Here is a 120,486-nt window from a genome sequence, read left to right on the forward strand (position 1 = left end):
AACCTACCTTTAATTTGGATATAATTTAATGCTTTTAATTTCCCATAAAAACAATTTAATGATTCAATTTGTCAACCTCATAGAGAAAAAGTAGAATCATTTTTTGCAATTGTTTAGTAAATTTTTTAAGGGTAATTGTAAAAAGCAAAATTTTCATTGGTGGTCCTAATGAAGAAACAAATGAAAATTAGAACCAATTCAATAATTAGACCCAGTGCTTCTCCTTGTTCTTGTTCTCTTTTCCTTTTAGTTTTATATATTCATGCTATTAAAATATCAATTCTCCACTTTTATACTATAAATATTATTTTGATGGATGGATTTTACCTTTATTTAATTTAATCTAATTTTTATAATCCTTAATCTTTCACAAATATTTATTTTGATCTTCATTTATTAACTTTTTATACCAGTTGGTTCGAATATAAGTCCTTATAATATCACATGTCATGATCTTTTTATTTAAAAATGTTATATCGAAAAATCAGAGATAAGAATAAAAATAGACTGGTTTGGGAAGTTTGAAGACTAAAACATGAGGAAGAAAAATACAAGGAAACATCCTAAATTATGTATTTTTAAGAATATTAATATATAAATGTTAGAAAGAGAAGATTCAAACCTATCACACAACATGATATCGGCTCCACTAAATTTATTTTAAATACATTAATTAGGAAATAGAGGTTTGAACTATATCATGCATCCAAGTGCACAAAAGATAAATTTAATAGACTAACATATTTATGATAAATTTTATGTTTAAATCTTATTTTGATCCCTAGCTAACTTTTAGACTTGTTTTATTTTGATTATTGAACTTTCAAACATTATGGTTCTTGAATGTTTTAGAAAATAATCATCTTAGTTTTAGATATTGTTTTGTCTGTCAATTATTTAAAAAACAATAATGTGCATTTAAGTATATGTATATTATATGACATGTATTAGAGTCACATAAGTTGATTGAGACGAATATCGTAAGTTACTAAAATGATTACTTTATTAAAAAGAAAATTTAGAGATTAAAATAAATATTTTAAGAGCTTAGAAACAAAAACAAAATAAATCTTAAAATTGAGGAGAAAATTAAGATTTCAATCCAAATAATGGGGTAAATAAGAGGGAAAAGCAAGGGGTTTAACGTCAATTTGGCAAGGCATGTTTTTCCCTCCAAGCGAAAGCAGCTACCTGAGCATTCAAAACGCACGGCTTCGGTTCGGAACCGAGGCAGATAGGTTCGGTAACTGAAAATTCTTAAATAAAATAAAGAGAAGAAGATGTGGTGGCCGGTGGGACCCAAAAGGTCGACGCCGGCAAGTAAAATCTAGAGAAAGAAGACGGCAGAGCCGCCGGCCGGCCGGCCAAAGCCCAAAAAGCGCCGTCCGGAGGGCTCCACTGGCATGTTCATAAAGGTTTGGAATAATAAATTATTGATTAAATAGAAAATGTATCAGCTTGGAGTGGACCGTGGTAAATTGGTAAATGTATATAGCTAGGTTCGAATCTCCATAGTTAGGCTTTAGTTTTTCATTTCCTCCATCTTTTTCCTTCCTCTATTTCTTGTTCAGCTTCGTTTTTGTGATATTATTTCATTGTAAGTATGGTTTAGACTCAAACAAATTGTTGGAATTGTAAATTTATTCCACCTAAACAATCCTTATTAAATAATAAACCAAACCAAACTCACCCATGAAATATTTTTGGATTGGTTAGGTTATTTGATCACTTCTTCAAAGTATTGTATAACAAAAAAAGAGTAAATGTGATAATATCCAAAACATTTGTTTTTATATTTTCTAACATTGATTCAAGATCCATAAGTTGATGTTTATTTATATGGTGAAAAAGTACATCTAAAAACTTTAAAAAGTCGTCGTAGAATAAATAATTCGTATAGAAATATTGAATTAAATAAAATTAAAATATATATAACTAAATATAATTATTTATGGTGAGGAAAAGAGTTTTAAAATTAATAATAAGTTCAACCCAAATATATTTTAGGTGAAACCTTGAACCAACTTTACCCGTAGAATTTTCATTTATTTGGAACCCAACCCATATAGTATGAATTGGGTTAGGTTTATCGGTTTTTTAGGGTTATCGGATTTTTTGAACACCCTGTGACAATGTACCAAGTATTTATTTTTCATACCTAAAATCAAGTTACTCACTGTTACATTACAGCAAATATATCTCTCATATATTTCATATTTTTATTTTGAGAGTTTTGTTATTTTTACATTACAACAAATATATATACTTCATATAACTCATGAGTTATATATTTAATAAAAATTAGCTATTTAATTCAGAATTTTAATATATATATATATATATATATATATTGCAAAAATGGATATTAAGTCAATTCAACAAACTCGGTTAGTTAAGATATTATAGTAATTTTTTAAATCTTCAAGTTGAGCCTTATCTTTATTGTTATTCTAACTTTACTTTAAGCAATGTTTTCGATAAAAATAATAAAAAATATATATCAATAAAATATTGATATCGATGAAAATTTTTAGAAAAGTTTATAAAAATAAAAAATATTTTACTTTTTAAAATAAGTTAAAAAATATTAATATCAATATTATGTACTCCACGTTAACAATATTTTGTTGATATATATTTTTTTATATTTTATCGATTTTTGTGATACTATGAAAATGTTGATTTACTCCTTATATTGACGTCGTACCCCTAGACATATGTGTAAATACCAATGAAAATATCGATATGTTACTGAGAATTTAGTACCATGAATTCAAGTTCTCTATTTTTCAATGAACATGCTAAAAAAATCAGCATAATATTACAAAATTTGATAAATATATTACTGCTATAAGGTACTTTATATAATTAAAGACTATTCCAAAAAGTTGTCCTTAGAATTACTATTCCAAGAAGTATTTGAAACATGGACTTAAATTTGACAAGATATATATGTGGACAAATACAAAAATGCCTCAAAAAATTTAGGCCCCATCCGAACTCAATAGGGGAAGGAGGGAAAACCCTTATGTCTAGGAGATGGGGCACGACTACTTCTCTCGTACACAATTTACTAGATGAAATATCCATTGATATCCGACGGGAGTATGATCTCACGTGACATAGTATTATTAGAGCATGTTAAGAACTCTCTACTCAACAATAATGTCCGAATTTATCAAAGCACGTCCTTCCAGATAGCTCTCCCATAAAAAAAAAAAGGAGCTATGAAACCCTTCTTATGGGTATGCAACATCTTGCACCAAACTCTTTGCTCTCCTCTTAATTCTACCGATTAACTGAGTTCTAACTTAAGCTTTAGAATGCATTTGGTAAAGCACTACACGAATGTTGAACTTGGTTTTGCAAGTTAGGCACATGTCGAAGGAGACATACCCACATCAATGTTTGCTGACTATGTAGTAGATCGGATTCCGACATCAACAAAATCATTTTTCAAAGGGATAAAAATATTATTATTTTTCTCCTAATTAAGTTTTTATCATAGAATGAAATATGATACAATGGTGAACTATTTAGAAACAAATAAATTGGAAAACTATAATTTAAATATAAAATTATTAATTTAGGTTAGATTAAGTTACCTTATTACTATTTTAAATATAACTCAACTGGTTAGGATCATACCTATTTAAAGAAAAAAATAATTAAGATACATATTTTCGACTACTCAAATTTCTACCCCACATCCTCCATCGGAAACAAAGATTAGTCGATAGTTGAATTGGATTAAATTAAAATATCTTTTAAACCCTATCAAGTTGAACCAATCATGGCCAATTAATAACCTTTTTGACCAAATATTCTATATTCAATATCACTTGTATTTAAAGGACAAAGTAGGAGAATACATTTTAAGAAGATTTTTTTCCTTTTAACTTTTCTCTAATATACATATTTCTTTCAACTTTAATTAAGGATATAATTCCTTATCTACCAATTTAATAGTTGTGCACCGAGTATGAAAGAAAGAGAAATGGAGGTAGAAAATATAAGGGAAATATATTGATTTAAATAATATTTTGGTTGTGTATTTCTAACTTTACTTAATTTTGGTTCTTCTATCTTTAAAATGTTCATTTTATTTTAGTTTATGTACTCTCACAATGTTCCTTTTGATCCTTATATTTTTAAAAAGTAACTAATTTGATCCATAATTACAAAATTTTATACCCAAATGTAAACCATTTAATATAATTTTATGGCTACATTTTGAAAAATTTAATGGGTGAAATGTCAAAACTAAAGATATGATGAAAAGAAATGAGATAAAAAAAATTAAAAGTTAAAAATATAGGAACCAAAATAAACCTTTCAAAAGTACACTGGATTAAAGCTAAAAGGGTGACCAGTCATAAAATAATATTTAAACCAAAAAATATATATAATTGACATAAGATTTAATAACGAGGGCCCTCCAAGGGCAATTTGGTGAAGCTTCTTTGGCATGGTAAGGTAAGATGGAAGGACCCTTCTATCCTTAATTTCCATACTAAGGAACTTCATATACCTAATAAAAGTTGTAGGGCACTCTACCCTTAATTAAATTAAGAAATACACAAGGCACATGCACATATGCTTACAAAAACTAGCTAATTGAGAAACTCATCTCTCTCTCTTTCTTTTTTCTTCCCTAGCTTTTCTCTTATCTTTTTCTTTTTTTCTCTTTCTTTTTCCCTCCATGATTCTAAATAATTGTCTAAATGTGTAGGACAGGCTGCCCTTATTCTTATTACCCCAAACTTTTGAGGATGTTGTAGGTGATTTCTTAGCTCACACAATGCATGCATGACTTCTTCTATTCGAAGTCACGGTTTGATCGCCTCGGTCATGACTGCTCATACCAAGTCGACGTGGTATGGCTGAGCCGACTAAAATGACTATCTAGGTTATTTTCTATCACTTCGGCTCAACCTATTCTCCGATAGACTTCGTGACATCATGTTGCATTTCACGGTAATCTTAAAGAGTCGTTGAGGTCTTGTCGGGAACGTTATCGGAGACTTTGCTTATAAATAGAACCATTCCGCTTCATTTTGGGGTACGTGCAAACAACCCAATTCTCTCTCTAGAATTGATTTGGATATTTGCTGACTTTAGCATCGGAGTGCTTACTCTATTTTGCTGGTCACCTGCATGGCGTCCGGAGCCCTCTGCCTCGCTCAATCGAGTCGATCCGAAGCTAACCATTTTCTTAATCAAACTGAGGGAGACAATGATTCTCCTTTTTTTTTTTTAGAGAAACAACTAAGACAAAGATTATTATTACAACCGTATATTTTAATGTGTATGGAGATTGGAGTAACAATATTTCTAAATTTATAATTAAAGTTGTGTTTAGGAGTTCACTTAGATCACAAGTGCTTTTGGTATCCAAATTTATAGTTAAAAGTGTTTTCAATCTAATTGAAGTGATTTTGAATCATTAAAAAGTTTAATTAATTAAAACATATTTCTAGAATTGATAAATTAATTACTAAAGTGAACATAATATATATATTGTTGGGTTTGTAAGGAGTGCAAACAAAGTCTCACATTGGTTAGGGAAGGGAATGGAGTGATCCATGGTATATAAGTTTTAACAATTATCTTCATTGGTATGAGGTCTTTTGGGTGGAATCAAAAGCGGACAACATCAAGCCAGAGTTGTTAAAAAAACTCAATGATAAAAACATTTTAGGTCGAAATTATTTGGAACCATTTGAAAGTAATTTGTATCCATAAAAAAGGCTCTTAAACATGCTCTCTCTTTTTTCTTTTTTCTTTCTTTTAATTTTAGAACAAAATTTGGATGAATATTTTGATTTAATAATAGAAAATTTTTCCCCAAATGAGAAGGGAAGGGTTGATTTTGATTATGACTTACGAGAGAGACTTGAAATTGAAGGCTAATTAGTTGATTAGTTTGAAGTTTAAAGAATTGTTAAAAGACGAGGTTGGCCCAGCTACCTTTGACCAACACAAACCAATGATTCCTACATATGAAAATAAAATTTTATTTTAAATATCTTTTATATATTATTAACTTTACCTTTAATACGTTCCACGCGAGCTTAATCTAAACGTGTGTAACTTTTTTAGATAAACCATTTTTTTCTTAGGCACTTTTTCAATAAAATATTTTTTGTATGATTGCTAAGGACATGTTTGTGAAACAAATGATTTTAGAATAAGTAATTTTAGCGATGACAAACGTTTTGTGAAAGTATTTTTTATATGATTATTTTAATATTTGGTTACACATTTTTCAAGTGATTTTCATATAATTAAACGTTATTTTGAATGATAATATTTTATTTTAAAACCGATTTTAGAATCACCAAATTAATAACATATATTTGAAAATTTTTTTAATATAACTTAGGTCAAAAAAGAGATAGAGATTAACGAACATTAAAAAGAATGTATTTGTGACCAAATAGCTTTGACAAAATTTGGGCTTGTGGGCTTGTGGGCTTGTGGCTAGCCAATTTTCACTACTTTTCTTATAAATATTTTTGAACGCATCATTCATATATTACGTTTTTCAGTTATATTAATAAAGGCTCATTAATACATTTGTATGTCTATTATTTTTTTTTCTGTTTGAAGCTAAGTATATTATATTGTATTTTTCTTCTGAAAAAAACATTATATTATATTTTATATCTTTAAGTTATTAATAGTTTATTATTCATTATTAATTTTCAATGAACCCCAAGAGTAAAAATTATGCTAAGCAATTAAATTATAGAAACGAAAAATGAATTAAAAAAAACTATATTAATAAATTTAATAAAGAGATTAAAATCAATTCCAATAATTGTCATATATGAAAATACATTGTGCATAAATAACTATTTTTCTTGGGCCTTGGCTTGAACCTTTTCTTCCAAGGAGAAGAGAGAAAATTTAGGAAATTTTAGAAAAGAGTCAAAAGTGTCATAATTTGGAGGAATAATTATTTATGAATATGTATTTTCATAATATATTTATTTGAATTCTCAATTTAGTACGTACCCTAGAATTGTAAATTTTGTTTTATCGGTTTGGCGCACTAATTCTTTTCCGTTGATTTTCAACCCATCATATTTACCCTCTATTATAATTTACTTTACCATTGTTTTATACTACTCTTAAATTTATATTTACTATGAATATTTTAAATATACAATGTAATTAACTGGTTGATTGATCTAATTAATTATTCGCTTTAATACTTTATCATACATTATTTTTTTTACCCTATTCTTGGGTGTATCTTGGTCTACATAGATGGTATTTATTGCCTATTCTCTTCTTCTTCTTCTTTTTTTTTCCATAAAGAAATAAAACTTTATTAATGTGGAACTGCCACGAGGCTACAGAAGTTGAAAAATTACCATCAACAACACGTAGAAGTCAATGGGGAAAGTTCAGGTTCCAATCAATGGAACTACATGCCTGAAAGTCGTATTTTGCAAGGAGATCTGTCAGACGATTTTCTTCTCGATGAACATGCATGAAGGAGCAATCTTCAAAATTGAGAGAAGCATGGTGGATGTCGTGAAGCACAACTCTCTCAGGGCCAAGAGTATCCGAATCTCCATTGATCAGTGAGATGGAGACGCGAGAATCTGATTCCACCAAGAGCCAAGGACAGTCCCTTGGGTCCCTCACAGAAGAAAACCCAATCCCGTGGATTGGTCGCAACCCCACAAGCTACATCGATATTGAGCTTAAGGCCGAACAACGGAGGGATCCAAGGGACCGCCACCGACTGATTAGCAGAAGGAAGCCTCGGGATATCGTTGGCTTTGCGGAAGAAGGTCCAATACGATACGATCAATATTTTATGATATAAAATGTAATTAATCAATTGATCGATTTAATTCTCTTTAATACCTTATCATGTAACTCCATTTTTTTGTTTACTCTATTCCATTGAATATATTGATCTATATACAATGTATTTATTGTCTATTCGCTTAGTATATAACCATATCTATTGATTTTTTTATATGTTGCCATTATATATGGCCACTATATGTTGTTCGTTTTTGTAGCTTTGCAAGTTGTTTAATTTGTCGTCAACCTTTTCCTACCATTTTACTAACTTTATTCTTATGCACATTTTTCTTTAGTGACGAAGAGCCTTTGAAGATGGTCAGATATCCCATATACACGTGTTGAATTTCCCTTCAAATTTCAGGATTCTTGTGATTATCCAACATCTTTGAAGTATTAGAAACAACATTAGAAATAAATAAATATTTCAATATGTTCATGCAAAGAATTACACGACGCTGTTAAACGAACCAAGCTTGAACTCGGTCCCCTACTTGACCTGAACTCAAGAGTAAACCTGCACAAGAGGGCAAACTCTCTAACGCTCAAGTCAGTTCTGATCGGACTCAATATTAAGTTCGAGTGAGATTCGATAACTGAGCGTGAAATGAGTTCCTCTATTTATAGGTGGCGGGCCCGACAGTACTCACGACCGGCAGTTACCTTTGTCCTTTTTTATGTCGAACCTGTCGGGTTTGAGCAGATCGAACTCGTCCAGGTCGAACCGGGGCTTTTTATACTTAGCCTTGTCAATGGACGAACCCGACCTCCTCGACAGGTTCGAGGTGAACCTGGGATATTTTAATCCTTGAACACCAATAAGCGTCCTCCACGTGTCAAAGAGACCTCCTCGGGAGCCAAAAGGCTTGGGTTTGAGTACAGTATGTGTGTTTATTTTTCGTTTTGGTAATATTATTATTATTCTAAAGGATTAATTATTTTTTTATTTTTTGAGTTCTTATTAATCATTTAATAATAATAATATTACAAAAACGAAATAAAAAACACCAATTTCACCATTTAAACCCCAACCCTTTGATTTTCTAGATGGTCCTTTATCCACTACACAACCATACTCATTTTATTTTAAAATGTTGTGTTATATATAAATAATAATTGTTTTGTTTTTGCTTAGAATAATATTGTCATCTTTTGAAGAGACGATTAAGCGGGATTTTCTAAATCCCACTAAACATGTTGTCTCTTGAAGAGACGACCAAACCTTATTTTTTTAAAAGAAATTAACGTGGCACTTACACCATGTTAGCTGGGCGTCTCTGAAAGACTACCTGCTATTTCCAAAACATTATTTTTGAAAATAGTTTGGGAAGTGACATATTTTCGTAATTACTTCCGAAAATAGCATCACTAAAAAAAATCCGAAGAGATGAAGGTTAAGTAAATTAAAAAAAAAAACAAGTGGGTCCTAGAAAATAAATGGATAGATTGTACTATCAAATAAAATAAATGGAAAATAATCGAAACTATCATTTAAAATAGATTTATTTAAAGATAATAGGTATTTAGAAACAAACAATATATAAAAGTACAAAATCCTGACATTTTTAACCGTTGGGCTCTACATGTCATATATCCCAACATTTTTAACTAAACTCCCACACAAAGACTGGGGAGTTAGAGATTTTTTAAATAAATTTCTTTTATAAATACACAATCGTCTAAATCATTCATCTTCAACCCAATTTTTTTCAAAAAAAAAAAAAAAAAAAAAAAATCACGAGAAAAGTTATATTAGGGTGCTTGTAAATGTAATTACAACTAATCTCTACTATTTACAAAGAAGATATATTTTTTAAATTTTATGAATGCTTTCTATTTTTTTAGGTACATACAATTTCTATAGTCATAGAAAAAGCTATATCCAATGTAATCTCTCCAGCAGGATAGAGTTGGGGTACTCACTTGAAGAAATTGATAAAGAAAATTGTTTTTTTTTTATGATAAAATTTGAAATAAGTAGGTTAGTTTGTAGCCTTTTAAATTTCGATATCTTTAATTCAATTTGTAGTGGTTTTAGAAAATTAGTTTTTTAGATTATGAAAATTTTTAGTCGGAATAGAGGTTTAGTGGTTTTTCTAGATTTGAAATGATAAAGTATCAAATTCAAATCAATTAAGTTGCTTATTTTTTTAATTTGTAGATGAAAACGGGGATTTATTGGTTTAACTTTGTTTCCTAATAAATTGCTTATTTTGTATTTGTAAATTTTGGTAGAAAAAAATTCATAAAATCAAGTATTTATTTAACTATTTGTATTAGAGGTAAATTTGTCAAAAAAAAAAATCATAAAATCAAGCCTAGCTCCATTCGTTTGAAAGGAAGATTCTCCTAATAAAATGTCTATTATGTTGGCAAATAATCTATGGACAATTGACAGAGAGCCACAATCGTAGAGTTACATTTCTCAATGCTCCTATTAGAAAAGGCATAGTCCTTAAAAGATATTTAATTTTTATGCATTTTAGTAAGCTCGACTCAACACCAACTTATTAACTTAAGTTTTAAAGTGTACACGCATGGTTTAGCATCAGACTGGTGCAAAAATTTTGTTTGTAAGAGGCAATTTCAAAAAACTTGAAGTCCACCTTATCTCACAAGCTAGCATGTCACCTCGATCAGAATCCTGCATCAACATGTATCACTCAAATTTTTTGATTGGTTTCATCGATTTTTTCGATTTCAATTTGCACCTCCACCATGGACAAGACTATCTCCATCTTTTTGTATATTTCCCTCCGTGTCCATATCCGGGTTCATTAAACCCGGCCCATGGTTTTCGGGGGCCACCACGTGTTTCCCTAAATCCCTTGCTGTTCTAATAAGACAAAGCTGATGCGGGAATCGATTCCCTACATCCGCTCCTACAGTTGCACTCTCCCTCTCCACCGTCCACGTGTACCTCAGACTGACTTCTGTTTGATTCGCTCTTGCGGACGGCCCTGATTTTGTCGTTGGAAGATCACATTGTTTTGGAGATGGATACGCGTGTATTTTAGTAAAGCTAGAGCCAAAGGTACAGCTAAACTACTCTACCTAGGCATAATTGTAAAATTAACACAATAATAAGAATAAATAATATTCAAAGTGATGCTATTCATACAACCACCTATAAATATATGTGTGTGTGTCATATTTTTGTTAAATTATAAATAGTCCCTATAATTTGGTGGGTTTTCAATTTAATCCCTGTGACTTTGAAAGTTTCAATTGGGTCCTTATTGTCCGTTAAATTTCATGAATTGTCTCTACTTTTATGATATAATTGTTATTTACGTTATATTACATTAGAATAAACATGTGTGTTTGTTATTAACCATGCTAGGTAATTGTTATATAGTTTAGGTTTGAAGTAAGAGAGAGAGAGAAAAAGAGTGGTCTTTCGAGTGGATAAGAACTCATTTAAAAACAATTTGTGAGGTTTTACTAATCTTATAGTGAGGAAATTGAAACTTTTAGAAGTATATTGGTTAAATTAAAAGAGTTAAATTGAAACTTTAAAAATCATGGAGATGAAACTGAAATTAAGAATAAATTATAAGTACCAAATTTATAATTTAACTAAATTGTGATATTAAAACTTTTAAATAAACTTTAACTTTCAAAATATATACTTCAATGTCTTTTTTAACTTTCAAATTTATTCTATTTTAGTTTTTAAATTTTTTAAATATTTATTTTAGTATCTGCACTTTAATAAAATAATTATTTTGGTTCTTCTTACAAAATTCAAATATTAAAACTGAATCTACATTTGGAAAGCTAATTTTTTAAAAGTATATATTTTTTATAATAATTCTATTATATTGACGCGAAATAGAAATCCACGTTTCCATAACTGGAAAAATAAAATGAAATCCTTTTGAAAGGAAAAACAACTATTTTGGGTAAGGTCATGAGTACATTACTTGGGGTTACTAATCTGATAAAACTTCAAAAGAATTAGTAATTATTACCTAAAATAACAATTTGTATTTTCCATTTTTTGTAGCAAATGACGAGAAATTTTATTATTTATTTTTTCAAGTAAAGATTTTATAACCTAATTGTGCTTGTCTTGAATAATTTTTTCATTTCTAACTCTAACCATAGCAGAAGTGAAGAGTAAAACCTTCGAGTTCAAAAATGATAATAGATGTTTTATCTATTGGCAATTGGAATAATATTTATATCTCCAACTAATAAGTCGTAAGTTCGACTCTCCCTCACATGTGGTGTTGAAATTCAAACTTATGACCTTTTAGTCGGAGATAAGTGCATTAACCAGTTGACCATATTAATTTCCGAGCCTTATGTCAAATCATTATGAAAAAGTTGTGATTAAACGCATCAAAATGAAACGCTCTCAAACGAAATTTAAAATACACAAAATTCGAGAAAGAATAGACGGTTACAACAATTTCAGTATCTCATTTACCTTGCGTCTCATAAAATTAAATTCGATGCTCCCATATACGAACACGACAAATTTACATACCAAAGACGACCCGATTTTTTTATAGTAAAACAAGGGGGAAAAACCGACTTTTTGGTAATATTATTTGACCACATTATGGTAAGTACAAAATTCAGTTTCAAATGAGGAAAAAAAATAAAAAAGAGCAACTTTGTGAAGTTTTTCGATAAATTTTATTTTCTTTTGGGGGAATTTTGATATTTGATCCCAAAAATGGCAATGGTCAAAAGAAAGAAAAAGAGAGAAATTGAAAGAGAGTGGAGGGTGTTTAGTAATTTCGCAAAAAGAAACATCCAAGGAGGTGACCATCGCATCGCATAATAAGAAGAGCCCCCAACGCCTACTCTCACTGTATAATTTAATCCCAAAAAAAAAGTTTTATATTTTATTTTCCTTTTTCATAAGGGAAAAAAAACGAAAGAAAATTATTTTTGGGAAATCGGAAGACGTTTTCCAATTGTCCGTGGTGTTTCCTGGTGCTTTATTCCTCCTCTCAGGTACCCTTCTCTCTCTCTCTCTCGATTTTCTCTCTCTAGGTTTGAATATAAATCTCCCTTTGATTGTGCGTATGTGTAGGATGTTTCTGGGTGGCTTTAATCTTTGAATTAGCAGTCAATTTTTCTGTTTCTGTTTAATTTTTTGTGGAAAATTTTTCCCAATGGAATGCCACCCTTTGGTCGATTTTTGAGATAAATGGGTAATTGGTGTTTCGAGCTGTTTGTTGTTGTAGTTCACAGTGAGAATGAATCTTGTTTCTTTTTGTTTTGATTTTTTCAATGTTGTTTTGTTCAGGAATGAAGCAGATCGACCATGGGGAATCGTCTGTAGTTAGTGGTTTTTTCTAATTTTTCATATGTAAAATCGGGTGTTTAGCTATTTTATGAGGGAAACATCAGGGAATTTCTCAATTTTGGTTTCTATGTTCGATTCGATTAGATTTTGTGATGAGGGGTTGGTTTGGTTGAGGAATTCTGATTGTGATTGTGTTTTGTGTGGACTGAAATTCGAATAATTCTGGTTTTTTTTTTGTTGGCAAATTTTGTTTTTATGTGCGAGGAACAGATGGTAAGGGGAGGGAAGGTTGGTAGTAAGAAAAATTTCAAGAAAAAATTTCGACCTAAAGATAAAGGTTCTGATGATTCTGATGAGGATTATGTTGTTTCCAATGATGAAAATGGGGTTTCTGAGTGTTCCGATGAGGATTATTGCTCCTATTTAGATGAAAATGCATCTGGAGAGGATAATTTTGCTGTGGAGGAGCAGCAGCCTGGAAAGGTCAGGAAAAAGGACGGATCGAAAGCTAGGAATGCTTTCGGTTCCCATAAAGCAAGGAAGAAAAATGGACGAAAGAGGCAACGATTTAGTTACAAAGAAGAAGATGACGGGGATGGGGACGAGGATGATGAGGACTATAGTGTAGATGATGATAATGATTATGAGGAGGAAGAGGAAGAGGAAGAAGAGGAAGAGGAAGAAGAAGAAGAGGAATATGTCGATGTCGATGTTGATGAGGAGGTTGAGGATGAGGACTTTATGGTGGAAGAAGAGGATTTTTCGGATGAGGAAGAACCACTTGTTAGGAAGAGAGTAACCAATATGAAACGGGGTCGAAATGGGGTGCGGAAAAATACCATTGGCAAAGTTGGCAAAAAGAGGAAACCGAAGGCTGCAAAGAAGCCTTCGAGGAATAAACGGAGAAGGAAGAGTGGCCCACGAACCATACGGAACTCAGATGATGGTGATTTTTCGGACAATTACTGTACTACAGTGAAGAATACGAGAAGGAAGAAGCCAGTTTCGAAGCGGAAAAGGAATGTTGTACAAACAGATTTAGATACCTTCCTTTCTGGTTCATCAGACTATGAATATACCATCTCTGAAGAAGAGAGAGAGCAGGTGAGGGAAGCCGAGAGGTTGTGTGGTCATTTGAGAAACAGAGCAAGGAGTATACCTTCGCCCCCGAAGATTGAGGACTCCGATCCACGCCAACATCGAAAACCTCCTGTTAGGAAGGGCAAAGAGAAATTGGAGGAAGTCAAGGCTGAGGTGATAAAGCAAGTTTGCGGTATATGCCTATCGGAAGAAGATAAGAGGAGAGTCCGGGGAACGCTTAATTGTTGTTCTCACTTCTTTTGTTTCTCTTGTATTATGGAGTGGGCAAAGGTGGAATCGCGTTGCCCTTTGTGCAAGCAGAGGTTTCAGTCAATTAGTAAGCCTGCAAGATCTACTGCTGGAATCGACTTAAGAGAAGTTGTCATACAGGTTCCTGAGCGCGATCAGGTATGCTCGTAGTTTGCATCTTGTTCCTAATTTCCCATCTGTTGCTTCTATAAATTTAGTATCTTCTGTGTCCTTCAGGTCTATCAGCCATCTGAGGAAGAATTGAGAAGTTATCTCGATCCCTATGAGAACGTGATCTGTATCGAGTGCCATGAAGGTGGGGACGATAATCTAATGTTACTCTGTGATCTATGCGACTCACCGGCGCACACCTATTGCGTCGGTCTTGGCAGAGAAGTACCAGAAGGGAATTGGTACTGTGATGATTGTAGAACCATTGCTCTTGGATCATCGAGTCCACAGCCCCCAAGTCGACTGTCGGATCGAAGAACAACCAACAATTTGTTTAACAGATCATTTCCTGTTGCTCACCGGGATGGTTTAGACTTGAATTTTCTATCTTCGCCTCGTACTCCATATATTCAAGGATTTGGAAACGCCATGTCTCCTCGATTACCTGCAGAAGTCCAATCAACTTCTCCCATGTCTCAAGCCGTTGCGCCAACTCTTTTAGGGAGACGTTTTATTCGGCTGCGCATCAATCACATGCGCTCTTCAAATCAAATGGGTTTAGTTAACGATAGAACTGATGGTGTTTCTGCTGCTAGTCCTTGTGGTGGAGGTACTGTAAATTCACAGACAGATCAGGGTAGGGAAGTAACAGCAGAACATACACGAGCTCAGGAAACGACAATACCAAGCCAAACTTTGTTCGGGGAGAGCTTACATGCCAATCCCTCCCCATTAATGCAACATGGAGATTTCCTCGACTCCGAAACGAGTCATTTGCCTGGTCAAGCAATTGAAGATCCTCATCTTAGCATACCAACAGAGAGAGTCGACAATGGTGGAACAACTTTGAACCCATTGACAAGGCTTGCAGTTGAAAATACGACCACAACTGACGATCAATATATGAATGGAGCATGGTGGCCTGTGCTCACAGGGGTGAATTTGTTATCGAACTGTGAGCAGATCCATAATTTTAGCAGTGTATTAAACACAAGTTCTGATAACGGTTCGCTCCCTCCTTTGCTCCGAGATGAGAAAGATTATAGTGCAGCAAGAGAGCAATTACAACCAATTATCCAAAGCCATTTGAAGGATTTATCCAGAGATGTTGATCTAGGTATGTTCATAACAGTCATTCCCTTTCTAATTTTTCACTTAATGGTTTACAATTTAGTGTAGAAATGGATATGATTAATTTTTTTCAGTTAGTCTTGTTACAACTCAGTTGATCTCATTCTGGTTCAGGTCAAAGTACAGCAGCCGATATTGCCATGAAAGCTTCCAACACAATTTTAGCTGCATGCGGATTTGAACACTTGATAAACGAAGCTTATAGAGCATCACCACCGTCCCAATGTTCCCACATCGAATTGTCAATGGGAGAAGGGCATAGAAGCCTGATTAGAGGCCTTTGCTCAGCTTGTTTTGACTCGTATGTTCGGGACATAGTGAAGAAGATTACCGACGACATGTCGCTGCCATCGTGGTTGAGTCTCACTCTATAGGAGGGATTGTTTGCAAAAATCAGGCGCCTGCTTTTTGCATCCCTTTAGTTCAGGGGCCAAAATTGTTGTTAACTTGTCCATAGAATTGATTCAAACTGACATTTAAGTCATAGTTTTATTGTTCCAGTTACATGCCATTTCATATTATTGAAATGAAGCTATTAAAAAAGTCACTTATTGCAAAATTTTAAGCTTGCAGAAGTGGTATTTCTTTTCTCACCCTTCTTTTACTTAAGCATGACCATAATAAATTTAAAGAGTGAAAATGGAAGTCTTAGTCAGGCCTAAGAATTGGTGTTTTACAAACAACATAAATTACACTACACCTTATTTTGGCACTCTCATTGAAGCATACTAGTATTTTTGAGAGCTACAAGTAAACCAAGGGGCCTGTTGTGAATTTTACATCCACTATAGCAGCAGCCAACTTTGATGTTTTTCAACCACTCTTCATAAATTATCATCAAGGATGGTGGACATTAACAGCCCCTGTACGAACGCGCATCGTTTTGCTTTCTCTTCCTTATCCTGCATGGACAGGGGTGATGGCGGGACGATTCTGTCACATGAAACACCAAGATTTTAGATCCCGGAATTCAAATGGATGTGATGGATCATTAGAGGAAAGTTATCTAAGGATGGTCCAACTTAAATGAAGCAGCAAGTTGAGAGAGGAAACAACATAACATATGGACACAAGCCAACGACATTAAAGCCACCACGACAAGAATTTCGCCCAAATGCAAATCCAACCGTAAGATAAACCAACCGTTCCTTGTGCTTCTCTTGCTTTCGGATATTTTGGTACATGTACTAAATGTTATGATTTATTATCTCCTAAACCTGACCCTTTTGGACTAGCTCGCAGCATGTTTTCATTTCAATATAGCCAGATCCTGAAATTCTGTTCCTAGGTAGAACTCTTGACAACAGTAATATCAACTGGACTTGAAATGGCAAGATGGCTAAAGAGAGAACATTTATTCAAGATGTCAAGATTTAACGAAAAATTAGTCAGCCTATGCTTGATTAACCTCTCGTTGGTAAATACTAGAAGGCTAAATTATAAGTTGAGTCTCTTAACTTTTAAGGTAGGGTTGTAACTAACACATCTCCAAACTTTCAATTTTATATCTAATAGATTTCTAAACTTTCAATTGTGTCTAATAAATCCATAAATTATAAGAAATATCTTATATATCAAGCACTTATTAGATACACAATTGAAAGTTCTTGGATCTATTAGACACTTTTTGAATTCAAGAATCTATTAAACACAAAATTGAAAGTTTAGAGACCAATTAGACACTTTTTATAGTTTGGACATCTATTAAACATAACCCTGCAACTAAATTTGTAATTTCTTCCCAACAAAAAAAAAAACTACTGTCCTGGCCATGACCATGTGAACTAAGTAAATGCACTGTAACAGTAGGAATATATCATTAACTTACCGTTCTGATAATTTCTCTTGTGAATTACTCTTTGCGGAGCTTGACTCAGCCGACAAGTGAGGTTGAACACTGCCATAGTCATCAGACAACGGTAGAATAAACGATGACAGAAGTGGATCAGGCGCTGCGTTGGAAGAGGTAATTAAACATGAAGAACCCCCAAAAAGAGATTGCAAATTTCCTTCTTGAAGCTCTTTCCTCAACAAAGAGAGCGTTGAGTGTGAACCACCTTTACGAGATTTTCTCTTCCGCTGCATGTAACCATTAGTTAAGGAACCAAACATGGGGTTAATCTTCTATCCTGTTTGAATTTCATATGGGGCTCAAACAGAAAATAGTAACAGAGAAAGAACCAAATAATGTGATCCAATGAGAAAAACAAACGAAAATATCAGTAGTCGATATGAGAATCAGACAACTCATTAACTATTTCCGTCTGAGAAAATTTTTTTTGAACAATCTCCTGCGGCAATTCATATTTCAAGGTTTTATAGAGGTTCTATTCTGATAAAAGGTTCAAGTAGCAGTGAGATGTGATTGAGGTGCAATTAAAATCATTGAACATATAAAGCTAGGAAAACACCGAGCTAATTTTTATAGAACAAACTACATGAAGAGCATGAATGCGAACTAATTTCAAGGAGGCAAAACTCATAAAATGTAAAAAATAAAAATAAAAAATAAAAAGATAGAAACTAATTTTAACATGATAATCGGAAGGATATCTTGAAAATGTTTCCATGCTGCAGGGATATATGCGCAACCATGTCAACTCCCACCCTCATTTCACAGACTGGACACACCTGCAGATTAATGATATTTCAATCTAAAATAATATTGACACTATTTTCAGACTAAAAATAAATAAATAAATAACTACTTCTAAGACTATGAATAGCATTATGCACTGCACCATCCACAGTAAGGAATTCGCTATGGGCTATAATGAAGATAAATTGAACAAAATGAGTGACAACACTGATATCGGAAGTATATCTCCATTAATTGATCTTGTGATTACTAGTGTCCAAAGTTCGAAAAAATATATGTACGGCCCCGTTTGATAACCATTTAATTTTTACTTTTTTGTTATTGAAAACTAAGCTTATAAACACCGATTCGACATATGTGTTTTCTTTGTTTTGTTATCTGCGTTAAAGAATTTTCAAACTCTAAGCCAAGTTTTGAAAACTAATAATAGTAGTTTAAAAAAAAACTTTCTTTTAAATTAGGGTAAGAATTCAATTTTTTTAAAAAAGGTGAAAAATATAGCAAAGAAATCGGTTGGCACTGTATGATGAGACACCCTTAGTTCTCCAAAAGAAAAAACTGCTACTTGGGATGAGTGAGTATAGCTTGCAATTGATTCAACCTGAGGTACATGGAATTTGAGGCTACATTTATTTTGTTAGGAAACGTAACTTTCAATATTAGAAGTGTCAGAAGAAGGAGAGGCAAGACATCCTCCCAAATCAATAGCCTTGGAGATTACAAAAATACTCCCAAAGATGCATTATACAGAGATCTAGGTACAGTAGTCCGAAAATGCTTTGATATATAACTCTAAGTGAAAGCTACAAAATACACTTTCCTCATTCACTCGATTCTTTAGAAAATTTCCTAACCAACTTTTCGAAGAATAACCTAGGATATGTTCCCCTGTATTACTCTTGATTTCCTCCTTAGAGATGACCATGGAGGATCGTACGAGGTAAACTTGAACAAAGCACCCTCTTATTCCAAATATGTTGAAGAGCCACCAGCAAGAGGGAACAAGTGGACAGTACAAGAGTAGGTGACCTATATCTCCTGTACATTATTTGCATTTGAAATACTAGTTGGGAGAATGGGAAACAAAGGGGTTTTTCTTATGAATTCTATGACACATGAGGACATACCCCAAAGCTGCCGTCCACATAAGGGGAAAAAAACTTGAACCTCCTCAAATAATGATGTCCTCCAGTAATGATGTCAATGAATACTGATTTACAAGTACAGTTTCTCGATTTGTTTACATCTCAAATCCTTATATCTTGATGGTGGTTGGGAAAATTAAGGCTTTATTATTACTAACTGTTACGTAAAAAAAATTTCACGGATTCTTCTTGGAGGCCCTTAAACAATTTGAAGATATACAAGCTGTCTCCATGACTGCAGGAATAAGACTAAATGAAAAATAGGTGCAGTTCTTGGTTAAAAGAAAGGGAGAAGAAGTGCATGGTTCCGTTACGTATGTATTTAAACCAAATAATGATCATATATCAAACCTCGATCAAAATTGACTACTTTTCAATAGGAAATATAGAATTTAAATAAATGGTTTTGCAAGAATTCATACCCCATTCCTTGCCTCGATAGGATGCTCTTCATCAATGTGACAGCACAATCCAACTATATCAAAATATTCTGAGCAGAACGGGCACGGGAACTCCTCCCTTATATCATCATCCCCTTCAAGTTCTTCAAACCCCGTGAACATACCTGCATGTTGTGCTACTACAGTATGAGTCCAAAACTGAAGGTGAGTTACTACCACGAGCATGTGGTTTGGCTATGAAGGATATGAGCACAAAGAAAGTAGAGGGTTGGGACACATTAAAGCAAATTGAAGCAGCAGGTGACACCATGATTAACAGCAGTAAGTTAGATGCACGGCGCCTTAATAACAAAATCCTAAGTTTCATATAATGAAATCTTAGTAATCGCCATTTTCGAAAGCCAGCCAAAAAATCTAGATTATGGGGCTTGATTAATTCATAAAGTACTTCTTTTCTAGCACATTCAGTGACCATATTTTTCGGGATACACAATGCAGACAATACGAAGTATTTTCTGGACTTATGCATCTTAAATATATACTCAAATTCTCGTGCAAACAAGCACACCCAGGCATCCTACCGCAAATATATAGTTAAAAATTAAGACTCAGATGACAGGGAAAGAGGAGATGGCACGAAAATTCGAAATGTTATCTCCTGCCCCTTGGAAAAAATCAAAATTCAAGTGTTTGATTTCATTCCACCACCAATCGAAATTAAAATAGTCGTAGCTGTTTTTATCAGAGTCATCTGTTCTGTTCTTTCTTTTATCTGCAGATGGCAATATTTTCAGACGGAAAAAGAAAATTAAGAAAATTGAGGTAACAAAAAACATAACAGTCAATATGAAAAAATAATTCTAGAAGCCCATCATCAGAAAACCAAATTGTAACCCGGGTGACTTCCAAATCACTCAAACTCACTAGGAGACGAAACAAACAAAAAATCAGAAATCAAAGAGTGTCACCTAAACCAGATCGTGATAGAAGAGCAGATTGGTATCGCTTAGAAGCAGAAGAAAGGCGAGCAGTCCACGAATCAGCATCCATAGCTCTTTCCCTGACTGAAAATTTCGGTTTCCGAATTGCAGCTTGAATTCGCTGGAGCTTTGAAGCAGCTTCAACAAGCTTGCGATCCCAAATACAAAAACCGCGCAAATTGACAGCAAAACGAAAACCCTAGAACAGATTTTGCAGGGAAATTTCCAGAGGCAAAATCAAAAGAAGATAATTAGTGATGGGGGGTTTTGAGCTGCGAGAGAGAGAGTGAAAGAGGAGATGAACAGCTACTGAAAATCAAAAAACGAATTTTTTTGGGTTCTCGAAGGTGAATTTCCCACCCACACCAAAATGAAGGAAAGAGGAGAAGAAAAATTAATGCAACTCCAGATTTATATAGTCTTTTTGTTTTCTCTCTCTCTTTTTTACTTTTTTTTTTCTAATTTTCCGTCAAAATTGTCAGATCAGAAAGAGCGAGAAACGAGCGATCGTTTTTTTTTTTTTTCTGTTCTAAATAAAAATTAGAAAATCTCTCTTTGTCGAGTGTCGACATAGTGAGAGAGAAGACGACATGTCGTCCATATAACAGAATTGGTTAAATTGGATTATATTTTGTATGCAATCTCAATCCAATTCTCTTTGTTGTTAGATTTACAATTAAAATAGATTTATTTGTGGGATTTATTTTTTAAAATTATTTTTATAATTTAAATGTCAAAATCCGATACAGCGAGTTCAACCGTAATTAACATATATTTGTGAGTTCAATCTCCACTTGCACTAAAAAAAATGCTAAGATTTCAAAAATAGTATATATATATTTAGATTTTCAAATTTTCAAAATTACATTAAAAAAACTATAATATAATGGATATATTATCTACGGTTATAAATTCATTTTATTTTTGTTAAAATTAAAATAGGCATAATATAACATATTATAAATTATATAATTATAAAGGGAAACTTTGTTTGGGGACCATTTTTACCTTTTTTAAATTATTCATTCTTTTAATCTTAAGTTTATACAAGTTTGAACTAAGACTCTTGAATTAACCTACACAGTTAACTATATTTTAAAATAATGATTAAATCGTTACTTTTTTAAGTTTTGGGATTAAATCGTTATAAAACTTAATGACCAAATGTGTAAACTGATTTATTATTTCTTATTGTTTGTAAATATATTACTGAAGAATAATTTTTTAATTAATATTAGATTTTTAAATTTGCTGCTAAACACAAATACCGAAAATATTAAATACAACCCTACTTTTTATTGAATCATCCGTTTTTTAATTTATATTTTAAGATCCTGAATAAATGAATGCACCCTTTGACATTTTAATGCTTTTAGAGTTTGGGTCTCTGAAATTTTAAATTTATTATGTATGACTATGAATTATATATTTTTGAAGAGTAATAGTTCAAAGTTTATATGATATATACGAATAAATGGCAATATAAGAATAAAAGCTCACATTCAAAAAAAAATTTATGATTGAAAGATCTTGAAACAATTTTAGAATTTATTCTTTGTGACGCCTTTTCTGAGATTATTCTCGAATTAGTACATTTAAATGAGCACACATTATTTTTAATTCTCTTCTATCATGTTTGGTCTCTTTTTTCTTTTCTACCTTAAATTTGTAGGGTTATGTGCTAATAAATTTACAAATATCTCATAAGTTTATGAAATTTTAATTTTATATTTCAATAAGTACATAAACGTTTGATCAATAAATCTCTATCATCTGAGACACATATTAAAGTTCAATAACTTAGTGAACACAAAATTAAGTTCAGATACTTATAATACGTTTTAAAAGTTTATGATCTCATTAGACATAACATTATAAGTTGAGGGACCTATTTGACACCGTTAGATGTAACTTTCAAAATTCATGGACCAAATTTGCAATTTGACATTGAGGTGTGAGGCTCGACCAAAGGGTGGCACCCATCTATACCCGACCTAGCTACTTGTCGTCACTCTGCTTGACAATGCCTGTGACATACACACTAACAACTCAACAGTCGGGGTCAAGCTTGCCAAGGGAAAGGCGAGGGAGGAGGTTCGATCTCTCGCACCCCAACCTGTAGATTATTACGTAAGCTTAGGCCTACGAGGATCGACGGTACCATAAATTTAATTAGCATAGGGCGGACTAGCGTCCCCAAATTCCCTATGGCCTTTAATTAGAACAAGTCGGTTTCCACAACCCAATCATGTCTTCAACCTCCTTCAAGCAATAGCAGCCCCTCTCTGAAACCTTGCATCGAAGTGTGGTTGGTTGATACCACACCGGTGTCTCTTCTCTCTCAATTTTGAGATGTTTATAGAAGAATATGAAACAAAAAAATAATAGTTGGCAAATGATTTAAGTTCTTTACAAAATTGGAAACAAAAAAGAAGAAACACATGAACGTTACCAAATATGCTCTAAACTTTTGACCTCAAAAAAGATAATTTATGCGCTTTATCTATTTAAATACACTCGAATTTACACACTAACTAGTAGTACTATAAGTTAACAGCAAAATCATTTATATATTTTTTTATGGAAAAGTACACTTTTGGTTTAAAATACTCTATTTAGTCTTTGAAATTTCAAAATAGACACTTTTGGTCATGATGTTAAAGCGTTTATTTGGTCCTTGAAGTGTTGATTTGACAACACTTCAGTGACCAGCAATAGCAGCGACAGGTGACGAGGATTGAGATGGTGGACGACGATTAGTGGTGAGCTTTCCAGGGGAGGAAGAAGAAAACAAATGAATGACATAATTTGAAGAAGAAAGAGACACGTCCATTAATTAAAGAAAAATTAAATTAATCTATTTTGCCAATGAGTAAAACACAATTAGTAATTTAATGCCACCTCATTTTCATATTAGTCAATCAAATAGTCCAATAGGTAATAACCATTTAAATTCAAGATTAAAAGTGTTTATTTTAAAATTTTAGAGACTAAATAGACACCTGATTTAAACATCAAAGACCAAAAATCTCCATTTTAAAATTTCATAGACTAAATAGATATCTATTCCAAACTTTAGAAACCAAAAATTTATTTTTCTTATTTGTACGAGGGATGGAGTAGATGAGAATGAATGAATAAAGAAGAGAAATAAACGACCTCAAAAATAATATTTATTATAATAAAGACTATTTTTAAATCAATTAAAAAAATGCAACTATTATAGCAATAGCTTTCATAGCTCAGTTGGTTAGAGCACCCGTTTAGTAAGCGGGAGGCCTCAAAAATAATATTTATTATAATAAAGACTATTTTTAAATCAATTAAAAAAATGCAACTATTATAGCAATAGCTTTCATAGCTCAGTTGGTTAGAGCACCCGTTTAGTAAGCGGGAGGTCTTGAGTTCGACTCTCAATGAAAGCAAAATTTTATATTTCTTCCCTTCTTGTTTTATTCATTATTTCTCTTATTCTATTTTATTCATTTTATTTTGTCATCTCTAAAGTAGAGACATGAAAAATAAAAGTTTAGAGAGATATTATATTTCTTCCCTTTCTTGTTTTATTCATTATTTCTCTTATTCTATTTTATTCATTATTTCTCTTATTTTATTTTATTCATTTTTTCTCTTATTTTATTTTGACATCTCTAAAGTAGAGACACGAAAAATAAAAGTTTAGAGAGATAAGAATAAACTTAAAGAGAAATTTAAGAGAGAGGAAATTTAGAGAGATAAATAAAAAGAAAAGTTAGAGAAAAAAATTTAATAAGATAACAGTTAAAAGAAAAAAATTTTGGAGGAAGGAAGTAAAGTTGGGAGCAACAGATATGTCACAGAAACAGATACAATTGGAAAATGAAATAAAAATTATAGTAAAAAAATTTGAGATACATTTGTTGGAGAAACATAAATAAATCAAAAGAAGTTACAGTAAAAAAAATTGAAAGAAAAAAAAATATATAGAAAATTGGAGATATATTTACTAGATAAAAGATAGATTAGAAAGAGAAAAAAATATAAAAAGCGAAATTTTAAAAAGATAAAAATGAGAGTGATATATTAAGTAAGAAATAAATTAAGATATATAAAGATGAACATTTTGGAGGGATAAATGATAGTGAATATTTTCAACATAAAGATTTTAAAGGGAGAGATTTATGTAGGAAAAAAAAATTTTAGTGAGAAAGAACTTTACAGATAAATATTTGAGAAAGAAAAAGTTCAGCATTTAAAAAAAAAAAACATGTTATAAAAAAACTATTTTATTTTTTTATTTTTGAAATTTACTTAGAATTTCATAAACGATTTAAAAAAAACAATAAACAAAAAATTGAATTCTCAAAAAGTTCGAAGACCAATCCCAGTCAATTTTCGTTGGTGTTTATCATATGATTAGTTGAATCTGCACCTATTTTAGCCAAAAATTGATCCAACCTGCTCACTTTCACCTCTAAGAAATATGTAGATGTATTAGAAATCTAAAAATTAAGGGTCGAAATATTGAATCTTTATGTATATTTACTGTTTACAAACATTTCCATATAATTCCTTCCTTGCCACAAACGCCTCAAAAGTAGTTCAGTTCAGCCATTTCAACATCAGAACAGAACGCAGATCCCCTTTTCATCTTTCTTCATAAACTCTGTCAATTCTCGTTTCATCAAGTATCCATTCAAAACAAGAAAACAAAAGATTTTCTGTCATGATAATCCAATTCAGCACTAGTTTTTTTTTTTTTTGGAGAATATGGATATCAAGACAAATCTGATTGGCACAAATAAAATGGCCCAATATTTTGCTGATAAGAATGAACAAAAGTTACAATACAATTAATAAATAACATTACAACAGGACCACAGCTTGATCACTAAGTTAAGATTGATCTATGCATATAACTTAAAAACTAGTCCTTGTTCTTCTTAATCAGGTCTGAAGCAGTGAAAGATCTTTCAATGAGATCGGGGATTTCCAGCTTGAGGTCGAAAGTAAGCCTCTGAAGAATCAGCGACAACGACATCACATCCGACATTGCTCTGTGAGCTGAACCCACCAGCGGAATACTGTAATACTCGCGAAGAGCTTGTAACGAAATTTTTGAAAGCTTTGAATCTGATCACGACATTACCATCCATATTACACTATATCACATCAATCTTTTTATCTACAGAAAAGCCAGAGCAAGAAAATATGTGCAAAGGGAAAACTAACCTGAGGATATCATCAGTTGACGGGCTAAAATCATATTATCAAGAAATAGCCAATCTTGAGGAATGTCGAAGGAGCAGCGGCTGAATTCATTGAGCAGAAAGGGCACGTCGAAGGTACGAGCATTATGAGCTACCAATAATATATAACCATCAGGTTTCTGACGGCTTAAAACAAATTGTAATAAAATTGGTATAAGATCCTTCATCCTAAATGAACATAGAAAAGAAACGTTTAGATATGATTGTCAACTCTGCAAATTTCACGTTACATATAATTAATGCTAATTACTTAAAAAAAAATTGAATGGATGGACCTAGCAAACATTATCAAATATTCAAATTATATATGGTTAAAGATCTGTCTCAACTAGCACTGAACTGGATAGTAAAACAGTAGGGGAATGAGACTATAACAATAAGCATTTTTTGATACCTTGGAACATCGGGTCTGCTGACCATACGGCTTGTAATGCCATGTACAAGAGAATTTGGAATATAGCACTCTGGATTTATTAATGTTTGGAAGGTGCTATTTTCTCCTCCTGAAAGATCTTGAAAGGCTATTTCCACTATCCTATCCTTTTTTCTACTAAAACCTGTTGTTTCAATGTCAAAGGCTATAACTGTCACCGGCCTAGTCAACTCCTTTTTCTTAGTAAATGTTTGCTGAATATCACAATACTGAAGTTTCTGGGTTTCACTTTTCTCAGTCTTATTAATGCTAACTGTACAGCTTGTTGAAACCGATCCCTCTAAAATTTCATTTCTGATATCACTTGGTTTACTGCTGGGGTTGTTCTTCACTTTCCTCCCTGCTTTCGTGGTTATCGATTTTCTGGTCCATCTCTTATTTTGCCCTCCTTCAAGGTTATAGATTCTAAAACAAAGCTGATCATACCAAGAACTATGACCATAATTCCTGTTCAGGGGATGGAAGTTTGTCCTCCAAAAATTAGCTAATGTGTGGACTCCAAATTTCGGAACTCTCAAGATCGAAAAGCACATTGGAACTGTTATCATTTGAAATCACAACTAGAGGAAAACTAGACAGAAAACCCAAAACAAATTCGGCATCGGATGCAATAGTCTTCAACCTGAAGGATATGGGCGAGGAACAATGTAAAAGACCATATCAAAACAAGAAAATTAAAAAAAGAAGGAGATCAACTTCAACTTCTCCACATTGATTATCAAACAGAATCACCAGAAGAACGAATAAACAATAACGATAAAGCCCCAAATGTACAAATGAACAAACACAATCATGTCAAAGACAAAAATTAGGATTCATCTTTCACGAGCTCATTCAGGCATTTTAACAAACACTTTAAATACAATCCTATTAAGCCAAGAATATTTCCAACTCCCACCCCATCTCGATCCTCCAGCCCTTCCCCAAAATTCCATAAAGAGAAATATCCCATCATTAATTACTAAAAACCAAAGAAATATGAAATCAAACAATGAGAACTTATTGATCGCATCGCACTCAAAATTTCCAAATAAAGCACTACTGCATGAGATTGGGAAAAGGGGATACGGTATAATGGACCCCTAAATTGTTGGACGATCCACTCTTCTAACAGACCAACATCCAACTATTTACATCCAAATTTCAAAAGAATACAACTTCCCCTTTTCGAATTGTCAACCATTTTCTCAATGCAGAAACAGGAAACTTGCAAAGCAAAGAGAGAGAAACTTGCCTCAAAGCAAATCCGAGGAAGGATTAAGCCGCATTTGAAAACCCAACAGAAGAAAGTAAGTTAAAGAGATAAAGAGAGGCTGTAAATCGCGAGGAAGAAGAAGGAGAAGTGAATTCCGGAGACATGGATGTCCGAAAAAACTGCTTCTTGGATTTTTAGTTCGTCGTTTCTTTCTTTCCTAATTATTATTATTTTTTCTTTTTAAAATCAGACACGGCTAAACTTACGGATCGTGTAATTTGTTTTTTCTAATTTTAAATAATTATAAGAAATTTTAACTATAAATATACAATTTTATCCTAAATTATTTATCATTTTTAACTTTTGTTATCAAAATATTGAAGGCAAATAAATACTTTTCAATCAATTTTTAGTCCCAGCTTTAGTTTCTAATAATTTAGGCTCTTTATCATTAAATTAGTAATAATCTAGTCCTTAAACTTTAATATATAATAATTTAATCGATGTAGTTTAAAGTTTGTAACGATTTAGTCTATATTGTAAGAAAAAATTTAAGATTTAATAAGTTTCCATCCTAGTAACCCTGCTACCGAATTTGTCGGTTTCTACGATGGACTTCTCTTTTCCACAATGCAGGAACTTGTTTTGACGTATTAAATTCCATGACAAATGAGAACATGAAACTTCCAAATTCGATAGGAGTAGAGGAGGATGCTGCTCTTATGTATTTGGTTTTAGTCCCAAGATAAAACTGTACAAAATAGCAAGAAACTCAATACCAGTACAAAAACTTACTACTGTAGTAGAGATTTCTTATTCTGTTTGGATGTGGAAGATGAGAAATTCCAGGAAAATTCTATTCGTAAAGTTGGGTACAAGAACTTACTACTCTAGTAGACATCCTCTATCTCTCTCTCTCCCTCGTTACAATCTCCAACATCGTGAGTTTCATGTGTGGAAAATGGAAGAAGATTCATGGATTGTAGCATTTGTTATTGTCCTACCATAAAATTTGTTGGATTATCTTGACCTTCAACTCATCAAAGTCTTTGAGGATGGGAATATCTTATGTCTTTTTGATGGAATTGATTTTATCTTGTATGATACGAAAACTAGGAGGATAGAGATATTGGATCAAGTTGTTGGAATTAAGAAACGTTCATATGTTTTTCAAATTGAGTCCTTAAGTTTTCATCCCCACTCCATAAAGAGATAGTAAGTTGGAAGATTATGAGTTAACTTCGCAACTCAGTTTGTGGCAATGGAAATAGTTACTATACTTGTACTATAGTTACCGTCAGTAGTGTTAGAAAACAAGTTCTTATAGTGTTTGATAAGAAGAGTTATAATATTTGGTAAATTGATATCAAGTCATGTAGATTTTATAGCTTGTTGATGTTGATGCTAGAACATGAAAACAAGAGTTAATATGGTTGATGTTGTATTTTGAAAGAAGGCTAAAACCAAACACATAGAACAGTTACTACAGTTTATATTTATATATATGAAATTACTTTTAGATATACATATATTTTTTAGTATAGGGTTTAAAATGAAATTTATAATTATATATATTTTTTAGTATAGGGTTTAAAATGAAATTTATAATATTTGATTATAAGATTACTTCAACTAATAAAAGTTGCACAGTTTTTATTAGAAATAAAAATAAAGTAAGAAAGAATAAAATTGTAAAATAATTAATTATAAAGTTATGGATTACTTGACAAATGAGAGGGAAAAAAAAGTTGTAAAGTAATTGTTAAAAACGTGTGGAGTCCACCAAATAAGGAGCGATGAGATTGATGAAGTTATAGGAGAGAAATAAGACTACTTCACGGGGAGCATCATTCTCAAATTTGAGATTCGTCCCACCAATTGATTCCATTTTAGTGGCACCTCAAAGAGAATGAAAATCTTCCATGTGATTCTCGATTAGACCTCACCTTCAACTCTAAATTTTTTGTTTTACCTTCTCGTAAACTGTCTATTTTTTAACTTAACACTAAACACCTCCATAATACAATCAACTAAACCAAATAATAGAAAAATCAACCCTTGTCATGCAAAATTTTTTGGATAATATAAGACGACAGAAATGAATTATAAAGTTTGACTAAGCTATAAATACCAAATTAAAACATTCCTATTAGGGACACGGCAAACCAAGGGAGGGTACCAAAATTTTAGGGACGAGACTGAGATTCAAGACTGAAATTAGTGGGTGGAAGAAGGATATGTCATACTTATAACAATTTAAGTCTCCAGCGTATAAAAGATGGTTAAAATTTAAACCCAAATTGGGTTATAACCATAGTAATTTTCTTTTCTTTGGGGAAGAGAGTGAGAGAACAGGCTTATGTAGATTTGTGTCATTTTGGTGGCATATGAACACATGAATTAAAGAAAAGAAAAATAACTACAGCCCTACAACAACTGCACAAAACCATCATTTTGAATCTCCCTAAATCTCCTTTCTTTTTGATTTCCCTAACACTACCATTTTTGGAAGAAACCCAATTCCTACTATTCTGGGTCTCTTCCATTTCATTAATTTAGAGGTTAAAAAAAAAAAAAAAGTGACAAAATATGCAGAAAAGGAGGTGATGGTGATTCTTTGGTTGGTAATTGGTATTGGTTAGAACTTTGATGTGTAAAATACTAAATACTACTACTGCTTCTGTACCTCCTTCTTCTTCTTCCTACTTCTGGTTCAGGCAAACACAGAGCCACAGGACAGTGCCATTAACGACACCGCTGCCTGCTCCTCCTCCCCGAGCTTCCTCGGGGGCCGCTGTTTCGAAATATTCTGCTGCACCACCACCTCCTCCCCCAACGCCATCATCAGCCTCATCCTCAATGACCCACATTCCCCTAAATCCTCTTCTTCCTCCTCCCCATCTGCGCCACCGTTGTTGGATTTTGCATCGGCAGCGGTGGCACTAGAGGAAGTGGTGGCTGACATGGCGGCAGTGGTGGAGCCGCCATGGCTATGAGCCTTTTCTCTCTTTCTGTCACACCCTCTGTTGGTTCCAATGGTGGAGACTCTTCTCTTTCTAAACCTGATCCCACATGCGTTACACAGTGACTGCAAAAACCCCCCACAATGGGGAAGAGCTGTTTTTTAACTTTTCATGTGATCAAAATCTAAAACCAAGATGAAAATTCCAGGAACAGCAAAGACATATTGATTAAAGAAACAAATAATTAAGAAGATTCCCAGTTTCAAAAAGAAATGGGCATGAACAAAGGAGAAAACCAGTTTCAAGGGAAAAATAGAACAAAAAATATCATGAATCCAACTCAGAAGCGTTGTCAAACAAAGAATGTTGGAAGACAGTCAAGAAAAAATGAACGATCAGCTTCATGAACAGAGAAGAAACCAAGTTTGAAACATAAAATTAGAAGTTAGAACCAATCACAGATCATCATGAATCCAACACAGAATCTTAAAATCAATAAAAATATATATATATAATATAAGAAGACAGGAGAGAAAATGGACGATCAACTTAGAAACCAGTTTGTAGGGAAACCAAAAACAGAGCACAAATCCAACCCAGAAGTTCAAGATAAAACAAAGAATGTTAGAAGAGCTTCATAAACAGAGAAGAACCAAAACCAGAACACAAATCCATAACGGAAGCTCAAGATCAAAAAACAAAAGAACTTCGAAGAGAAACCCAGTATCCAAATAGAAAAATAGAACACAAATCCAACTCAGAAGCTGAAAATCAAACAAAAGCAGTAAAACAGAACAATCCACGAAATGGAAAAGAGACGCAATAAATGAAGATTGGAAACAAAGAAACATGAAAATAAAGAGAGTGGAGTTAGAACCTTAGGTCCAGCGGGGCCTCCACGCCATAAAGGGGTCTTGGTAGTCTTACAATCAACACAGTATTTCTTGGTATCATCCTCTACACGTTCCTGAAATATAAGAGCCGAGAGCCGAGTGATTAGAAAACATTAACAGATAATTTCGCAGCAAATTTCTGCGTTGGAAAAGAGAACAGAACAACAAAAGGGTGTAAAACCCACCACCTTATTCTTTCGTCTCAACACATCCATCATGCCCATTTCAGCTTTATTCAGGAAATTGAAATTGAAACCAGAGAAAGCAGAATCATGAGTGAAAGAGAGTAAATATATGGAAACCGATCGAAAGCGGTGAGAGAGAGAGGAGAGAGGATAGGGATAAAATGGAAAAACCCTAGGGGGAGCCGCAGCCAGAGCCGCCATTAAACCCTAAACGGAGGAATGACGGAAATGCCATTGATTTTGCAGAGCCCAGAGGAAGGCCTTCCACTGAGAGACACGATAGCAGCCATTTTTCACTGCACACACCGCTCCACGTTTCTCTCTAACTGTTCCGATCCGATCATTCTCTCTCTCTCTCTCTCTCTCTCTCTCTCTCTCTCTCTCTCTCACGCGCTCACTTCTCAATTTCCCATTTTACTCGCTTTTCCCACCTCCACTTTCTTTCTTTCTTTTTTTTTTTTTTTGAAAAATCCCCACCTCCACTTGTATATATTTATATATTTTTTTAGTACCACTTATTACCAACTTTCTATCATATTTCATATATTTTTTAATTATGTTACAAATAATTCATATATCTTTAAATATGATATTATAGATGGTAAATTATATTCTAATTAAATTGTATGTTAAAACAATATTTTGGAACCCGTACTTTTACTCTCTGTTCATTTCGGTCTCCATATTTTAAAAGTATTCATTTTGGTTCATGTATTTTAAACTTTAATAGTTTATTTTAGTCCATGCACTTAGAAAATATTTATTTTGGTTCCTGTTTTTTTTAAGTGATCATTTTAGTCCCTTTTTACAAAATTTTAATACAAATTTTATAAGTATAAAGTAATGTTTACATTTGAAGTAATATATTGATTTTACTGTTGGGTTGAAATTGTGATAAAAAAATGAGATTAATAAAATAAAGGACCAAAATCACTTTTTGAAAGTACAGAAAACCAAAATAAACATTTTAAAAGTACATGAATTAAAATGAACTAAAATTGAAAGTACGGAACCAAAATGAATCTTTCGAAGATATAAGAACCAAAATAAACCAAAATTGAAACTTCAATGACCAAATTAATATTTCCCATTCCACTAGCTTTTCCATCTCCACTTATTATCAATATTTGGGATGATATTGGATGTGTTCTCTATTTGAGGTATGCTTGTATTTATAATCAATAGTTTTTTTTTTTTTAACCTTCCATTCATATTTAATATATTTTCAATTATGTAACAAATATTTCATATATCTTGAAATATGATATTATAGATGGTGAATCATATTCTAATTAAATTATAATTAAAGTCTCTTTACTAGTTGAAACAATTTAACCGATTTCTATGTTTTTCATGATTCTTATTTTTGAAATTTTCATTCACATTAATATTTTTATTAAAATGTTGTTTATACTTTAGTAATGCTCATAGTTAACTTCAATAATTAAAGTCAACACAATGATTTATTCTAACCAATTTTAACTGATTTACTGGAGAATCAAATGAGTTTCTTTTTTTTTTTTTTCAATTTTGTGGTTGAATAAAGGATTGAAATTTTTTTAGAATATGATGCTTAGAAATCATTAATAAAACATAATTAAGTTAAATAGTATTCTATCAATTTTTATGATCTTCTTCTAATATTTCTACTGACGTCAACATTTCCACAAGTATATTACATGTGTTATTAGATATGATGGTTAAAAATGATTCACTATAACCTAATTAAAGTCTTATTTACTAATTCAAATAATTTTCATCCTTTCATAACTTACATGATTTTTCTTGAAATTTCCATCGACATCAAAATTTCGATAAAATTCAGATCTCGACATTTTTATCAACATTGACATTTCGAACTTTAATTCTTGCAAATTCATGCCACTAGCCTCGTGTCTTATGGTAGAAGTTTAGGTCCAAAGTGAAATAATTCCAAATCCATTATGTAAGAGCCCAAAGCAAATTAATTTATAAATTTTTAATTTCATCAAATTGAATCTTAATTTAGACAAATTAATTTGAGACCTTGCAAAATTTTAAGGGTAAAAAATAATTTCCCTTTTCCCTTTTTTTTACTCATTCAATTATACAAAGACAAACTCAAATTAATTTCAAGAAGAACAACCTTTTATCTCTCTAGAAAATTAAGAGAGTAAAAAGAAAGTCCTCAAGTTTCTTTATTTCAATAACTATTACAAGTTTCAAACCCTCTAACTCTTTTCTTCATCAATTGCCTTAATTTTTTTCTCTTTTTTTTTTATAATTAAGATCGATCACTTGGATAAACACTCATTATTATAAAATAGATTAACTTGATAATAACTTCGTAAAAAAGTCGAAGCGAGCATAATTTAGTGATAATTGACATATATCTCCAACTAAAGGTTGTAAATTCGATCCCCACCCCACATATTATACTAAAAAAATAAAATAAAAATTCGTAAAAAAATCTAAAGATTCGATTTTTCTAAGTTACTTTATGTGGTAGGTTAATAGGTTAATATATTACATTAAAAAAACAATATATTACATTTTGATTACTCGAAACAATCCAATTATATTGTTAATTATGATATAACTTATTAAAAACAGCAATTTTTTTTCAGTCTCTATTTTTCTATTTTTCTATACTTATTATTTACTACGGTTACTCAATGGTCTAAAACTTTGGTTCCTGTATAAAAAATAATAATAATAATAATAATAAATAAATAAATAATCTGATATCAAGATAAATTATTGTAGATCTAAAAACTGGAGCTATATCGATAATTAAAACCTAGACTCAAAATATGATATCAAGTATTTCAAATAGTGACTGGGAGGAATCAATCTAACTCACGTTTCGATTTTTAGCCAATCTCCAAGTGCCAAGTATCTTCTTCCTTTCACATTCTCTCCCAATTTCCCACACAAGCAACAAAAAATTTTCCTAAATGATCATATAGTTTTTTTTATTATTTTAATTACGTTTTATGTTACTATTTTTTTTTCTTTTCAAGACCAATACTTTTAGTACAATTTGTTATTGAACTTAATAATTAAATTTTTATGTTTACTTTCGTTATATATCCTCTTTATATTACATATAATGTGAAAATTTACGTAAATGATTCTGCGCATAGATTAAATATTAAAAATGACAAATTATTTGATTTTCAAATTTATCATATGCAAAGTAAGAAAAGTATGTGTATAGTATTCTTTATTAACGTAGTCATATTAAAATGATCTAGATAATGTATTTTGTTTTAAATTAATTCAAATCAAAACATTTTGTAATTAAAAATTTTGTTATATGCAATGTGAAATTTTGTTTCAATTTATTGTGAACAGTTTAATTAAATTTAGGTTCTAAGATGCACAACAATCTATGAATAAAGAAATAAAACAACTTGAGTTACGTAATATTGTAAAAAAGGTAAATACTAATCACAGACCAACCGCCTAACCCTACTACATTGGTTGACAAGCTAACTCATAGAATATTAAATACTAGATAGCGGTCACCATAATTTGAACTCATTCCCTCTAAGACCTTTGCTATTTACATAGCCCTTGTTGACCACTAGACCATGATGGTTCCAAGCTACACATTCTTGTACTCCAAACATAGGTTTTCCAATCCCAGGTTGCAACACTCCCAAATCTACCCCCAAGTTTAACATTCTCAAGCTACAAATGCCAAACCTAGACCACAAACGTCCCTTAGTGTCAGATCTTAATTTTCTTCTCGTATCCCAACAAAGCAAACTCAATGGGGTATATTAGTGTCAATTTCACCTTCTTATCCACATTACCACTCGTATATGTCAAAAATGTAACTTCCAACTCAAGTGACATATGGACTATCTTAAAAGAAAAAACTTCTTTCATAGCCTATAACTCAACTTGGACGGACACATTAAGACAACTTTCAGGACACCACAACCACTAGAAAACTAACCTAAATTGCAATTATAATACCATAGTTCATGAACTTATAACGGAGAAAGTAATGTAACTTACCAAAATAAATGAGACTATTCATCCCTTTCTAAGGTAAAGCTAAAGATACCAATATAAGTAATTCCCTACAAGAATTCAATACTCATTCACCAAAAGTATATCAAAAAAAAAAAAAAGTTAAAATTTTGGCATAAACTCTACTAGAATAACCTAAAACTAACATGAAATGCAATAACATATAACATCCTTCTATATACATACACATAATACATATATAAATCCCTCCACAAACTACATCCTACGACATTAGAACAAGTTTCAAAAGAATGCTTGTACTTATAAACAACAACCTTCTCAACCTTCTTTATACATGCATACACAACAAATAATGAGACTACTCAACTCTCCATAAGCTAAACTGAACATGTTCCAATGGAGACCGCCATCCCTCCACAAACTACATTAAGCAGCATCCAACACTTCTATATATATGTACAGGTAACACTTCTATATATTTATAAAAAAAAATACTTCCATTCTACTCACAAAAAGTAAACCAAGTATTTATATCAAACAAACAAAATTAACAGATCTATAATAAACCTACACTAATCCTCCAACAAAATCTGCCCATTCTATTCGAACCTCATCAATTTCTTCCTGTTGATATGCATTTTTTGTGTTAAACTACAAAGAAAGAGAAAGATAATATTAACATAAATATAAATACATGTAAACACATAAAAATAAATAATTATACATACAATATTACTTATGTGGGTACTAGCGTTTTGCACTATTTCTCGTATATACTTCTGCACATAGTAGCCACACTCTACCGAACCCATCTGACAAGGACACTACATGTAGAAAAATTGAAAAATAATATAATTATAAGCTATACGTATTATTATTTTAATGCAAATTTGATGAAGTATAGAATATAGTAAAACGGATTTTTACCTTTATAGATTTCCAAATTGTATTAGTGCGATATCGTTGGATAGAGTGTTTAGCTTGCCAAATTTTCAATGATCTAAATAGTTTGAAACATTAGAACATAATTGTAAAAATTATAACTATAAGAGTTCAAGACACTTACGTATTTATGACTCTTTGATAATCTTCTTGAATCTTTCTGCGTAAAGAGTCCAATACATAAACACAATTCTCTCGAAGATTGATAATAATCAACATCCAATGACAACTATTAATAACCAACATTTTAATATGATCAATTATGAATAAAACAAACCATAAATAAATAATTAATTAATTAAATTATCATTACTTACCCAGACTTATACGGAATGAGTACTAATTGTTCCAAGTTGACCATTTCTAACCTGTTGGCTAGATTTCTAAAACGATATTCTTGAGACTTCACATATGGTGAAATGGTTGCTGGGTCAACTATCAAAAATTTCTTAGTTATCTCATACTCATATACATCCCAAAGATACCTAAAAAGATAAAAATTGTTATAAAACATAGTTCCTTAATCAATGTGTGTAATAGATTTTATATACTTACGCAATGTATGTGAGTATACACGAATAACCTATTTCAATCATTGTGCAATACTGCATGATGTCGTTACGTGTTAAATAAATGTTCTTCTCCTTTCCAAATATGTCCTTGCTCAAATTGATTTCAACTGTATCCTCATGTTGCATTGAGAGCATGACATATCGATTCAGGAGCTTAATAGAAACATGGACATCTGTATGTTTAGACAATTGTGTTCTTGTCTGGGATGTTCTCGAAGAAGAAATCTACCACAAACAAAATTACAAACTGAAATTACAAAAAATAAAGGTATAAAAAAATAACTCACTTAAGTTGGAAAGAGACGTACATTTTTCTCCTCACTCAGAATTACAAGTCTGCGAGGCCATGCCACGAAGCCACCAATTGTTTGATTTAGAGTCTCTATCTCACCTCTCACAGGAATTGGTATCGTAGCATATTCGTCTATGACAATATCTACCATAACTCTAACATTGTCGACTCCTAATGGCACACCATGAACGGTTGGACATTGAACATTATTATCAAAAATTGTGCCTACAGCAACAATGTTGTCCACCGATTCAACAGCTAAGTGACAAGGTTTTCCCTACAAAAATTTAAAAGAAAAAAACTAAGTGTCATGCCCCATGGATAGGCGCCAAAATTGAAACAAATTGATTACCTCCATTTTTTGTTCATCTGTGACATAAATTTCTTCGTGCACGTTGACAATCTCTTTTCCTTTCGACTTTTTCTTTGAAGGATTACTTCCTTCAGTTGTGGATTTATTTGGTTGCAATTCTTGAGTCTTTGACTTTCCTTTGACAACATTAAAATATAAGGATGGTGAAACAAACTCACCCACTCCCCTTACACGCCCACTATGTTCAGACGTACCCAATGCTTCGGTTAAAATATCTTCTCCCTTGTGTATTGCAGCTAACTCATCCTGTTATAAACATTTATTACCATCTATGTATCACATCATCTAAATTCTAGTTAAACAAAAATATATAAACTTACAATTCTAGCAGCACATTCTCTAGTGGCATCATCGAAGTATTCATTATTTTTTCCTTTTCGTGCCTCTTTCCATAGAATTGCACGATTGGAAGGGTCACTCGATAAGTCCTATATGAACGTATATATTATTAATTAGCATAAATACATTAATTATCATAAGACATTTAATTTAATTAGCATAACTTACTAATTCCTGGGCAAGATTTGCATATCCTTTACGAGAGATGTGATGGTTATACAAGCATTTTGCCCTTATTTCTTTATGGGCACGACTAAGCGTCTGTAAAACATAAGACATTTAATTTAAATTACCAAAACAATTTCGGTATTTAAAAATATATTGGTAGAATATAGTTACCTCCCACTCTTCACTTAGTCTTGCATTAACAAATGAATTCCATTGTTCTTGATCAATATGTGGATATTTTTCAGGAGGATTCTGCAAGCAAATTGGTTCATCCTTGAATGGAAGTATGTACGTCCGAGTTAACGTGGACTTAAAAGTTCGAAACTTCTTCGATGCAGATTGAAGAATATGATGTTTGGACCTCCAGTCCAACACGAACGACTTCTATGTAACATAAATCACAAAACAGTATAAATTAAGTAAATTTCATAAGTTTGTTACCTTTATTAAAGTTCTAAACTTCTTACCTCTACACAATTAAAAATTTTATCTTTAAGTTCTTGTGGAACTTCTTTCCAATGGTTGTAAGTCACTGGAATTTTTTGTCTAACACAAACGCCAATGAAGCTTTGCATTTTCTTTGCATTTTCTCCAATTGGTTGACCTTGGTCATTATATTCAATTGTCTTGCGTTTCCCTAAGTTTCTTATGCATGTCAACTCATGCATAGTGGTCGGGCCTCTTCGAGCGACCTTTTTGACCTCAGTATGAATAACAACACTCCTTTCATCTTGACTGCTACTACTCGAATCACTCATTGAAATAATCTACAGTAAAAATACAGAATATACAATCATAAGATATATTCACTCATAAGATATATTAACTCATCGAAACATAGTAAAGAAGTCACACTATTTATTAATTCATATACCCTTACAATCATTTCTATTATACATAAATGACATTTCATCGCTTTCTGAAATGTGTCAATATTGGGCATACTTTGTAGGACCCTATAACCACAATCTCGAACAATATCTCATAATTCATTTTCACATAAACCTTCTTCAGCAGTTCAGCTATTCTTTGGGGAGGTGTTAAAATCATTGACCAATGACCATTAACGAGATTTCACATATGATTGGTCATTGACATATGCTATATGAATGCAATAGGCAAATGATGTTTTAGAAGGCTTCAAATAAAGCAAAAGAGATCAATATATATATATATATATATATATATATATATATATATATATATATATATATATATATATATATATATATCCAAGGCAAATGGTTCTTTCACATTCTTATGCCAAAATCTGCCAACAGTAAAAAACGCAAGTTAAAAGACGTTCAATAGCAACAAGATGTTCCAAAGGGAGCAAAAAAGATTAGAAGAAAAAGATATATATGCAAGGCAAGTAAGTTATTTTATTTCTCGCAGTTAATTAAGCTACCAACCATAGAAACACAAGTTGAATGGCAGATTCAATAGCAACCAGATGTTTCAAATGGCTTCAAATAAATAAACGAGATCATATATATTTATGCGTGTGCATCCAAGGAACATTATGTTATTTTCTTTTGCAATTTCTTGCAAAGACAAAGTCAACCTCCAACCTCTCAGAGGCATTCACAGGAGAGAAATTGCATCATAAATCAATGAAGAAATCCAGAAAGAGAGGAGAAAAAAATAGCAGTAGCCAAACTAACCTAGACGAAAAGATGTTCGCCGATGTAAATCGTCGAGTACGCTGGATATCGACCGCCGTCTGAGTTGTTCGCCGAGAAGTGGAAGAAATCGCGTCAGAAATTGGAAGAGAATCGAAGTTTAAGGCCTTAAAATTTGTTTTAGTTTGTATAATTTTCCAAAAAACGCCAACATGCGCAGGAAATTAGGGATTCAGAAGAGTACACTACACTAGATTGTTATCCATGGGCATGGTATTCAGATCAGATTCAGAAGAGAGCAACTAGAAATACACTAAATTAGTATTCATTCATGGCATTCGGATCCAGAAAATTGAACACTGACCTTGGCGGAAGAGTTCGACTGAGAATGCTGTCTGTGGCAGCCGAGCCGAGAGGGAGTGAAGAAGAAAAATTGGGGGGAAATTTTGAGAAGAAAGAGAGAGTAAGGGAAAATTTTGGGCTTTCTTTTTAAGGCTAAATATAGCCCAACGGTCCTCCATATTTAGGGAATTCTCAATTTGGTCTTCATTGTATCATAAATTCTCCTTTAGTCCTTTCATAATTTTCTTTTTCTTTTCTAATAATACAATAAGTGGTAGTGAGATATTCGAATTCAACCGAATAGATGTGAATTACTACTTAATTAATTCATGTTAACGTCTTTTCATAATTTGATATGTCATTGTATTATTGTTTTTGTTACTTGGATAGCTCATTCCATGGAAAAATTTAGTGACAAATTGATGTATCATAAGATAATTATTTGTGTTGTTGGACCCTCACATTAGTAAAATATGTTGCATCCAAAGTGTCACATTTGCCCATAATCCAAATATTAATAAAATAATAATCTAACGGCATATTAGATTTTTATTTTAAAATTTTTTTAATGTTTCCTAATTAAGTCCCAAATTTAATGAGGTTAAAATTGTGTTGATCTTCTTGGATCGACTTTTCTTGCAAGGTTTGTTTCGCCTTTTGACTAGCTGATCTTCTTGAATGACTCATTTGATCTTAAAAGTGAGTGGAGTGACATTTGAAAAGTATATGGTTTAAAATGAACATTTTTAAAATACATGATTAAAATTAACAAAACTTGAAATTACATAAACTACTACGGAGATTTTGAAATTAAAATGACCAAAATTACAGACTCAAAATAGTATTTAAATATTTTTCTTTCTCCAACTTCGAGCAGAGTAAAAGACAGTTTAAAGAAGAGAAGTATTTAAAATGAACCCGTTGGTTCTTTAATTTCCATTAGCAATGAAAGGGCTTCAAATCTCTTCTTCCACGACCACTTGGTTCTTTAATTATACTGCTTGCCTTTTGGGCATTCTTGAGATGGATATATCTTCATTTGTAGCTCATTGTTCATTTAATATTTTGACTTTCTATTTTCAACAAAGAAGAAGAAGAAGAAGAAGTTTATTATTGAAAACTGGATAGTATCTTAACTGAATCTAGAAAAGGAAAAGTTCAAAAATGAAATTGTCAAAGATGGTCTTATGGTCGTGGGGTTTAATCGCAACAACTCTCATAAATCACGAGTGGTTGTCTCATTTTACAAGTTGTAATTCGTGAAGTTATAAACAATAGGGTTTAATTCAAACAGTTTCATAAGTTCGAGAAATAATTGCTCACATTGAAATATTGAGGGTGTGATAGTAACAAGGTGCTTTTTGTAATTTTCTTATATTTTTCATTAATTAAAATTAGAAAACAAAGGTGAAAAATACTAAATTTTATATAAAACACTCTAGATTAGTTTGATTTATGCTCCTATCATTTTAAGAGTGTCATTTTAACTTTACACTTTTAAATTTATGGAAATAAATAAAAACCTTTCATTAGCTCCCTCGATTAAAATTAAAACAAATTTTGATTTGACCATTAAATTATTGTAGCTCAGATGTTTAGGGTTTAACTTTAAAACTAGAAAAAGAGAGCATATATAACTAAAATAATATTCTTCTATATTTTACCTCTCTCGTGATCTACCGTCCAATCCCGACTAACCAAAACCAATCGAACCAACATCGTCAGTTGAATGATGTGTTTAGTGGGCATCGATTTTTAAGATCTAAAACTGGTTGCTCGATCAGTCAATTTGGTTAGAAACTACGGGTGGTACAAAAACTTTGCCGACCGAAACCGAGGTTGGTCAGTTGGTTTGATGACAAGTTGGATCGGTTTCAATTTTTAAAATCTAAAACCGATTGTTCGGTGGGTTTGGTTGAAAAAAATAGTTTTCAATTGAATCAACCAACATTAATTAGATTATTAGTTAAAAAAAAATAGCATACAGCACACTGCATTTAGTGCTGCAAACGCAGCTAGCACCAGCAAAACTACCTGTGCTGGTTTTCTCGAGGTGGTATACGATTTATGTTTTACTTTTAATTTTCATTGTTTACTCTCTCTCTCTTTTCTTTCCTTTCCTTTTTTTTTCCCTTCTCTCTCTTTCTATCGCCAATATATCTTCATCTTCTTTTCATTTTTGTTCTCCAGCTCTATCTCTTTTCTTCTTTGTTTTTGTTGTTTAGTGTTAATTTATTTCGAGGAGAAGAAGACAGGTTCAAGGTAGTTTTTTTTTCCCTTTGCCTCTTTTTCTCTCATTGTCTGTCTCACACAGTGAGTTCTCTCATTTTAATAATCGATCCACTAGTCGGTGTAATCGATCGATTGAAGTTGTATAACATTCAAAAATCGATGAGTTTCAATCGAGATAAACCGCATCGGTTTGAGCCCAAAATCAACCAACGAACACTGGACCCCTGCCATCAACAAAGAAGAATTTTGGTAGGGCCTAAAAGTGTTAAGGTGTAATAGTTACAGCTCATCCTACGTATCATCGAGAAGAAAATGAATTATGCTATTGTAGACAAATATTGTACTTCGCGTTTTTTTTAGACAACATATGCGCAATTGACTTAAAAATTGAAATGAAAATCTTGAAACAATACAGATTTAGAGGATTCCACTGACATATAGCTAAGTCAAGAATACGACTCTAGTAGCGCCTGTTAAGAACAATAGATCTTCTACACTTCCACGATGTGATATGATATGTCCACTTTGGACATATGTCCTTATCGTTTTGCTTTTGTTTTCACACAAAATACTCGCATCAATGGAATTGAAATATTGTCACTCACTCATATATCTATGATCTATTTTTATCCGATTGATGTGGGATTTTGACTGTATTTCTCAATTTCAAGTAACTAAAACAAACCATATCATATTTTCATTATAATTGATTTTTGGAGGAATGATTGGGTAGTGGGTGAATAGTGGGGAACAATTTGATGTGTGATTGTGATAGTTCATCAGCTGGCTGTGATCGGATTGGGACACCAATGGGGTGTGTTCACAATCACATCATATATGTAGGCCATCTCCACTATCTTTACTTACCCAATTTTGGCTCTCCCTTTCTTTACTTTATAATAAAATAGAAAGTTTTTTAAGTTTTTATATTTTGATCCAAGTATAATTCAAATTGAAAAAAACAACTAGGTTGATTGGTCGATCCTCCATCTCTTAGTTATTAAACTAAACTAAAGTCACTATAATTTGACTATTATGTCAATTTAATAGGTAAACTTTTAAAAATTATATTTTTATATTATTTTTAGTTCCTTTCATAAATATCAAAGGATAAAATGTATGTATATATACATGACAACACTCAATTTCTCGAAATTTGGATCAGTACACATGACATGATTGATAGATAATTTGAGGAGTTAGAAATATGAATGAATTAGGTAATATCCGTTGGGTTAGGTTTGGTCATCTTTTCTTGGGGAAAATTATTATATTCTTTGTGATGCCTAATTACTTAAATTTGTTGGCTACTAAATTATGATGTCTCGTTAAAATTTAAAGAAATAAGTATCATACGTTATTTGTAATCTGTCTATTGATATTGGCAGTGAGAACTATAAATATCTTATTATATATATATATATTGTTTATTCATTAAGGAGTACTTGTCTATCCCTTTCTGGATACTCTTGTTATCCTTTTTATTTGGTTTAATTTTAGTGGTAAAGAGATATTAATGTCCTATTAAATTCATGCTACTATAAGTGAAACCACAGTGAAAAGCTCATACCTTTTTTTTAGCAGTCATATTGGTTAGTGCGTAGTCTTGATTATTTTTTATTATTTTTTAAATGAGTAACATATTAACTAAGGAGACTTCTCAAATTTCTTTAATTTTATCAAGATGAGTAAATACTCGAATCTATTATTCATAATGTAACATGGAAATTGGGCTAGGGAGGAAGGAGGTGGCAATTCCCACTCTAATTAATTTGTCATGAAAATGTTCAAATATCTAACCACGAGACTATATGCAAGTTGGTCTTATTATTTGACATGCTAAGTAATTAATTAAAAAATGAGGGCCAATGTGCTTTTCCTATTACCAGGATAACGAGAACTCCAAATTCAACCATCCTTTTTTTTTTTAAATAATTCTAAGTAAGGGTACGATTTCGACATAGTAAAAATCACTTTTACCAGTTTTTAGACCATCACACTTGTATTTATTTGTAAAGTATTAATATTTTAGATGAAAATAATTTTGAGTATGACCATGTAAATACTTGATTATTTTAGAAAAGAGTAAAAGTGAATTTTGTTTTGCCAAAATTATGTCGAAAAACAGTGTAACATGATTTGCGAAATAGCAATTCGTAATTAGCACTAAAGTGTATATATTGGTTGTCAATGTCACAGGCAAGTCTTCCACAAACTCCATTTACCCAATTTCAGCTCCCATTTGTTCTATTATTAGTATTATTATATCCCTTTGGTGTCAAATTCATCAATTTTTTCTTTTTTGAGGAAAAATTAATCAACTTCTTTATTCAGTACAAATGAGTAATGGCAAAACACTCGTTCCCACCATGATAGAATTAGTCACATTTTTAAGGTGTGAGACCAAATTAGAATAAAGTTTAAAGTTTAAGAAAATAAAGGTGGCTTCCTTCGTCTTAGATTTGTTGGACGTGGACCTGGTTTGGGCTGCAATTATCTAGAATCTCGTATGTGGACAAATGAGATATTATTTTACGGTGGATCCATAATTTAGAGGGTCGAGTTGGATTTGAACCAGACATATTGCCAATAAATGTATAGTACGTCTTCATTTAATCAATTAAACATTGGAATGAAAATGAAAATTAATCGGAATCAAATAAATTAGAAGGAGGATGTTATTATTTTGACACTATTTATAAAAAATGTGAGTTCGAATTCCACCTCACATATTATACTAAAAAAAAAGTTTACACAATTAACGGCTCCAACTTTTACTTAAACCTTAGTTTATTATTAGGCCACAAGACAATTTTGTGCGAAAATGTCAAGCATATACTATTAATTAATGATGTCTTATTGTTTGTTTCATGGAAATATAAATGGGGAAGGATACATGGTAAATAAAATTAGTTTTTTTCTTTATTTTTATTTTTGAGAGGAAGCTTTGATCTTGGTTTAGGAATCATATATAAGGGTAACAAATCCTTTCAATCAAAAATATCCAAGCCACATCTTGTACTTTCTTTTGCTCACAACCAAAGCAAGGTAAACATGTGAAAGATGATGATTATTATTTTTTTTTTTTATTTCCTAACGAAGGAAAGAACCAATTTTACAAGTTTTAAACTATTTTTGAAAGTGAGTAATCAATAATCACCCATTAACTTTGATGTCCATGAATTATAATTATAATAAAATTTAGATACCTATATTTTCAGTTTTGATTTATTTTGGTCTATTTATTTTTAAAACATTTATTTTAGTCTTTATACTTTTAATTTTTACTTTGGAAACTTTGATTTTGGTCTTCTACTTTTAAAAAGTGACTATTTTGATAATTGTTTGAAAATTTGAACACAAGTTCTAAATACAATGAAAACTATTTAATACAAAGTTATGATTTCATTTTTAAGAATTTATTGAATGTGGTGTCGCGTTTAAATTGTGATCGAAAAAAACGAGATAAATAAAAAAAAATAAAAGAATCAAAATTGTAACTTTTTAAAAGCATTGAGACATAATCAAACACTTCGAAAATATATGAAAAAAATAGACATTTCGAAAGTATATGGATCAAAATGATTCCAAGTAGAAAATACAAGAATCACAATAGTATTTAAAACTAACCATATAGGTGGTTCATTGGTCCAAATAAGTTATGGTAAATTAAGAGGTAATGAATTTAAGTCCCATTATGACCAACCGACCTTAGGAACTTATTGGAATTAACTCTTATGTGTTTTCCACACCAAATGTCGTAGGGTCACTATGTGCAATTATTTTACCCTTTTTCTTCTATTGCAAATATTTTATTTTATACTATATTTATGGTTATTATTAAATTTTTTTAGTGTAACAAATGTGGAGGTAGGAGATCAAACCTTTCATCTAGAAAAAGGTAATAGGTACCTTATCCAATGAAAGATGTTTGAACTTACACTTATTTATTAAAATTAAATAGACTCCTTTAGTAAATTTGAGTGGTAAATATTGAGGTCCCTAACAAATACTTAGAATAAAAAGAATATACATAGACGCGATAATTCGAAATTACAATCTTTTAATCGCAGAGAAGGATGTTAACTAGTTGAATTAAATTAAAATTGATCTCAATATTACCATCAAATAAAGAATTTAACAAAAATGTTGCAATTGGAAATTGCAACCAAAATTGAATGATATAAAAGAGCAAAAAGAATAAAGGCACGTGTGATGGGCCCACCATTTGGTAACTGCCCCGTTCATTCTCGTATTATAATTCCAAATATTCTCTGTGAAATGGAAACCCACCATTTTCTTCGCCTCCGTCGGAACCATGTCGTCCGCCTCCGTGTCGGCGAGAAGCCTCGGCGACATGTCGGAACTCGAGACCGCCCGAATCGGCGTCGACCTCATATCCGCCGCCCGGCGGAACCTCGGCTTCCTCAGAACCACCGCCGAATCCCACTGGCTCCACCGTGAGCCCACTCTCAATGAAGCCATCAGAAGGTCAAATCATAAGCAACTCCTTTATTCAACTCAAATTAATGCTATGCTATCTAATCAACTGTTATTTTTTTGCTTTTATTGCTGAGAGGGAAATGTTTTTGGTAGATATGAGGAGCTTTGGATGCCGTTGATTTCTGATCTCACGGTTGTGGGGGCTTCGCCTCCGATGATTCTTCCTCCGTTGGATGTTGAATGGGTTTGGTTCTGCCACACGTTGAATCCGGTTAGCCTTAACTTCTGTTTGTTTCCTGAGAAAATGCCTTGTGTTTTCTCTGCCACAGTGCCAAGTAAGATTAGATGCTCAGTTCTGGTGTTCTTGTTTTTTCTTTCTTTTCCTCCCCGCGCGCTCTCTCTCTCTACAATTAAACGGATAATTGATTGAGTCAACACTCTTTAGATTGGTTCTGTTCTGTCCCACATCAAATCTGGTAGGTGTTAAACTTGAACTTCTGTTTTTTTTTCTTTGAGACCCAGTGCTTTCTTTTAGTTAATTTTGGCAAGTTTGGTTCTGAACTCCAACAGTGTCAGAAAAAATTAAAATGAAATTTCAGGTACTTGTTAGAAACTCTTTAAAAGTTCAAACTTGTTATTTTTTCTTTTTTGCTTTGGCTTTGCAAGATTCAAGCCTTCTTTTTCTTGAGAAATTTGGTTGGGTTGTTTTTCCATCCTTTTTGTACTCTCTCTGCAGCCAAACATATCAAAGGGTAATAATATACTTGTTTCAGGTTGGTTACAGGCATTACTGTGAGACAAGATTCTCTAAGCTTATTGGAAAGCCATCAATTTTTGACGAAGAGAATGAGGAATATGCATATATGAGGTGCAAAGAGATATGGGTTAAGAGGTACCCAACCCAATCCTTTGAAAATGAAGAAAATTCAAGTTTCAGAGATGTAATTACTGTTGAAAATCAGGAGCTTTTGGAGGAAGTGAAAAGGCAAAGGCACTTATATTCCAAGTTTTCGGAGCCGTTTAGGTCCGAGATCGTCTACCTTGTTGCAGCAAGACAAAGATACAGGGGGTTTCTGTATATGTTGCAGAGGTTTTCTGACGAATGTTCTTCTTTCGTGGCTGCCTCAGATATTTTCCTAATGTGGCTTACCCATCAGGTTGATGCTCTCTCATTTTCCATCTCGTAGCTTATGGGATTTTTCTTAATTAATAGGCGTCGTTTAGTAATATGTTTCTGTTGCTTGTTTCCTGTCTACTTAGTTACAACTTACAAATGAAACAAAACACCAAAAGGGGGAATAAAAAGAAAGAAAAAAGAAACGAATGCATTGATCAAAGGGTTTTAAGTTTTCTTTGGGCAGGACACTTTATTTTTCCGAAAAAGATATTTTCGTTCTTAGTTGAGATTGGATGCAAACACAATGCATTGCAATGTGTATTTTTCTTTATCAAATACCAACTTTTTATTTTGTTTGTTTACTTAATGATTAGGTTTATTAAGGTAGCTAGCACTGCAATAGTTAAATTTGTAATAAGATCATATCACTTTTAGGATAAACTATAAAGGTGAAATGAAATGGAAACTGTAAATGAACATGAAGTTCTGTACTAATCATTAGAGATGCAAATGGAAAGTGAAACTCTTGATAGATTGCTGTGTTTTCTACCTTTACTTCAGACGTTTTACTTTGAAAACTTCATTTTCTTTTTGTTATATGTAAACCAGAGTTATCCAACAGTTTATGCAGAAGATATAAAGGAGATGGAAGGAGATTTGGCAAAGGTGGTGAGATTTGGGGAAACTGTGAAGCCGAAGGAACTAGAAGAAACCAAGAAGATATGGCACAGAACTTTTGGTCAACCTTATGAGAAAGCCGGGGGAGGAACAATCATGGAATTGGATAGAGTTGTTACTTCCAAATCTCTAGTTTACTGGGAAGTATCCGACTCAGATGTCAATGCCAAGTACAAGTCCATGACGCCTAGGTTCATTCTTGAGGTTGGTTAACAGACTCCATTCTCTGTATTTTTCATGTTGGAAAGAAGTACTTTTTGTGTAGAATGCTGAATTCTATAGTAAAATGAAATTTACTGAAATGAAGACAAGAATTATCCGAGAACTTTCGAGGTTTGAAAATTCATAGGAGCGAGTCATTAAGATATTATTAGCACAGCTATCAAAATTTCACGTGCATTAGCCACTTTTACATCATTGCTTCAAATTCAGGTTTGTGTATTTATTGGACTCAATGCTCAAAAACAACCATTGCAACAAGTTGCTTCTCGGGAATTTGTTCGCCTACGCACTTTAAGATGCCATAGGGAGTTTAAGCTTGATCAACTGATCTCAAGCCTTAACAACGACCTGTGGCACAAAGCTTGGCATCTCTATTGTGAATTTGGAACCAAGGGAGTTGTAATCGAGCTTCAGCATCCCAGTGGCAACTGTTTCAAAGGAAGTAGCATTCGAGGAACTGTCACATTCAAGTGGAATGACTTGTTAAGAGCACCCTCTCTTACTCTAGAAAGGAAACTTGATCAGAAACTCAAGATAGTTACCTCAATAACTCCACCAGTCCAAGCACCGTACTTGCTAAAATGTGTGCCAGACAAAGTGACGGATGATTCGGGGGCAATGATTTCGGATGTTGTTCTTAGAATGAACCAATACCGACCCCAAGAAGGTCGGTGGCTATCTCGAACTGTACTCGACCATTGCGGTAGAGAGTGTTTTGTCATTCGTATGAGGTAATAATTTCATCAATACTTCATTGTTGTTTAGTATCTAGGAAACTGTTTGTCAGGTTCTTTTGCGTAAGGTTACAAAGTTCGGTAAGGCGAGATGTAACCTAACAATTTGAATGTAAATTGCAGGGTTGGAGGGGGGTTTTGGAGGAGAGGAGCTGAAACTCCTTTGCCTGTCAAATGGGAGGACAGAATTATAGAGATTCGAGAAGGTTCTTGGTCGTATATCGCTGGCTCAATCGGCAGATCCCCGGGTATGGTGTATTATCTGTCCATGGATCTCGGTCTGCTTTTCCATATCAGTAAATTTATCATGGATTGTAGGTTATTGATCATACAACTTCGAATGAGAGATTTGATTTCAATAGAAAATCAGAATGGTTATCAGGGTTGTTGCGGTACATGGTTATCTTTTTCTTCTAAAAGACATACTATTTGTAAAATTAGATCCTTACACTCAATTTGTTGCTTTCTACGTCTCTTTGATACAACCTGCCCGAGACCCTTGCTTGGTGTGAATGAGTGATTGTCTGATAACGAGCGAGGAAATCGGGTTCAGAGTCTCTAATCTTGTAATTTTAAGCAGCTGCATTACTTAAATTCTGATCATTTATTCCTATATTGGCATCTAGAACAGAGAAAGTGGTAGGAACAGCAACACCAAAACAGCCACCGGAAGAATGGGAAGCTGCTTGGTGTTTTTCAACTGGGGATGAACTGATGATCCAATGGGACACTTCAACACCAAAAGCAGCCCTTAGCTTTTCCTTAACAAATCCAACTTCAGAATCATCTGTACGTGGTCATTTCATATCATATCTTGTTCGAATAAAGTTCGGTTTCAGGTTTCAAATATATTTCAATATGTTTCAGGTAAGGCTTCTAAAAGGTCGGCGAATGCAATATCAAGTAGGGAAAAAATTTAAAGAGCGACAAAACAATAGCGGAGTTGAGGAGGACAAAGAGGAAGTTGGAGATGGAGCTGGGTTTGTAACAATGATTCGGTGTACCGATGAGGACCCAAATGGAAGAGCAACTGCTCTTCTGAACTGGAAGTTGCTGGTGATCGAGTTGTTGCCGGAGGAGGACGCCGTGTTGGCTCTCCTTCTCTGTGTCTCGATCCTCAGAAGCGTATCGGAAATGAGGAAAGAGGATGTAGGGAACTTGCTGATCCGGAGGAGAGTGAGGGAGACAAAAATTGGCCTTAGAGACTGGGGGTCCATAATGCTTCACCCTTCTCCAAAAACTTCGGCTACTTATTTGCCTCATCTTCAACCTTGGTATTGTAATCCCGAGGCCGTGATAGCATCCGAGAGCGTCGATCACCTCACAGGACAGCCCGCGTCGAGCTACTTGCCCGTGGAGGGCGGAGATAAGCTGTACAAGCGAGGGATAATAACATGAATGATGAAAATTGAGGAAACAAATTGAAATGTTATAGTGTTATCGATTCACAGCAGCATCTTGGCGTTGCTTCTCTCTCTCTCTCTCTGTCTTTCATATTTTTCCTTTTTAAAATTGAAGTGTAATGGAAGAGGAGAAAAAAGAGATCCAAAAGTTAAGTAGGATGAAGTTGAGTCTGTTTAGTAATTTTATTTGTAAAATAATATAAATAAATGAAGTTCAATTTTATTATATTAATTTGCTATAGGTTATTGATTAAATAAGAAACTATTAGAAGTTGCGCCATAGATGAGGAATTGATGGCTTTGGGCATCATAACGAGGTTGCTACCTTTTAAATGCATAATTATTAGTCAAGAACTGGTTTTATTATTATTATTATTTTTATTTTTAGTAGAGTATTATATTACTTCGAGCTTTATCCATTAATCTATACTCGTATTGGTACACAAAATACTCTAACGGTATAATTATTATAATTGTATTACAATATATTTTGTCTACCAAGTTAGGTTTTTGCTAAAATACCGGATGGACATGTTCACGTGTCAACATGTTCATATAACTTTCTATTTCATAGTTTGTAGTTCTATTTCATAGTTGGTAGGGAGAAGACTAAAAAATAAAAAAGATAAAAAATAAAGGAAAATAAAAAGTTACATCTACTAATTAATAAGAAATAATGGTACCAAGGTTTTAAATGTCGATATCGATGGGAATTTCATAGTTTGTAGTTCTATTTCATAGTTGGTAGGAAGAAGACTAAAAAATAAAAAAGATAAAAAATAAAGGAAAATAAAAAGTTACATCTACTAATTAATAAGAAATAATGGTACCAAGGTTTTAAATGTCGATATCGATGGGAATGTCTAATGTCGAGGTCTCAATTTCATGAAAATATCGATAAAATGTTGACGTTGATGAATATTTCTCTAAAAGTTAAAAAAATTAAAAATTGTAAAAAATATTTAAATTAATAAAATAAATATTTTCCTATTTATAAATTAGCTAGAAATAATTAATATTAATATTATGTATATATATTAGTTTTTTATCGATTTTCTTGTACTATGATGGAAATGTCGATTTACCCTCCCATGTCAATATCAAAGTTATGAAATTATAGATATGTCGATAGAAATATCTATGTGTCGACGGATACTTAGAACCGTCCCGATAACATTAGTTACAAAAGACCTGGAGTCTACTTGAAAAAAAATATATATTATTTTATTTGTATAATAATAGACACATTGATGGAGGAAGCACGTAAAATTTGAAATTTTCTGTGGGGAATGATACCGTACGGGCGTTCACGCTTGTGGGTCCCACCAGACGTACAAAAACTGAAGTTTCCGTAAATTTATCAAAATGAGAAATCCACTATACGACACCGTACCAATCCCACTTGCAAATTCGCGTGGGTCGCTAAATCCTCCACCCAATAAGTTTCTGCCACGTCGCCATGATGCCGCAAACCCGTACTCGCGCCCGTACCGGATCCCGCCCTTCTTCCCCTTCCTCATTTTGTCCTCTGCGAGAACTCATTTCCCACTTCCACGTAACGAAACCAGAGAAAGAGGAAAGAACGGAGGCTCTGAGACAATGATGGATCGGGTCCGGAAATCCGGTTCGCGTCAGATTCGGATCCTCTCGAAATCCGCCCACCACCCCCTCCTCCGGCTCCGGCTCCTCTTCCTCTTCGTCCCCACTTAGAACAGACGAAGATCCGTTACCCATTTCTTCAGAATTTTTTTCGTTTTCCCAATCTTCAATTTCTGAGTCAATTCTCAATTCAATTTGTTTTGCGAATCCGCCATGCCTTCACCTCCTCCTTCATTAGTCCTTCACTTATCTGAAGACGTCCTCCTCCGGGTTCGCAGCAGCCTCACCGACGATTCCGATGCCAAATCGTGGCGGCGGGTTTGCAAGGACTTTCACCGAGTCGATTTAGTTTCTCGTAGAACTCTGAGAGTCCTCCGAATCGAGTTTCTGACGAGTTTACTTGCTAAGTTTGGCAATATCGACTCGTTGGACCTCTCGGTCTGCCCGCGGATTAACGATGGAACAGTGCCCATTCTTCTGTGGCCTGATTCGTCGAGGTGGAGTCGGCGGCTGAGATGTTTGATTCTGAGCCGATCGTCGGGATTGAGCTACTCCGGGTTGGAGCAGCTGGTACGGGCTTGCCCTGAGCTGGAGGTGATCGACATGTCGTACACTTGGGCGTTTGGGGATAGAGAAGCGTCGGCGATATCGAATGCTAAGAGGTTGAAGGAGCTGAGGTTGGATAAGTGTTTGGGGATTACGGATGTGGGTTTGGCGAAAATTGTGGTTGGGTGTGGGAGATTGGAGAGGTTGAGCTTTAAGTGGTGCTTGCAGATTTCTGATCTTGGAGTTGATCTTCTGTGTAAGAAGTGTTTGGATTTGAAGGTTCTTGATTTGTCATATCTCAAGGTCTGCTTGCTTGCTCCCTACATTTATTTATTGCGCTTTTTGAATTGGTTTTGCTTTCATAATGGAGTAAAAGTGTGTTGAAGTAGTAACTTGGTAGAGAAAAAATGCATTAGAGAAGTTGTTTGGGAGTTGTGTTTAAAAACACATTTGTGAAAGGGATGAATGGGCTTTATGGAGGACAGTGGAGAACAGAAGTCAATCTTGAGGGGTATTCTTTTTGAGAAATTGACAGCACAAGCACAATGTATTTCTTGTTCTTTTTAAAGTTAGGAAAAAAAAAAAAGAAAGAATACTATTCTTGAAAATAGTCTTTATGCATCAACTTTTAGAAGTAAACCCAAACATTTTCTTTTTCAGATTATATAAAGCGGATACTCTGTAACTTGTTGCTTGCAGCTTGTTTGGTTGATTACTCTTGAAGCACTTCTCTGTTCTTGTTTTCAGTACTTTTCGTAAGAATGATGATTAAGCATGTTGTAAAAGTTTAGGTTTTTGTGTTTTCCGTTGGATCTTATTTTAGAAAACAGGTCGTAAGGAAACACTAAAAAATAAAAGAAAAGTAATTATCCAAAAGTACTCATTGAGTTTTTGTTTTCAAACTTTTTATTTTGGCAATACAGTTTGGGTAAAAATTTGTCAACTGAACTTCATATTGGGTTAATAACAGGTGACAAATGAATCAATGTGCTCGGTAGCTTCTTTACCAAAGCTTGAGGTTTTGGTTATGGCAGGCTGTCTTTCAATTGACGATACTGGTTTGCATTATCTTGAACATGGGTGCCCTATTCTAAAGGTACTTACGAACAAGTGCAGTATGATTCTTTTTTTGCACAATATGTTACATAAATTGGAGAAAACTAGCAAGATGTCCGAGCTTGTGCTTCTTTTAATGGGTTGCAGGAACTTGATATTTCAAGATGTGATGGCATTAGTGCATATGGCTTAACATCTATAATTAGAGGTCATGATGGTCTTGAGAAGCTTGATGCAGGCTACTGCTTCTCCGTAAGATAAGCTGCCTTTTTCTGATTTGGCCTCTTATTTCACTGTTCTGAAGCTTCGACCTTGGTTTTTGCTTTTAGGAGCTTCCCATTGACTCTCTTCACTGGCTGAAGAACCTTAAGTGTCTAAAAGCAATTAGGCTTGATGGTACTCGACTGTCTAGCTCGTTTTTTGATGCAATCAGTGTCCATGTGGAAATTGGGTTGAGCAAATGCAATGGGGTGACTGATGCTAACATCATTCAGCTGATTTCTCGCTGTAATAGCTTGAAAGTCCTCAATTTAGCATGTTGCCCTTCCATCACTGATGCAGCAATTTCTTCAATGGCCAGCTCTTGCCCGAAAATTGTGTCGCTGAAGTTAGAATCGTGCAACATGATCACTGAAAGGAGTCTTGACGAGCTTGGATTGCGTTGCTCCTTACTCGAGGAACTTGATCTTACTGATTGTTGTGGTGTAAATGATAAGGGTACTGTCAACTTTTAGTTTGATGATTGCACTGTAATAGCATACATCCATTTGAATCATTATACTAACTTGATTGGGTTTTCTTTGCAGGACTTGAATGCTTATCAAGATGTTCACAATTGTTATGTTTGAAATTAGGACTATGCAGTCATATAACAGACAAAGGGTTGATCAAGATTGCTCTTAACTGCACAAGGATTTATGAACTCGATTTGTACCGGTAACGTGAGAATTCAGAAATTTATTTGATCTTTTTGAAGAACTGCTAAACAAAGAATAGACTGTCAATGTATCTACTATTGAATTGCAGTTGTCTGGGTATCGAGGATGCCGGTTTAGGAGCTCTATCAAATGGTTGCAAGAAATTGATGAAACTTAACTTGTCCTATTGTAAAAATGTTACAGACCGAGGAATGGAGTACATCAGCCACCTTGAAGAACTCTGCAACTTAGAGATACGTGGGCTTCAGAATGTCACAAGTGTTGGTTTGACAGCAGTTGCAGCTGGTTGTAAAAGATTAGTAGACTTGGATATGAAACAATGTGAGAATGTCGACGATTCTGGCTTTTGGGCACTTGCCTCGTACGCTCGGAATTTGCGACAGGTATATGGATTCATCACTTGTGTTGTTTGGGGATTTATTATGAAATAATTGTTATAAAAATAGTGACCAATTGATGGATCATGTGAATCTAACTGCCCTACTTGAGGATAGATTTGATGGTAAGAGAATTCATTTATGTCTAACTGCACAAATGGAAATAATATACTTGTGGCAAATGCTGGTGATATTTAATGCTTTAAGTATTATTCAAAGGAGCTACTTCACTATGGTTAAAAGGCCATTTTCTCTGAGTTTTTTAGTCCCTACCTTTCACAAAGTTGCTTGAAGAGTGTTGGGATTGCTTTTTCCTTATGCTAAAATTGTTTTGACTATATAGTTAGAAATTATTTTTGAAGTTAGGATATATCTACTCCTTTTGACATTTTTTGTAGGAATGTACAGCACACTGCTTCTTGGTGGTGCATTAATTACAGCAAATTCTTTTGTAATCACAACATCCCCTTGTTCATGAACAATCAGAAAGAGTTGTTTAGCTTTTTGGGTGGGGTTGCCTCTACCCCAGCCCTTTCTTTTGTATCTTTCTTCTCTTTTTGCTGATTAATGAAAGGTTCCAAATGTTTCTTATAAAAAAAAAAAAAAAAAAAGAAGTTAGGAGCACTTTAAAATGCTTTTTTAGGAAGCATTTATTTATTTTTCCTTGAATCCTCATTGGTAAAGTATTTCAATTTAAAGAAATATCCCTCAAGCATTCCCAAACACTATTAAGTATGTTATGTTATTTGTATTTTTTTCTTGGGATGGGATCAAGTACCTGATTTATTATTTCGATTGTGGCAGTTAAATGTGGGCTCTTGTGCTGTATCAGATATGGGATTATGCATGCTGATGGGAAACCTTACATGCCTTCAGGATGCCAAGCTTGTAAACCTTAAAAAAGTCTCGGTACGAGGTTTAGAGCTTGCACTTAGGGCCTGCTGCCTCCGAATCAAGAAAGTCAAGTTGGATGCATCTCTCAGGTTTTTGCTCTCCTCAGAGATACTAGGAATTCTGAATGCTTGGGGTTGCAAGATTAGATGGGATTAGATCAAACCCGAGAAGCCAGCTTGGGATTTCTCGTCAATAATGCATAGCTGTTTCTCATGTTCTATTTGTACAGATCAAATTCAATGGAAGAAGTGCCATAGTTAGAAACTTCTTAATAAGCATTGATCGATGCATATAGATTGTAATGTATTGAACTATTTTGTTCCCCTCTCAATGCTGTGAGATTGGAGGTGAAGATAGAGTTTGAAAGAGTTGTGTTTTAAATCTTTAGTTGCAATAAGACGACACTTGGTAATCGGTAATCATCTATGCCCAGATTCTTTACTTGATGTCTTTCTACGGCATGTTGGTCTTTCTATATTGCTTTTTGTTGCTGAAGAGATTAATATCGGGAAATGTTTGAATTCTTCACCATGGGGGTTTGGAGGTTGAGAATCCTTGAAGCTTTAGAGAAGAATCCAATAGGAAGGAATAAAGAGAGTCGTTGCCTCAAAAGAAAGCATAACTTGAATCATGTCATGAGAAAAGGCATATAGTTGGAAAGAAGGAAAAATGTGAACTGATGAAAATTCATTGCCCTTTACTTTAGGTACAAACTATCCCCACTGCCTTTTCTTGTTATATATGCAAAAGTTTTTCACTGACAAGGAAAAAAAAGAAAGGACCTGATTAAACAATCTCCTTTCTTCTTTTTTCTTTCTCAATCATGTCAATAGTTTCTTTGCCCATTTATTTTTTAATTTTCATCTTTATTCCTGCATTACAAGTTTACTCCATTGACGTTTTCTACCCGAGTGAGCAAAATGATACTCTACAGTCCATGATTTCCCAGGTTTGTGCAGATGTTGAAGATCGGAATTCATGCATTTCAAACATACAACTTGAATTGGAAAGAAGTGGGAGCTCACGGTCGCATCCAAGTTCTGTCTTGAGTGCTGCAATTAGAGCGACTCTCAACGAAGCGAGACGAGCCATAGAATCCATAACGAAGTTCAGCACGTTCTCCTTTAGCTACCGTGAAGAAATGGCTATTGAGGACTGCAAGGAGCTTCTTGATTTCTCAGTGTCAGAGCTTGCATGGTCGTTAGCTGAGATGAAGAGGATTCGTGCGGGCGAAAATGAAGCTCCAGACGAAGGGAACCTAAAAGCGTGGCTTAGTGCTGCTCTCAGCAACCAAGACACTTGCCTTGAAGGCTTTGAGGGCACAGATAGACACATCGAAAGCTTCATTAGAGGAAGTTTGAAGCAAGTTACACTGCTCATTAGCAATGTCTTGGCACTTTACACTCAATTACACAGCACACCGTTTCGACCCCCTCCAAACAAAACGGCACAGAAAAATGAAAGTTCGGAGTTTCCAGATTGGATGATGGATAGTGAGCAGGAGCTCGTAAAATCTCATCCACATAGTGTTCACGTTGATGCAGTCGTCGCTTTAGATGGAAGCGGAGATTATCGTTCAATTGGAGAAGCTGTAAACGAAGCTCCAAATTATAGTAATAGAAGGTTCATCATATATGTGAAGAAGGGAGTTTACAAAGAGAATGTCGATATGAAGCGAAAGAAAACCAACATAATGTTTATTGGGGATGGTATCGGAGAGACGGTGGTGATGGGAAGTCGCAATTTTCTGCAGGGATGGACTACTTTCAGAACTGCAACTGTTGGTGAGTAGTTTAATGTGCATTTAGTTCAAGTAAAGTTTAGTTATTTTCATTTCAGTCATAGAAAACAAAGGTATTACTCTTCATCCGAGCACTTTAAGTTTCGTGTCATAAGAAGGTTTAAATTTTTTAGAATGGTATGTCGTTACATGCTTAATTCCATTTCAAACTCCGACTCCGCTTGCGAATGACATGTTTTCCTATATAAATGTTTTGGCTATAGCTGTTTCTGGGAAGGGATTCATAGCAAGAGACATGTCATTTCGCAACACGGCTGGACCAGCAAACCATCAGGCAGTGGCTCTCCGTGTCGACTCTGATCAATCAGCCTTCTACCGATGCAGCTTCGAAGGATACCAAGACACGCTTTACGTCCACTCTCTACGCCAATTTTACAGGGAATGCAACATATATGGCACCATAGACTACATCTTCGGCAACGGCGCAGCAGTGTTCCAAAAATGCAACATCTACACCAGAGTTCCACTCCCTCTCCAGAAGGTCACGATCACCGCGCAAGGCCGGAAATCCCCACATCAGAGCACAGGTTTTTCGATCCAAGACAGCTTTGTTTATGCAACTCAGCCAACTTATCTTGGAAGGCCATGGAAGCTATATTCAAGGACTGTCTTCTTGAACACTTACATGAGTGGTCTGGTTCAACCAAGAGGGTGGCTTGAGTGGTATGGCAATTTTGCTTTAGGCACATTGTGGTATGGAGAATATAAGAACTATGGACCTGGTGCATCCCTGTCGGGGCGGGTCAAGTGGCCCGGGTACCACGATATCCGAGATGCTGCTGTGGCTAGGTTCTTCACCTCCGAGCACTTCATCGATGCCCGATCATGGTTGCCGAGGACGGGTGTCAAGTTCACATTTGGATTGAGTAATTAAGTATTGCTATTGGATTGAGTAATTAAGTATTGCTAAGTTGTAGGTTTAGGAATTTGAATCTTTGGACATGTTCTTATTTCCTATGGTTGAATATAAGAATATGATGACTCTATCAGCAATTAGTTTTCTTATAAAATGTGATTTTATGATTCTTGGTGTTGGTGAAAGTTTGCGAGTTGAAATATTTGAGCTTAATAAACATTATTTTTTCGTGTACTCTCACAACATTAGTTTTTCGCAATTTAATTCACGTACTTTCAAATAGATTATAATTTCATCTCAAAATTTTTTAGTACGTAATAATTTAGTTCATGTTATTTAAAGTTTGTAACGATTTAGTCTATAGTCATAAATACTTTTGTTAAGATTTAATGAGTTTTCTTATATATGTTGATCAATTAAAAATCAATACTGAAATTTTTTTATGGTAAGAACTAAATTGTTACAAATGTTAAATTATAGGATTAAATTGTTACTTACTAAAGTTTAGGGTTAAATTATTACCAATTTAAAAATATATGAACTAAACCATTATAAATTAAAGTTTATAGATTAAATCGTTACTTTCAAGCAAAAAAAAAAAAGATAGGATCTAACTAATATTTAAATTTTGTCTGAGAACTTTAATTCCAAATATCAAACTTTCCATTGCTTTGAATTTATTTCTTTGTCTTGGTTGTATGTTTAGGGACAATTTGAACTTATGTAATAGTATTAAATTAGGTGTCGTTTGATAATTATTTTATTTGATATACGTGTATTTTATCTCGAACATTTAAATAGGTTTGATTCTTTATCTGATCATAAAAATCCACTTTAATTTCATTCTCTTTGGAATTGAACATCAAATACAATGATTTAATAAAGAGCTCGTTGGGATAGATGTAAATTAACAATATCCCAAAATCGTATAAGAAATTTTCTCCCAAGACAATTAAAAGTCTAGTTGAATAATTTTTTGGTATGTATATATATATATATATATATTTTTATCTTTTTTTAAACATATATTTTAATGTTTAGTCAAATCTAAAAAATGAAATTTTATTTTTTTAGTATTCAAAATTTAGTTTAGATTTCAAAATCTTTTTACATGTAAATAAGGTAAAATTTTTAATATATTATTTTTCTCTAATTCTTTCTAAAATTTCTCAACAACTTCTCTCCCTAGAATATCTCTCCTAAAAAGAATTGATTCTATAACTTCTATTTTCCATCTCTCTTAATTTTCTTCTGAAATTTATTTTTCTAACTTTTCTCTCAATCTCTATTGCTAGTATTTATCCCTCTATTTCTCCGACTTTTCGTTTCTCTATTTAATTATTATTTAAAGAAATAAAAAATAATTATCAAATATATTCGGTTTTCTATCTAATTTTAAAAGTAAAAAGACAAAAACTTGTTACTAAACATATAGTACGATTTTATATTTCAAAAACATAATCCAAAAATTTAATTCGCACATGGATCAATTGACTATGTCGTACAGCGGAACCAAATATTTTCTTAGAGAATCAAAATTTAAATTTTACATCATAATATTTTATATGCATATAGAGAAAATTTTTTAATTCTTCGTGCTTTTATATAATTTTTTTCGTTGAAGAACAACAAAACTCTCCACTAATTTTATAATATTATGATATTGTCTCATTTTAATTTATGTATCTATGATATCTCCTTATTATTTCGTGTTATTATTTCCTATTCACGAATTGCATAACATAACTACATTTTCACTGAAGCTTATGTCACTTATTTATTTGGCACCTAAGAATTTTGCCAACACGCTAAGTTAGGAGTATGACTATGATACAAATTGTTAGGGATCAGACGGACTCTCTCAACGTTTCCACAATTACATAATATTGTGTTTACTTTGGACATAAACTATCGTGACTTTGCTTTTGGTCATAATATTCTTCTTATCTAACCAAATGTAAGATTAAATCTTTTCTTAATCTTAATAAACTAAGAGAGAGCTTTCTTAATCATTTTCAAACGATATTGGTATTAATAAGCAACTTGTAATTATTGTTTATTTTATTATTATTATTATTATTATTATTATTTTGAGATAAGATACATGTGTTACATCCCATTCTACCACAAAATTATTCATCACCAAAAACCAACTTAAGGAAGGAACTATAGGGAGGTACATTAATATTTTGACATTTAACTAAACTAAACTAAATTAGAATGATAATGTTGTTAAAAAAAATCGAGTAAGAAATCTTAAACCAAAAATATTATAAACTCATATTAATATGACTATGTTCAATAAATTGAATTTTACTTAAAGTAAAAATGAAATTGAATGGACTAAAACGACCATTTTTAGAGTATAACGATCAAAATAATACTTTTCGAAAGTACAATAAATAAAAAAAAGTTGAAGGTTCAATAACCAAATAAAAATTTTGAAGGTAGAGATTAAAATAAATCAAAACAAAAAATACACGAGTAAAATATTATAGTATTTAAACATATTATTTTTCATGTGATATTTTTTTCGGCAATTCATAGGTTGGCCTATGGTAGTGATATTCAAATACTATGACTTATTCACGTGTTAAAAAGAAAAAGAAAAAAACTTATATTTTGAAAAAGCTAAAGACTAGGGCAACCTTCAAATTTTGGTTATATATTAATCTTCCATTTTTAGTAAAAAAAAGACAAACGAATCCTTTTGATTCTGTGTTTAGTTTGTCTAATTATAACAAACTTTTTCCAAATTGTTTCCTTTAAAAGCCTCACTCCAAACTCAATTTCTTCAAACCCACACTCAAGAGGGGGCTTCTAAGAGGGAAGGTCCCCATCCTCCAAAAAAAAAAAAAAAAACGACCCTTTTTTTTTCTTTTATTCTTTCTTTCTCTCTTTTGATTATTTTCCCCCTCTCTTGGCCTCCTAGAGAGAGAGAGATCGTATTAGGAAGGAAACAAAAAAAAAAAGAGCCACCTTTTTTCTTGTCCCAAAAGAAGGAAAAAGAGAAATTTAATTATTGTTTTTTAGAAAATGGGTTATAACGAAGATGATTCTGGAAATCGAAAGCGATACGCCATAATCGGCGTGTCGTCGATGTTGCTGGTGGCGATGGTGGCGGCGGTGACGGTGGGCGTAAACCTCAACCAAACCGAGACGAGCGATCCGGCCACCGGAAGCAAGTCCCACGAAATAACTACCTCCACAAAGGCCATTAAAACCATTTGTGCAACTGTGGATTACAAAGAAGACTGTATGAACAGCCTGAAGTCCGCCGGCCACAACTCGTCGGACCCGAAGGAGTTGATTCAGGCCGGCTTCAACGCCGCCGTGAAACTCCTCCAACAAGCCGCTGACAAGTCGGTCACCTTGAAGGAGATCGAGAAGGACCCAAGAACATCTCAAGCCCTTGCCGGCTGCAAGGAGCTCATGAACTTCGCCATCGACGAGCTTAAATACTCCTTCAAAAGGCTCGGTGACTTCGACATCACGAAACTCGACGAGATGCTCATCGACCTCAAGATCTGGCTCAGTGCCACCATTACTTACCAGGTACTCTTCACCCACCGCTCAACTCAAAGACTAAGCTGCAACTATTTCTCAGTAAATTTAATCTTTTATTTATGTTTCTTTACCAGGAAACTTGCTTGGATGCATTCGAGAACACAACCGGGAATGCGGCCGAGAAAATGAAGAAGGCGTTGAAGACGTCGATGCATTTGAGCAGCAACGGGCTGGCAATGGTGACGGAGATGTCGTCGATGCTGACGGACCTGCAGATTCCGGGCATCAGCCGCCGTCTCCTCGAGCTTCCAGTTGTGGTCGGGCACGACGACTACCCGGAGTGGGCCAGCCCCGGCTCACGACGGCTCCTTGCTGCCTCTCCGGCGAGTATCAAGCCAAACGCGGTGGTGGCCAAGGACGGGAGCGGGAAGTACAGCACCATCCAGGATGCGCTGGACAAAGTTCCAAAGAAAAGGAAGGGCGTCTACGTGATTTACATCAAACAAGGTGTCTACAAGGAATACATTACCGTCAACAAAACTATGACCAAACTTATGTTCATCGGCGACGGCCCCACCAAGACCATTATCACCGGAAACAAGAACTTCGTCGACGGCATTCCCACCTTCAAAACTGCCACCGTTGGTGCGTTTCAATTTAGTCTTAATAATTTTAAAATGTTCCAGCAGGTGTATAGTCTAAAATACTGGCTGGATTTGTTTTGGATTTGTTTTCTTTCTCCTCTTATGATTTTGGTTGGTAGTGATTACTGCTGAAGACTTCATTGCACGAGACATCGGGATTGAGAACACAGCCGGGCCGGAGAAGCACCAGGCAGTGGCGTTGAGAGTCCAAGCCGACAAGGTGATATTCTATAACTGTGCCATGCATGCATACCAAGACACTCTCTACGTGCACACCATGAGGCAGTTCTACCGTGACTGCGTCGTGTCAGGCACCATCGACTTCGTCTTCGGCGATGCGGCTGCAGTCTTCCAAGGCTGCACGTTCCTCGTCCGCAAGCCGTTGCCGAACCAGCAGTGCATCGTAACAGCCCACGGGCGAAAGGAGCGCCGCCAGCCATCCGCGCTGATAATACAAAAATGCACCATCAAGGCCGACAAGGACCTAGAGCCAGTGAAGAAACAGTACAGATCCTTCTTGGGGCGACCGTGGAAGGAGTACTCAAGGACGCTCATCATGGACTCTTACATTGATAATGTGATCGATCCACAGGGGTGGCTGCCATGGAACGGGGACTGGGGCCTCAAGACATGTTTCTACAGCGAGGTTAACAACAACGGACCCGGGTCCGATAAGTCCAAGAGAGTGAAGTGGCGTGGAATTAAGAACATTACACCACAGCACGCCGCATCTTACACCGCTGGGCGGTTCTTGTTGGGAGATCGTTGGATCAAGCCCACCGGGATCCCCTACATCTCCGGCATGGTCAGCGGTGGCGCCGCTCATTGATCTCTTAATCTTCATCCTCCTGATCTGATTTTGATCTTTTTCCCGATCAGTGTTCTATGTCATGTAATGGCTCTCCCCCTTTTTTCCTCTCTCTCTCTCTCTTATGATTTCTATGTGTGGGTCTAATTCTATATAGTGGAAGCAAATATTTTATATTTATTCATTTGCAATCTTCCCAAGTTTTGGACCCCTTTTTTTTCTTCTTCTTCTTAATAAATAATCACCATTTAATTGATTCTTCATTAATTTCTTTTTAAATACATTTATAAAATATGTTCAATTACCAATTTCGTCACTCGTGGTCGTATCGTTGAGCTTCCCTTTCATTTTGGTTCTTTATAATTCGGTTAAATCTCACCCATTGTTCTAATGGAATACATAGTAAAATCTGTCTCAGAAAAAAAAAAAAGAATGCATGGTAAAATGTATTTATTTTTTTTTTTAATTTTAAGTTTAAGGGCTAAGTCGTATAAATAATTAAATAAACTAAGTTGATTAAAAGGTAGTGGGGTAAAATAAGGAGAGAAAAAAATCAAATTATACTCTTAGTTGAATCCATCAAAACTCTAAACTTTAACGAAATATTAAAATAAAAGCCTAAATCTGTCTCAATTTAAATTGGGACAAGTTTAGGATTTTATTTATAAAGTAATAAATAACCATAATGGTGTTTTTCCAAAATGTTGTTTAGCAAATTGTTAAAAAATCATCAATTTCTTGCTGTTAATTTTCTTTTTCGGAAGACGAAGGGGACAATTGCCCACCTTGCTGTTAAGTTGTTCAGCAAGGAATTGATATTTTTTTTGAAATATTAAATCTAACACTTACACATCCCAAATGAATCATATAATTTTAAATTTATATTAAATCAAAAGTGATCTTACAATCGGGTTGTGTACAATTTATGAGTCCAATGAAATGAAGTGAAAAAATAAAGGAAAAAACTAAGGAAGAACTTGGAAAAATTTTGTGGATTTGGTCTATTTGTAGTATTCAAATTATAGATTTCGTCTATTTGTAGTATTTATTAGGAGAAACTAAAAATAAATATAGTAGTGTGAGACATATTCTCACTTTAAACGCTTGTAATTTTTACTCTTCTTTAAGTATTGATTTTTTCTTCCTAAATTTTTAAGTTTTTACAAAATTATTTATTAAAGGTTGATTTTATATATTTATTAATCAAACTTAATTTGTGGAAAGCTTAGTTTTTATTAAATTAGTAAGTTTGGGAGTTTTTATTTTCTTTCTTTTTTTTAATCAAAATTAGTGGATAAATTGATAAAAATGAATTAGTGAGTAAAAATTGCCAGAGTTATTTAAGTTTATGACTCAATTATCAAATTGAAAGAAGTAAAAATGATTTTGTTGTTGGTTAAATATTATTTTGCTTTCTATACTTTCATTCATTTTGGTCCATTTACTTTTAATATGTTTATTCTGTTATTAGTACTTTTGATTTTGATTCATTTTAGTACAGGTACTTTTAAAATGTTCGTTTTATCACTGTAGTTTTAAAAAGTGATCATTTTGATCGTATTTTCAAAATTTTATCACAGATAATACACAGAACCCACTAAATAAAGTCGTAGTTATATTTCAAGAAATATATTCAATGTAGGTGTCATGTTGAAACTGTGATAGAAAAAATGAGATTAAAACTAACATTAAAAACTAAAATAATCATTTTCTAAAAATGCATAGACTAAAACGAACATTTTAAAATATAGAGACAAAAATAAAATGAACTAAAGTTGAAAATACGAAATTGTATACTTTGAAAGTAAAGTCAAACCGAGCATAACTCAAATAGTTTAGACATCTGACCAAAAAGTAATGAATTAGATTTCCACCCACAATGTTGTACTTGACAAAAAAAAAAAAAAAGAAAAAGTAAAGAAAAAAATAGTATTTTAATAATTGTTTTCATATTTATTTATTATTTTAAAAGGATATTGAACTTAAATTTCCATAAAAGGCCCAAAGTGTTAGGAATTACGATTCCTTTCCCCACATCTGTCTCTTAGCCCTTTGCCCTTTGGGGTTTTCTGTTTTCGAAACCGTAAGCTCTCTCTCTCTCTTCGATGGCCGCCTCGTCTTCGTCGGCGACATCCTTCACTTCCGATTCATCGTCTTCTTCTTCTCGACGCCGCCGCCGGCGGAGAAGTCGCCGAGACAAAGATCGGGACGCCCTTAGGATTCGCAAGAAGAGTCGCTCTCATTCTAAACGCCGTCGCAGGCACCGCCGCTCCTCATCCGATTCCCTCTCTTCCTCTGACTCTGAATCCGAATACTCCAGGTAACCTCATAACTAAGATGCCTTTTTTTTTTTGTTTTTGGTTTCCCTATTGTGCTTTTCATTTTTTTGTCACTTAGTTTTTTGATACCTTGGTGGTTGATTTAGAGTTGAAACAGATTGGAAAATGTAGTTTCTCTAAGTTAGTATGCAATATTTTCTACCTTTTAAGGAACTCTGTTGAGCCTTTTTTGAATTTTTTTTTTCTTTCTTGGTTTTCCCGATCTCTTACTGGAATTCATGCGATATATGTACTTTTATTAGTCATAATTGTTTTGTTAATGAGAACTGCTTGGATATGGCTTGGAAAGAGAACTCCTGTGTTCAGAATTTGAAATTTATGGCTTTTGTTGTTCTGGAAGTTAAGAATTTAAGGCTCGAGCTTGTTTCTTTGTTTCTTTGTTTTTGTTTTTGTTTTTGTTTTTGTTTTTTTTATTGTTATCTACTTCTAAAAGAACAAAACTGTGTTTAATAATTGTTTCTTTTTCTTTTTCCGTTTTTATTGAAAAACACACACACACACAAGTCGGGTGTTTGTTAACTATTTCTTGTTATTGTTCTCATTCCCTCACATTTGAATTTTAAAAAAAATGATCAAAGTTTTATATGAAAATTAATTATTTTTTTCAAAACATTTTAAATTATTATATTATATTTTTTTTTTGCCTTTTCCATATTTTCTTATTTTTTAAAGTTTATATAAATTTTGGAGAATGTTTCTTAAAAACGAGGAACGAGAAACAAATGATAGATGATGCTAGACACTTCTAGATTTTAAAAACTAGAAATAAGAAATAGTAACGTCGACCCATTAAATTTTTGAAGGAAGGAATCAAGTATCAATTGGTTTAGGCTTAAAAATGTATCGGCTTTCTGTTCCTTCATTGAAATTTATTTGATGTAAACGCTGGATTACGGTGGAATGGCACTTCATTCTTTTTGTTGGTTTCCTAATTTTTGCTTTCTAAGATGATGTCTCAGTGAGTGATGTTGCACTGAACTGTGCGTAGAGTTGTGCTAGTTAATTTCTTTTGCATAGCACATGTCATGAACCCAAGATAATTTTTACAAGTCCTTGTATATACATGTAGAAGTGGTAGCTCGTCTCAAAGCGAGCCTGAAACCTCGGGTCGTTCAAAGCGGCATAAGAAGAATGATAGAACGAAGAAGGTTGATGTGTTTATATTTTGTCTTTTCCTTGCGTGTTTATATTGTAGTTTCACTGGTAGTTTTTCACCTTGTTATGTTACTCCATCTCTCTGCATTTTAGGACAAGGAGAGAGAGCGAAGTAAGAGTCATCACCATAAAAGGCGTAAACATAAAGCTAAAGAGGTAGACCACTTGCCTGTTTGGGTACTATTTTTCCTTTTTGATGAACTGAGAAACGTCATGAAAATCACCTCTTTGCATGTTTACCTGGATCTACATTCTTTTGGCATATTACTACAGAATGTATTGTGATTAAGTAGATGTTGCTTTTAACACATGTATTCAGTGTTTTGAAAGGCTAAAGGCAGTGTGGATGTTTTCCTTTTTTTCTTAATCCTTTCTAGGAGAGTTTAGACATAAGCTTTGAGGTGGTATGAGATGGAAACCTCAATTTAAATAAAAAGCTATTAATAAAATCATAAAAATTTGCTATCGAGTATTACCAAACATAATAAGTACAGAGCAAATCAAGTCTATATATTGTCACTTCCTTAAATAAAGATTTTAAGAAGTTATTTACGTTTTTATCTTTGATGTTTACTTTGTCCTTGGTGGTAAAAGTAGTACTGGGCTGAATTACCCCACCTTGTGGGTGTATTAGCATAGCATTAGATACATTAACTTTTTGTAAGAATAAGCATCAAAATAATATTTTTCTCCCAAATGAGACATAAAGACTCTAAGCCTCTTAATGCATTTTATGTAAGATGCATAAACCACCTATAATCTAAAGAAGGCATAAGTTCTGAGGCCAAAAAGTTGAGCCTCTCTTTAATACAAGCCACGAAATCCTTCGACTAGAGCTTAAAGTAATGATCTATTTGTCAAATTATCTAATTGTTTCTAATCATGCAATCTTTAGACTACATCTATGACTGGTTTTGTTTTTGGAGTGGTTTTATAATTGGATATAAACTGAGATGCTTCCATATAATGTGAGATGCTTCTATTGCTTTTTACTGATTGGTTCTTTGAAATTGGAGTTGGGGTCTGTGGCATGATGATCAATAATTGGTTTTGTTTTTGGAGTGGTTTCTGAATTGGATATAATGTGAGATGCTTCTATGACTATTTACTGATTGGTTCTTTGAAATTGGAGTTGGGGTCTGTGGCATGATGATCGGGCTGTTGATTTACTTGCCTGATGGTTTGTTGTGCGGATTTGTCCTGGCATTCGGAGTCGATGTATAGAAACAGCCAGAAGAGAGAAGTAGCAGCCCTGTACAGCTTTCTAAGGTTCCCTTTCATAGCCCTGTTTACTTTCAGTTCTCTCTTTTTTTGGCATCTCGTATCTCAACTTTTCTGTTGCTCCACATATTTAACAGTTCCTAGCTCGTGAGAAGGATGATGGTGCCCGACGGAGTGCTGTCTCTGGCAAAAAGGTGAAAGAACCATCTCTAAACATTGAAAAAATTGTTGGAGTGCTTTTAACTGTTTCTAGCTAAAAGTACTTTTGCCATGACCAAACAGACTTCTCACTCAAACTCATCATGTTTGGGGGTGATTTATAAATGCTTTTAGAAAAAGTAAAAAACCCTTAAAAGTGTTGACGCATTTGGTAAGAAAACACTTTTTGGGTATTATTGGCCCAAGGGATTGTTGGGAAATACTTGAAAAAGCACTTTTAAGAGTATAAACTCAAACATAATAGTGACATTTTACTAGTAATCATATTACTTCTGCTAAAATCACTTATTTAGAAACAAACACAGTAATGGTGCTGCTATTGATAGTTAAGTTGACTTTTAATTACTTTGGTGCAGATTTTGTTGAAACTTGATAAATCAAAGGAAGACAAAGCTGAGGAAAACAAAAGAAATGAATTGCTGAAATTCTTGAACTCTAGCTTTGATTGATGGCTGGGGGCTGTGTTTGAAATGAAGGTAAGAGGCATTGATAGAATGGAATCACAGTGGTGTTGGGTTCAGTTGCAGTAGAAGAGACATTCAAGCCTGTGAACTTTCTTTCCTTGGATGTTTTTATGCATATGAATAGAGATCAATTCTCATGGAAAAGAAATTGAAATTGAAATGAAATAAAAAAAAAAAATGATTTGCTTGTTTGATTAATTAATGGGATGGGATGGGATGGGATGATTGGTTCTTATGATTAGCTTGTATGACTTTTAGAAATGATTGGAGAGAATTATTCACCATGTAAAATGATGAAAAGTTAATCATTTGCACTAATGCTTAGTTGCTTACCTCTCTCTAGTATGTAAAGTATGTATTCAGGATCTTTTATGGTTGATAATAGAAGAAATTAGGTTTGGATGATAGTTACTTCCAAGTCCATCTAATTTGAAAATGTCTTTTTTCGTTTTTGTATTTTTAAGAATTTAAAATGCCTATTTCCTGTACTATTAATAAATCGCCATTTTGGTTTCTTTGTTTTTATCTCATTTTTTCTATTGTAATTTCCTTCACTTGTTAAATTTTATAAATTTTTATTAAAATATTTTCATTGGGTATATAATTTGTGGTGAAAATGTGCAAATAGGAGATTCTCTTAGTTCGGAGTGTTGGGGAGTACTCTTATGTTTGGATAAAGTATCATAGAGATAAAGTACTAATTCACTACTACATTCGGATTTGATAAATTATTATTATTAATTCTCTTAGTTTAACATTTACGAGTTTTTCCTAAAAACAAAGAAAAAAAAAGAAAACATTTATGTGTCATGTAAATTATTCAACTTTTTGGCTACCTAATTTATTTTTTCTCCTGTAATATTAAAAAATATATATATATACTCTCTTAAAATGGGTACTTTCAACTTTTTTTACTAAACGTATATTAATAAGAGGCAAAATATACTCATGTTTTAAGTTTTACATTTTGTATTTTATTAATAAATTGTGTTTGTACGTTTGAATTTAATTATAATTTAATATTTACGATCAAGTTACATATATAGATAAAGAATAATTTTAAATTACAATTTTAGAATAAAATTCATGCCTTACAAATCAAAGAAAGAGATCAACACATAAAATGCAAGATAGGATGCTGAGGATCGAGGACAACAAATTGGCTACGGAGTTTTCCAACATTTTTTACCCATGTTCGAAGGTCTTCAAATCAGGCAGCCCATAAAACTGCCTCCTTTGTGTTTAATTTCAAGCTTAATGTGTGTTGGCTCTCTAATTTTTGTATTTAATTTCGAACTGAATGTGGGTTGGCTTTCTAATTTTCCTGAATGGCTCTTAGAGATTGCCTGTTCTCTTAATAGCCACTTTGGTGTTAAGTAGTTCTCAATAAAGTTTTTCAAAAAAAAAAAAATATATAATAATAATAAAAGAAAATATGTGTATATATATATATAGGAAACACGGCACAATTATCATTATTGAAACTATATATTCGATTGCACCCTTATGCATGTTATTTTTTTCATCTCTTATCCTTTATCTATTTTTATTTCTTTGCAATAATTTCTCAAAATTCCAAAAAGATACATAAATGTTAACAAAATTATAGCTTCCAACCTTCAGCAGTGATGGCCACATCATCTATAGTTTGGAGATCTATCAGATAAAAAGAAAAAATTATATAAGGAGACCATTTTACTCTTTTTCTTTTGGGATTTTTTTCAGATATAACAAAAAAAAAAAAGATGGATCTTACCATCTAAGATCAAGACACAATGTGATAAACAATATAGAGACACAAACATAAACAATAGAGCTAGACAAAAATAACAATTCAATTACAAAAATAAAACTCTCAAGCAGTTCTAATAAAATTTGATTTATAGAGTGGACGTCATCTTGTCCAGAGATATTAGGAATATAAACATCACTATGAACAAAATGTAAAATGATTGAAGCTGGGTGCCATGAATTATGGAATTATTATTTTGAGATTTTCTTTTTAATTTTTAAATTTTGGGTTAGGTTAATAGGTTAGAATATAGATTAAGCGGAATCAGGGTATTATCGTCATTTCATAACATGTGCCTTCTTCTATATAATAAGGGGTTTGCCAATTAGGGTTTTCCTGTAAGAATTCTTTGTTCATCGCGAATGCACATTTTGCGCCGCTGTGGTTTAGAACGTTAAAGCGTTTTCTTCAGAATTTGGGGTTTAGTAAATAATATTTCGCACAAAGTTCTTCTTGGAAATTTGTTTCTCCGGAAAGTAGTTTCCAGGATTTTATCTGTGCGTACAAAAATCATCCTTTCTGCTTGAGCCTTCTCTTTATATATTCAATGGAGATGTGCTCCAATGTAACTGGATTATATCAGTTTCCATCCACCCCACATTATGTTTTCCTCTCCTTTGATTTTCTTGTTTAATAATTTTGCGAATTGGTCTTCGATTGGGTGAATGGCCATCGAAAATCATCGGAAACTACGCCATTTTGATGAATTTTTTAATCGACTCTTTATTTAAATGGTTAATCTCTGATAATTTATTGGTTTTTTTCTTGTACTCGACGTATTTCCCCCAAATTTTCGTATTATTTACTTTGTTCGAGAAATGCTAAATGGAAATTCATGGTTCAGAGGCGTTTTCCCTCGTTGAAGGGATTTGAATTCTTTGGATGATGTTCATTTGTTATTTCCATTGATGGATTTTGTTTACACAAGCAGATTGTTATGTGTATCAAATCTCAAAAAGAACGTAAGCATCAGTGCCACGAGATTTTGACTCGATTCATTCTTTAAATGGTTAATCGCAGGTCATTTCTTGGTTTTAATATTGTATTCCGCATATTTTCCCCAAAATTTTGTCAAGTTTTCGTATATTTTGTTCAATAGAAAATATACGGTAACTGAAAATTCAGACGTTAACAAGATGAAATGGATGTATTTTGTTTACATAAGCCGAGTATCATATCAAATGTCAATAAGAATGAGTGCTTTCTGTGTGCAGCAAAATCATAGAAACTATGAGATTTTGATGAAATTCTTTCTTAAACTGTATTACTCTGATTAATCATCGGTTCTCATCAAGTTTTCTTATGCAGTATTCTGTCCGAGAGAAAATGAAAGGAAACTGAAGATCCAGAGGTATGAACTGGGTTTAAAATGTAGAAATATACAAGTGTTGTCCCCTTTAAGGGATCTGGATTCATTGGGTGGTGTTAATTTGTTATCTTCATGTAGTTATTTTGTTTACATAGGAATCATAATATTATTATATAAAATTTAAAAAAGAACCAGAGATTTTAAGGGCCAAACAAATGATGAACTCTGCTTAGGCTGGCACTATCATTTTCCGGCTAAGAGATGAGTGACAGCCAAGATAATGCTGCAAATCTGATCAAAAACTGCGGTCATTTGTGCAACAGGAGACTGATACCCTTGCCTGTCTTTGAACCCCTGATCACAGGTTGCTGCATCGCTCATGGCAGCTGAAACCCAAGTCTTGATATCGTTATAGGCTTTGAATTCCAACGCTGTGACCGAATCCTCAATCTGGTCTATGGCGTCCTGAAAACTCTCCAAGCAGTCTGCCAAACACTGCTCCATGAAAGCGTCGGGCGACGAGTCGTTCTGTAGATGGTTAATGCTTTCGTATATGCTGCTCACATTCTGTGCTGCGGTTTCCATTAGGATTTCCGCTAGGCCGTAGAGATCTGCCCCATTGCTTTTGGGGGAAGATTGTAAGATTGATATGCAGAAGTCCTTGTATGGGGTGCTGGTGCAGGTTTTGGTGATCAGCTCATTACCTCCTCCTCCGGAGGCTGCTGGTTGCTGCTGCTGCAGCTGATCAGCGAGGATTTGGAATTGGCAGAGGGATAGAACTAAAATAGGTACGAGAATTGAAATGGGATTCATCTTTTTTGCCTGAAAGGAAGAAATCTAGATTTCGTTTTTGTTGTTGTTCTTGGAGAATTGTGGGGTTCTTTAAAAAGGGTGTGTGGAATTTTTGTCTGGTTGGGGAGAGGCGGTTGCCCGGTGTTCTTGGGGAAGTTTGAAGGCTTTTAGAAATCATCATTGGCCAGGTTTTGTTTTTCTATTTTTAGTAACCTTTTTTTTTGTTAACGAATTTCAAAAATAGTGTTGGATTGGATTGTATTGAATAATTTCGTTTAGAGTCTGTTTTTGTTCTTCAATTTAGTCAAGTGGTCAATTTTCTGTTACCATGTGCTTCACATCATATGAAATTATAAAGTTGTTTTGAACTGAAGATCTTTATTTTATTCGTATATTATGTTTATTGTATTACATATGAGATGTGACATGTGTGTATGTTCATGGTAGTATTTAAAATGTCGATGTTGATGGATATTTTAGGGAAAAAATGGAAATGGTGGAAATTGATAGAAATTTTTTGAATTAACAAATAAAACTTGAATGGTAGCTTAATTAGCTTATAATTGTTTGACTATTAAATGTCCATTTTACTTATGAAAATGTAAAGTAAACTTTTGACTACTGGATTCATTTGGAAATGAGATTATTACACTTGGTTTTCTAATATCTGTTTACTTTTTAGTTCTTTTTTCAAATTTGAATGTACATATTATTTTTGAACACCTCGTGATTGGATATAATTCAGATCTATATGTGTTTTATATTCTACTCTTTTAGATCCTCCATCAAGTTACCTATTCTACTCTATGTTTCACCTGTATATAATAATATTTTATTTTTTAAAAAATTCTATGATTATTTCAATGTCTATATATGTCAATATTTCACTCAATTATGTAAGCTTGATTGGATTAGAAACTAGATTTAAGTCAACATGTTGACGACCTGGGGGAAAATTGACTTTTTCCCCTTATGTCTATCGAGCATGTCGACATTTTGACATGTGTTTCGACATTTTAAACTCTAGTTCATGGTTTTATTATCGCATCATTTTAAATCTAACGAAATATAAAAAAATATTTACAAACTAGGGATTTTATTTATAAAGCAATAAACAATGCTCTTATTTGCAAAATAAGAGATACATACCTTTGACGATGAAAACTACTTCATTGACATCATGTCAAATCTTCGTCAGTTTTGCATGTTCTATAATTCATTAAAATACGCTTAGGAATATTATTTTTTTGTTTGTTTTTTATTCAATAACAATTTTCCAATGGAAGTCTATTAATGAGCAGAAATTACAATCAAATTGAAAGTAAAGATTATAGATTTACAATACTCATCAAAGGTCTTAATTGAAACCTTAACATAAATTTGATACATTTTATCAAGTTAGGGGAAAAATTCAACGATCTTTTTAAAGTCATTGATTTAATAGCTTGAATGTGTTAAACTTGACTTTTGCAGAATTAAATTGTTTAAAGTCGTTGATTTAATAGCTTGAATTGGTTAAACTTGACTTTTGTAAAATTAAATTGGAAGAGTGGATGGTATTAGTAAATCAAAGATCAAATGGAACTAAAACTTCCATAAATGCGATCAACAGCTTAATTGATAGATAACAAATAAATTGTTTATAATTATGTCAAGTTATTTAAAAAAAATAAATTAATCTATCTTTGAACTAATTGGATTATATCTAATAGATTTTTATGGTTAACTTTGGTAGTTTTACATCACAAAATATCTAATAGACCTTCAGATACAAAAGTTGAAGACTGAGAGGTGGTTTGAAATTGCTTTTTAAATTTTCAATTGTATCCTTCCTTGTATCTTTCTTATATATATAATAAAATTTTGATTGATTCAATTTTTCATACTTATTGTTTTTCACCATGTTTTATAAATTAATTTAGAATACATACACATTTTCAACATACTCATTGGTGATTGAATTTCCATCCCCACTTAACTTAATTGGTTTAGACACTTAATTTCGACCAAAAAAATCATGAGATCGAATCTTCAAATCCTACGTTGGCCCAAATAAATACCTACTTCCAAATTTGATGTAGGTGAAAGCAAGCCCCCATGTGTGTGAACTATCAACAATGGATTAGGTTCAATGACTTTAATGCCGCTGCGAAATCTCCTCTGCATAGTGCTTTCCCCCTTCCAACCACCACCTCTCCATTCAATTTGGTGTGCCCATTTCTCTGCACTTGACCATTATTCTATTTAAAGCAAGCAAAACAGAAAGAGGGAATCAAAATTCACCCACCGCCATGGATGGAATCGAGCACAGAACCGTGAGCGTCAATGGCATACAAATGCACGTAGCCGAGAAGGGCGAAGGCCCAGTCGTTCTTCTGATCCACGGCTTCCCCGAGCTCTGGTACTCATGGCGGCACCAGATTGTGGCCCTGAGCGCGCTCGGATACCGCGCCGTGGCGCCGGATCTTCGTGGATATGGCGATTCTGAGGCGCCAGGTCCGATTTCTAGCTATACTTGCATGCATATTGTGGGGGATTTAGTCGGTCTTGTTGAATCGCTGGGAGTTGGGGAAGTGTTCGTTGTGGCGCATGATTGGGGCGCCATGATCGCATGGTATTTGTGTTTGTTCCGAGCTGAGATTGTGAAGGCTTTTGTGTGTCTGAGTGTGCCCTTTAGGCCGAGGAATCCCAAGATGAAGCCAGTTGAGAGCATGAGGGCATTTTTTGGAGATGATTACTACATCTGTAGATTCCAGGTTAGTTCTATGATATCATTTTTATACAAGAAGTAAGTTGGAGGTTAATAAGTTTTATATGCATAGAAAAACATTTTTGAAATATTTCACTCTCACAAATTCTTTAAGTTTCGTCCGACGTTACCATTTATGTCTTCTAACAAATTTTGGAATTAGTACACGACTTGTGTAACTAGTGTTTGATGCATGTCTATTGTACTCACAAGTGTCCAAGACGGTGTTTGTTCAAAATCTAAGGCTTTTTTGCCATGGTAAAACGAACCAAAACCACTTCCCACACATATTGATCATCTTAGGCTATGTTTTGGCATGAGTTTGGGACGACGGTTAGAACATTGAAAAATGCATTTGACCAATTTTAGAAGTGGCTTTCGAAGTTTTTGGTTGAATGATCAAGTGATTTTGAAAATTCTAAGAATACTTAAAAAACACTTTTGATGAAAGTTGAAAGTACTGCTTCACTTAACTGCAGTTCTTCTTTTAGAATCCACCAACTGGATGCTAGCTCTTGTTCTCTTTCTTAAATCTACAACGACTCATTAACTGCCTTCCCTCAAAAAACTTGAAGATTCTAGAAATGTAACTCAACTTTTCTTTTGATTTCATGGCATACCCAACTGAAGAACTGTAAAGAAGGAAATGGGTTTAACCAAAATGCATTGATTTTTTGTGTTAGAATCCAGGAGAGATTGAAGAAGAAATGGCCCAGGTGAGTGCCAAAGAGGTACTTAGAGGCATATTGACAACAAGAAGGCCAGGCCCACCCATTTTGCCCAAAGGACAAGCGTTCAAAACCAGGCCTGAAACCATAACTGCCTTGCCCTCTTGGCTTTCAGAAGAAGACCTTTCCTACTTTGCCTCCAAATATGAGCAGAAGGGCTTCACTGGTGGATTGAACTACTACAGAGCAATGGACTTGTAAGTCACCCTCTACAAAACTGTCATACTTAACAAAAATTGTAGGGTGGAAGATCGAACCATCAACCTCTGGGATGGTAGCTAGCTTAAATTGACTTTAATACTTATATTTAACTTTAGTTTTAACTTAATATTCATTATTTGAAATGTTTCATTATCAATTTTTAGGAGGTATTATTAGTTTCACTCCAAAACAGGGTTGACCTTTTAACTCTCTTTTACCTCACAACCCAAATAATGCCTTCAAATCTAACATATATTCATGTTCTAACTTGTATGTCAATAAAACAAGACATCTCATCATGGAATTCCTCTGCTACAAATTATATGCTTCTGGTTTCGGCTGAATCCATCATCTATTCAGTGTTTCAAAATTTTCCCAATTTATCTAAAATCTTGTTGGTAGGTGATACAAGATCCTGTTCATTGTAATAACTTGCATAAGTTTTAAATTTTTGTCGCCCCTCCACTAGCAACAAGGATATTTTGCTAGCCTAAATCAAAATATAGGAATAATGATGAAACTTTTAGAACAACAGGAACCAGATTGACACAAATATTACAGCATAACGACTACAATGGGTCTAAAAAGTAACCAAGACTGATTTATATTTGGATTTTGTTGTAGAAACTGGGAGCTGACAGCCCCATGGACAGGGGTGCAAGTGAAAGTGCCAGTGAAGTACATAGTTGGAGATCTTGACATGGTTTTCACAACCCCAGGAGCTAAGGAGTATGTTAATGGTGGAGGTTTCAAGAAAGATGTGCCATTTTTGCAGGAAGTTGTGATAATGGAGGGAGTTGGCCATTTCATCAATCAGGAGAAGCCTGAAGAGATTAGCACTCACATCTATGACTTCATCAGAAAGTTCTAGTTCTAGTCTGCTTCTTCTTCATCAGATTAGCTAATAATATTGCTCCTCCTCTCTCATGGTGTGTTTCTCAAGTTTTTTATGTGGTGGTTTTATTTTTTAAAGGAATTAGATAGAATCTTTCAGAATCTAAGCTGCTGTTTAGAGTTGTTTTCTTAAGTAAGTTGGGTGCGTGAAAGTCTAGTACGCTTGTTTTTTTTTATAGGCTGGAATCGATAGTTCTTTAGCTTTTTATTCTTATAATTGGGATGCTCACGCCCATCCTAATGTCTAGATATGGAAGACATCAAAGGTTTTTGGTATTAAGCTCACCTGAATGTTTGAATACAAAATTTCATGATAGGTGATACCATAAAGTTCCATTAGCTGTGGCTTGGGGCTTTTTAACAGGCTTATATGTGTGAAAGTCGTTCTTTGTTTTTGGTTCAGTTGTGGAATAAAAAATTGGAAAAATACTAAATAATTCTTAATCTCTTTGCTACTTCTCAATTTGATCCTTATTTTTTTTTAATTCTCAATTAGGTTCTTCCATTAAAAAAAATTGATACATCGTTAATCTTGTTATATTAACATATATCACATAATTATGCCACTCAATGTTGCTTTGAGTAAAAATGACACCAGAATTAAATCTCAATAAAAATAACATTAGAGTTGATTTTTTTTTTCCTAGATTACCTTTATGTGGCTTGAACCTAAGACCTCAATGAATTTTTGAGGTCCCAAGTCACCCAAGCTATCTCTTGGAATACCATTTTCTTTTATTACAAATATGGTCGTTGATTATTTTAGTCGAACTGCATGGAAGCAATTAATCTGCTGACAGGAGGGGTGCAGTATAGATCATAAATCGCTACCTGGACACAGGAATCCAGGAAATTTTTGAGGTGGGAAGAGCTTTACGAAGAATATGAGTGGAGTTCGTTGTTGTGGAAAGATTTTTTAAAATGGTACCAATAACACAAATTACTATTATATCTTTAGATCTATCTCAATATTAAATAATTATTAAAATTTAAAATGGGTAAATTGGGAGGTCAAATCACAAAATGTGCTTACGATGCTTCCCAAGATTAAAAAATCTCAAAACCCAAAAACCCAATCCATTTTCGAATTCTTTCTCGTATTTCTTTTCTTCCTCCGACCGTCGGTTTTCCTTCCTCTGACTCTCCGTTCCTCTTCTCCGACCATCCATTCCTCTTCTCTGACCCTCCGCTCCTCTTCTCCAACCGTCTACCTTCCTCTCCGGTCGGCTCCGCCTTTCTTTGTCGCAAGAACATTTCATCTCCGGCTGTCTTCGAAAAGAGATTTCCGTTGGTTCTTATTCTCCGAGCATTTCTATCTGCCTTCATCCTCGGCCGACATTTGCCAGCCTTCATTTCTGGTCTGGCCGCCTCCATTTTTCTCAGTCGCCAGAGCAGTTCATCTCTAGATTGAAAGGTTTGCATTCAGATGTTTTCAATCTCTGATTTGGTGTGAAATATTGTATATGTGAGGATATATAATATAGTGATTTAATTAGGATATATCTTATAACTCAACTTGTATATATGCGGATATGCGGATATATACTAGAGTGATTTTGAATGTATATATGCGGATATATAAGTGGATATATACTGTGATTTTAAATATATTTTTTGAATATACAGATATATGTTTATTGAGACTTAAAAAAATGTTTATGTGATTTTGAATTGTATTTGAAGATTGGGGGTGAATTAAGAGATTTGTCCTGAAAAGTAGTACAGAGCCCACAATAATTAAAAGATTATGATAATAATTTATGGAATTAAATCTTTTATATTTCAAAAAAACAAATAACTATAATAAATACAAATGGTAAAATCGGAATTAAAATAAAATCCTACCTGCAAAAATCTAAAAGTGTAAAATTAGAAAAATTTAGATTTTTGTGTAAATAAATTTCTAAAATAGTCTCCTAGTTTGTTTGATGACTGATCTTCAGCCAGACTCGCCTAGAAAAAGAGTTCAATAAAAAGAAAACACAAAAGAAAAAAAAAAGTATATGAACGGTATAAAATCAAAAAGATTGAAATATCGATTAAATATAGTATATTGTAAAAAATTCCTAATGAATAGTAACTTAGAAATTGTGAATAGTAGTAGTGAGGTTATATTATGTTATATAATAGAGGAGTAAACAAAACAAATACAAGCTAACATAAGTAAAACGAAAGAGTAAAAAATTACAATCGAGTGGAAATAAAAGCTTCGAAAAATATTAATGGAAGAAGTAAAACGAGTTTACACCAACAGAAGTCTTGCAGAGTGTAGAAAAAATGAACAAAATACTCTATACAACATATTCAACAAAATTTGTGGGGAAAATGCTTTTAGAAATTTAAATTTTGGAATGCTAATTGTATTTATGGGAATAAAAGAGAATAGTAACAAAAAGTAAGGGTCATTTTTGTTTGCAATTCCGATTTTGTTTTTGTTTTTACCGAGTCGAATGAATTCAGTAAATATTTATTTCATAGATTTATTTTTTATAACTGATTTTGCATTCTGTTACTGAACTTGTTGGTATTTGAACTCTGATCGACCAACTATACCTGCGGTGGTTTTGGTCGACTTAGAGATGGAGAAGTACGGATGAAAAACGGAAAGAATAATAAAGACAGAGGAAGAGAAATAGGGAAGAAAAAAGAGAGAACAATTTGAGAAGAATATAAAGAGAGACAAACCTTGATAAAAAAATTTTTAAAAGAAATGAGGGAGAGAGGGGAGAAGAAAACCAGGGAAGGAAAGAAGAGAGAAGGAGAAAGAAAGAAAGAAGTGAGAGAAGCACCAAGCTCTCAACTTCTTCTGCATCTGTGTATCTTTCTAAATTTATTTTCACATAAAAAAGAAAATAATATTAAGAAAAGAAAGAGATGAAAACTAATTTATATGGAGATTCTACCTGGATGTGAACAAGCAAGAAATAAGGTTTGTAAATGGAGAATGAATTAAAACAATCCCTCGGGGCATGGTTTTGTAGATTTTGTTAGGTTACAAGGAGGATGGAGGACTATAAACAAAGTTTTGTTTATAAATAATGCACTCAGTAAAACATTTTGCTCCCAGGAGAGTTACAGAACCAACTGTTTGTCAATGATATCATTATCATTGGGATGATCGAGATAGAAAGAAAAAAATATCCTTATCATGGCAAAAATATGTGATTTATGGAACATTGATGGATCCAAATTATAGATTATGTGCAGCAAAGAGTGTCCTTGAAAATAAGGAAGGTTATCAAATGTTAGTTGAAGAATTGAAACCAAAAGAAAAAAAGATAGATGAACGTAAGTTAATCCGAACACTCACAGATATATATAGATCATATATCTATATATTTATTTCATTATTTACCATTAGTTCCTAGCAGTAATTGTTTATTGACCTATTTACTCCCAAATATCTACTGCTATTTAAACCAAACGTGCATCCATCCCACTAGAGCAAAAATTACTGAACTATATTTGACAGTGCATTATGATTTAGCTTTATGCCTTATATCTATAAGAAATATTTTTTTATAATTTCAACAGATATTCCCACCAGTTAACTGTTGCATTATGCTTTAGATTTGTTAACAATTTGTAACCACTTTTCATCAAAGTAGAGCATTGAACTGAGAAGAGAAATGGGAAAAAAATTCGATAAAACCTCAAAGAATATCATTTCCTTAAGTTATGCACTATTGGAAGTTGAAACACCAGTTTTCTTTCATCCTAATTTCATTGATACAAAATAACCAAACAGAAAAATGCCCATCACACAATCTAGCAAAATAAACTATTGAGTCTCGTTGAATAGCTTTAAATCAATCAATTCATAATCAACACAATATTAAGGCAAAACAGGCATCGGTGATGGAACAACAACTGACATGCAAACTAAAATCTAGCAAAATTTGGATATCGAGTTTGAAATAACACACCCGCATGTGCATTGCATTAGTTTGAAAAGATAAGTTCAAATTAAACCCTAAAACCCCTGCTGTTTCTCTTTCCTCTAGCCCTCTCAAACTTTCTTCCCTTGGACCTCACATATGGTTTGGTGTGACTGTGCGGTACACCCGGTGCAGGACCGAAATGCTTCACAGCCTCTCGGGAATTCTTGGAACCTCTAAGGAGAACCTGCAAATGCACCAAAAGAATATTAATTCCTCTCAGGGAAAGCTCAAAATTGCTCCCAGCTTAAAAATAGCTCACGGTGCTTAGAATTCAAATGGACAAATAACTTGAACATGAAACAGGTTGACTCGGAACATTATGAAAGAAATTAATACCCTAACAAAGTTATTAATCTAAATGAAGAAAATCCACAAGAAACGCCATACCGTATTCTGACCCAGAGGAGCCCTCAAAGCAAGCTGGTCAAATGTCAAACACTCCCCACCAGCCTTCTCAATCCTTGCCCTTGCTGTCTCAGTAAACCTCAGAGCAGCAACTTTCAATGCTGGAACTTCATAGACACGAATATCATCGGTAATAGTACCAACAACGACGGCAATCTTGCTTTCCTATTAAAATAACCAAAAATGAAAAAGTTACAGACATCTCAGACATGCACAATCATCAAAAAACCAAGAAAATAATTTTAAAATATTACATGATTCAACTAACCTTTCCTTTTGTAAACTGGATAAGTCTAGAGAGTGAAAGTGGAGGCTTGTTAACCCTGCTCATAAACAAACGCTTGAGAATGACCGCATTGAATTTGCTTCCAGTGCGGCGAACAAGGAAGCGGTAAAGCTGATAAGATAGACAAGGCATCATTTTATTAGTGAATGCAAGTTAGATGAATATGTGTCTTTGCAGGCAAGGAGGACAACCATATGCTCATGTGACAACAATGCTTCTCTCTCAAGCACAAACAGAATACTGACATTAGATACACTAAGTTCATAACCAAAGTGCACACACAAAACAAAATTAGAGGAAGGGACCCTCATGATATGAAAAGGAAAAGAATTCTGAACAGTTGAAAAATAGCACATGTCAGAGGGAAAATAATGTACTGCCTTTCATAAATGTATTCCTATTTGAAAGCAATAAATAACATAGAAACGCAAGAAATGTAAATGAGCATGAAAACTTGTCTAAAAGCTTGGAGCCAGTTCCCTCAGAACATTCAAATAAATGATCAATCAGAAAGTGATCAGAATTAGCATGGTCAAGATAATCATCACTGGGAACATTTTGTTTTTTCAAAAGTAGAATCAAAGACAAAAAGTATAAAATTTTATTATCAAGGCATACTAACATTACATGCCGAAAAAATAATATAGTGTAGATATCAAATCATAGCATTTAATATCTACAAAAACTAGAACAGAACATCAAATGTAGTTAAAAAGGATGCTTATATTTGCATAGATACTAATCACCAAATAGTAAATTCAATAATAGCTTCAATCATGGAAACATGTAATAAACCAAATAAAACTGGACTTAAGGCTCTGATATTGTGGGCAAAATACTATTCCCCGACCTACGAAAGGTCTCATCATGAGCTGGGATTCACAAATATCATCAAAGCAGAAAGGCCAGCCATTAAATTCATTCGTACAAACAAAAACAAAATAAGGCGATAGATTTAACGACATAAATTCAAATTAATCAAACAAACCCATAACAGGGAGACCAAAATAATCAAAATATTGCGTTTTCAAACCCAATAAATCAACCGAAATTTCAATTGATCTTTCAATGTGAGTCGCACATACCACCTCAAAGATGTTCTAACGCAATACTATCTTACGACGACTAGTTCGGCAACCAACATCCGATATACATAAACAATTATAAGAACGACAAAACAAAACCCACATAAAATCAAGCATAATTAAGCAACTGATAAATCAAAGAAAGGCGCATTTGAAAGAGAAATCTCGCTTAGCAAGTACCTTGACGAGTAACTTGAGGTAGATATCATCTGATTTGGGCGCAGTCCTCTTGGTCTTCTTGCTCTTACCTCCTGCGACGAGATCGATCCCCTAATAACCGCAACAAGTTCCCATGGAAAGAAAATAAAATCAACCACGGGAGGAAGTAAACTTAAGAAAAGGAAGCAGTGAATAAGTAGATTGAGAAGCTACCATTGGAGCTCCCCGAGTTTGCGAACCGCGTTCTGCTGCTGGTGCGGAAGGAAGACGAAGGTGTAAATTAGGGTTTTAAACCCCTTTTATAGTGCTGGATCGCCGAACACAATAGCTCCCAACCTCGTCGTTGCGTTGAACTGGGCCGGCCCGGCCCAAAATAATTCGGCCCAGGTTGTGTCCAGCCCAAGTTCGCATATGAATGGCCCAAATTTAATTTCTAAAGCCCACAGTCCTCTAATTCGAAATTCCAGGATTTCAATATTGAATCCACTGGTGCCATCTAAACGTTCGGTAGGCGACAGATGTGTTACATTTGGAGTGGTCAGTCCGCAAATGAGTTCACTGTAAAATTAAAGAAGGTAAATTACTAAACTCAACCAAAACCTCCCTGATCTCTTGGTCAGAGATAGGTGTCTTAACCATTTGAGCTATGTTCGGTTTGGTATTTTCGGTAGTTTGTTATTTCTTTACCTAAATAATAATTACGTTTGGTAAATAGAAAAAGTAAAAAAATTTATGTGGACATTTAATTTGCAAGTTTAATATTAAAAAAATTATGTTATATTTATTTTTGTGACATTCTTTATGCCATTTAAAGTAAAAAATGATAAAATAATACTTTGAAAAAACTTTGAAACATGAAATAAGAAACTTGATTTTATTATTTCTAAAATTTCTATACACTTTTATAAATATTTTTTAAAAATTAAGAAACGAGAAACGAGAAACAACAATAATTAGGCTGTTTGACAACATTCCCAATTTTGTTCGCTTCTTATTTCCTCTTTTTTAATAAAGAAAAACATAATTGCATTTTTATTTATGTTTTGGATAAATTTGAAAACGAGAACAAGAAATAAGAAACTTAATTTTATTGTTTGCAAAATTTTATATAATTTTAGTAACATTTCTAAAAAATGATAAACAAAAAACATAAATAATTGCCAAATATTTAAGTTTCTTAATAAAATTAAGAAATAGGAAACAAAAAACCATGGGATGTATCCTATTTAAGGGGTAAATTAAGCTTGCTTAAATATTGTATACTTTTTCTATTTTGTAATTGATCTTTTATTGCTCTTCAAAAGAAATTTTAAGAATCGGCAACCTTCAAAAGAAATGTCAAATACTGGTATATTTGACATTTTCGTAGAAGTACATTTTATTAGCTTGTTTGACTACACCATATCTAAAAACGATTCTACAAATGAAAAATATCCACATAAAGTGATAAATAAAAAATCTCTTTAGAAAAAAAAAAGTGTTAAACACGAGTTGATAACACTTTTTAAAGTTCAAATTAATTTTCTCGAACTCGCAGCTCACAAAAAAGAATTCATGATTTCGTGCCACGGTAAAAAAAAAAGGCCGTCTCAGCAAAAGGAGAAGGACCTACAACTACAGTTTTGACCACTCCAGCAATATACTCTATGGTAAATTAACTCTTGAAAAAAAAAAGATATCAATAGAAAACCATGAAACAGGGCCAATGACAATTGAGCACATTCACAAGAAACTGTAAAAGGATTTTAACTACAATTGTGAAATTGGTTCTCCTCAAAAAGTATAAAAATAATGAGGAGATCAAGACTTGTTATCCACCTTGTTGATTTCTATCCACACAACATTACAGAGAAACTCAAAAAAGTGCACAGAATGAAGTTAAACAAAGTTGGTTCTCTAAGTTGCGTCGCCTCCCCTCCCCCCGTGTGGTTTCTTTCGGATATCCTCAATCAAGTCGTTCCATCTGCACCGAAAATGAGAAATAACTTCGACATTCAACCATCTATACTCGGCCACTTTATATATATTTCCTCATTTGAGACAACATATTGAGTATGAAGAAACAAGGGAGAGAAGTATAAGTCTATAACGTACCTTCCAAAGACCATCGTTAAGATAATGCATATTGTCCACACCGATCCCTTTGTTTGTCGCCCTTCTGTGAATTGCACAGGAGTAATTTTCTTAAGCTTAAAGCATATTTAAAAGTTTGGCTTTATCTGAGACCACGTCGTCGAGACATTAGTATGTATTTTGCTAAAATATGTTGATTTGTCAGGTGACTAATGAGCATTATATGCAGATTTTTTTTTTTTTTTTGAAAATAATTAAGATTCAAACTTTGACAGTTCTCTCAATTTATTTTTCAATAAAAATACTTCAATCCACAAGTTGGATGTTTCAACTCCAATGCCCTCATGGCTTGCTTGGCATTTCATATCTGAAAGCAAGTAGATACAGTTGCAATGATCTCTCTATCTATAAGCTTTTTCTTTGTTTTCAAATCTACTTCGAAAATTATTTTTTAAAATATATATTTTTATTACTTCTGAAATATGGCTGTCTAACTTTAAAAAGGTGGGTAAAGAAAAAACTAAACAAAGAAAAAACATCAATAGAAGTATAAAAGGACGAGAATTAAAAACAAAATTACTATCAAACAGGATCCTGTTGGATGAAAGTTTTACTCACATTTCCTTGGCTGACATCTTTGTGAAGCCAATAGCAAGAGCATGTTGCTTCCCTTCTGCCATTATTGCCTGAAAAAGTTTGACTCAATTACCAATGTTTTAAAAGGCTAAAGGCGGCCTCGAGGCTTTTTCTCTTGAAAAGGCGAGGCGTAAGCCTCAATTTTAATTAAAAGAATTAAACAAATCCTAAATTTGTGTGGTCAAGTATTACCAAACATAATAGTTATATAAAATTATCAAAATATCCACCTGTTACTTGTCACTAAAAAAAAATTCTAAAAAAACATCATAACATCACTACTATTATCACCAATAGAACTTTCTTATTCTATAAATTGTTGTCTTCAATATTTTTAAAGTATAGGTAGTAAAAGTAGTAATAGATTGAATTGTTACAACTCCTGCTTAGGATTCCATAAAGAAAAAACCTTGATATGTTTTAAGAATTGGAAAAATTAATAGTATTCTTGTAATCATTACACGAGGCGTATACTTTAAGCCTCAGTGCATTTTCAAAGAGGCGTAAGCCTCTTATAGTCCAAATAAGGCGTAAGACTTGAGGCTAAAAGTTAGAGCCTTGAGGCTAAAAGTTAGAGCTTTGCCTCGAGGCGGGCCTCAAGGCGTAAGCCTCAAAAGCCTTTTAAAACATAATCAATTACAAGAAGTTATTTTTCAAACAAATCGCATAAACCTACCAAATAAATGTGGTAATCACCCATGAGCCAACTAACACAACGTGAATCAACAATGGAGATATTGAGTCAGTAGAAAAGAGCGAAAAAAGTTTACCACAGGCGTATCCGCTTCGACTTCGTCGTCCAAGGCACCCCCAGGGGATGTAAGACCAGGACACATTATGTTAGCACCAGCAAGGACAAACTTTATTGCACCTCTGTCTACTTGTAATTTCTTCATAATATTAGGATCTGCAAACCAAATGGGATGATACAAGTCATGTTCACGGACTGAGGTTTCAGAATGATAGAATTCAGTAATGAAGTAGAAACACAAGCTTGGTAATTAAAATATTAGGTAGATCAAGGTACTTTGCTTGGCTCGGACAGCCCTTAGAGGAGTGTGACAGAGAGAGAGAGTTTAAATATGAAACATTTGCTCAAGCGGTGTGTAATTAAGCCCCGGAGGAAGTGATTGTGTGAATCTGGAACTGTTCTCTAAGGAGATTTTTCTTTCTACTACCAAAAGTCTTGTTGCTTCTAATGCCTCAATGCTATATGTGTGTGTAGATTCTTTAAGAAAAACTATTACATTCATCTGTTGCATCATAAAAAATGATCTTACAAAAATGTTCCATAACCTTCTTCAAAGTGACATTTTTAACAAAACCACTCAACTTTCCTTTACCTCATTTCCAAAATGGTGGAGGCTGTTCCATGAAAAATTTTCCGGCCCATTAGTAAACTACGGGACATTCTAAGATAGTTGCTAAGATCTTCTCTAGAAGACTAAAGAAGGTACTCCCTAGTACAATTTTTTAATACCAAACTGCATTTATTGGCCAATTCTGATTGCTAACAAGGAAGTTGATTATGGGAATGCCATTGGGTTAGTTAGGAATACTTATAAACAGCATATTAGTTCGTAGCGAAGGAAATGGTTACAATTTTTTCCTATTTCCAATTTGTTCCAAAATAGAAATAAAAAGATTGTCTTACCATACTTGAATTCATGGATATTGAGGTCCTGCTAATTCATTTTTCTTTATTAAAAATGAAGAAACAGAAACAAGAAACATTTTTCTTTATTAAAAATGAAGAAACAGAAACAAGAAACATGAACGTTACCAAAGGGCCCTTGATTTTGTTGTTTCTAAAATTTCTACACCATTTAGAAAACATTTCTTAAAAATGAGAAAGGAGAAACAAGAATCGCTACCAAACACTTATATTTCTTAAAAACTAGAAACGAGAAACAAAAAATTAAAAAATGAAAACATTACTAAATGGGCATAACGGGCCTTAAACCTCTCATTGAGAAGACAAATGGATGGATGAGAACCTTTATCATTACCCTACTCAACACTCACTAACTTTTATCATTTATAAGAAACTTGATGAAAAGAAGCTGGAAAATTACAATGTTCTCAATGAAGATTGAGAATATATGTCGTCTAGTTCGGAGTTGAAAGTACAATTGGTGGAGACTTTTTGAACATGGTTTCATGAAAATTATCGGTTGGCAAAATTACAAAGCCTTTCCACCCATTTTCCAAAGGATCAATGCAATTAAATCTGGAAGGATATGTTTCCTAAGAAGACAAAGATGAGATTCTCAGCAACCCAACTCTTCATTTCCGAACTTCTTGATTGCTTGTAGAGTGCCCTATTAGCTAAGCCATAAAAATTTGAGGAAAAGTGACAGAATGTTTATAAGCCACCAATCTTCCAAAATTATAACTTTGAGCCAACCAATTTTGAAGAAAGAGGTCGAACCTTACATTATATTCAAATTTAGTGATAAATGGCCAAGGGCAGCTACAACCAAGAATACTAGTATCAATGGGAATTTTGTAACTGTATTCTGTGTTTGTTTTAGCTAAATTTGAACACTAGTATCAATGGATGAATTAGCTACAGACAATCAGCTGAAGATCCATGATCTCTATTATTGGCTGAACCCTTTCCATCCCAAAACCACGTCCAAGTATTCTAAATCCTCATAATTTTAAGCTACTCATAATTATTATTGGATTTTCACACACACCCCTTTGATTCTAACTCCCGCAAACTCGAGCAATGTGATCTCACCACATATAATAACATAATACTTTCTATTCACTAAAACGGTAATTTTTTAAACAAAGGCAATCAAACAATGCACTAAATGAACATCAGATTTTTTATATTAGTCTGAAATAGTTCCTATTTTATTAAATCCAAACATTAACTTATCTGATCATCCACATGATTCAATTCAAACTAATTAAGAAAATAACCGAAGCTCTGGTAAAACAAGGATACACAGAAATTTGATCGTTACTGCAGAAAAGATTCAAAACGCATGTGCACACTGTAAGAGTAGCTAGACAGCCTAGACTATAGCTTCAACAAGATGATGCCTTCCACTAAAACTCAGAATAGGTTGAGTTTGGGATGACTCTTTTTAGATGGTTCATCTTCTTTCATCCACAAAAAGAATTGAAAATGTAGTCAAGATCACAAATGAAGGGGGAAATCCATAGAGTGAGTTCGGGATGATTCTTTATATATATATATATATATATAAGCGATAGAGATTCTATTGAGAGCATGAAAGAATACAAAAAGACAGCCCAACAAAAAGAAACACGCCAATTAAAATAAACCAAAAAGGGCATTAACCAAAGAATAAGCCCTAGCAAATAATTACAAAAATCCTTAGTAAGCCTAAGCCTAAAGAGAAGTGTTAAACCTAGCAAGAGAAGTTTCAAACATCCTTCAAAAACTTCTTAATCCCTCTAAAAGTCCTACTATTCCTCTCAAGCCAAATGCCCCACCATGGAACCGGAAAAAAAAGGGATCCAGCCCTTATCATGAAAAGCCAGAGACATAAGAACCTCATGCATCATAATGCCAGTCTCTATTTAGAACCAAACAACTCCAAAAACTAAAAAGCAATCCCATATTGAACAAGCAAACTCACAGCTCCAAAGGATATGATGATGATCCTCGAATGATCAAGATCCACTCTCAAAAGTTCGAGATGACTTTTGGGAGTAGTGCTTTTAAGTCGATTACTTTTTCTTTAAGTACTTTTAGAACAAATGTTTCCTAAAATCACCTTAAAGTACTTTTAAGTTTCTTTAGAATTTTCAAAATTACTTTTAAGTATGTAACCAAACATCATGAAAATTATAAAAAGTGTTTTAAATAAGCTAAAAGATTTCACCATTCCAAAAGTCATACCAAACTCATCCTAGTCTCCTTCAAATTAACAGGCATATTAGAAATCAAAATACCCTAAAACAAGTACTACGACAGGAGAAGTTCAAAGGGTTGACAAAAGATTAAGGATATTCAATATATTTGAAAAAATGATAAAATGCAGTCCCCAGAGAAAGAATACATTACATTGGTGAAGCAACCTTAGGGTAGGCATGTATGGTCCATCACGGATGTTGAAAAAGAGTGGCACATTATTCACAACAACCAGATTGAGATGGTTTTGACTGTAAGAGTAGTTCAAAAACATGTGGCGTCAACAAAGCAGAACAAATAAATCTAATTCCAATCATTTTTTGTAAAATAGAAGCAAAAAGAATCTCTAACCACTTAGTTACAATCAGAGGGGCTTTTTTAGGAAGCAAATCATCCAAGACTGGCTCTAGCCCAGGATACTGCAATAAAAATACATAAAACCGATAGAGACATCAATTTCTAGCTCATTAGTATGATCTCGAGAATCGAACGACCAACTTAAATACTTACTTCTTCAGCTATACTTTGCCGAATTTTCCGTTGCACTGATGCCTTGACTTGGTTCTGAGCAGACACGTCTTCAGTAGAAAACCTAAAATGAAACCGCAGCACCAAAAAGGAACAGAAATGAAGGATTCGTACAAGCAACACCACTAGGGGAGGAGGGGAGGGAATCAATACCAATACCCAACTCCAGAAGTAAACAGCCTAACGCAAAAAATACCAACTGAGAGAATTTCAATTCACAAATCGATTGGGTCATTATTTCCAAAACTTTCAAATTCAGTCGCAATTGTTCCTTCCCCACCAGCCCAGAAACACATCAAAGGAGAATTAAAAGTAAAATCCTGGCGTGATCAATGAGGTAAATTAAACATACGGAACCCCACAAACGGACCCGCCATTAAAACGAGAAAGAAAACACTATTCGAGCAAAATCCAGAAACCAGTGACAAAAAAAAAAATTGAGAATAAGTGAAGAAATCTGACCATTTCCCATATTTCAACCCCAATAAACAAAACCCAGAAGTCATTTACCACAATCATCAAACAAAAACATAAAATCACAGCTAAATAACAAGCATATACATATGGGAGAGAGCTCACTTTTTGAACATGATGCCAGAGAATTATTTGAAGAAAATTCTGGTAAATGTGAAAGGAAGTGGATTATTATCCCTAGATTATATTAGGACAGGACTCCAAAACGATGTAAGACGATTGCTGGGAGCCCAAAGAGTATCGATGTGAAAATCGGAAGAGAGAGTGAGCGGAAGGAAGCTGAGAACAGTTTACTGACCGGCGGGCAGCAGCTGCTTAAGAATTAAGCCGGTCGGAGATCATGGGCCACAAATTTGGGCTTAACATGGTGAGTGATGGGTTCTTTTTCGCTTTATGGGCCTTGCGAAATTACGTCGATAGGCTCTAGGGCTTTTTTAAAGTAGAATATGTAGCCGCGGATATCCAGGTCGAAGATAAGTGATATTTTATTGATAGTAAATATTTTTTTTATTATAGTAATTTATTTAATATTGATAAATAATAAATAATTAAAATAAAATTTCTTGAACTAAAATAATTTTTTATTAGAACAACCCTCCAATAGGTTTTTAAAATTTCAATGGTATATCTATAAGGTTCCTAAACTTGTTTTATACCTAACATGTTCATAAACTATTTATATGTTTAATACATGAACATAATTCAGCAGTAAATAACATTTAATCATTCTCTTGAGGTTAGAATTCCAAATCCTCATACCCATGTTTGTTGACTAAAAAAAGTCTCTAAATTTTTAATTTTATGTCTATATACTTTAAAAAAATGTCTAACAAATTTTTGAACTTTTAATTTTGTATCTAATAAATTTGTGGAGTTTATAAAAACTATCTAATTAGCTGATGTTTCATCATACACAAAAGTGAACGTTTAAGGATTTGTTAGGTTCAATACTTAAAGTTTAAGACTCTGATATATATTTGTTAAAGTTAAATAACCTATTGCATAAACATAACATTAAAAGTTTGAGAATCTATTAGACATTTTTTAAAGTTCAAACATCCTATTTCACATAACTCTGAAAGTTCATGATCGAACTTATAATTTAATCAATTATTTTTGCCATGTACTTAACTAAATAAGTCAATTTTTTTTTTATCTTGAACTTGAATCATTAGTAGTTTTTATACTCTTATGTCCTCTTTACTCCAAGAGAATAGGGGTGAAGGAATGAAATAAAAATTTTCATTTCCTTCAATTGTGTTTACGTACTATGATATAGAAATTGAATCAATTAATTGAACACACCACATAAACTTGGACTTTTTCCTTTTAATATTATTAAAATTATAACTATTTTTATATATATATAAATATTACAAGTTTCAAAACTAATTTTTAAAATAATGCATATTTTATTATTGCACTAGATTGTCTCTTAAAAGACGACTTATGCCATGTTTAAATTGTGTCTCCCAACATGGTCCTACTTGTCGTATTTTGAGAAAGAACATGAGGCAGGAGCATGTGTCTCTTGGTATAGGTATATATATATATGTATATATATATATATATATTTTTTTTTTTTTTGCAAAATTCTCTTCATTGATTTAATTTCTATCCTTTATTTATATTCTCGATAGTCTTTCTTCTAATAAAAATAGATTGGTTATGCTAATCTTGTTTTGTTTTTATTTCTTATAAAGATCAAGAATTCATATTCCATTAGTTAACTATTAATTTTAATTAGTTATCGTTTATCAATTATTTAATGTTTTATTTAGTTATTATTAATTAATAAAAATAAAATTGTTAACCGAATTTAGAAGGAACAATTTCAACCTACCTAAGAATTATTTTTCTATATGTTTGGTTGACAACCAAATATAGGGGCAGATGGTAATCTCTAAATTATGAGATCAATTTAATTTAGTGATAAAATCTACCTTTTATAAAATATAATAATGAGAAAATTTAAAAGTTGAATTGAATCTTGACTTGAATTCAAACTTATTTAATATAATTTTATAATAAAAAAGTAAATGTTCATAAATATAGTTTTGAGTTTTGTTATAGGTAGAATACGAGCCTGCAACGGATCCCCTCGTCGAGAAACATGGAATCGGTGAAACAATATAATAAGTTGAATTCCTTAACTTCAAATTTTACCCACTAAATTTATGAGTCAAATACTCCTAAATTCTGTTGGTTTGATTTGACTCCTATTTTATCCCAAATATTTAAAAGGACCAATGCCAAGAATTTGGTAAATAAATCTATCCAAAACCAAACCATATCATCGACGCAAGCAACCTATTTACTGTTTGTAATGATTGCAACAGGGAAGCTATTACACACATTCAGTTCTAAGTGAGAATACCTTATAAATTTGATTTATAAAATGAATTTGGATGACATAACGGATATTATGACCAAAATAAAAATATCATATTATTTCAAAATCAATTTTCTTCCGGATCTTTTGTAGATTAATATTAAGAAATCGTGTATTTGGATTCTCATTCCACATATTGTCTTTTAGTATGTGACAAGAAGGCAAATAATAATCAAATTTAAATGTGGATAGAAAATGTTGGTGTTTAAATATTAAAAGATTATTAACATTAATCAAAACTTAAGGGAAATATTTTTTGGGAATATTTTTTTCCTAAGTGTCATGTCTAACACTCAAGTTAAGTTCAGGTGGACCTATTTATCACTTTTCTTGTTCTTCTTTTTACTTGAAAAGAAGAAAGAAAGAAATGGAAGTGTGTTTTGTTATTATTTTTATTTCTTTTTTTTAGTTTGTATATTCAAAATTCTATGTCAAATTTAATTTTGTGCAACTTAAGAGTTTTTTTTTTTTTTAATAAAAAGTCGTTTTGGCTCAGCTTTAATATAATTTTTCTCCCTCTAACATATCTCTTAGACTCTTTAAATATTTAAAGAAAAAGGAAGAAAGACAAAAAAATTATTGAAACATATTTGGTTTCTATTTTAAAAGAAGTGATCGAAGGACATGTATGATTTTTTTATTTTTTTAATAACGACAAATCAAAAATAAAAAACAGAAATACTTATCAAACCAAGCTAACTTGGTATATTTCGTTTCTAAAAAAAAAACTTTGGTCTATTTCGTACTTTGTCTAAATTTAAATAAATAAAAAGAAAAAAGAAAAAAGCACTCATACCCAATTTCCTTAAATTGGTAACTGTTGACCTTAGGTTGTCGTATATATTTGGAAGAATTTGAAGTTTGAGGAAGGAGAGTGTGCAACCACTTGTGGCCATTTCTTCAATGTGGGGATCTCCTCTTTTGAAATTAATTAAAATTTTTTTTTTTTGAAGTAAGGTAGTACAAAAAGTTATATAGATTCAATGGTAAAATTGAATAAAAATGTGTTTTGTATAATAGAGTTGAATAAGAGTTTTATTTTCAAGAAATGTTTTTTTTTTTTCAAAAGATTGGGCTAGTTTAAATCTTATTTTGAAAACTCTTGAAATATCTATTTTAGCCTATAAAATCTTTTAGATTTAATTAATTTTGGTTTCCAAAATTAAAAAAATCTGTTTTGTATAATATGTTTGTTTAATTTTATATTTATTTAAATTACTATTTTTGGTTTTTTAGCGTCATTGTGACGTGTACATCAACTAAAATAAATAGTTTATAGTTCTAGTTTAGCAACAACCAAAATAATTATTCTAGAAAAATGAAAAATGCAAACTGAAAATAGTAATTTTAAAAGTTTGAAGTCACTTTTTTCTTTTTAAATACGAGATTGAAAAATACTTCATTTAACTAATTCTTCTTGTTATAAAAGGGTGTTAAGAAAGACTAGGACAAAAAAAAAGTCAATATCCCCTTCAAATATTCTATTCCTATGTACTTTTTAAACGTCTATTTTGGTCGTTGTACTTTTAAAAGATAATCATCTTAAACCTTTTATTTTCATTTTTATCTCATTTCTATCTATCATAATATTTGCACAATACTTTATTGACTAAATTTCTTGAAATATAATCATATTTGTATTTTAACTGTATATAAAATTTATATTAAACTTTGATAAATAGAGACTAAAACGATCAATTTTTTTTTTAATATATACATCTCGGAAGCATATATAGTAAAACAAACAAAAGTTAAAATACAAATATTAAAATAAATTAAAGTCCAAAGTTCGAAGACAAAAATAATATTCAAATCAATTATTTAAATGTTATTGAAAGTGTGTGTGTATATATACATAGTTACTGTGGATTGAAAAACTCCTTTCTGGATTTGTGAAATTACAAAAAAATAGTAAGATATCTAAAAAAATAAAAAATGTCTTTTTTTTTTTTTGTCGGCGACTCCATGTTCTTGTGCCAATTTGGACCTGCAACCCACTAAGTAAAGAAGGGTCAAAAAGGTGGAAAAGAGAGAGGGATGCCTCAGCTTTAATAATTAAGTTGTTCTTTGTTTGTGGGTTATTACTATTCATTTTCTATAACAAAAATAGGATAACATAGATATATTCAACCAGCTCAAAGTCGAAGATCTCAAACATCCTTCAACAAGCTTAGTTAGAAGCCAAATACACGATCAATTTCTTTGATATGAGAACAAATTTTTCAGCTCTCAAATCAAGTTTACACCCAAGAGAAAACATCGACATTACATATTAGAGATTGTACATAATTACAAATACAAGTTCATTAAACTCGAATTTCTCTTCACCAAATATTCCTTACGAACAAATTGACACGTCCAGTAGGACTATTTTATGATTCTTTGAAAAAAAGCCCTCTAGATGCATTGTGAAGCCACAAAATTTATTTGTCGATGAGGTATATACATGTTATAGTTAAAGCTTTCGTACTTATTTCAATTTGATATCTAAATTTTCAAATATTACATTTTAGTTCATGAACTTTACCTAAAAATATGATTTTTATTATTACATCATTACTTTTTTATTAAACTATTCAACAAAACTTTGACATACCCACTATATATATAGATATCATATCAATCGAACTACTGTTTTGATTGATTTTTTTTTCAAATTCTTATCCATTTATTTGACCAAAATATTTAATATAGGTAAGTTAGGGGCTATGGTTATTTAAATGGATTTAAGCCCTGTTAAATGATTAATGAATAATTAAAAACCAATAACCTAAAATATAGTATTTAATGTAAAAGTTTAAAAACTAAAATATTGGAAAGTTAGAATTAAATAGGATATAAACCAAAAAGAATGCATTAAGATTTAAGAATATGATCAAATAATTACCAAATAACTCTTTAAATTAATCAAACTTTTAACACGAAAGAGAGGTATTTGAATTTGGTTTCCTTTGTTATTACTTACCTCAAAATTTTCAATTTTCAATTGATAATTAATCATGCTTTTCTATTGATCGCCTCATTATTATTCACCTGGCAATAGCATTTAGAATGAGAGTCAAAAACTTTAAATGAATTTTAAGCCTATGTTATTACGTAGATGAAAATATTAATTTAATTAATTTATGTATCGATATAATATTGAGGAAAATTCAATCCTCAAACTATAGTTTTGTTATTGATATTAAATTATATCACTACTTTATTTATCATTTTATTAGCAGCTGATATAAGCATGATAAGTTAAAGACATTACTTATTTCTAGGTTTGGATCTTCCAATTTTTTATTGGAAAAAAAACTTTATTTAATAAATTTCACATTAACTTTGAACTAATAGTGATACAATTTTTTAAAATAACAGTCATATAATTAAATATCGTGTCAATTGATATAGTATTCTCTTAATCATCTTTTTTATATTATGACGCCACGGAATTGAATATACATTTTTTTGTATAATTTTTCTTCTTCAGCTTCTTTTTCTTAGAACGAAAATTAAATCTGATAACTTTCTCTTGAAACCATTTTTATTTTCAAATTTAGATTAAATCTTGAGGTACCAAGACGAGGAAAGAAAAAAAGAAAAAGAAATAATAATTAAAAATTTCACAAAATGTTAATATATATATATCATACCCGTACATATACAAAGGGATTATTACTTTGCAAAATTGCGTCTCATGTGACTTGAACACAAGATCTCAAGATATTTTTGAAAGTCTCAAACCACCTCAACTATGACAGCAAACATTTTCTTAATGACCTAGAAAAACAATAAAAAATAATATTGATGAAGCAAATAAAATTTTTAAAAACCATAAGTAGGTAGATACATGTTCTTAATTTCTTTTTACCACTAAGTTAACTATAATACATCTTTTTTTTTTTTTACAAATTTATCTCTTAAATAAGTCATACTCTTATATTTCAAAATTAGTTATAATATTCTTATAGTTTTTCCAAAAGAATATTCTTGTAGTTAGAGATATGCCAATCACAATAATTCACATGTTATGTGTCAATTTGAACATAATTGAGTAATTATAACGTTGTATCATCTTTAAGAAAAAGTGGATTATTAAAAAAAAAACAGCGTGTATTAATTTTATTATAAAAAATAGTAAGATTTAATAGAAATGTATAATTTTCATAGTTCGCCAGCCCTACATTGATGGTTAAATTACGAGTTTAAATTGATTTTGTATAGATTTTTTTTCTTTGACTAACTTACTAACAATACACACTCGATTTCCTATGTGTATTAATTTTATTATAAAATATAGTATGATTTAATAAAAATGTATAATTTTCATATTTGGCAATCTCGGACATTGATGATTAAATTACGAGTTTAACTTGATTTTGTATAGATTTTTTTTTACTAAATTACTAAACAAAAAAATCTACTTGATTCCTCAATGAAAAAGAAAGGAATTGAACTTATTAAATATTAAAATACATAATAGAAACTATCCATTTTAGTTTAATTAAATATAGTATGGATTACCCTAAAACCAAGTTTGGATTATGAATTGATTTTGTAGATTACCTACCAAAGCTACTCTCTCTCTTTCCCCCTTTTGTAAATATCTCTCTTACCAAAGGAGATAATAGGAATAGAGAAAACAACAAGAGATAAAAGTTGGTGATTTCAAAAGTTTTTTTTTTAATTGGAGGACAATAAATTTAAAAATTTTTCAAGTGAGTCCAAAATGCATGGTACCATTTCTTCTTTTCTTTATCTTCTGCCTTTTAAATTATAAGTTTAACAAATTTTTTTGAAAATTTCCAAGTGAGTCCAAATTAAAGGTAATATATATATCTCTCTCTCATAATTAATGAACTCCCACCACAAAATGACTCAATCCACCCTCCTCACAAAGCATCATTGTAGAGAAACTTTTCTTTGGGCTCAAACAATTTCTTAGCCTTCCATAGAATTCGTAATATATTAATTAATTCATAAGGCAGATAGTAATGAAATAGACAACCAAATTTGTGCTACTCAATCAATAAAGATACTAAATTATTTTAATTATGAGTCTGAAGACAAAAGAAGAATCTAGAATAAGGGAGAGACAATGACAAATAAAAAAAAAAGAGAATAATCAACCTAGCGAAAGGATAGACTATTGCTCTTTTTAGTACAATATGTGGGGTGAGAATTCGAACTCACGCTTTTTTGATTTGAGATAATTAGTGCCTTAACCAGTTGGGTTATGTTCGATTTGACTGGACTAAGACTTTGTTGTATTAAATAAAAGTAAATAAGTCAAAACTTAGGTATGATGATAAATATACAGTAGTAATATTAAAGTGCACCTTTCTCATAGAGTAGGCAGTGTAATTGATTGAACACATATAATAACTTGAAGATTCGAGAGAGATCATAGAATACGCTAAGATCGATGTCTCATCAAAAGAGAGCGAAATTGTCCTATTTATGTCTATTACGTAGTTGAGGAAATTTTTTTAGAAAAATCTAATAACGTTTTTTTTTTTTTTGTATTTTTTAGTCAGTTATTTGATTTTTCTTCTTCTTCTCAGTACATCAAAGATAGTGGGGTCGGAAGATTTGAACATCTAATCTCAACTATATTGAGTTATGCTTATGTTGGCTACTTACTCACTCGATTTCAATTTTTCTTTCAATATATATGTATTTAAATTTATAACTTCATTATTATCGAATAATCATGAGTAGTCTATCGAACCCTTCAATAATTTTCCAACACTCCTTTGATTTCGCAAACGAATCGATGACAAATCCAACTCGTAAACCAAATGCCCTTCGTAATTTTGCACGCCATGTCCTAACACAAACATTTGTTTGGCATAGTAATGGTAAAACTTCATTTTCACAAAGGAAAGTAACAGGGGTCCAAGAACACATTGCCAAAAAGCAAAATAAACGTGGCTCAATTCTAGTGGAGGGCTCATTTCTGGAGAATCTATAAAACCAAAAATTTTATTTTATTTTTCTTCGTACCCCTCACTTCACATCATCCACACACCCACCACTCTCTCTCTCTTCTTCAATAATTAATTCCCTCCACCACCGTCTCCACCGCCATCACCACCGTCGCCGCCGCAGCTCTGTCTTCTTCTCCGGCCACCGGCAGTACTCACAACATGGCTATTACTCTTAGCTTCGTTATTGGTATCATTGGTTAGTTTTTTTCTCTCTATTTCTCTCTCTATTTTCTTTGTTTTCCTTTGGGTTTTGATGGAGATTTTTGGGGTGTTTGGATGCAGGGAATGTGATTTCAATTCTTGTTTTTACATCTCCCATGTGAGTATTATCAACTCTCGAGTTTTTTTTTATTATTTTTTTTACTATTTTAGAAAATAATATGTATCGAAATAATAAATAATTGTCAAATTTTTAGCTGTGGTTGAATATTATTATAATTTTATTTTTTTTTTGGAGTTGTTTACGTTACAAAATAGAGAGAAGCGGGATTCTTCATTAATGGGCATTTAATGGCTATTTTGATTTTTTGCTTGCTTTATTTTTTTACTTTAAAAGTTTGGCCGAAAAGATAATACTCTTTTTTATTTTTGGGGGAAAGAAATAGAAAAAGATAATACTCTTTGTAAATTGTAATAACTTTACTCGGTTTGTTTTAGAGACGGTTTGGAAGTTATATTTTGAAATTGATTTTTGTTTCTAGATATGGATTGATTTTTTTAATTTAAAGAAACTGGTTGGAAAAATATTTCGTTTTATATTAACTTTAAAATATCATGTATAATTAGTAAATTTAACAAAATAAGATAGAAGACACGTGGAAGTAAAGTAACAAAAAAAAAAATATATATATATATATATAAAATATATATATATATATATATATATATATATATATATAAACCCTTCTTAAAAATTATGACGCCAAACAAACTTCCTATCTTAGAAAATGATTTTATTTTTGCTTTATTAAAACATGACTTTTAAATGGACCTTAACTTTTTGATGTAGAATATTTGTTTGGCAACATGGTTTTTTAAAAACAACTACTTAAAAAAATCCAAAAGCACAATTTATTTCTAATAAATTATTCTAGTTAACTTTATATATACCTATATATTTCGAAAACATCTAGAAGACAACCTATTACCTATATCTTAAAAACACTATTTAAGTTTCAAAAATAAAAAAATAGATAGATAAATAGATAGTTATGTTTTTTTAAGAAAAAATTATCTTCACTTTCTATCTTTCTCTCTAATATATCAAAAGCTAAAGCTTAGCAGTTTGCTCTAATTCTTTAGGGGTGTTTGAAGAAAGGAGTAGAATTATTAAATTTGAAGTTATTTCATATGAGAAATTAATTAGTCTGAAGTTGGTTCGGGTGCAAAATCTTTTACTTAAGAGTTTTGAAGTTCGGGTCATGTGCATAGTTGATTTTTTCCTACTGTATACTTATACTTAGTTTCCAACTATTATTTCAAATTATAATCGTCAATAGAGATTTGCCTATGTGAATTATACAATTGAGATTTTAATTTATTTTATTTTGTGGACAATTCGATAATTTTGTTATACTAGTACAAACGGAATATGTATTTATATATATAACATTAGGTTTAAAATTTTAGTGGCCAATTAGAGCGGAGTTATGGAAGGGGCAGTAAATTGATATATATTTGTGTTTGTTTATGGAAGAAAAACATTCATAGGAATAGTGAAGAAGAAATCAACAGAGAATTACAAAGGGATCCCATATGTGACAACACTGTTGAGCACAAGCTTGTGGACGTTTTATGGGTTGATGAAGCCAGGTGGGGTGCTTGTGGCCACTGTCAATGGAGCTGGTGTGGCCTTTCAACTCTCTTATGTCACTCTCTTTATCATCTATGCTCCCAAACACAAAAAGGTCATCATCCTCTCTCTCTCTCATTATTATATATTCATCCTTTATATTTCAATAATATTTAGGTGTTTACCGAGCAGGCACCCATCTTCTTATTGATCGTTGCTAAGAATTTGACTGTTCTTTTGTTTTTTTTTTAAAAGAAAAAAATCTTCTTTTCTATCTTCTTTCTCTCTTATTTGTAAGAAATTTAACTAAATATGGGTGCTGACCTTGTAAGGACATGAGATATTATTCTTTATTCTCAAAATATAAGTTTCGTCGCTAAACTTTGAGAGTTGAGTCTTTTAGGCTCATGTTCTTTTAAAATGTTTTTAATTGGTCCTTGACTTTTAGGTTGGGTTCATTTTAGTCCGTGTATTTTATTTACGTCTAATAAGTTCATGCATTATAAATTGGGTTAGTTTAATATTATTTATGTACAACATATTTAAACTTATCCTCTATGTAATCATTAAATAATAATACAGTTAATATATGCCACCTAGCGTTAAAATTAACGAAGTTAATTATGGGGACCTATTAGATACATAATTGAAAGTTTAAGAATTTAATAGAAATTTTTCAAAGTAGAGAGACCCCACTGAGACTTAACCTTGAAAATTTAGGGATATAAGAAACTTTTTCTTTGAGAAGTTATTGTCTTTATAAACTAAAGAATTAAAGAATGTTATTGTCTTTGTATAAGTTTGAACTTTAGTCAACTTATTGTTTTATTATTATTTTTTAGTATAATAATTAGAAGTGGAAATTCGAATTCATGACTTCTTTAATTGGAGATATGTATCTTAAACCGTTGAATTATGATCCAGTTGATAGTCGACCTCGTAATTAAAATATTTCCTTTTTAAATATATGAGCACAATTATATTTTCTACATCAAGAGAAATTTTTAGATTTTTAAATATGATGACGGATTTTATATTTTATTTAATTTTGCAAATTTAAAAATAGACGGGTATAATTATAATATAGTATTTCTAGTATGATATTTATGAAATTCCCTTCATAAACAAACAGAATGAATTATCCCAAAAAAACAGAGTGAATAATGTGGGGAAAATCATTAATGACCACCCATTACGTGTCATATCTTCATTTCATCATATTTATTGAAGTATTAAATAGCAATAAATGATATTAGTTGTCGTGTTCAAGTATCCATATTCATTAAATATTAAATTTGTTTAAATGTTAGTTTAATTTATAAAATTTCAATTTATTTTATTTTGTTCTCCAAATCAATTATATTTTGACTCCTATTCAGAACATCTAATTTAATCTAAGAACTTTCAAAAGGTCTAATTCAATATTTTTTTCCGAACTTTTGGCTAGGCTTGTTCTACTTTGATTCGTTATATCTAATTTAATCTTAGAACTTTCAAAATATCTAACATACTCTTTTAATTTTTAAAAAGTAATTATATTAGTCATTGTTGTTATTTTATCATTTGAATAATCTAATATAAATGAATGACATGACTTTAAATATATATTAACAATATGCTGTCGTGATGCTGTCGTGAGTATATACACTGGAGTAACATATATAAGTTTAGTCTCTCAATTTTCAAGAAGTAACCATTTCCCTCTAATTTTGGTCCTCATAATTTGTCATACATTGGACTAAATTTGGACCTAGTGAAATTATGAGGACGAAAGTATGAAAAGAAGATTAAAATTTTAGAAATTTAAACCTAAAACTTATGATTTTCAAAAACTGTATATAAATCATGTGACATTATATATATGTATGTGTATATATGACTATATATATATATATATAGCTTAAATTTTTGTGGATTTTTAGGTGTCAACAATGAAGTTGGTTGGGCTGTTCAATGTTGTGTTCTGTGGAAGTGTAATTGGAGTAACTCTTTTGGCCATCCATGGAAGTTTGAGGCTCACCTTTGTTGGAATTCTCTGTGCTGCTTTAACCATTGGCATGTATGCTTCTCCTCTAGCTGCCATGGTAACTATCCTCAACCCTATCTTAATCTTAGTTAATTTTTAATGTCGATGAAAATGTCGCAACTCAACTTTCCTATAATTATATATCAACCAAAAATAATTATCAACGTGAAGGATGAAGTAAATGTTATTTGTCATAGGCTTTTTTTTTTTGCATGGTCTCAAAAGTTAACCAATATTTTGGTACATTTGATTTTTTTAAGTTTCAAGATATTTATAGTTTAGTCCGTATCATTTTAAGAAGTTTATAATTTAATCCTTTTTAGTTAATAATTTATATATAGAAAAAGATATGAGATTTGTTCTCTTATACATCATTCGCCTAGAGATTAAGAAAACTGTAAACTGATTGAATCATGAAGAGAAAGAAGTTACAAAAAAGGAAAAATGGCTAAAAAATTATATATAAGCATTCAAGATGGAAGATGAAAAAACGAGTTGTATTATTTTTTTTTTTTATTAAAAGTTTCAACGACAAAGACTGAATTTGAAATTTCTTAAAACTCGATGGATGAGAAAAGAACATTTAAAACTTTATGGAAAGTACTTGATGTCCTAATCAAATACTTTAATATTCAACTAATTATTATTTTTAATTATTTTTTGGCTATGTTTGATACAGAGAAATGTGATACGAACAAAGAGCGTTGAATACATGCCATTTCTTCTCTCGTTCTTCCTCTTCCTAAATGCCGGTGTTTGGTTTGCTTATGCCCTCCTCGTCAATGACATCTACATTCTGGTAAAGTTTATTTTCACTCCTAGATTTACTATATGTTTCTTTTTTTCTTAGTTTAATAACAATACGTGTGGGAGTGAGATTTAAATCTCTAATCTTTTAGTCGATGATATAAGTCTTAACCAATTGAGCTATGCTTAAGTTTATAGTTACTATATGTAGTTTTAATATATGCTCGTCAATCTGAACATCGTTTAACTAGTCAAGACACCCATATTCAACTATAAGGTCGAGAGTTCGAATCCTCACCTCCACTTGTTTTACTTAAAAAAACAATTCTAATATATATGCTGATATACATATTTGAGGTCAGATTATTAATCTTTTAAACAATCGAGTTTAAATTGAAAAAATTCTCGAATCTCGTGTATGAAAATTTTGCCTTTGTATTTTCAGGTGCCAAATGGAATAGGATTTGTATTGGGGTCGGCCCAGCTGATTCTGTACGCGATCTACAGGAACAAGTCAAAGTCAGCAAAATCAACGGAGGCGATGGAGGAAGATGGATCGGCGCATCTGGTGGAGATGGGAATGAACGGTGGTGATGATGATCAGAAGAACAAAGGCATAATCAAAGGGCTGAGCTTGCCCAAGCCCACCATAGATAGGCAATACAGTGTTCAGAATATATTGAGATCACTTTCTTATGGTCCATATGATTTCCACTCTATGGGAGCCATAGAAGATGACGATGACGTGGAAAATGGGAAAATAAATCACCCTTGAATCTCTTTTCCTTTCTTTTTTTCCTTTTAGTATGTGTAATGAATATAATTACCAAACTTTGATTTGTATGGTCTGCTAAGAGTCGGTTTGGTAATAGTTTTAATCTATATTTTCTAGTTTTTGAAAGTTAAAACTCATTTACTACTAATACTTATTTTGTAGTGGATTTAACGTGACTTTTAGAATGATAAAAAAGTTTAAATAAACTAAAAATTACTTTTTATCTTCCAAAAAACAAAAAATAAATAAAATTAACGCATCGTGCTCGACGGTTGGAAAAAACTAAAAAAGAAACAAGAAACCTTGTTTCCAAAATTTCCTAAATTTCCTACACAAGTTTGGAAATATTTCTGAAAGATATGAGAAAAGATAAATATGATAAACACTTATGTTTCTAAAAATTAGAAACGAGAAACGAGAAATTACGAACGTTACCAAACGGACCCAAAATAAATTATTTATCCCGTCTGGACCAAAATCCTAATTTATTGCTATAATTTATATATTTGTTTATTTTTGTTAATCTATCTATAAAAAACTTGAATACAATTTATTAAAAATAATTATTTAAGCTAATAAAAGCTAAATTATTAAAATTTTTGTTTTAGCAAAGTGAAACTTATGTAGTATTTGGAAGAAAATAAAAAATTGTAACATTTCATAAAATATTATATTAAATTTATACGATATAATGTAATTTCTCGTCTGGTAAGAAACATAATAACTAATCTTGCCCTTAACATAATAAAAAAAAAAAAAAGAAAAGGAAAATATTCCCGTGCAAATAAAAAATAAATTGTACAAGAGCGAGGACGCATCGATTTTTTTTTTTCTTTTTTTTTAAGAACACAGAGAATTTTTATTAAATACAATTTATAGAGATGGATATACGAAATGACTTTTTAATGGGTGATAGATGTCTTACCCTGTTGTGCTCAAATTGACAATGACCTATAGAATTGATGTAATATAATTTATAGTCACGTTTATTATTCTCAACCATTAATTCGTAAATTTTTGTAAAAAGTATCATATTTACTTATCATACGTAACGCAAAAATATATTTCTTATCATTATTAATGATAATATATATAGTTCAACGACATGTAAAAATGAGAATTTAAATTTTCGACCATTTGGTAGAGTATTTATGCCTTAACAAGTTGAGTTATCTCCAATCGAAAAAACATATTATATCTTTTAAAAGGTTTTTGTTTTAGAGCAATACAATGCATTTCGTAATTATTTATATACATACATACATTATAAGCTCAACTGGTTATATCCACAACATAAAGGTTATGGTATATATACATATACATACGTATATACACAAATTTATGCAAAAGGGAACATAGCTCAACTGATTATATCCCCAATTTAGAGGTTATAGGTTCAAATCTCAACTATCACACTTTTTGTCTATCCGTATATATTTATTTATTTTTTTATAAACATTTTATAATCAAAGCTAGCAATTAAAAAATCTGTATCATTTATTTTTATTTATCGATTCTTCTATCATTATCGTTGTGTTGTGATCTTTAGATTGCAATTTATATTATATTGCTATTTTTCTTTTTTGAAAGCTATAATATATTGCTATTTATTTGACTTTTCATGAAAAAGAAAATATATATTTTCGATTGGCATACGCAATATATAAGTAATTAATGTTGGTTGGTTCACAGTATCAACTAGCCAAAATCTCTTTACCAAAAACACTTATTTCTAAACAATCAACGACCGGAAGATTTATAACACATACTTCACAATCAAGGAATTTATCAAATTTGATCGAAAAACGCTCCGATGTGATTAATTTTTTTGTAAGGATATTGAATCCAGAATGATCATTTAATTTTGCATTATGCAATTTTCATAGAGGAGCATCATGAGTGTTGGAGGGCAAAATATGACTAGCTGAAAGATCATCTCACGTCGACCTCTCTCCATCACTTCATAAAATATTCCGTGGACGGCCTTATTCTAGCTTGACCAGAGTGACACATTAATTATAGTCGGTAAAAACAACTGTTGGTTTCAAAAGGCTATACGCCAAAGTAAGGTATATAAAGTGGTCTATAACCAATGTAACAAATTCTCCTACGGTCTAACACTACAATAGTGGAAGACCCACTATATCTCACCCTATAAATACAAGCACGACTCCCATACGCAACATATGTAATCTGATTCCTCGTCTAGTCCACGTGCTCCAATATAAACAATGAGTTTAGTTATTCAACGGGATAGTTTAACATGGTTTGGGTGAGTTTGACATATTTTAGTTTAAGCATTTTTTGGTAAGATACTTTTTAATAAAAGTATTTTGAATTACCGTGTTTGGTTATTTTTATTTTTATTTTCAAGTAATTTTACTAACAAATAATTTGTTTGATTGCATTATATTGAAAAGTTATTGTATTCATCACAACTATGTATTTTTGGATCAATCATCTTAAACTTTAAAGTCACCTTTTTTTATATATTTATTATATTCTACTACAGTAAAGATGGAAAGTGCAGTGCGGTGAAGAATGACCATGTTTTCGGTAGCGAGGCACTCACACCCATGCAAGCCAATCCAATGCCCCCTCCACTCAATTTTATATTCTGCTAAATGTTATCGTAGAAAGAGAAGTATGACAAAATCTTTTCGAGAGGGTCAAAACTGAAAGACTCAATCTGAATGACCCATGACCCTTTTCTGCTAAATCTCATGAAGTAATTACCATATTCCGAGTCTGTGGATTATACATGAACAAATAAAGTCCATAAACAACACATAAGATTTCCCCATCCTCACAAACTTTGATCAACAGTAGAGTAGTTTTTGATCCACGAGCAATCAATCTTTCCCCATTATCCACACTTGAAAAGTAAACCATGGAATCCCACTAAAACTTGCATAAATATTATTGCCACTATGAAAACCCCAATAGCCAAATTGGAGTAATACCCAACTGAATTTCTGGGAAGAGAAATTGGTTCAATTAGTTTCTCTTGTTCAACATCCAAACGACAGATGACATATATATTAATGTTGGTCGTTATGTCTTCCCCAACCCAATAGAGGGCTCCATCAAAATGAACCCCATTACCACGACACGAATCATAGCATTGCTATGAATGCAGCAACTCCTCCATTGGTTATGGCGATTCCCACTGCCAAATGTGAAGATCTCAAAAATGCTACACAAAATAAGGGTTTGGAGTGAATATTGAAGAAGAAGCACAGCCTAGAACTACGTCGTTCCATGCTTTACATGATGTGGAGTTTGGAGAATATTATCTCAAGAATATGATGTGGAAGAAGCTGTACATGTGAGTTCATGGGGTTAGTTTTTGGCTTCTGTTTCATTCTCTTTCTTTCACTGCAAATTTGTGCTTTGGTTCTATGGAATACGCTGTCGAGGGTCGTGGGGCGAGAGAAATATGGATAGGGAGAGCGCTAGAGAATTAGGGTTTTTCTTATTTGAAACTTTTTATTTATTTACAATCTATTAGATTTCTTTTTAGTACTGCAATCTCTTATGTCAATAATATTATGTGGAAAAAGTTCTGATTTATTTTTCTTGTTGTGTTTAAACTAGGTCCCTATCTCCGATCCTGTTTAATATTTTAATTATTTGATAATTATTAATTATTATATATAATATTAATATTAATAATATCTTCGCCATTCCAATTGAAACAAATAAATTTTATTGATGAACTGACGAAGATGAGTTGAATTTTAAATGTCAGGTAGTATTCAAGTTTTTAATGAAATAATTACCTAATTGAGAATTTTTGAAAAATAAGAACCAACCAATAGAAAATGGCTTAAAAACTTAGAGCTCATTTGATATATTTTAGTCAAAATTTATCGTAATAAAAAAAATATGAATGCTTTCGACATTATAGTAAACTTGTTGTGACAAAAATTGCTAACCGCAACTGTACAAGTCAAATTGAGTATAGACGGGGAAATAAATAATTTACCTCCGAGGATCAAATATCTTCATATTTGCATAGCTAATGAATCCCAAGGATTATTGGTGAGTCCAAAGCAGTCTTTAGAATCAAATAACCAGCAATATCACAATGAATTGGGTTGACTTAAAATTGAAAAAAAAAAAAAAAGTGTAAAATTGGGATCTCAAAACCCTTTTCATAACCCATGGACGAATATATGAAAAATTTTGTAGCCGAATAAGGCCCAAGCCCATGAATTGGGGCCTCTTAAACTGGTCCTCGCCTCTTTCTTCTTCAACAAGTACACTTCAAACTAACATCTCCTCTGAATCTCAACTCATTTCCTCTCGTTCTGAGAATCGGTGTGCGAAATTTTCGCCTTCACTTTTCGAGAAATCCATCATTCGATTCGACTGCAAATGGCGACTTCTATGGCTGAAGATACGAACCTCGAAGAAGACCAGTTGGCTTCAATGACCACAGACGACATCATTCGAGCTTCACGTCTTCTAGACAACGAGATTCGGATCCTCAAGGTCTCAGAATTTTTCTATTCTTTTTTTTTTCTTTGTTCATATTTGATAAGGTTGAAGTTCCTCCGATGATGTTGCATTTGAACTGCGTGTGTTTAATTTTTCCATTTAGAAATTAGTTTCGTGCCCTTGAATTTTGTGAACGAGAAGTACCTTTGGTGTTTAAGTGCTTTATTGGCTTATTCCTATCTTTGTATCGACGGAAGGTTTGATGAATTTTGACTTGCTAGTTTCGTATGCGTCTTGTGCTGTTATCTGTTTATGACTGGCGATGGTATCTGATTTTGTTCGAATTTTGAGTTTGAAGGAAGAGTTTCAGAGGACGAATTTGGAGTGGGATTCGTTCAAGGAGAAAATAAAGGAAAACCAGGAAAAGATTAAACTCAACAAGCAGTTACCTTATTTGGTCGGGAATATTGTTGAGGTAATTTCTCTCTTTTTATGTGGATAGCTTGGTTTCCCTTCTTCAATCAATCTTTACGATTTCTCATGGCTTAGTTCCTAGAAAAATAAATGTGTGGGCAATTATAACTTTTACCACAGTAGGTTCTTCTCGAGTTCTTTATTGGTATTGGTAAATTTCATGTTTTCTTATATCTGCAAGATTCTGGAAATGAACCCAGAAGATGAAGCTGAGGAAGATGGTGCAAATATTGATCTAGACTCACAAAGAAAAGGCAAATGCGTGGTGTTAAAGACATCTACTCGCCAGGTAAGTTACTCTTTGATTTTCATGTATGACCTTTTAGCTATCGGAAATACTAATGAAATTATAGAGCTACTGTTATACCGTGGATAAATCTAAATTCTATTGCTCTATTTCCAAACTTTAGGTTTAGTATGCTAACTGTGTGTCAAAATATTTAAGGAGTAGTTTGACAACCATTTAGTTTTTGTTTTAAAAAATTTTGTTTGTTTTTGTACAATTTTATTAGTATGTTTTTCACCTCCCTTGAAAACATATTTAAGTTATTACCCAAATTTCAAAAACAAAAATAAGTTTTTGAAAACTATTTTTCTTTTTGTTTTCAAAATGTCTCCGATAAAATTGGAACGATACAGAAAATTTGGTCTAGATTTTGAAAATATTTATAAAAACTAAATAGCAAAACAAAACAGAGGAACATATAGGTGGAAGTAACGTTTATAAGCTTAACTTTTTAAAACAGAAAACTGAAAACGAAATGGTTATCAGATAGAACGTAAATAATTGAATGGGAATGAAGAGTATGCAAAGACATCTTGCCTTCAGACCTTAAATGTGTTTCTATTCTACGAAAATGGTAGCTTACTTTCTATGATCTGCAAGAATTATGTTTTGTTGATCTGGTTAACTAAGACTAGTTGGTTACATTTTGAGAAATCAGACATAATAGTGGATTTAGAAAGCATCTTCAGTTTCGTTGGCCTACACGCTCCTCTGTGAAGTCCATGTCCTCTACGGTCCTTCATTTGAATCTTCAAGTTTGAAAAATGCAGTTCTTTCACACTTGATTTCGATTCATTGATTGTATTTTTTATTAGCTAGACCAGAGTTCATTCGATTCATTTAAGCTCTGGATCGTGTAAAACCCTACCTAATGTGTTTTATTTTGACTGCAGACGATCTTTTTACCTGTTGTTGGGCTCATTGATCCTGACAAGTTAAAACCTGGTGATTTAGTTGGTGTGAATAAAGATAGTTATCTGATCTTGGACACTCTACCATCTGAGTACGATTCTAGAGTCAAGGCTATGGAGGTCGATGAAAAACCAACTGAAGATTACAATGACATTGGAGGGCTGGAGAAGCAGGCAAGCCTCTAGTCTGTTAAAAAACATTCAAAGGCAATTATCTAGTCTGTTAACTTGTTTCATGATTCGTTTAATGTTTTAACAGATCCAAGAACTTGTCGAGGCAATTGTTTTGCCAATGACTCATAAGGAGCGGTTTCAAAAATTAGGAATTCGTCCACCTAAGGGTGTACTGTTGTATGGACCTCCTGGAACTGGGAAAACATTAATGGCGCGTGCTTGTGCAGCTCAAACAAATGCAACATTTCTAAAGCTTGCTGGCCCCCAACTAGTCCAGGTTATAAATCTTTTGCATAATGGGTTGATTTTAGTGTTGTGATTTGTTATTAGAATTCTGTCTGTCAAATTGAATCCCATGATTTTAGCCATTGTGCAATAGTTTGGGCCTGCTAATGATATTAGATGTTCAAATTTGTGTATAGATGTTTATTGGGGATGGAGCAAAACTCGTCCGTGATGCCTTTCAGCTTGCAAAAGAGAAATCTCCCTGTATAATTTTTATTGATGAAATTGATGCAATCGGCACAAAGCGGTTTGATAGGTAAGCTAGTTACTTAACAGTTAATCTTTTAATAAAGATGAGCTTTGATGCCTTGTGAATCTATTGTAAGACTGTGTTGATAATGTTATTACCTCCGTCCTCTACTGCAGTGAAGTGAGTGGTGATAGGGAGGTGCAGCGTACCATGTTAGAGTTACTCAATCAGCTAGATGGCTTCAGCAGCGACGAGCGAATCAAGGTTTGAAATTGCTTTATTTTTCAGGTCTGGGGGAGGGCACTTGTTCTTTTGGGTTTCTACAATTACTGTTTCTTGTTTTTAATAAGTATTTTTTTGTAATTATTTCCTGTTTTGCCTTTGTATGCAAATTTTGTAAATAAAATCTGGATTTTTGTTTTCCTTAAAAAGAATAGAATAAATAAGAAACAAAAAACAACTATCAAGTACAATTTTTTTTCCTTTTTCTTTTTAAAGAAAGAGGAAATAAGAAATACGAAACAGGACATGAGAAATGGAGTATTACCAAAAAGTCCTCCAGGCCAATCAGACGAGATTAGGGGGTTTCACTATTAACCAGCTCTCTTCTTGAAATACAGGTGATAGCAGCCACTAATCGTGCTGATATTCTAGATCCAGCTCTAATGCGATCTGGTCGGTTAGATCGAAAGATTGAGTTTCCACATCCTACCGAAGACGCAAGAGCCCGAATCTTGCAGGTTTTCTAATTTAAGGATATTTCATTCCTTCTATGAATCTTTGCACTTTGTCTCTTATCGAACTTTATAAATTGGCTCTTTATAGATCCATTCTAGGAAGATGAATGTACACCCAGATGTGAATTTTGAAGAGCTAGCTCGGTCCACCGACGATTTTAACGGTGCACAACTAAAAGCCGTTTGTGTAGAAGCAGGCATGCTTGCACTCCGCCGGGATGCCACCGAGGTTCCTCTCCCTCTCTATGCAACATATATTTGTGTATTTAGTTTGTGTGTTATATGTGTTTTAAGCTTGATGGTTTTTTGATGGGATTACAGGTGAACCATGAGGACTTCAATGAAGGTATTATTCAAGTTCAGGCAAAGAAGAAGGCAAGCTTGAACTATTATGCTTAAGGCTTGAAGTTCTGATAACATGGCAAGTTTCTCTCCTTTTACACCTTTATTAGCGGTGAACAATATCTTAATGTGGTGGAGTTTCTTGAGTTTACTATGTCTATCTGAACTCAAATATTTCGCAGTTTTTAGTATTTGAAAATGTTATTAAGCAGTGTGTTGTTATTTGGGGTGTGAATTGCTTTTTGTCCAAAACTGACTCGACCCATAATATCGGTTTATTGGTTTAAGTTATATAAAAAAACTAGCACTGAAACTGAATCGAATTGAACTTATTGAACTGGTGAAAGTAATCTAAATCAGTCACCAAATGCCAACATAAATCTTAGCAGTTAAGCTACCTCCACCTAAGAAATATCAGCCACTCTTCTAATCAAAATATTGAACCGACTTGATTGAAGCTATTTCTACCAAAAAAAAATTTGCAAAAAAAAAGTTAGCACTCTGAAAGTTTTGTCGGTAAAGAATTGATGATACGAAATCTCTTATTAAAATGTCTGTGTACCTCTTCCATCTTACTTTCATCTATTTATTCGAAGGTTAAGTTTAGTAGCCGTTAAGATTGTGAATTCAAAATTATGATTACTTTCAAAATTCTCGGAGTGAAATGGGCATAGAGGATGGAGAACGATTATGCAGTTACTTAGTTCGGTAGATCATCTCTTACTGGTGCCAAACTTGTGCTATGGGAGTCGTGCGTTGAGTTGATTTGTTGAACTAACGATTGATGTGTCCTAAACTGAAATTTGGTGGTCCTAATCAAAAGCTGATAAGACCCCTTCAAAAAAGTTCTAATAAGATCTCTCCAAATTGAATCCATTGGTGAATATAGTTTTAACCATCAAACCAACATGGTTCATTTTTTGGTTCGGTTCTCAGTTTTCAACAAAACTGAGGGTTTCCCTTCTTTTACCCTACATTGCGGATATTTTATTTTCTCTTCCCTCTAACGTTGCTCTCGCTCTCTCTCTCAAATTCTCCATGCTCGTTACTACAACGGCAGCGAGCACCACCGGAGTGGTCTCGTTGATAGCAGCAAAAGAGATCCATGGTGTGGTTGTGGTGGTGGCGGCGACGATGTGACGAAACAGGTGGAAAACAACCCGATTCGGGTCGGTTTTCAATTGAAAGATCCGAACTGACCCGATTACATCCCTAGTTAAAAGAATCATTTTAGACCCTAAATTAAATTCAATTTTAGTGATTTTGAGGTTAAATATAAATTTATACCGTAGTCTTTATTTATTTTGATGACCATTCTTCATCACTCCACTAGTATTTGTCACCATTGGAAGAATATATATGCCGAATATACAAACGATTTTATGATGGAAAATGTAAGACATATCAAAACATTTTGTCAATAAAGAGCCCAAACCAGAAGGTGCCAGAAATAGTATCAAAGGATCTATTTCATTTTTTAAATTTAAAAATTGTATAAAATAATAAATAATAATAGTAAGCTGTCAAAGGTTGCTAAAGAAAGATTTAGACATCAAAAACACCTATAACCTTTTCAACACATACATTCCATCAAACTTCAATTAAGCTTCAATTGAGTTTGGACAGAATTTATCTAATGAATACTTCTCCAATTTTTGTAATTCAGGCCTGGAAAACGGTAAATCATGTTGTGTGCCCCGACTAGAGCCTTTTGGTTCGGGTTGATACTTAAACTCGAGAATGGAGGATCAATTTGGTAGAACCTGTTTTTCCTTTTTGTTTTTTAATACAACATATGTGTGGATAAAGAATTAAACCTCCGACCTATAAGAAATGTGCAAGATGTCTCAACTACTGAACTATCTCATGTTAGTTAATTTATTGTACTCATTATTACTTCAAAAATGAAGTTTGTGAAAGATTGAACTATTGACATTCGGATGATATGATAATAGATATCTTGTTCAACAATTGCAAGAGTGGAAGATCAAGAACTAAAGACTAAGTAACAAGTCCTTTGTTCTTTAGTGAAAATCAGCTTGACTATTTTATACCATATACAATAAAAGTACTATTGAATGATAGGTTTTGGCTAATCGAAAATTTTCCTGTCATTATTTTTAAATTAACAGTGAAATTATATATTAACAAATTGAGAGCTGCTAATACTAAACAAGTGTCTAATCAAATTAAAAGATTAGTAATGCATACATATCTTCTTTAGTCCAAATCGAGTGTTATGACAATGAGACTCAAGGTCAATAATGGTAATTGGGGAATTGGTCTCAAGTCCATCCAACCTAAGCCCCCCTATGGAGTAAAAACCCTATAAATAAAGGACTTCAATCATTTCAAGGATTTAGAAGTAGAATTTTAAGAAATATATATATGAATAATTTAAATCGAAATGACTAAAATAATTTATAATTAAAAAATGCGACAAAATAGCCTCCAAGATCAATAAATAAAATGCATATTGGTTGCGGTATAAAATAATAAATAAATAAATCGCGTTGTTAACTTGGTAAAAATATATAAGAATAATGTATATATACAATATCATTTATGCTTTACTTATTTTTAATATTTATTATACATACTATAACTTAAAAGTAAAAAGATGATAAAATAATAATACTTTAAGTTTAGGTTAGAAACAATAATGTGGAGAAGGAGTATCCTTTTTCAAAGCAATGGAAATGATGTAGACCGTATGGAAGGAACAAATTTTTTTTTTTTTTTGGACATAACTTGAGACGTGTCTCAATTAAAAAAGTGTTTTTCAAAACGTTGAAGTCTCGATTTAATGAAAATGTAAAGTATCCATGTGAATGAATATTTCTTGAAAAGATAAAAAATAAAAAAATTTATAAAAGAAAGTTAAATTAATAAATAAGTCTTTCATTATTTCTAAATACATTAAAATAATTAATATTAATATTATGTTTATATATATTATATATATATATACATATTATAGGTGGAGATTCGAACTCATATATACCAGAACCATGCTACATAATTTGTTGTTTTATTTTTTCATTATCGATATTGAACTCATGAAAATGCGATTTTTTATAATAATATGAAAATGTTGAATCATGAAAACGTATGTTTTTCAATTTATAGTAATATGAAAATGTTGTTTTACTTTTTCCATATCTAGTAATATGAAAATGTTGTTTTACTTTTTCCATATCGACTTGATAAATGTTGTTTTACTTTTTCCATATCGACTTGATGACATTTAGACATGTGACAGAAATTTAACATCTTGAGAGATAGCACCCAAGAAACACTTTTAACGGTCTAATTTCTAGAATTAGAAGTTTGGAGTTGAATTTTTACAATCTTGTAAAGTCAAGGGTATAATTTTAAGAGTAACAGCCTCAACAATTTGATTCTAGGATATGTAATGTGAGGATGGAACTTATTGAAACTTCTTTTATTTCAAACCATATAAATATATATTATATTCCCTTTGGGGCATAAACTTTATATAAACACACTCGAGTCTTCATAAGCAAGAAAAACATTGAAAAACAAAGAAGAAAAAACAAAAACATTGAAAAGAAAAGAAAAAATAAGATAAGTATGGTGTGTTGTTGGATTATATGGGACTCTCCTTCAGCACTTGACTTCCTTCAAGCCATAGGCAATATAGATGAAGGTTGGATCAGTTGCCCCCTCTTTGTAGTATGCAAAAACCATAGTTCCATCATCATGCATGCCTTCCCCCACAAAGCTGCATAAACACAAACAATAACTCGTCAATTAAAGCCAACCATGTACCTATATAAAAGATCAGAAGTTCGAATCCCCACCCGAACAATAAAGTAAACTTGCCAATTTTTCAAACATGTGATATGCATCCATCAATCATGGTAAGATATTCATGGGAAGGAAATTGGACAGAATTAGGAGTTGGAACCATTCCAATAGTTCAGGTTGTAAATTTGTCTACTCGAACAACCTTAACCTTACATAGTGGGTCTAAACCGACCCAACTAATGAAATATTTAAGATTCGACTAGTTCAACTTGTTCAAATCAAGTATTCAAAGTCTGTGTAAAAATAGTGGAAATGTGGTGGAAATGCGAGTATTGAAGGGTCAAGTAAACCTATTTTCACTCATTAAATTAAACACCACCAACCTTGACAGCTTGGTCATGCCTTGAGGGTTAAATCTATTTGAATTTTGAACCCACAACCTAATAAAGCTTCTAGCCCATATCAACCATTAAAAACCTAGTGCGGTTTGAACTTACAATTGGAGGTCGCTGATCTTTGAAAGCAGATACTTGGTTGCATCTTGAATGTGCTTCTTAAACAACTCTTGCTTCTCTGCATCCAACTTGGGAGTTAGCAACTTGATGTATCTTTTCATGTATGTGACAAACTGCTTCTTGTCAAATGGAGGTTGTTCCTACAAACACCAAAACTTTTCTATTAGCAATTGAATTGAAAACCTGAAAAATAACTAAAGTCAATCAATGGAAAACGGCACAAAATTTATTTACCTGAAGTCTAAAGGTATCAACAATATCCACGACCTTGACAGCTTGGTCATCCACGCCTTCATCGGCATCGGCACCTTCTGCAGAAGGGTTAGCCCCGATGTCTACATCGACTGCTCCTTGTACAACCCACTATTAACCAAATACCAGAAATTCCAAATCAGAACCCCACAAAGAATACGAGACTCGAGAAAAATAGAGAGTGAAACCAACTCCTCTTACATGGGGAAATTTCTCATCTATGACCATTCATTATTAGTTGAATTGAATTAATTGATTTGTAGATCAAAGGCACATTGATTTTGTTTTCTACACATCATATTTTAAAGGGGGAGAATGTGTTCTTTGTTCTCTTATATGGATTCATTAATATTAGAATGAAGCAGAAATACGCATCAGCAAATAAAGATAAATCTTATCTGACAAACACAGTTTCCTTACCTTCCCTTCCACTTCCCACAGGATCCCATTCTCAATTTCCTTGTATGGAAAAGAGTCTGATAGAAGTTCATCACCTGAAAGTTCATTAATGAAGTCTTGTCAAGCAAAAAAAAAAAAAAAAAAAAAAAACCCAAGAAAAAGCACAAAATTGCTCTAAAGTAAGAGGACTTCCACGAGTACATCAAAATATCATATCGGTTTCCCAATCTCTACATGCATTCTTAAACTCTCGAAAAACCAACTATAATGAATATTTATGACACTAAATTAGGTAACAAAAATATATAAAGTAGAGTTCCTTCTCGACAATAAAATTCTCACAACCCTCTGCCAAAAGTTCACATAAGAGAACTCAAATTCAGACTTCAAACAGGCATCTCGAAACTCGGCGTCTACAATTCTATTGACGTATTATTTTTTTTTCAGAGTCGACACAATTCTATTGACGTATTATTAAACAAGCAACAAAAATATTTTCATCCTCCCATGCCCCTCCCAACAGTCACAAACAACACAGATACAGAAGCAGAGACGAAAAAGTTAGACCAAACAGATCCTCGAGAATCTAAACAATTATACAGGAAAAAAAGCTCGGGAAGCAAACGGATTTGAAGTACAGAGCAAAGATACCTGTAAGGAGGTCCTGGTAAACAAGCATGGCTGCAAAAAAATCGAAGTCTAGCACCGAAAATCGGAAGCGACGGCCGCCGGAGAGAATCGAAAACGCAGAGAAAAAGCCGAGAAGAGAGCGTTAGGGAAACGCAAGAGGCGGTGAGTATTTATAGGAACAGAGAATGAAGACGCCGAATAGAAGTAGGATTCCGAATAAGAGAGGGAGAAGGAGAATCGCAATTTACCGAAATACCCTCAACGTTCATTTCAAAATTTCGATCTAAATTATATCTTTGATTATAACTTTGAATTTTTTATGTTTATTTTATTTCTAGGCTAAATATATCTTCAAATTCCTAATATTTAAATGTTGTTTAAAAAGTTTAAATTTAGTCTCCCACGTTTCAAGATTTTATAATTTAATTTTTAATTAGTTGATGATAAATTTATTTGATATATTACCTAAATTTTGTATGCAAGAGAATTAAAGATTATAATTTATCTTACAAAATTTTATGAAATTACTGAAAATTTTGAATTTTCTTCTCTTACCTGATTTTTTCCTCTGAATTTTCATGGATTCAAGAAGTAGGTGTTCTAATAATACTAATTATAAAAAATATTAACAAATACAAAAAAAAATATCAATATAGCAATTATAGAATAAAAACAACAAAACAATAATAACAAAAATAAAATAAATCAATACATATATCGTTAAAAGAAAGATTTGTCTTAATACAAACATCATTGTTTAACTCCATCGAAGTAAAATTATAACCACACAGACTTACGAATCAATATATAGTTTAGATGTATAAATTTCATGCAGACTTGAACGTTTACTTTCAAGATTAGAGGCATTTTGAGAGAAAGAAAATAAGAGAGAATTAAAAATAAAGGGAAATGTAGCTTGAGTGTTCAGGAAAAATTGCGGAATAAAATGTAGATAGGTAAAAGATGAAAAATTATAAATCGTTTATAATTCTACACCTTATTGATAATAATTATTATTAGTGAAAATCATTAAGCACTTAATAGATTAAATAACAACCTTTTACATATTATTCCAACTTTTTGGGTTGTATGTAATTATTATGGTTGATAATTAAGTAATTATTTGTTATTGGTAATTAATTAATTGTTTATCATTAATTTTATATGGCATGTTTTATAAATTTATAAATTAAAGAAAGAGTATAATAGTCTAAAAATATTTAGTTTTTTAATATAGTATAAATATAGATATATATATATATATATATTTTTAAATTCTTCACTTCAAACATAAATTTATTAAATAAATAGATAATTAAAAATTCTCATATGATACCATATTAAGTCTTGAGAGTAAATTAATCTGGATCAAACTTTATTAAACAATATAAAGTCATTTATATATAGACCTTATGAAGTAGGAGTTATACAATAAGGTAGTTACAAGAATAACAACTTAATTTATTTTACAACGTAAATCCTAATAAAGTTGATTAAAGTATAGTTATGAAATGAACCCATTATTGGAAGGGGAAGATACCCAATTAAAGAAGAAAAAAGAGGGGCCATTATCATTGAATTTCTGTGGCTGCCAATACCTGAATGTTCAATGCATATAGGCATATTCTCTCTTTATTAAAAAAAAAAAATTAAAAGGACAAAGAGGAATAAGAATTTCATTTACCTGTTGGCCACCAATGTTGACTCTCTTATTATACAAAAGCTTAGTGACATGACATTAACATCTAAAGAGAGAGAGATCAAAAAGA

General features: G+C 32.5%; 17 protein-coding genes and 3 non-coding genes across 31 annotated transcripts; 10 read left to right on the top strand and 10 right to left on the bottom strand.

The window, feature by feature from the left end:
- The first annotated feature begins 12,642 nt into the window (after positions 1-12,642).
- LOC111007954 (RING/U-box protein) lies at positions 12,643-16,299 on the top strand. Of its 2 annotated transcripts, none has more exons than XM_022280506.2 (4): positions 12,643-12,798; positions 13,094-14,581; positions 14,660-15,710; positions 15,839-16,299. In XM_022280506.2, the coding sequence occupies exons 2-4, from the start codon at positions 13,349-13,351 to the stop codon at positions 16,096-16,098; spliced, it is 2,544 nt and encodes an 847-aa protein (XP_022136198.1). In that variant the 5' UTR covers positions 12,643-12,798; positions 13,094-13,348; the 3' UTR covers positions 16,099-16,299. The 2 variants fall into 2 exon arrangements, with proteins under 2 accessions (XP_022136198.1, XP_022136201.1); XM_022280509.2 differs by having other exon boundaries at positions 12,655-12,798; positions 13,364-14,581.
- Positions 16,292-21,249, bottom strand: LOC111007955 (protein DEHYDRATION-INDUCED 19 homolog 3). The gene is made up of 5 exons (XM_088125335.1): positions 20,838-21,249; positions 19,891-20,033; positions 18,276-18,355; positions 17,553-17,807; positions 16,292-16,657 (listed from the first exon to the last, which is right to left on the bottom strand). Exons 1-5 carry the CDS (start codon positions 20,917-20,919, stop codon positions 16,549-16,551), a joined length of 669 nt encoding a protein of 222 aa, XP_087981461.1. The 5' UTR covers positions 20,920-21,249; the 3' UTR covers positions 16,292-16,548.
- A 2,951-nt stretch (positions 21,250-24,200) lies between these two features.
- Positions 24,201-24,274, top strand: TRNAT-AGU (transfer RNA threonine (anticodon AGU)). Its single transcript has one exon. It is a non-coding gene; the product is annotated as a tRNA-Thr (tRNA).
- Positions 24,275-25,452: 1,178 nt separating this feature from the next.
- Positions 25,453-27,955, bottom strand: DPD1 (Polynucleotidyl transferase, ribonuclease H-like superfamily protein). The gene is made up of 4 exons (XM_022279902.2): positions 27,766-27,955; positions 26,493-27,153; positions 26,061-26,266; positions 25,453-25,961 (listed from the first exon to the last, which is right to left on the bottom strand). The coding sequence occupies exons 2-4, from the start codon at positions 27,077-27,079 to the stop codon at positions 25,756-25,758; spliced, it is 999 nt and encodes a 332-aa protein (XP_022135594.1). The 5' UTR covers positions 27,080-27,153; positions 27,766-27,955; the 3' UTR covers positions 25,453-25,755.
- A 2,041-nt stretch (positions 27,956-29,996) lies between these two features.
- Positions 29,997-32,229, bottom strand: LOC111007526 (GATA transcription factor 15). Of its 4 annotated transcripts, none has more exons than XM_022279922.2 (4): positions 31,939-32,229; positions 31,768-31,811; positions 31,567-31,656; positions 29,997-30,814 (listed from the first exon to the last, which is right to left on the bottom strand). In XM_022279922.2, exons 2-4 carry the CDS (start codon positions 31,804-31,806, stop codon positions 30,440-30,442), a joined length of 504 nt encoding a protein of 167 aa, XP_022135614.1. In that variant the 5' UTR covers positions 31,807-31,811; positions 31,939-32,229; the 3' UTR covers positions 29,997-30,439. The 4 variants fall into 4 exon arrangements, with proteins under 4 accessions (XP_022135614.1, XP_022135615.1, XP_022135612.1 ...); XM_022279923.2 differs by having other exon boundaries at positions 31,771-31,811; positions 31,939-32,228; XM_022279920.2 differs by having other exon boundaries at positions 31,768-32,229.
- Positions 32,230-36,031: 3,802 nt separating this feature from the next.
- LOC111007859 (uncharacterized) lies at positions 36,032-40,572 on the bottom strand. 4 transcript variants are annotated; one of them, XM_022280385.2, is made up of 14 exons: positions 40,424-40,572; positions 40,102-40,160; positions 38,905-39,204; positions 38,609-38,818; positions 38,438-38,530; positions 38,251-38,358; positions 37,910-38,176; positions 37,574-37,834; positions 37,249-37,490; positions 37,011-37,178; positions 36,818-36,922; positions 36,679-36,751; positions 36,480-36,575; positions 36,032-36,402 (listed from the first exon to the last, which is right to left on the bottom strand). In XM_022280385.2, exons 3-14 carry the CDS (start codon positions 39,193-39,195, stop codon positions 36,319-36,321), a joined length of 1,998 nt encoding a protein of 665 aa, XP_022136077.1. In that variant the 5' UTR covers positions 39,196-39,204; positions 40,102-40,160; positions 40,424-40,572; the 3' UTR covers positions 36,032-36,318. The 4 variants fall into 4 exon arrangements, with proteins under 4 accessions (XP_022136077.1, XP_022136079.1, XP_022136080.1 ...); XM_022280387.2 differs by having other exon boundaries at positions 36,818-36,853; positions 38,609-38,821; XM_022280388.2 differs by having other exon boundaries at positions 36,488-36,575; positions 38,609-38,821.
- Positions 40,573-46,909: 6,337 nt separating this feature from the next.
- Positions 46,910-51,456, top strand: LOC111007846 (enolase (DUF1399)). Of its 4 annotated transcripts, none has more exons than XM_022280366.2 (8): positions 46,910-47,124; positions 47,230-47,347; positions 47,850-48,233; positions 48,803-49,075; positions 49,304-49,824; positions 49,951-50,075; positions 50,459-50,616; positions 50,695-51,456. In XM_022280366.2, exons 1-8 carry the CDS (start codon positions 46,952-46,954, stop codon positions 51,223-51,225), a joined length of 2,283 nt encoding a protein of 760 aa, XP_022136058.1. In that variant the 5' UTR covers positions 46,910-46,951; the 3' UTR covers positions 51,226-51,456. The 4 variants fall into 4 exon arrangements, with proteins under 4 accessions (XP_022136058.1, XP_022136060.1, XP_022136061.1 ...); XM_022280368.2 differs by having other exon boundaries at positions 47,093-47,124; positions 47,230-47,552; XM_022280369.2 differs by having other exon boundaries at positions 47,093-47,124; positions 47,230-47,411.
- A 1,109-nt stretch (positions 51,457-52,565) lies between these two features.
- On the top strand, positions 52,566-57,092 carry LOC111007675 (F-box family protein). Of its 2 annotated transcripts, none has more exons than XM_022280124.2 (7): positions 52,566-53,678; positions 54,346-54,471; positions 54,579-54,683; positions 54,761-55,148; positions 55,238-55,367; positions 55,458-55,752; positions 56,579-56,738. In XM_022280124.2, the coding sequence occupies exons 1-7, from the start codon at positions 53,043-53,045 to the stop codon at positions 56,597-56,599; spliced, it is 1,701 nt and encodes a 566-aa protein (XP_022135816.1). In that variant the 5' UTR covers positions 52,566-53,042; the 3' UTR covers positions 56,600-56,738. The 2 variants fall into 2 exon arrangements, with proteins under 2 accessions (XP_022135816.1, XP_022135815.1); XM_022280123.2 differs by having other exon boundaries at positions 52,587-53,678; positions 56,551-57,092.
- A 260-nt stretch (positions 57,093-57,352) lies between these two features.
- On the top strand, positions 57,353-59,464 carry LOC111007676 (Plant invertase/pectin methylesterase inhibitor superfamily). The gene is made up of 2 exons (XM_022280125.2): positions 57,353-58,424; positions 58,645-59,464. Exons 1-2 carry the CDS (start codon positions 57,464-57,466, stop codon positions 59,313-59,315), a joined length of 1,632 nt encoding a protein of 543 aa, XP_022135817.1. The 5' UTR covers positions 57,353-57,463; the 3' UTR covers positions 59,316-59,464.
- A 2,644-nt stretch (positions 59,465-62,108) lies between these two features.
- LOC111007857 (putative pectinesterase/pectinesterase inhibitor 28) lies at positions 62,109-64,449 on the top strand. The gene is made up of 3 exons (XM_088124906.1): positions 62,109-62,852; positions 62,939-63,449; positions 63,568-64,449. Exons 1-3 carry the CDS (start codon positions 62,334-62,336, stop codon positions 64,275-64,277), a joined length of 1,740 nt encoding a protein of 579 aa, XP_087981032.1. The 5' UTR covers positions 62,109-62,333; the 3' UTR covers positions 64,278-64,449.
- A 1,816-nt stretch (positions 64,450-66,265) lies between these two features.
- Positions 66,266-69,852, top strand: LOC111007940 (uncharacterized). Its single transcript, XM_022280492.2, has 6 exons — positions 66,266-66,576; positions 67,665-67,743; positions 67,844-67,906; positions 68,975-69,019; positions 69,109-69,165; positions 69,547-69,852. The coding sequence occupies exons 1-6, from the start codon at positions 66,362-66,364 to the stop codon at positions 69,637-69,639; spliced, it is 552 nt and encodes a 183-aa protein (XP_022136184.1). The 5' UTR covers positions 66,266-66,361; the 3' UTR covers positions 69,640-69,852.
- Positions 69,853-72,779: 2,927 nt separating this feature from the next.
- On the bottom strand, positions 72,780-73,568 carry LOC111007563 (putative invertase inhibitor). Its single transcript, XM_022279968.2, has one exon. It carries the CDS (start codon positions 73,566-73,568, stop codon positions 72,999-73,001), a length of 570 nt encoding a protein of 189 aa, XP_022135660.1. The 3' UTR covers positions 72,780-72,998.
- Positions 73,569-75,627: 2,059 nt separating this feature from the next.
- LOC111007864 (epoxide hydrolase 1) lies at positions 75,628-78,563 on the top strand. The gene is made up of 3 exons (XM_022280393.2): positions 75,628-76,303; positions 76,980-77,221; positions 77,850-78,563. The coding sequence occupies exons 1-3, from the start codon at positions 75,839-75,841 to the stop codon at positions 78,094-78,096; spliced, it is 954 nt and encodes a 317-aa protein (XP_022136085.1). The 5' UTR covers positions 75,628-75,838; the 3' UTR covers positions 78,097-78,563.
- A 3,325-nt stretch (positions 78,564-81,888) lies between these two features.
- LOC111007696 (large ribosomal subunit protein eL18y) lies at positions 81,889-84,345 on the bottom strand. Its single transcript, XM_022280152.2, has 5 exons — positions 84,209-84,345; positions 84,017-84,106; positions 82,734-82,862; positions 82,448-82,630; positions 81,889-82,244 (listed from the first exon to the last, which is right to left on the bottom strand). The coding sequence occupies exons 1-5, from the start codon at positions 84,209-84,211 to the stop codon at positions 82,086-82,088; spliced, it is 564 nt and encodes a 187-aa protein (XP_022135844.1). The 5' UTR covers positions 84,212-84,345; the 3' UTR covers positions 81,889-82,085.
- LOC148211098 (small nucleolar RNA snoR53Y) lies at positions 83,226-83,306 on the bottom strand. Its single transcript, XR_015792070.1, has one exon. It is a non-coding gene; the product is annotated as a small nucleolar RNA snoR53Y (small nucleolar RNA).
- LOC148211099 (small nucleolar RNA snoR69Y) lies at positions 83,561-83,653 on the bottom strand. Its single transcript, XR_015792092.1, has one exon. It is a non-coding gene; the product is annotated as a small nucleolar RNA snoR69Y (small nucleolar RNA).
- Positions 84,346-85,673: 1,328 nt separating the features above from the next.
- On the bottom strand, positions 85,674-91,897 carry LOC111007697 (pseudouridine synthase and archaeosine transglycosylase (PUA) domain-containing protein). Its single transcript, XM_022280153.2, has 8 exons — positions 91,707-91,897; positions 91,110-91,191; positions 90,951-91,018; positions 90,753-90,850; positions 87,475-87,611; positions 86,687-86,754; positions 86,090-86,153; positions 85,674-85,958 (listed from the first exon to the last, which is right to left on the bottom strand). Exons 1-8 carry the CDS (start codon positions 91,715-91,717, stop codon positions 85,941-85,943), a joined length of 546 nt encoding a protein of 181 aa, XP_022135845.1. The 5' UTR covers positions 91,718-91,897; the 3' UTR covers positions 85,674-85,940.
- An 8,069-nt stretch (positions 91,898-99,966) lies between these two features.
- Positions 99,967-105,441, top strand: LOC111007524 (bidirectional sugar transporter SWEET16). Its single transcript, XM_022279915.2, has 6 exons — positions 99,967-100,164; positions 100,251-100,287; positions 101,665-101,875; positions 103,683-103,844; positions 104,466-104,585; positions 104,979-105,441. The coding sequence occupies exons 1-6, from the start codon at positions 100,128-100,130 to the stop codon at positions 105,306-105,308; spliced, it is 897 nt and encodes a 298-aa protein (XP_022135607.1). The 5' UTR covers positions 99,967-100,127; the 3' UTR covers positions 105,309-105,441.
- Positions 105,442-109,553: 4,112 nt separating this feature from the next.
- LOC111007898 (26S proteasome regulatory subunit 6A homolog) lies at positions 109,554-113,385 on the top strand. The gene is made up of 10 exons (XM_022280439.2): positions 109,554-109,805; positions 110,110-110,226; positions 110,407-110,514; positions 111,405-111,596; positions 111,682-111,873; positions 112,019-112,137; positions 112,248-112,335; positions 112,692-112,811; positions 112,897-113,037; positions 113,130-113,385. The coding sequence occupies exons 1-10, from the start codon at positions 109,689-109,691 to the stop codon at positions 113,205-113,207; spliced, it is 1,272 nt and encodes a 423-aa protein (XP_022136131.1). The 5' UTR covers positions 109,554-109,688; the 3' UTR covers positions 113,208-113,385.
- Positions 113,386-116,568: 3,183 nt separating this feature from the next.
- Positions 116,569-118,896, bottom strand: LOC111007510 (translationally-controlled tumor protein homolog). Its single transcript, XM_022279896.2, has 5 exons — positions 118,739-118,896; positions 118,109-118,182; positions 117,671-117,799; positions 117,419-117,576; positions 116,569-116,895 (listed from the first exon to the last, which is right to left on the bottom strand). The coding sequence occupies exons 1-5, from the start codon at positions 118,764-118,766 to the stop codon at positions 116,778-116,780; spliced, it is 507 nt and encodes a 168-aa protein (XP_022135588.1). The 5' UTR covers positions 118,767-118,896; the 3' UTR covers positions 116,569-116,777.
- Positions 118,897-120,486: the final 1,590 nt, after the last annotated feature.

The sequence above is a fragment of the Momordica charantia genome (assembly GCF_013281855.1).
Source record: "Momordica charantia cultivar OHB3-1 chromosome 6 unlocalized genomic scaffold, Mcharantia_2.0 BLBB01000006.1, whole genome shotgun sequence".
Lineage (NCBI taxonomy): Eukaryota > Viridiplantae > Streptophyta > Magnoliopsida > Cucurbitales > Cucurbitaceae > Momordica > Momordica charantia.

What these genes read in the sequence shown, in the direction of transcription:
- LOC111007846 (XM_022280366.2), top strand. Translation starts at nt 46,952, where the DNA reads ATGTCGTCCGCCTCCGTGTCGGCGAGAAGCCTCGGCGACATGTCGGAA. An exon ending in CTCAATGAAGCCATCAGAAG is followed by an intron (nt 47,125 to 47,229) that starts GTCAAATCATAA and finishes TGTTTTTGGTAG; the next exon opens with ATATGAGGAGCTTTGGATGC. An exon ending in CTCAATCGGCAGATCCCCGG is followed by an intron (nt 50,076 to 50,458) that starts GTATGGTGTATT and finishes CATCTAGAACAG; the next exon opens with AGAAAGTGGTAGGAACAGCA.
- LOC111007864 (XM_022280393.2), top strand. Translation starts at nt 75,839, where the DNA reads ATGGATGGAATCGAGCACAGAACCGTGAGCGTCAATGGCATACAAATG. An exon ending in ACTACATCTGTAGATTCCAG is followed by an intron (nt 76,304 to 76,979) that starts GTTAGTTCTATG and finishes TTTTTGTGTTAG; the next exon opens with AATCCAGGAGAGATTGAAGA. An exon ending in TACTACAGAGCAATGGACTT is followed by an intron (nt 77,222 to 77,849) that starts GTAAGTCACCCT and finishes ATTTTGTTGTAG; the next exon opens with AAACTGGGAGCTGACAGCCC.
- LOC111007940 (XM_022280492.2), top strand. Translation starts at nt 66,362, where the DNA reads ATGGCCGCCTCGTCTTCGTCGGCGACATCCTTCACTTCCGATTCATCG. An exon ending in GTAAACATAAAGCTAAAGAG is followed by an intron (nt 67,907 to 68,974) that starts GTAGACCACTTG and finishes GTCGATGTATAG; the next exon opens with AAACAGCCAGAAGAGAGAAG. An exon ending in GTGCTGTCTCTGGCAAAAAG is followed by an intron (nt 69,166 to 69,546) that starts GTGAAAGAACCA and finishes ACTTTGGTGCAG; the next exon opens with ATTTTGTTGAAACTTGATAA.
- LOC111007696 (XM_022280152.2), bottom strand. An exon ending in ACCTCAAGTTACTCGTCAAG is followed by an intron (nt 82,863 to 84,016) that starts GTACTTGCTAAG and finishes CTATCTTATCAG; the next exon opens with CTTTACCGCTTCCTTGTTCG. An exon ending in TCCAGTTTACAAAAGGAAAG is followed by an intron (nt 82,631 to 82,733) that starts GTTAGTTGAATC and finishes TTATTTTAATAG; the next exon opens with GAAAGCAAGATTGCCGTCGT.
- LOC111007676 (XM_022280125.2), top strand. Translation starts at nt 57,464, where the DNA reads ATGTCAATAGTTTCTTTGCCCATTTATTTTTTAATTTTCATCTTTATT. An exon ending in TTTCAGAACTGCAACTGTTG is followed by an intron (nt 58,425 to 58,644) that starts GTGAGTAGTTTA and finishes TTTTGGCTATAG; the next exon opens with CTGTTTCTGGGAAGGGATTC.
- LOC111007697 (XM_022280153.2), bottom strand. An exon ending in GGCAAAGTATAGCTGAAGAA is followed by an intron (nt 91,019 to 91,109) that starts GTAAGTATTTAA and finishes TTTTTATTGCAG; the next exon opens with TATCCTGGGCTAGAGCCAGT. An exon ending in CCTCTGATTGTAACTAAGTG is followed by an intron (nt 90,851 to 90,950) that starts GTTAGAGATTCT and finishes CTACTCTTACAG; the next exon opens with TCAAAACCATCTCAATCTGG.
- LOC111007859 (XM_022280384.2), bottom strand. Translation starts at nt 39,195, where the DNA reads ATGAGTGATTCGAGTAGTAGCAGTCAAGATGAAAGGAGTGTTGTTATT. An exon ending in CAGATGAACAAAAAATGGAG is followed by an intron (nt 37,835 to 37,909) that starts GTAATCAATTTG and finishes AAATTTTTGTAG; the next exon opens with GGAAAACCTTGTCACTTAGC. An exon ending in CTCATTCCGTATAAGTCTGG is followed by an intron (nt 36,923 to 37,010) that starts GTAAGTAATGAT and finishes GGTTATTAATAG; the next exon opens with TTGTCATTGGATGTTGATTA.
- LOC111007954 (XM_022280506.2), top strand. Translation starts at nt 13,349, where the DNA reads ATGTGCGAGGAACAGATGGTAAGGGGAGGGAAGGTTGGTAGTAAGAAA. An exon ending in AGGTTCCTGAGCGCGATCAG is followed by an intron (nt 14,582 to 14,659) that starts GTATGCTCGTAG and finishes TGTGTCCTTCAG; the next exon opens with GTCTATCAGCCATCTGAGGA. An exon ending in ATCCAGAGATGTTGATCTAG is followed by an intron (nt 15,711 to 15,838) that starts GTATGTTCATAA and finishes ATTCTGGTTCAG; the next exon opens with GTCAAAGTACAGCAGCCGAT.
- LOC111007955 (XM_088125335.1), bottom strand. Translation starts at nt 20,919, where the DNA reads ATGGATGCTGATTCGTGGACTGCTCGCCTTTCTTCTGCTTCTAAGCGA. An exon ending in TCTATCACGATCTGGTTTAG is followed by an intron (nt 20,034 to 20,837) that starts GTGACACTCTTT and finishes CACAACATGCAG; the next exon opens with GTATGTTCACGGGGTTTGAA. An exon ending in CTATCGAGGCAAGGAATGGG is followed by an intron (nt 18,356 to 19,890) that starts GTATGAATTCTT and finishes ATTAATCTGCAG; the next exon opens with GTGTGTCCAGTCTGTGAAAT.
- LOC111007563 (XM_022279968.2), bottom strand. Translation starts at nt 73,568, where the DNA reads ATGAATCCCATTTCAATTCTCGTACCTATTTTAGTTCTATCCCTCTGC.
- LOC111007510 (XM_022279896.2), bottom strand. Translation starts at nt 118,766, where the DNA reads ATGCTTGTTTACCAGGACCTCCTTACAG. An exon ending in TTACCAGGACCTCCTTACAG is followed by an intron (nt 118,183 to 118,738) that starts GTATCTTTGCTC and finishes ATGAACTTTCAG; the next exon opens with GTGATGAACTTCTATCAGAC. An exon ending in AAGATCAGCGACCTCCAATT is followed by an intron (nt 116,896 to 117,418) that starts GTAAGTTCAAAC and finishes GTGTTTATGCAG; the next exon opens with CTTTGTGGGGGAAGGCATGC.
- LOC111007524 (XM_022279915.2), top strand. Translation starts at nt 100,128, where the DNA reads ATGGCTATTACTCTTAGCTTCGTTATTGGTATCATTG. An exon ending in CTTGTTTTTACATCTCCCAT is followed by an intron (nt 100,288 to 101,664) that starts GTGAGTATTATC and finishes TGTTTATGGAAG; the next exon opens with AAAAACATTCATAGGAATAG. An exon ending in ATGCTCCCAAACACAAAAAG is followed by an intron (nt 101,876 to 103,682) that starts GTCATCATCCTC and finishes GTGGATTTTTAG; the next exon opens with GTGTCAACAATGAAGTTGGT.
- LOC111007526 (XM_022279920.2), bottom strand. Translation starts at nt 31,968, where the DNA reads ATGGCGGCTCTGGCTGCGGCTCCCCCTAGGGTTTTTCCATTTTATCCC. An exon ending in TGAGACGAAAGAATAAGGTG is followed by an intron (nt 31,657 to 31,767) that starts GTGGGTTTTACA and finishes CTTATATTTCAG; the next exon opens with GAACGTGTAGAGGATGATAC. An exon ending in GAGGCCCCGCTGGACCTAAG is followed by an intron (nt 30,815 to 31,566) that starts GTTCTAACTCCA and finishes GGGTTTTTGCAG; the next exon opens with TCACTGTGTAACGCATGTGG.
- LOC111007675 (XM_022280123.2), top strand. Translation starts at nt 53,043, where the DNA reads ATGCCTTCACCTCCTCCTTCATTAGTCCTTCACTTATCTGAAGACGTC. An exon ending in TTGATTTGTCATATCTCAAG is followed by an intron (nt 53,679 to 54,345) that starts GTCTGCTTGCTT and finishes GGTTAATAACAG; the next exon opens with GTGACAAATGAATCAATGTG. An exon ending in TATGAACTCGATTTGTACCG is followed by an intron (nt 55,368 to 55,457) that starts GTAACGTGAGAA and finishes ATTGAATTGCAG; the next exon opens with TTGTCTGGGTATCGAGGATG.
- LOC111007898 (XM_022280439.2), top strand. Translation starts at nt 109,689, where the DNA reads ATGGCGACTTCTATGGCTGAAGATACGAACCTCGAAGAAGACCAGTTG. An exon ending in TGGTCGGGAATATTGTTGAG is followed by an intron (nt 110,227 to 110,406) that starts GTAATTTCTCTC and finishes TATATCTGCAAG; the next exon opens with ATTCTGGAAATGAACCCAGA. An exon ending in TAAAGACATCTACTCGCCAG is followed by an intron (nt 110,515 to 111,404) that starts GTAAGTTACTCT and finishes TTTTGACTGCAG; the next exon opens with ACGATCTTTTTACCTGTTGT.
- LOC111007857 (XM_088124906.1), top strand. Translation starts at nt 62,334, where the DNA reads ATGGGTTATAACGAAGATGATTCTGGAAATCGAAAGCGATACGCCATA. An exon ending in GTGCCACCATTACTTACCAG is followed by an intron (nt 62,853 to 62,938) that starts GTACTCTTCACC and finishes TTTCTTTACCAG; the next exon opens with GAAACTTGCTTGGATGCATT. An exon ending in CTTCAAAACTGCCACCGTTG is followed by an intron (nt 63,450 to 63,567) that starts GTGCGTTTCAAT and finishes TTTGGTTGGTAG; the next exon opens with TGATTACTGCTGAAGACTTC.
- DPD1 (XM_022279902.2), bottom strand. Translation starts at nt 27,079, where the DNA reads ATGATAACAGTTCCAATGTGCTTTTCGATCTTGAGAGTTCCGAAATTT. An exon ending in AGCAGACCCGATGTTCCAAG is followed by an intron (nt 26,267 to 26,492) that starts GTATCAAAAAAT and finishes ATGTTCATTTAG; the next exon opens with GATGAAGGATCTTATACCAA. An exon ending in TCAACTGATGATATCCTCAG is followed by an intron (nt 25,962 to 26,060) that starts GTTAGTTTTCCC and finishes TGTCGTGATCAG; the next exon opens with ATTCAAAGCTTTCAAAAATT.